Here is a 144,179-nt window from a genome sequence, read left to right as displayed (position 1 = left end):
AATATTATTCTTATTACGTTATTATGAGGATATGATTTATTCAAAGAAATTGAGAATGAGTTTTAACTGGAAGACATATAGAGCTAGAACAGTTTAACTATTAACTGCGAAACATAATAATTAGTGTATTATGTCGTATGAATGCAGTTGTACCTTTACTGTTATAGTTTACTATAAGGTTGTTCTCTGACATCACCAACAAATTAATCTGATTAAGTGTTAAGTACCGAACCGTTTGTTGTATATTTCAAGTGATTTGTGTGCACAGTGACCATCGTCCATTTTATGTGTAACATATTTGATCTAATAAATAATTCTGACTGAGAGCTTTGCTAAATTAATGCAGTAATTGAAGGTGGTACTCAAATTCTGTGAAAGAATATTTACACTTTACGTTCTTGATTTTTTAAAAATGCTAATTCACCTTTCTTATTTCAATACCACCCTTCAAACACCACCCCAGTACGAAGCCTCACCTGATTGGTCGAGGATGGAAAACCAGGAGCAGGATCGTCACTGGCAGCTGTCGAGCTGTCTACAGAGCTCTCGGCCGGGGTCACAGCCTCTCCTCTGTGCAAGAGCAGCCATTTCAATAACAAGCACTTGGAAAGGCGCAAGTGTTTAAAGGCCTCTTAAGGTCAGCTGTGCAGAATTGATCATGGCATGCAAGCACAGCGCCCGCCTGCCAAACATGCCTGAATGAGAATGGGCTGACACCGAGAAGTGGCGGGAGTTTGACTTGTTGAAAAGTCTTTTGATAGGACAGCTCACATGGTGCAGAAGTGTTTCATAGAATACAGTTCAATTCAGATGTTTTTGAAGCATTTGACAATGTTTGCGGTGCAATAGTGCCTTGTCTCAAATCTTTTGGAATGTGCTGCTGCAGGCAACAGTTGCAGAGTCAGATCAGAATTACAAAGAACAATGAAGCTGGTGATGTTAAATGTCATGACAAATATAATTATATTGTTGTCTTTGTACTTTATTCATCACAAAGACATTTTAAATGAAAAATAGGGCTCAAGTGGGTTTACCAACCACTGCGTACTGTTTTCACTTGCATGTTAACTTACCTATTTATATATTAATTTGTTTGGTTGGTTGTTTGTTTGTTTGAAATTGAATTTTGCCTAGTTAAAACTACAGATTAGACTTCTATTAATTGCCTGTGTTGTGCACACTTCTTGGACGTGGATAATTACCAGAAACACCTGCAGACAGAGTGTGCCTATGGGCGATGCTTGCAAAGAGCAAAATAGAGCAATAAATCTTCAAAAGTCAACACCCACACTTTCTTTATAACAAACTGTCAACCGGAAAGAAGGGCAAAAGTTAAACTGTCATACTGTCCACCTGCGGACCTGTTGTTTCTAGACATGAACCACTGAATAGATTTTTATCACCTACAGCACCTGCCTCATTGTCTTTCTATACAGCATTGCTAATTAAGATTCTGATCAGTACAACAAACATATATTTCTATTTTGCCAGAAGACCTTTATTGCCTGATGCATCACAGACCTAACTTCAGAACATTGCAAAATATGATTGATGGTGATGTATAAACTGAGCAGGACATACTGTGAATGCTGTGAATGAATATGAGAAAACTGGAAAATCTGGCAGCATGAGTCCACTCTTATGATGCCAATTCTGCCACAGTTCCCATCCCCTGCCATGTGGTTGGCTTTCATTACCTACTCCCATTTACAGATCTGAATTACAATTTACATTTACAAAATTTAAATGAAATTTGGCCTCTGCTTTTAGCCCATTCATGATAGTGAACACACACACACACACACACACACACACACACACACAGGTGAGTAGGGGTAATGCACCGATGCACACCTTGAGCAGTGCACAGTCACCCTCATTTGTGGGGTATGTTACTTGCTGAAGGGCACCTCAGCCATGGATTGAAGTGTAAATTGGAGGATTGAAGTGTTGTTCCTACACTCCCCTGCCCCCATTTTCCTGCCAGTCAACTGGACTGAACCAGCAACCTTCCAGTCCCAAACCCAGTTCATAATATTTAAGTAATGATTACCTAGATTAAGCCATTTTTTCTACAGTAGCTCTTATGTGGTATTAGACCAGACTGGTTCACCGGTTGTCCGTTCTGAACCACTTTTGATATGTACTAACAATTGCAACTGGGACCACTCCACAAGACTTGCTGTGTTGAAGACGGTCTGACCAAACATTACCTTCAAATATGGCCCTAGTTAAAGTCTTACAAACCCTTATGTGGGCCTATGTCTCCAGTTTACCACACATTAAATTCAAAAACTGACTGTTTACTTTCTGCCTAATATATACTAAACCTTGAGAAGTGTTGTTGTAAGGAGATGGTTTTAATTTCGTGGATAATCTGCACCTATATGGAATAACTGGAGTTAAATAGAGTTGCAGCCGAGTAATTAAATATGTAAACAAAATGGCCCCTCTTCAAACTACATGCTTTTGTGATTTTCTATATGAAATATATCAGTAGTAGAAATAACAAATTAGATTGTTTTGTTTGTTTTGTGCAGTTATATATAAAATGACTTCCGCTGAACTTTTTGCATACATTAAATTTAATTTCAGTATCTGGACATTGCTATGTTCAAATGTTTGTTAATGATCACACCCATGACTTAATGTTTCGTTTTAGACCATGAAAGGCGGTTAACAGTCTTCAGTTCCTGTGCTAATAGTTTGATGCTAAGCAATTTCAACTGCTGTTCTGTAAATAGCTACTTCAGTGTTTTTTTTTTAGCTGTTATTTATGTATTTGTACTCACGCTGTGTTTTGGAAAGGTACTTTTACTGCTTTCCCCACCACTGACGCTCTTAATCAGAACCCGCTTTCCTGTCTTTCTTGTGGAAATGATCTACTAACCAATCTTCTCTCGGGAGGGCGGAGCTTTCTGGAAAATAGGTGGGGTAAAAAAACGACAAATCAATCCTCATAGCACAATATCCACGTGTGGGGCCGCCCATAGGGCGTGGCTTACGACTCGGGCAGTTTATATAAGCCCCTCAATGCCACAACGAGGAGTTTTCCCCAAACGCTTAAAGAAGACAGTCGCGGCACATGACAGTGTTGACGCAGTGGCCGTGTTAGGAACCGCAGGTGTAGAGATGTTGTTAAAAAGCGTAAGCAAAAAAAGCGCGCTCTCTGCGGCCGGCGCGACCCTCGCCTGCGTAGCGCTGCTCGTGGTGGTCGCGCAGCGGCGGAGCAGCGCCTTTGAGGGCTCACAGGAGGAGAGGGTTGTTAGCTTGGGTTCTCTGCAGAGTCCTGGCGAAGCGGGGACCACGGAGGGGGCCCATAGTGAGAAGAGGGGTTTCTCAGCATATTTCTCCAAGCTGTCCCGCAACCGGAGAGAAGCGCAGCGGCCCGGCGGCGCGGCCACCACGGCCGTGGAGAGCAGCCCGCCGCCCGCGGAGCTCATCAGCGCGGAGGACGTCTTCATTGCCGTCAAAACCACCAAGAAGTTCCACAAGTCCAGACTGGACCTGCTGCTCGACACGTGGATCTCCAGGAACCTTCAGCAGGTGAGTGCTATCCCTTTGATCTTTTTTTTTTAAATCTGACAATTGTTTTTTGTATATATCAAAGGTTGTCATGATTATCCTAACGATGTTTATTGTTCGCTGATTAACTCCGCGAAGATCAAACGCGCGAAACTTCTGAGACGTTTAAAAGCAGACTAAACTTTTTTTTAGGACAGACATAACAGCGTTGATTTGGGCCTTTTATGTTTTCAAATTTAAACCATTAGAATGATCAGGATGAGTTTGCTTCCTAAAGGGATTTATCGTGACCCCCAGTTTCCAGTAGGACACTCCGAATTAAAAATCAAGGCCTGTCATAGGTCAATTGGGCTGTTAGAATTTGTATTTACACTGGTATTAAATCATCAGGAAAGCACGCATTCTATGATTTATTCAAAAAAAATATTTGGAAAGTTGTAACACACTGAAATGTTGCCTGCACTTTTCTGCGGAAAAAATAAATAAATCACAGAAACAATTGCTTTATTTCTATTTGAAGTCTTGTAATGGTGTATAGATGCTTTTGATGGTCTTCCCAATAGGTTTTAGATGTTCTGCAGGAAGCTATTTGGACTGTAATGGTAGCCATTACCGCAATCCCATTGTTAAGCAAAACCATCAGGTCCTTTTCAGCAGGGATGGCATGGCATTTGCTTTGATCCTCCTCTGCAACTTTTATGTCCCACTCCATAAACCCTTTATTTTAAAGTCACAAACTGGGACACAAATCTGCATCACTTAATACACACATTTAGCCAGGTCTTCTCTGCCTAAATCAGAACTACTAAAACACAGCTAGAGAGTGAGAGAACAGCTTGGGAGTCCTGCTCCCCCCCTTTCCCTTCTGTTCTGCCCCCCCCCCCCCCCTCCCAATCGTCCCCATTGTTTGGGGTTGTCCCTATGAATGCACTGGGCCAGGGGATGCATCACGGCTGCGGCCTCCAGGCTGTCCCCCTTCCAGGGCTAACAAAGCGTCTTTCTGAAGGGGAAAGAAAAGCTTTTTCCCAGCCCTTTGCCGCACACTCTCCATGGGAACCTAAGAGTTGTAGTAGCGGCTGGGTCAAGCAAACCACATGGTGGGAAAAGAGCTTCGCAGAGGCGATGCTGCAGGAGGTGGGGGGGTGGACACACAAAGGCATAGCGTCTGTATGCAAGTTTCAGCCTTCTGAGCGGCATGCTGAGTGGCACATAGTGTGAAAACAGGGCCTTGGGAAACCGGCCTCTTTTACGGCCAGCAACAAAGGCACCCACAGTACCTCGACAGGACCAAGCGCAAAAGCAGTCAAAGTGATTTTGTCCACCTCTTAGAGTAGTTGCACATAGTTTTGCAAAAGTCAGGTTAATTTGCCTCAGCCACGGTCATATTTTCTTTTCATAACTGTGTTCCTTTGAGAAAGCATTCTGCCTTCTTTGTTGTTTCAATGTTGCTGAGAGCATGGTGGAAACATTTGCACTTGTTTTTTTCCTCCATCACTTTGTTTTTCTGTCTCTCATTGAGCAGAAAGGTTAAGATCTCTAGGTAGCCAGCAGCACAGTCAGGTTAACCTTTTTTTGTTTTGTTTTGTTTTTTTTCGGATGAAGTTGAGTTAGCATATGTATTTTGGAAGTTGTTCATCCTTCCATGAAATCATCTCGTCATGCTTGTTCAGCCTCTCCAAAATAGACCTGTGTTCCCAGAATGTCTTCCGTACAGTGGGTGATGTAAGTTAAGGTCGGCGGCAAGAGAGAGTTAACAGCAGGGCTTTAATTGGAGCAGCTGCTTGAGAGCGCTGTGGTAATAAAAGCTCGACACAAACCCAGAATACAAGTGGGAGTTCCTGGAGGATGGGTGCCAGGTGGCTGGGCCTCAAAGAACAATAGATCCAGCTCTAATACCAGCCGTATGAATCCTTGCATTCCCAGTGTGTACATATGGGCGTCCGGGACTGAGGTTATTTCAATATCCATCTCCGCAACACCTGAGTATGTTAAATCCCAGTAATTGTCATCCAAACTGCTGGGGGATTAGCCCAAGTTCTCCAGTGCACCAGTTGGCCTCCAGCCACAATGGCTGGCCACAAATAGGTGTTTGGAGGGGGCCAAATATTGTTTGATGTGATGCATGGGAACTATGACATATGTCCGTGGAGGCTACCAGCTTGACTAGCATGATTAATTGTGTCATGTGGGCCTGTGATTGTTCTATGGGCTATATCTGGCTTCAGTCTCCTTTCATGCGGCATCGAACACGGTATACTCTGTGGATGAGGAACAGCTCATTGAGACTCTGTTTACATGTAAATAGTGCAGGTAGATTCAATCAGGGCTTTCTGTTGATAGTGTGCCTGGTTGAGACAAGGCCTGGCTGGGAACCAATTCTGTTCCTCACGATCAGCCTGAGTCAAGGTCAGCCAGTTCTGAGCTAAAATAGATCACCAAATTTTATTTATTTATTTTTATGGGTCAAAATCACTTAAATGGAAAAATTCAAGTTGTGATGTATAGTTTTAGCCTATTGTTTTCACAATGGGACAGATAAACAGTGTGTTAATTATTTTTGATGAATCAGTTCAATAGCTTGTACTATTTCTTTTGGGTTTAATCCACTGCTGTCAGGACTTTTTCATACCATTGCTTTTGGCTTCCGGTGTTTCTCCAAGTTTCCCCCCTGGAACAATGCAGCTTCCCGAGCAAGGGAGCTCCACAACAATACATGAAAAAAGCTGCTGTGCTGTGGTATCCGGTGTCCAGTTACAGACAAGTCCAGAATGCCATAATGCTCAACTGCCTCCATTATTTAACACATAGTTCTACCTGGACTACAGGTGCTAACTAGGGTGTGGGTGTAATTCCCCAGGTAGGGATTACTGTATTCCTCTGTCCTGTTGTATTAAATAGAGGGGAGTGGTGAGGCTAGTGGGAGTCTGTGGTTTGCACTGGCACAGACAGGAAAGCAGCATGTGCGGGTGGCTAATGGAGGGAGGAGGGCTTATTTGTTTCCTTCCCTAGGAGCTGGAGACAGCCAGCCAGGCTCCTTGCTCTCTTTCTCTTTACCTCGATGCCAGCTCTGGCAGTGGGAAGGGTTTGTTTAGTGTCCCCTGCTGAGGACCCCACCCAACCCTCTGCTATCATTGTTGTAAAAATAATTTCTAATGCAAGGGCTGATGTTTATGCCAGAGGAGAACAAGCAGGTGGTGAATCATGGATTAGTATCTGGCATGTGATTTCTTTTGATAATTGGGCAGTTCGGTTAAAGGGAAAAGCTAACAAAGAGCTGGCTATTTGAAACCTCTTTAGTTAACCACAGCAGCTGTATGCAAATGCAGGCAAACATATTTCCAATTTCCCCCAGCAAAAGCTTTACCCAGCTTGAAAACACTCCACATTCTTCAATGAGAGCAGCCTGTAGAATGCTGGTGGTGGTGCAGAGGGGGGGGGGGGTGTTGATTGAAGAGAATTAGGGGTAAATGCGCCCCCCTACACACACACTGGGGCTTTTAAACACTAATCAGATCTGAGGTTTCTTTCCTGTTCTCTGGTCTGGCTGTGGGTAGCCACTGCTGGCAGCTGCTTGTGTGATTAGGTCGGCCTTTATAGGGAACTGGGCCCACACAGCACTGGCCTATGATCCTTCCGTGGCCTTAACCGCTAGAGCCTCGCTATACAAACAGTGGCATCGGGCAGTGGCCTTCAGTGCCCCACACTGAACATCTGCTCAAAGTTTGCTCTGCAAACCAATCAAACACATCTTGGCAGCTGTGAAGGTTAAAAGGAAAAAAAAAAGAATAGAGGCTACAGAAATAAGCTTGCATGGTCTTTTAGTGACTGTGCAAAGGACAAAAGCTCATTTTGGCATGTGCTCAAGATGCTTTTGATATACTGAGCATATGAAGAGGACTCAATTAGACCACTGTGTGCAGTTGTAGGTGTGTTTTAGACAAGTAGGCTTGTTCTGACACGTGGATAAGATAAAGCATAAGGCAGCAGGTGCCGTCTCACCTGAGCTGCAGTGTAAACAGGTTAACGGCAGTGTTTGAGACTGCAGTCAGGCCCTTCTCTTTCATCAGCTGTGTGTGTGAGGAGTGTGTCAGTGAGGACTTTTTTTTGAGCCTGGCCTGCCGCCGCCTTGCACCTGCTCTGTCTTATCTGCCACAAAAGAGCGCCTAATCCAACCCCCTTCTCCTCCTACCATTCTCCATTGCACGTCAGTCAGAGTGCAAGGGCTTGACACACAAAGGCATAATAGTTTGTCTTTACCCTGTGCCTACAGTGGACTAGAGAAAAATTTAGTTTTTTTTTTTAATTTTGTGGATTAATTTTATGTAGCCATTCAAATGTGAAGTGGATTTGTTTGAAATTGTTGGGAATGAGTATTTGTGGTGGGGGGTGGCAGAATGGAACTTGTGATGTATGTGTAATGGTGGCGCTAAGTGGGTTAGTCTAACCATCCCACACCACCCCCCAACCTTTGTTCTGTGTCTGGGATGCTTTGGGGATCCAGAGCAGTTGCCATGGCAAGCTTGGAAAAGCAGCAACAAGGCCTCTTTTATTCAGGGGGGTCGAGTTTGGCTTGTTTAACTGAATGAGTTTTCCATGGTATAAAATGGCAGACAATGGCTTCCAATCAGCACTGCAAGAGATAAATAGCATGCAAAGACACATTTAGAAGGTCTGAAATGCACTGTTTCCTGTCCTGTTTATTGCGGTGTATTGCACTATTTAGGTTCTTGACATACTGTCATTGATGAGTAGACTGTAACAAAGGTTCTGACCAGTCTTTCTCTCCTGTCTCTACAGACATATATCTTCACGGATGGTGAGGATGAGGAGCTGAAGAAGAAAATGGGTGAGTGTGCAGCCTTGATATGAGCTTAGTGGAATCTTGGTATTCTTGCTTTGAAACTGGCATAGTTTGAATTCAGTGAAACCAGTCATGAACATCTTGCCATAAGCAGCCGCACCCTTCAACACATTTTGTTGTGTAGTTATGTAGAGGCACTGGACCTATATATATATATATATATATATATATATATATATATGAGAGCTTCTAGACACAGTCTGTATTATGATATTTATTTCTAAGGTGTAGTGTCGAGTTGGAGGAAATGGTGATGAGAGAAGTGATCATATGATGTGGTTCTTGACTAAACTGACCTTTGTCTTCTCCCTGCAGGAAGCCACGTCATCAACACCAACTGCTCTGCTGCCCACAGCCGCCAGGCTCTGTCATGCAAGATGGCTGTGGAGTATGACAAGTTTATTGAGTCAGGCAAAAAGTAAGTATGGGAATGTATTAACAGAAACATGATGATTGAACCAGCTTTTTTCTCTACATTAGTCTGCAACAGCCTTTAGAAAAATCCTTCTGTTCTTAGGTGGTTCTGCCATGTGGATGATGATAACTACATAAACTCCAAGGCCCTTGTCCAGCTGCTCTCACAGTACGCTCACACTCAGGACATGTACGTCGGCAAACCCAGCCTTGACCGGCCCATTGAGGCCACTGAGAGACTTGGAGACAACAAGATGGTAAATGGTTCAAGACCCTTAAACCATTAGCTAAGATATACTCCTCAGCTTAAATGGATGTTTGGAAGACCTAAGGGACCACAATACATCTATCTATTAAGAACAGGAGCAATTATCTAAACTAAACTAAAATTATATACACACACACACACACACTTAAAAGGCCTTGGGTGAACTACATTTTGAGAGTTTTTTTAATCATTGTCTGGCTGAACTAATTTAAGGCATAGAAACATCTTTTTAGAATGCAATATGATGCACAGTACTAAGTGTCTTTTCTCCATTTTTAGCGACCTGTTAATTTCTGGTTCGCCACTGGAGGTGCTGGGTTCTGTGTGAGCCGTGGTCTAGCTTTAAAGATGAGCCCTTGGGCAAGGTATGAACAAACCACCTTTCATTATTTGACATTTATATGTACAATAACGAATGCTTTAAAAAATGTGTGTTCATAAATTGACCTGCTATTTCATATCTATTCTAGTGGTGGCCACTTCATGAACACTGCAGAGAAGATTCGTCTTCCTGACGACTGCACCATTGGCTACATCATCGAGTCGGTTCTGGGGGTTCCACTAACCCGCAGCAACCTGTTCCATTCGCACCTGGAGAACCTCCAACAGGTGTCCAGATCTGAAGTACATAAACAGGTGAGACTTCCATTCTGAAATGTTACACTTTCAGTTTATTGGAAAGTGACCTATCGTCTTGTATTCAAACAACCGTCATTTGATTTACACATTGTTTGTTTCAGATTACATTGAGTTATGGAATGTTTGAGAACAAGAGGAACATCATCAACATGAAAGGGGCTTTCTCAGTCGAGGAGGACCCATCCAGGTAAGGATCAAATGGAGTGAGTTTTACCTCAGTTTTCAGAGAACTAAACAGTTTTCCTGCTGAGTTTAGTTTTAACCTGCATATAACATGTAGGTAAGGGAACTCCATTCATACTAATAACCCATGATACTAACATTCATGGGTAAGGAATTCGGATCTAGAAAATAAATACACCCACCTCTAGAGGAATACAGGGAATTGAAACAAAATCCATTAATTTCTGGACATGCACTACACATCTATGCTTGGCAAAAACCTTAATACATTTGATCCAGCCATTCAAAGACTTGAGTTGCATTTAGACTCCAGGAAGGCAGATCTCCAGGATCAGAATTGGTGACATGTGTCTGGAGTCTGTATTATAAACTTGTTTGGCAAAATGTTTGTGGACACATTTCATCCAAAATTTCTTCTGAAATCAAGGATGTTAAAAGGACTGTCCCCTTTACTGCAGTAACAGATTGCAGTGCTTCTTAAATAGCCTACATACTATCATAGTTATATATTAATCCATAATAGCCACTGAATAATACGTTTTAGGAATGCTAAGCAAAACACTGAAGGGGTTAGTTTAATATTTATCCCTTCTCTTCTCTCTTGCAGGTTCAAGTCTGTGCACTGTCTACTCTTCCCAGACACGCCGTGGTGTCCTCCTCAGGTTGCCTATTAGGGTGACCAGCTCCTTTGTATCATCGTCTCAGTCGTGCCTCGGTATCTGAAAGGCACCTGGGACCAGTGTGGTATTGGCCTGTGTTGCTGCAGAGTTTTTGCTGCAGTGAAACACGGCCTCTCGTGTCTGTTTTCTACTGGGCTGCTGTGCGGCCCGCCTTTGGACGCTTCCTTCCTGCTTGGTGCGTAAGCTTCCTGTCTGAGCCCCAGGTGCTGGGGCCCCAAGTCTCTTCAGGAAAACAAAGCTTACCAAGCTTTGCAGGCAGTCGGCCTTGCTTTACGTCCTTCATATTGCTTGTATCCATTTTGCAATTCTCATAGAATGTGCTATTATAACATGTCCAAGCCTTTTTTTTGCCAGCTTTACTTGCTTAGTTTCTGTTCATTATTTTACCCCCCTTTTCCAAATGCGATTCAGGATTCTTCCCTCAGGTTTGATTTAACAGACTTGAAAGAGGGACTTATTTATATATAAATATGTAGGTGCTTATCTTTTTTTTTTTAGTTTTGAAGACTCCGGACAAAATATCGAGGATGAAGATTATTTCCATTTCATTTTCAGTTCCAGTGTTTTAGTATCACTATTACATTGATGTGATAATATTATGATAATTTAAGATAATCTGGGCTGGCAATAGGCAGTTTTCCTTATTTACCATCAGGTTATTTGAATCTGGTGGTATATTGGGATAAAGCACTTTTCTCCCCTGCTGAACTGAAAATGATCGATGGGACTTAAGCTGTGTGATGTATCCCCAAGAGACTTTAGATTATTATATTTAATGCCATTACTTGCATTCAAACAATCTTGGCATAATGTTGAGATGTTGATAAGATATCTCAATTTGTTAGCTTTGCCCTTAGATATATTTAATGGAAAGTTGCACAGCTTGAATTTATCAAACTGCTCATTGCTCTTGTGAAGTGGTTCTCTTTCAAATGTTTACATGACCTTTGTGAGTAGAACTAGTAAACAATTGCCCCATAGACTGTAGTGTGAATTTGACTCATTTATAGTATATGGCAGCTGTTTATGTAATAGTCACAATTGCCTTTATTTCCTGCCATTTGGGCTTCACGCCACACTCATAAAGCTTGCAAGAGTTTGATCACCTCCCATGAGCAAGAGCAGTGTCCAATATACAGAGGATCTCTCTGAAAATGACCCACATTGGGTTTACTGTATCTAATTTTAAAGCAGTATTTATTTACTGTGCCATGTTAAAATGATTGTATTTGTACATTATTGTCTAGATGGTATATGCATTTTCCACCTGTGGATCAGACATGGGTCTGACTTCTCAATTTATTTTTCTTTTTGTATTGCTTTGAGATGTCCTAATGGCTGTAATTTATACTCCAGTATCTGGATCCTCCAGTTGTTCAAATGCCTGACTCTCAGGGATCAGTGTCCTGACAAAGTTACCATGGGTGCTCCTGTGGTAACTGTGCTTTTAGCTTTCAAATAAAACAGCATACTCGCTGAGAAACCATACTTGTGCCTACGTTTTGCTTTAATTTCACTTCTAAACCACCACGATCAATTCACATTCACACAATCCCAGTAATGTGTTAGTGCAGTGGGAAAGACCTGGATTAAACACTCCAGAAATAAGCCCACAGGCCAGCATTTCCTACTTGGTCAAAACTGTTTTGGTTGAAATATGAAGAAAAAAAAAGCAAGCACCAATAGGTTTCAAATGCTGGATGTGACCCAGAGCATGCAAACAGCACTAATGGGGTGCACTTAAAAGCAAACATGTACTGTTATTCCGGTTTGTGAAAGGCCATGGTGCCAGTACAGTGGTTCATTTCTCAACAACCTCAACTAAATACAATAAGGTTTTTCAGTACATGTCCATTTAATCTTTATTGCAGCTTCCCTTTCCCTGCCCCTTAAATGAGTTCTTAAAATATTTGCAGATGTTTTTCATACCAAAGTATGGAGAATGCAATTGTATAGTTGGTTGCTTTCTTTTCATGTTCCAAGTGTGAACCCCAAATACTGCACTTGAGTGGAAACACCTGTGGAATTTTTCACATCTGAAGTGAGACCAGAGCTTCTCTCCTAGTTATAGATGAACATTTAAAATACTTGAGCAGATAGTTTTAGTGGGCTACCTGGTTTTACATGGCAGGTGTCTGGTATGTGTACCTATAATTTTTTTCTTCCTAAAATGTTGACTAATCATATCTAACATTCCCAGACAAGCTCTTGAATACATGTAAGTTGATGATTTTGTCTGAAAAATGGATCTGTATGAACCCAATGGGCATTAAGAATTAAACATTACAGCATATGTGAAAAGGGTTAAATCTGTTAATTTCACCTGATTGTTTGCCTCAGTTTTCATCAGTTTGGAGCAAAGTACTCAAAGTCAGGTCTCTAGAGGTTTTTCTATTTTCCAGTCTCATAGCTGAGATGATAAAGTCATCAAACTGAAACTGAGCCAAGGACTCCTTAATCACATAATGGAGATTACACATCTTGTGAGAACTTTATTTTGACAAGAAGCATTTTCTGTCTTTCTTGACCATTGCTTCAGATGCCATTACTGGGGTCATATTTTGATATGGCTGCAATGATAGCATCTTTAATTACACGCTAACTCCAATATTTATTGTACTTCTGAACGCTAATGTTTTTCAAGACACTCCAGATCAAATAGCTTTAGGTCCTGACATAACCAGATTTTCTGAGGATATATCCATGGTTGCTTTAATGCTGCAATGGAGTTTGTGTTCCTAAACCACTCTCAGCTTTCCCATGAGTGGTGTGAGAGATTTCAGCATTCTTGTGCATTAGTCTGAGAGAAAATCAGACAGAGACTTGTCTAAAAGAAGTCGCATTAGCGGAATATTTTCAAGAAGCCAAAAACATATTTCACACGGCCTCTGTGAAAGATCTAACAGTGTCTGCATGTCATGTGTGGCTGCGAATGGAGAAGCCAGATGCTAGAATATATGTCTGCTGGGCACCAAACATCAGACACTTTTGGGTTTTTTGTCTCACCCATAACATGGAGACACACCAAAGTAGTGATTATGGGCCCTAGTTTTGGTTGTTCATTTTGCCTGGTGAGGTTAGATACTGTTCTTGTGAAGTTTTGCACTTCTGAACTAACACTCTGGTGAAACTGCAAAGAGATAAGCTCTCAAAATGTGCTACAAGTTCTAAAAACAGCAGCTGACCACCTTTGCGGTGTGTGACAGAATGCTACAACACAGAGATAACTGCTAAAACTGTGGAGATGGTTATCAGTCAAGGATAAAATAAGATACTCTCTCTTACACATATGTCAGGAGGGGTTGTCTTATGTGGGTTAAAAAGAGCCATGACAAAATGTTTTTTTGTTCCTGAAATTATCTGCTTTACCACTAAGAAAATGGTAATGCAACCCACACCCACCCACACCCACACCTCAAAAAACAACCCCATAGCATGAAGCTACACTAACCTTATCCATAATTAATATGAGTCTATCCCTAACACGTACTCTAAACTTAAACATGTCCTTGTAAACATCTGTGAAGTTGGCAACCTTGCAAAATGTCTATAAATACTATAGGTTAAACCTCTTTTTAAACCTGCTTTTGTCTTCTTCCAAATCAGTGTATTTTTGTTCTAAAGGTGCTTGGAAACAGACAGACAAACACACACAGCTGTAGTGTCCATGCTTTTAGGAAACTTCCATTCCATAGACTTCCATTGATTTCATGGAGACTTACCAAATCCTTATGAATAACTCCTAATAACTGAACCCTAACCTGTACTCCAACCTTAAAATGTGTCATAACCATTAGAATGTAATGACTTATGATTTGGGGACAAGATTTTTATAGTCCTCAAAATATGGGTGTGCTAAGAGATTTTGGTCCCCACAAGGAGATATTTATTTGGACCCACAAACACACATAAACACACACAAACAAACCCAATGTCTCGACTGCCACAATTAGGATGACACAAATGAATTCCATTACAATGCCTTGCATGTTTCAGAACTGGCAATAAACCCTCTGTGGCTAACATTGCGGGAGTTGGTTTGCCCCATCATAGCTGAGGGCTGACATTATAGATACACCCATATACCCTGTGCCAGTCTCATTCTCTTGGGGCCTAGAGCTTGGCCATGCCACCCACTTGCAGTAACAGCATGGTAGGACTGGCAGTGCTGAGAACAGCTTTTAGAGAACACAGTTCATTTCCGTTCTCATCCAAGCTTGAAATTCTGGTCTGTAATTAGGCCTTGAGGTCTGTTATGACTGCTTCTGCAGCCATGCGTGAAACAGGCGGACCACACAATGCCTGAGCTTGGCTGAAAGGGACAGAGGCAAGGACAGAGCCTCTGTCCACTCCTTTATTTTACTTTGCATAGGTCCCTAACTCACACAGTATTACTCCAGTAAAATAAGGAAAACATAGACACTGTTTGAGCAGTTTAAGAAATCTAATGAATAGGAGATTCCTAAGTGATTACCAAAATCACCAAAATTACCAAAAATTAATGGATCAATTAATTAGCTAATAAAATCAGTATGTAAGTAACATATCATATAACACCAAATGTAAGCGCTTTGTCCCCACTTACTACATTACCAGCCTCTATGCTTCTAGGAAGGCATTACATTAGAAGTGGAACATGTTAGGATTTGATTGCAATTAGCCACAAGAGCATTATTGATCTTGGGCACTGCTACTCAGGTTTTGCAGTCCTTACAATAATTATTAATTGTGCTTGAAAAATACAACGCAATTGCACTGCTCCACAGTTAATGTTGGATGGCTTTATGCGCCATTTGCTGACATTATGCATTGGGCCTTTTCACATTATGCCCATGTGCAGCTGCCTCTAAGCAGCATTTTTTACATCACTTTTCTATGGAGATTATACAAACTGTAAAAGCAGGCTGAATCACTCATTAGAATAGGTGTCTACATCTTTCGGACATTAAGTTTAGTTATGAGAATGAAGTGGTATTTAAGATAAAGGTGTTGACTACCTTTTCACCCCTTTGTAAGGAACGAGAAATTATTAAACTGTGCACAAACTTTTAAGTTAGTAGGAGGTAGTAAAAATTAGTGGTTTCATATGTTTAGAAGACATTCATTTTCTTGGAAAACTGATGTTTTCACTCTGACTCAGAAGGCCTTAGGCATCACACACGTTTGCAGTCCGGAAACTTTCAGTTCTCATTATATCTCATCACAATATATGCGTTGTTGCTGGTGGAAGGTATAACAAAACAAAGTATTTAAAATGTTTTTATGTATATGCTAATAGTAAATTACTGTGCAGCAGCAGAAAATAAATTCAAATAGAATGGACTGGGATGAGGTCACATGGACCTGAAGTTTAGGCAGGGGAAAAGTCTTTTTTTTTCTTTTAGAGAGCAATCAGAAAGTCATAATGAGATCAACTTCCTGGCATATATGCTATGTTTTATTCAGGAACTGTTGCTTTCTAAACCTCTATATTCTGCTTTTCCAGAAGCTGACAACTAAAATTTAACCAAGTTACTGTATATTACAGATGCAATCCTCTCATTTGGCTTTAATGAGTTAAATAAAGAAATGTTGGAAGGAGGTTTGAGCCAAAGTGTTTTTATGCCTCATACATAGCAGTGAAGTTTCTTTGTAATTCAGGGAATTATTGGTCTAAATGTAGACCTTGCTCAATCGTACACTTGTGTACTGTAATTTCTATTCATCTATTCATCTGTTTCTTACATCATAGGCCAAGAGTAGAGACAAAGTTTCTGGTTGTGTGGAAGTCCTTAATGAAGGAGTGTGTAGTGTGTGTTGTGCTGGGATTAGTGGATCAGACACAGCAGCGCTCCTAGAAAATGAGAATGATTCACAACCCAAACATATACCTGTATGCATAAACATATACAGGAGCACTTTGCAGTTCTACAATTATAGACTGTAGATCATATTTCTCTACATATGTAGAATTACAAAATGCTATTGAATGGTCTTTGGAGCTGACAAATTGGACAATGAGTATAGATCAAATGTAAGTGCTTCTAATCCAGTGAAAAAACTAATTCTAAGATTCCAACTGGGCAAAAATGAATAAATAAATAACAAGCATATACTTTTCTGATTTTTAATGTACATATCAGGTATTATCAACTTTACGTTTCTGACTACATACACACAGGAAGCAGGAAAATGTACTCTTATATTTTGATGAAAGCTGCATGTAGAGTCTGTGTTTATTTTATTGCTAAAAAAATTGGAAGAACACTAATGTGACCCATTTTAAATAAATGAAAAACCAGCTTGCAAAAATGCTGTGTTCTTCTTCATCTTCCTCTATGAGACTTTAAACCACTGATGAAAAATCCTATACAGACATTTACAAATGGATGCCGTAAAAGTGTATCCAAGAAACAAATGTTACTGATCAAGTTCTATGTAAGGATGAAATAAATTAAGGCATGTAGCTTCTTTTCAAAAAGGAGAATTACCAGTTTTTTAAAGGCTTAAATCATTGTCTTTTTGAATTCTGTATAAGCCCAGTGAGAATCTGCAGGGGAGTATTAAGTATTAAGTTTCTCAAAAGTAATGCTCTCCATGAGGTCAAACTATGCATGATTAGAAGTGGTGGGAAATAACCATTTTAAGTAACGTTTGACTGATCAACATAATGGAACTTGAGTTTTTGAAACTTGCTTGAACTTTCACCTGTATCCGATACTGTCTCTTGCAACTAACTTAACCTTATAAAGCCAAACGTATAAAATATGATACATGATATTTAAATGTGGCTCTTTCATCATTTAATGAAGAGAAATACCTAAACAAACTTCCATCATTTTTGGGCAAGGGTTCTGAGTTCTCTACTGAAAATTGTTGCTATCATCATGAAAACACAGAGGAAAATTTAAATGCAAATTTTCTGCTAAACTGAAGCAATTCCAGGTATGATTTGTATGATGTTACTTGCAGTAAAACTACACATTTTTGTTCTATTTCATAGATGTAGTGTATTCTACCTGTCAAATGCTCATTAATTATAATAAATATTCAGAAACTTCAATCTGTTCTTTACAGCAGCAAAACGCATTTAGACAAATTTACAAAGTATTTTTATGAAAGAAAAATGTATTTTTAGTTTTCCCAAAGCCTTCGTGTTCAAAATGTGTTGGCTCAGTTGTCGACATTCAGAGACAGATTCAATGGAAGAACATTATGATACTGACGAGTGTGGGAGTTCTGTTGAATGACCTCATATCTCAAGCCAAGGTTCAGACAGTAACAGAAACAACTGTTACTTCTCTAAATATGGAAACATGGCTGTGCAGATCAACAAAATAGAGCCTTTGTGGTTTTGGTGTTTGTATTACCATCAGTATATGAAATGTAAAAAGGTCCGAATGAAGAACATATTATTCACGGGTCAAGGATCTCTGGAGCCATGTTTCTCTTTGGCTCAGTGTTATGTTTTCCTGAAAAGTTCTGAAGAACAGAGACCATCATTTGATACTGATTGTTTAATTGAAAATAATGAAAAAAAAAAAAAAAAAACAACTAAAGAACTGTTTTAACTAACGCAGTGAACTAAATGAAAAAGAATAAAGAAAAGAAAAAGAAATATTGTTAAATGCCTAAATATGATGCATTTAGAAATTATATGATCCAAAAACTGTGAATTAACAACATTTAGATTTTAGTTAAAGGGCCAAATAATGTGTGATTTTCCATAAAATCAGTTTATTGTATTATTATTTAATGTGTCAGGCTTTAAAGTGTTAAACATTTATTAAATTCAGATGCAGCTGCATCAACTGTATGAAACAAAGAACATTCAAAATATTGATACCACATGATCAAGTCAAAAAACAACCAAGCCAAATCAGTAGAGCCTCCTCATTTTTTTTCTAGACTCGTCCATGGTATCAGCTCCACTGACTATACAGGGGCCCTTTAGGTTCAGTTACAAACGGATGTTAATCTGTTGTTCTGCATACGTAGCTAGCCCTGTATTTCAATGCTCAGGACCACCATAGGACAGGTATTTTTTCAGTGGTTGACCATACTCAGCACCACAGTGACACTAATGTGATGATGGTGTGTTCGTCTTTTTTGCACTTTTTTGTTACACATCGATCAGACACAGTAGGGTTCCCCATAACAATGTCAGTGTCACTCTAGTGCTGAGAATGATTCACCATCCAGAGAATACTTCCTCTCAGGTGGTCCTCTGGAAGTCCTGACCACCTGCAGGACAGGATGAAAAGGGGCAAAGAAAGCATGCAGAGTGACAACTGGACTACAGTCTGTAACCACACCTCTATGGTCAGTGGAGCTGATAAAATGGACAATGTGTTTACAAACATGGGTGGTGACTTTAATATAATGGCTCAAAACAGAGAATGGTTTCCTGGAATATTTTTTTTCTGCATTTGTCCTGCTTTCTAGTCTTGCATAGTATTGTGTTTGTGTAAAAAGCCAGTATTCAATTTCGTGTCTTAGGGCCTGAGTTATTAATGAAATTAAAATATGTGTAAAATACTCAGATGATACAGACATAACGATACAAATATATGAAAAAATATTAGTTACAAAAAGGAACCAAGTACAGTAATAGCATGCATAATTGAACTTCTTCATGCAACAGAAATTGTTTCATGAGACATGCAATATATTAATACATCTGGTACATGGAAGTCTGTGTGAAATGGAGTTCTAATTAAGCCATGGGTCTTTTAGAGTCTGGACTCGCCAGTAGGTCTGTGAATGTTAAGAGTAGGGGACAAATCTACTAAAGGCAAAGGATTAGTGAGAAGCAAGTGACAAGCACCGTGTCTCCACCTCCCTGCATAACCAGAGTGTCCAATTAACAGTCAGTGTGGCTGTTGTGGTTCCCAGTGCCAGAATGCTGCTCCAGAACCCACGCAGCCCCCACTGTAATCCCCTCAACATGTGCTCCAAGGCACTGAATGAGCTCTTCCTAATCCGGCTATCAGATAACCCCCTGCCTGAGTGCCTTTACTGCCCAAGCCAAAGGCCGCTGTCTCTTAGGACTGCTGCCCAGTGTGGCTTCATCTTTTCGCTCTAACCGCCTGCTGAGAGACGTCTCCTGGGTGTCCTGAGAATCAACTGTTCATATTCAACAGATCATGTGTTAATTACTAAAGCTCATTCCTCTTTGCTAGCACACACAGAACGGCCAAACACCAAATCTATGTGGCAATGACATATGCTCAACAGGCTTTTTTAAAGCTGTTTTCCTTCACAGCAATGTTGCCACAAGTCCTGGAAGCTGACACTTAATAGATGCCAAACATGTTAAATGCAACTGTCCTAACTTCACAAGCTTCTGTCACCACTATTCACAAACAAACTAGAAAATAAACTGGCCCTTAAAGTATTAAAAAAGCTGACTGCATGAGTCTTTGGCTATTATCACAATCACCCAGTTTAAGAACAGAGATATTCAATTACAATTCAATGAGGAGAAGTTGCTACAATTTCCTCCCAGTAAAGGTCCAAACCTCAAGATTTCTGCTTTGTCTCATGGTGACAACTTAACATTGTTGCTTTTGATTTATGCCCTGTTTTCAGGAACATATAAGACACACAAGTTTAAAACTGGCAATGTACAGAATGAAAATAAAGATCTAGTTTGGAGAATGTCATTCTCATCTCATTCTCTCTCTCAGTGAACTGGTCATGCAGAGTAAATCAATATTATTTTCTCAGTTGAATTAAACTATTGCTGTTTTAATGGGATTAGCTGTACCTGGTGTCTATTAAAAATGAATAAATAAAAAATAATGCTCAACAAATGTTATTTATTGTCATCAATTTTTTTTTCAAACAGGTCACCGATTTGGATAGAAGCATCACTTAGATCATGACTCGACTGAGGTCGGCCATTTGATGATACCTGTTCCAATTAAAAAATGTCTATTTTAAATTGGCTTAAAATACAAAACTACTTGAATTTAGGTAAAAGTATAGTCAGATATTCTAACAACACCACCACCACCACCATTTCTTTCCTTGTGTCTTTAGCTTAGGAAATGGGCAATAATGTTACAAATTATATTATATTTTACCCCACTGAACACTACATGTTCTTTATTTCTGAAAGCTTGCCAGGGGGGTGTCTGAGCCTAGTAACAGATATTATGATATGACTGGATATATAGCACTCAGTGAAGGGATTTGTTAAATGAACTTAAATAAACTGACTGAACCTGTTGTTTACGTCAGAACAAAATCTAACCTGTCCAAAATGTTAACTATATGCAAGACGGAAAATTGCCCTTAAAGCCTCTGTCCTGTATGCTAGGCTTTCTGTCTGCTCGTAGCAGAGGCATCTGAAGTTTTTCAGACAACAGAGAAAACTCCAAATGTTGACAAGCAAAAATTGAAATTGAAATAAGTTTCTGTCATAATTCAAACAGTGAATAAAATCTTACAGACAAGTTAAACATCAACCACATACAAACAACAGGCCCCCAACAACCAGAGAGAAATGCGATTACCCACAATCATAGACATCTCCTTTAACTTACAGTGCATGTTAATTGACAAATTCCTAGTTATTATTCTAGGAGTATGATAATTTATGACTGGGTGAGTATGTGATGCTCTTTGATGAACTGGTGCTCTGTTCAGGGTGTCTGCACAGTGATTCTGGGTGGGATCTGCATCCACTATTACAGTGATCAGGATGAAGTAGTCACAGAGAGATAAATGAATGAATGATAATTTTCTCAATTCCTTTTGGTCGTTTCATCATATAATTTGAACACTTATAAATTGGACAACTGTGGTGCTTAAATTATAGTAAAAAATGGAAAATGACCATAATGGAGAAACACAGTTTGGTCATGACATTGACCAAATTTCTCTTCAGTGGAGTTAACACCATTGTTGACCTCCACTAGTGAGATCCTTTTTGGTTTTCAGAGAAATCCATGGTATTCACAGCAGCTGTGGTGACTCACAGTAAAATATAGAAGTCTCTGAAACTGCACCAATCAGAAAGAGATAAAGAGGATGCATGGCTAATTTCAGGCTGGAGCTGTTGCTCTTCTGCACATTGGTTTCCTGTTTACTGAATTTTCTGAGCTAAATATGAGAGCTGAGTGTTAGAGCTGGGGTCATTTGGGTGATGCATTACAAACATACACAAATGCTTAACTCTGTTAAAAAAAAGCTGACAATTATCTGTGCTCTTCCATGTCTTTTAAATTAGTGAGGCATGTACAGCTGCTTAATATGATTTGTACCACAAATTACATTCTGGAATTACAGAAGTTCCACTGCTCCCACAGTCCAAAAACACATGTTGCAAGGTGGATCGGCGACTCAAAGTGTCCATATGTGTGAGTGTGTGTTGCCCTGTGAAGGACTGACAGGGTGTGTTCCTGCCTTGTAGCCAGTGATTCCGGGTAGGCTCTGGACCCACCGCAACCCTGAGCTGGATAAGCAGTTACATGAATGGATGGATATTCTACAGTTGGCACAGAACAAGTTGCCATACACAAGCACCTGATAACACATCTATCAGTAGGACTAGTCAAATATTAAAGGTCAAATATGAGAGACCAAAAAAACTATTTTTCAATTAATTTCTCCTTAAAAAAAAAATTCACATTTTATATTTTCTTTGTACAGAGCAATTCTGAAGATGCCATTTCAGTGATAATAGTTTCCTCTTTTCTGTCTGCTAAGCTGCATTTCTCAGCACAAATTTACATTTTAATACCTTCTCAATGATACAGTTGTTATGCCTCTGAAATTACAACTTTAAAGGAGAAAGAGTATAATTGTTTTTTATTCGGGTTTTGAACAGTTTTTATTGATTAACATAATCCCTCGTCCTGAAATGTTTCCACAAGTTAAAGGGCAATTAGTATAAAACAATTTCAAAAATTTCTGACTGCACTGAGGAAAACAGCCTTTAACTCAATATCCCTATTACAGACGTACTTTTTGATGTTGATAACAAAAACATCAGTGAATTCCTACACTGTCAGAAAAACTGTGACTGTGGTGGTACACTCAAGGCTATATATTCTGTACTTGTATTTAGGGAACATAATTGTACCTTATCCTATGATAACTGTGTTGACCTCATATTCCCCATTTCATGTCCAAGACACATATTATTTTCTTTGACATAGTTCTATAATGAAATCTTACAAATATTCACCTCTCCTTCTGGAGAAGAGAATGTAATGTACTTTTAGGGAACACAACCAGGCCTTAGCACACCCTGCTGTACCTTTAAATGTACATTTACACTGTTTGTACCTTTAGTGACCAATAATGTACCTCTACCTCTTTTTTCTGAAAAGGAAGGAACGGATGAGACCTGAATCTAAAAGTTCTGTTGAAAAGTGAAACTGCAGGTATGGGTGAAAGTGTCATCAGGGATTTTTTTTTTCTGACACTGCTGATGTGTGCTGGTGTGTCCTTGTGGTTGTGTGTGTGTGTGTTGCTTTGAAGGAGCATGGCATGATGCCATTTGGCTGAGATGCAAAACAGGATGCAAATAAACCCTGGATCAGTGAAGCTAAAAGACAGGTTTGCTAATGCAGAAAATCCTGGCATGTCTAATTTCTGACAGAGTAAGAAGTTCAGTGTCTTCAGTTGGGCTCAAGTGATTTATTTAATAACATGCAAATATAGGTTTATACAGTCATCAACAGACAGCAACTGACATAAATGAAATAAAATAGTGAAAAAAATTGAGAATGTCAAGCCTGGATTTAGCAGGTAAAACCCTTCAACTCCAGGCTTATTAATCAATTATAAATGTTTACTTTGAATAAACAGTATATGCTATGAAAGTGAAATAGTATTCAGCAAGTACTGATTTTACCAGAAGAGGTGATGTAATTTGAGATTCAACTGGCATATTCAGACAAGCAAAGATGTGTGTGTAATTCCCCTAAATGATCACAGTCAGTCTGGATTGTTATAAACCTGATGTCAATGTCAGTATTGCAAAACAAGTGCTGGAATCAATGACTATAACAAACAATTTTCTTCCACAATTTAGTGAACGCCAGTGCCACCCACTACCTATGCCTCTTTCAAACACACATTCCTGCCAAGCTGAGGGCTAAGGCTAGCACATGCCTCCTCTGAGTCATGTAAATTCACCCATGGCATTTTATTCAACTGCAAGTATACACAACACCACTGTAGGGCTCAGGATGTTTAAAGGAGAATGTTAACTGTCAAATCCTCTTAGCTAACTGATATCACACCCACCCAGAGAGGCTAAGGCCAGTTCCGCTCTCCTAATTGCTGACTAGCTGAGGCATCACCGGTCTAAGAGTTGACAGTTGTGCCACTCCTTTGCAGAAAGTAATTAACCACAGAATTATTACTTGTTAAACATAGAACAAAGACACAATCATTGATGTGAAACAACACGCTGTTGAAGATTGAAAATGTTTGAGAGCTAGTAACATCCCCTAATGGAGAACATTTAGTCTGCTATTTGTAAGTGAGGGAAAAGTTCCTGAAAGTCTTTGCATCTAACAACTACAAAAATTATGATGAATTATTTGTACACAATTTAAAGAACAAATATTGTTATTCATTATATATTGGGTCATTCATTTCCCATAACCACTTGTCAGTAATTACTTAAATTACAGTATAATATGTGTATGGTGTAGGTATACAGAGAAATATATCCTGTTCCATTAGGCCTTAATGTCCAAGTATGCACTTTTGGGAGTGAAGGAAAGTTTAATGGCTTTGAATGCCACCAACTCAGTATCTGACGAAGAATCATAGCCAAAAACCACAAAACACGCTCAGCGTTTCCATGCCTTTGTATAGGGGATACTGGGATTTGGTATTTTGGAACACACTGGCATTTGTGAAGTGACAATTTTGCTGTTGTTGCTAAGGGTTTGGGGAGCAGTGTTGTGAGTTAATGCTGAGTTATGCCTTGTTAACATCCTCTTGTTTCGGTGAGCGAGTGGGTAAAAAGAGGATGGAGTTGTAAATCCAAAATACAGCGGAGAACAAGGGCTACAAATGGCAAAGGGAAAGGGGATTTACCCTCAAGATTAAGCAGTGTGTTTGATGTCTTTTGAAAGGACAGAGTGCACAAGGTGAAACTATGGAAGACTAACACCATTCTGTAAAAGCAGAGGGTGAGGAGACACGTCTCTTTCAGAACAGGCTGCTGGTGGAGAGGTGCGCACAAAAGAGGCGCTGAGCTGTGAACAACATGCACACAAACACGGACACACACACAAGACACAGCTGCCCCTTTCTATGGGTCCCAGCAACATCATACTCCCTTTGCCATGAGTATCCCTGAGTCAAAAAAGCAGCACAGCGGCTGGATAGAGAAAAAAATCTGAATGTTTTCAGGTAAATAATAACGAAAGCGATGCTGAAGATTCACGCCCTGCCCCCGTCCCTATCCTCTCAGATCTGACAGACTGCCTGAGACCAGCAAAAAAGTGACATCTGCCCAGAAAGCCCCAAGAATCCCCTGAATGGCAGATTTCTTTTTCAAAGCAGATGGTGGCTTCTGATTACCAGCCTACAGTGGGTGTGTTTCCCAGGACACCTCTGATCAAAACAATAATGATCTACTCAAAGTTCATCAGCAGTCCTTCTGATTCATCACCATATGGTAAGAGTGCTGAGAAATTTCCTATAAGCCTCACATTTTGGAAACCCAGCTACTGGTATGTGTAAGCAAAAGCTTTAGAGCACTGTAGTTTCCAGATCTAGAAGTGCACCTTCCCCAGGTACATGCAAGGGTAGAATTGGAAAAAAGGAAAATTGTTGGTTTGACATGAAGAAATGCCGATCGACTGAGACATCATCTTCTGTAAGAATTTGAAAGAACACCGGATTAAATATTGATTGGATTATAGTTTTAATAATACTAGATATTTTATATTATATAACAAACAAGATCATTTTTTCTTTTTATTTGACTAGTGGGATGATGCCACTAGAAATAACATTGGGTATAAAACACTGTCCACAGAAACAGCAGCTTCATTTTCAAGATGTGACCTAGGCAAATCTTTTAGTTGCAAGCATCTTATGAAGCCCATATTAATTCATGTTAAGCAGGTTGACTGTTTTCAACAAGAGGGTTGAGTTTTCACAAGTTTTCAAGTGGTGCCTCAGATTAATGATGCTAATGTTTTCCAAAGCTGTTAAATCTGCACAGTGTAACTTTTGGGGAGCCCTTGTAATTGCAGTGTGGCAGCACAGTTTATAAGGTTGGTTGTGTTTGTTACCCCTGCCAAAAGGGATCCAAGGTGGAAGAGTATTTTAAAAAGATCTTCATAAAAACATGAAAAATAAAAACATGTCTTCTGAAGATGGAGGGGCATTATATGCTATTGTTGTAAGACCTTTTTCATATTAATAATAAAATATTGTATTCTCTTTTTGACCTGCATGTGTACTCAACCTGCCCACAATTAGAATTTTTGAATATTTCAGGCCTTACAAAAAAAAAAAAAAACACTGCTAACTGTGTGACATCAGTGTTGAAATAGCTGCTATGCAGCCTGAGGCTGGCCCCAGGCCCGGTTTGAATTTGAACAGCGTAAAATGAGTGTTCTGACTGTGTCTTCCTCTGCTTTCACTCGCCCTGCTTTGTATTCACACAACACAGCAACAGGACCTGAAAAGTGTGAAATTTCATTAGGGCCCTTAACTTACTGTATGAACTCCCTCTGACCTCTTCCTTTCCACCAACGGAAAGAAGTCCCTTAGTAAACACAACATGGATGCGACTTCAGAACTGGGTTAATGTCCTGGATGTTCACTTCAGATGATCATGATCTTTGACTCCACGCCCTAAGTTCGCGATCAAAGAGAAGATGAAATACAGTAATCTAAATGATTGCCCACATAGCAGCAGTGGAGATAAGCTTCAGAAAATGTATTTTAACAGAGTTGGACAAAGTTTGAAAGCTCTCGTAATTCACAACTTTAGCATCAGATGCTATGGCACGTAATGCATAATTCATTAGTTAGAATTCAGATCAGTCTTTTAATGTATTTTAGTCATTGTGCCATAGTTCCAAATGTCGATGAAGAGCTCCATAGTGAAAGACCTTTTCATACATAGATAATTATGACAAACTGAATGCAGAACCTTTAGAATTCACATCGACAGTAGAACAAAAAGACCTTTCTGAGTGTGGGATGAGCTAAAGCATAAGACTGAACAATTCTTCAGTGCAGTATGACAAGTGGAAATAAATGGCCAGTGTGAAGGCCCATTTTGTACTCCTCCTCAATTTGTGCTTGTGGGCGATCTTTGTTTTCCCTGTAGTCTGCTGCTTTCCCTGCTCTTTTCCTCATCACACACATGCACACACACACACACACACACACACAAAACACAACAGCAGCTGCTTGGCGGTCTACAGGAAACATAGTATGGTGGGCCTCTGTCCTGTTTGTGACACTGACCCCCTGACTGCAGTCACCCCACTGAGGTCAGTGACACAACATATCCTTTCTTTCTCTCACTCTGCCTCCTGCTTTTTGGTCAGAGTACAATAACAGAGCACAAAATGTCTGCTAGCCCAGAATTTCATGTTTTGGTTTAGATTTGAAGAGAAGATAAGGTAAACTTCATCAATCCCCAGTGTGTACTGTAAAGTTTCCAACAGTAGCAGTGTGAGTACAGTATAAATAAGTACAGTATAAAATTAAGTACCATATAAATATCGTCACTGTCCTTTGAAATATATGTAAAGCTCTAAAATAGTAACTCTATAGGAGAAGGGAAAAAATATTAATTTTTAAAGTAAGTCAATATTATAAGATTTTATTGCAAGTAACTTAGAAGCAGGGCGTCACGGAGGCGCAGCAGGTAGTATCACTGTCACACAGCTCCAGGGATCTAGAGTTGTGGATTGGAGGCCCGCTCCGGGTGACTGTCTATGAGTATGTTCTCCCACATGGGTTTCCTCTGGGAGCTCCAGTTTACTCCCACAGTCCAAAAGCACACGTTGGTAGGTGGATTGGCGACTCAAAAAGTGTCCATAGGTGTGAGTGTGCATTGCCCTGCAAAGGACTGGCGCCCCCTCCAGGGTGTATTCCTGCCTTGCGCCCAGTGATTCCAGGTAGGCGACTCTGAATTGGATAAGCGGTTACAGACAACAAATGAATGAACTTAGGAGCATTTCTACTGGTCCATTCATCATGAAATTTTCACAGTGTGTGAAGGACAGTTGCTCTGTTTAGATAATGTAGTTAATGAAGTCATCTTTTTCATTGGACAGCAAGAATATTCATATAAAATATCAGTGGCATATTTATATATATACTTTCAGTGTGAGAAATGGTACATGCTTTTTCTGAGGCATGATGCTAGCCTCCGCTGCCTTTCAAACTGCCACCCACACAACGTAAGGTGGCAATGCAGGACAGTTCAACACACTTGGAGAAGAACCCTAACACACAGTTGTTTGTTGGCTAACACATGTCTGTTTGTTGGCTTACATCACACTTAGTGATGGGGGGAAACAGAGGGCCTTCCTACGCACCCAGATGGCTGAAGCATCACAGAAGATGGATCTTGTGAATGACAGGGCCAACACTTAGACAGTTCTGCCACTCGGGAGCCCCCTTTCTGAAACAGTCTAGATATGATGCTAAAATCAGATGTTAAAATGCAGTACATATGCTGTCACTAATGAAAATGATGGGATTAAACAAATACACAGGACTGGACTTTAATTCATTAATAACATAAACATAACATAGAACATAAAGTGAACGTGGTTTTCATAGGTCCTGAGTATTTTTCATCAACAACAAATTGTTTTCAGAATTATCGTAAGATTCTCAACGTGTCTGTCTGAGCTTTAAGCAAACCAAGACTCAGAACGCTCCCTAAATTTTGCCAGGCTCTTTTCCATGTTGTTATCATCGGTTCAAATTAGTTAATGTCTAGCAACTACTGACACCTAGCGGTTAGAAGAGGTTCATGACGAATTAGTATTAATTACACTTCTCATCTTGTTTGAAAAGACACTTAGATTTATGATTGTAATTATACACAGGATAAGGTGTAAAAAATACTGAGCTGGGATTAGATTAGATTCAGCTTTAAAGCTTAGCTCAGATATTCACCAAAACATTCTCTCTAAAGAATAAAGTTTAACAAAAAGCCTGAATTACATTTAAAGGAATATAAAAACACTCTGAATAAGTCAAACTCATGCAGAATATACAGAATTGCACTAGTTGAGTGACACTGTTACAAAATTTAAGCAATAATAAACAGGAAGTATAACATGATAACATGAGATATTGCACTGGTGTACTGCGGTTGCAGAATCAGGTCTTTTGCAGAATCAGGTCTGGTTGAGAATCAGGTCTTCAGAGCTACTGTTTTAACCAGCACAGATAGATAGTCACAGATAAACTGATATAGTCAGGACAGAGTCATGGTTTGTCCTCTGTTTACACCAGCTTCAGATCATAGTGAACATGCCTCGAGTCATGCTAAAAACAGCCCCATAAAAACAGCATACTGAGCATTACCCTGTTTTTATTTTCTAGCAAAATTCCTTTTTTATGATCAGAAAGCAGATAACAGGTCCACTGTGTCCTATCTCTTTATTCTCAGTGGAGCTTTAGCTTGACATGCACAGAAATGTCATCACGGTTTGTGCTCTGCTCTGAAGTAATAATTGAAGAGCTTCAGTCAGCATGTCATTATTTTTCAATATTGGCACACTGCCAATCACATTGAGAGGTTGGAAATAATTGTGGTATAATTATATTTGTATAAGTCTACTTATATTTGCCAGATCTACTAAGCAGAGGACCAAAAACCTGGCCTGCCCTCTGAAAAGGGCCACTACTAAATCTACTTTTAATCTGATAACCCTAAACGTGCTAAATCCGCCACCCCCATGCCAAATTTTAAATATTAACAGCCCATATCCTACTAATTTAATCGTAAGCCCAGCCAAACATGCAGACATAGCTAACCTGATAAACACCAGCATAGGTATGTTTATGAAAAATATTTTATTGCAGACTTTATTGCAGGTAAAATGTTAGAAAGTCTACAGCAATAAGCCCAGTATTATTTTAAATGAGACGTGTACCTGAAGGCTTTCAGTGAGCTGGATTTTCTCCAGTTAAATGTTAACTGAAAAACTTAAAAAGTTAAATGAAAGTTTTCTTGCTGTTCATTATATTTCTCAAAAATAAAATAATCCTACAAGAAGATATTTTCCTGACAGGACAGTCTGACAGCCCAGACCAGTGCTACTCATCCAACTCAACTTTACATAAGTTGCTTATGTAGCTGCCAAGATTTCATTAAATTAAAGCTGAAATTGTTTACCTTTTAGTTCAGGTTCTTGGTCACATTGAGTACGACTTGTCATATTACATTAGCTACAAGACTGATGATTTATTCTATGAAGCTTTGAGACTTTGTGAGGTCAGGTATGTTGGACAATTAGATCACTCCAACTCATTTTAAAGCAACTGGATTGAGCTCTTTATTGCCCCACATGCCAGTGACCAGAACTTTATACACATCTAGACATGCCTTGAAAACAAAGTCTGTAAAGAAAATTAAGATAGATGAGGTTCGAACTATTAAGAATCTGCAGCACTCGGTTCCTTAGCTCCATGGAGGTATGCAGAGTTCTGAGGTTTGAAAGTCCCTTCAGAAGAATTGGAAGCTGACTCCCACAATCCCAAACACTCCAACTTGGAAAATATACACCAATCAATTTCATTAACCATAATATTATGACTACCTCCTGGTTTCTACATTCAGTGTCCATTTTCTTAGCTCCAATGATTATACAAGAGCACTTTCTAGTTCTACAATTACAGACTGGAGTCCAGCTATTGGACTGTATACATTGTTTGCCCCCTTTCATCTTGTTCTTCAATGGTCCGGACCACCACAGAGCAGGTATGATTTAAATGTTGGTGGATCATTCTCAGCCTTGCAGTGATACTGACATGGTGTTACTGTATGTGTGGCTGGTATAAGTGTATACAGTGGGTAAAATGTTGCTGGAGGTGTGACTGCTGGACTGAGAATAGTCCACCAAACCAAAATATCCAGTCAACAGCGTCCTGTTTCCACCGATGAAGGACTAGAGAAAGACCAACACAAAATGTGCAGCAACAGATGAGCTACTATCTTTGACTTTACATCTATAAGGAGGCCCAACGAGGTAGGAGTGTCTAACAGAGTGTGGTATAAAGTGTAATGAGCAAAAGATTGACTATAGTCTGAAATTATAAAACTACAAAGTTTTCCTCTGGTCAGTGGAACTCATTGGACAGTGAATGTAGAAACAAGAAAGTGTTCATAATGTTATGGTTGATCTGTGTATACATGTGATAATGAAACAATGTATTTATACATTAAAAAATATATATTTAAACCAATTTTTAAAAATTAAACTGGGTTTATAATGTTGCCTATTTTAAAATTTTTAATTATTCATTTATTTTTACGATTCTGTGTAGAATGTAATATCAACATTCATGATTTCATACTGGATTTTTATTCCATATTTGACTGATATGGTATAGAACTTATTAAAATAACCAGGGAATTATATCAATAAGCATACACTCTTAATGCACGTGTCAGGTTTATTAAGGCGACTTTAATGCTGTTCTATTGCCATCTAGCGCCTCTGCTAAGTAATTGCTTATAGAGCCAGCCATTTTGTCTCGCAGAGACAGGGTGAGGAAATTAAAACATCGAATGCCGACCATTTGCAAACCCTTGGATTGCTTAAACTGGACGTCCCGATGAAAAACTTAAGCATAAGGCTGATATTTTCCCTTCATGTGGCAAACCTTCCCCAAAACAAACCACAGTGAATCAGAATGAACTAGTATCTAATTTCAAAAATCATAACCCACATCCAAAGCTTGATATGACAAATTTAACCACAAAGAGTTCATTTCAACCAAGACATCAACCAAATGATTACTGGCTGCTGAAACATAGAGTGTCTACTGACTACACAAAGTCAACACATATGTTCAGCTAAACCTAGTTTCAGTTAATAGCAGAGTGATGTAAAACACCAGAAATATGCTGAAGAAATCCTTCTGAAGAGTGATTATCCCAAAATAAAATGACACAGGTCATCAGTTAATGTATTTTAATCAGAAAACACTGAGATCAAGCTCAATAAAACCACAGGTTTAACATGTACAATATTTTAGTAAATGCAAAAAAGTAAATGAAAAAATGTAAAAGAATAATTCTACAGTGAAGTTTTATCAAAACAATTGAATGAAACAAACTCATTTATTCACATGAGAGAAAAGTTCTTTTGTGCTTACTAATCATTCTAAAAATTTGCCACAAAGACTAGAAAAAAATATATAAAATGAGATGAAGTGTGTTTGCACTATGGTATTGCAAATTCATTGTCCTTGACACAAGCAATTGTTTCTCATTTTGCATCATATTATATATGGTATATACATTGATCTAGCAAGACAACATTAACAGAGTATGCTGATGTAGAAGAAAGAAAAAAAAGGATTTGCCTTACTAACAAGTGATCATTCACATGAAGAAAAAAAAAAAAATCATCTTAAAATATCGGGCTCATGTTCACAGGTGAGTAGTTTGGTCGCTCCGGCGAGACAGAGCTGTGTGAATGTACAAAAAAAGGCCCATTTAAAAGATGCGAAACATTTAAAATATTTACGACGAAAGTTAAGAGTTGTGGTTTGGTTGTTGGCACAGTCGAGGAACCTCACCTCATTATTGATCGCGATAAAAGCATCAATCAAGAAACCCAATGCAAGCATCAGTAGCACATGAGAACACTTCACACTCCACATTGAAAGGTCACCATGCCTCAGAGAAGTAAATGAAAAGAAGCTCACACAGTCCAGAAAGCAAGAGAGGGTCAAGGTACGAGCTAATGACACACATTATCCAGGCTTTTTTCCCCTTACGTCTTTAGGCATTCCCTTTTGCTCGTTTCCATATTAGCATGTTCTCCACATAGGACCTTGTCTTGAACATTTGCGTATGTTTAGTCCCAAGTTTGTCCTTACACATCATGCATACTCCTGTTCCAGGAAAGTGGCTGTACAGGGAACAGATTGGCTTTTTTTTTTCCTTTTTACATTTTTTGGCCTTTCATTAAATGGGAGGGTTTTCTTGAAGTGGTTTTTGGCTGCCTGTGTTGTTGTAGAAGACCGTAAAAAGACAGTGGCTCAGAAGGAGGACAGAGAAAAACACAGTCTCCAGCAGTGTCTGCTGACCAACTCAGCCACTGCAAGAGACCATCTGTGTCCAAACCTAAATGTGAGAAATCCAGAGCAGAGGACAATCCTGCAGCATTGTGTCTGTATGAGAGGGAGAAACAGAAATAGGTCTTCTAAGGAGACAGTGCACACTTCCATATGGCACTTTCTCCTTGGACCAGATGTCTTGCTTGAGTGCTGCATCCTTAGAGTCGCATGTACAAAACACGTCTACTTTAGGAGTTCTGACCCAGAATCATTCGCCAGTTCAAAGTTCATGTACAGTACAGAGTTCTCAAGTACGTTTCATTTATATATATATAGATATTTTTTTTCACAACAGTGGTGACATGTTTCAATGACGAACCCTACCGAGGAGGGAGAACCGCTGCAAGCATGCAAGACAAATGTAACAGATAACCAGCATACCTGTTGTTTCCATAGGCAGAGAGTCATGTAAGAGCAATTAAAATAACATTAAGTGGTCCCCAGACACTCCAAATTTGCAGAGCACTATGATACTGCAATAAACTACTAAGGTCATCAGCAGCCAAAATCGCAGGCTTGCTTTCCAGTGAGTATGATGATATGTCAAAATGGATTCAGCTGAATGAGATGGAGAGTCCAAACAACACTCGAATGCCAGTTTGAGGTCGCGTAATCCAACACAGATGAGTTTGAATTAACCTCCTTGTCAAATTCATTCTCATTTTCATCTGCAGACATTGCAGTGTTGCTAGGAGTATTCCAATGTGGGTAAACCAGACAGTTCAAGTCTCATTTGGACCGCACTTGGGACCTCCGAGTGGTTATTTATATGCAGTCCATATGGTGGAAAGACAAACTCACACAGGGGCTTTCCAAAGCTGGCCACAACAGCTTTTTATATTAACACTAGTCCACCTAAAACAGAGCTTGCAAGAAAAGATAAAACTAGAGCTAAACCCCAAGCCTGTTCTTCACTCCCAAACTGACTATTGCTACTTTTTCCCCCTTTCCATACACATATTGGCAGTATTCTTTTTGAATTTTGTTAGGACAACTAGCACCACTGCATCAGTGAAGTTAAAATACACTGTGTTCACACCAGTCCAGGTAAGTCATATTAGTTTAGTTAATATTGCAAAATGATGACATGAACTCTTCTGACTTGATACCAAAGAGCACATAAGACACCTACAGTTGAGTTTGTATCACTTTAGCTGTTCAAATGTCACTGTTTAATGTCGGTGACTAGAAAACCTATATATTAGAAGAGGTCACATTATTGGAGAATTCATGCAGGAATGTGATTTGAGGCCCGACGCCTCCTTCTGGCTGTGTACTTGTGGGGTTCCGGGGTCCTCTGGCAAAAGCACCACAATAAAGCAAGGGCAGCACAGACTAACAAACACACTCACAAAAGCGTACAAAAACACACACACACACATACAAACACACACTCGTTAGAAGTAACCCACTGCTCTGCCTGCTGGGCTCTGTTTGGAACTGTGGTCAGCCATCTGTAAACAGCAGAAGGGGCCCTCTGCTCTGGTGGGTGTGTTGTCCGTGATGCGTGGATGTTCTTGTGCTGATTGGGCTTGGTGAGTGCACATCAAAGGGCCAGCACACCTTCTGGTCAGAAGCGGCTGGATGGGTGGTTTTAAGCTTGGTCCTGGATTCTGGAGTCTGTTTGGGCCGTGGGAACCGGGGCTCATCTGTGAGTGTGTGAATGTGTGTGAGTGTGTGGTATGAAGGGAGAGGGCCCAGTTTTTCTCTAGTGTGCTGCAGAGGTGCTGTTGTTGGGGTCAGGTCGGGCGTTGGCAAGGTACTTGGCCCTCATGCTGGACGTATACTGCAGAGACACAAATAATGAACAGAAAATATGGCTTAAGCAAATATAAACTATAGACACAGACAAACCGACTTACTTACTTTCTGACATGGCTTTACTAATATATTTCTATATTTATATTTATATTTCTATATATATAACCTTTTAAATGTTTGGCTGCTTCTTTCTAAATAAAGTAATAAAATGACTAATGGATTTTCCATGTACTTCTCATTTGTTACAGATGTGTTTGTGTTCTTGTGAATAATAAAGAATTAATGGCAAAAATAAATAAATAAATAAAATAAATTTTACTACTCAATAAGGTGTCTTTTTGAGAGAAATACTCATTTTTGAGAGTGTTTTTTTTAAGCACTGCTCCAAATACAGCAACAAGTATGGACAATCTGGTGGGCCCTGAGGACAGGTTGTACTGCTTTATATAAAAACAATGAGGATTTAGCCTCTAAAAATAGTTTCAAAACACGACAGTAGGTTCTATGAATATGAAAGAATCCACTACAATCCTCAGGAAGTGGACAGCTGCAGGGCAGTATTAAAAGTGGAAACTGAAGAACAGACAAGACAGACATGTCATTCAGTGACACATTGAGCAGAGTTTTAAAAATCACTAAGCTTTAACATCAGAACACACAGAATCATTTCAACAGCCTTCTAAAGGGAACATTATTTCTGCCGCAGTGCTGCACTGAAATTGGGTCATGGATCAAACATGCCTGCAGTAGAGTACTACAGAAGCTTACTTTTATCATACAGTGCATGAACAAAGCTAATGTCAGTCAACCCAAAATAGCCTACAATGCATAACATAAAACAGATAAGAGATGACTTACAATATGAGATATTCATAACACATTTAGGTAACTGTATGCCCACAGCATATTCTCAGCAGTATGCATAAACCAAAAATCAGATGAATTACACATGGGCAAATGGGGCAATTCTCAGTAAGTGTCAAATTATGACACACAACAGAGGCAAAAGGCAAACGGTTTAAAAAACAATAATGATGCTGTAGACTGGGTGCTAGTTTAGAGCTGCATAAACTATCATTTACAAATTCAAAACAAACATTTTTACATTAACTGCAACTGCATTACTCAATCCATTAAAATAATCTTTACCCAAGAGATGGGGAGGGCCTACCACACTTGAAATCATTTTCTGAAATTGTGTGAAAATAGCAGTGAATGTCTGAAGTACCCGAGGTGTTTAATATATCATTAGCACTGCCTTTTCCTTGGCAATTTATAAGTGCAATGTTATGTTTAAAAACATGCTTATTTCCAGCTACAATAACCGGTGGGTCTTTCTTTGTATCTTGTAATACAAATCAACAGGCTCACAGTCCATAAACATGACTGATATAGCATATGTAAAATTAATTACCTCAAATAGCACATAAGTAACAAAAGGAATAAGACAGAATCAGATATCCTGGTAAAGCACAAATGCAGCAAACATGACAAAATAAATAAAAACACTGATGCAGTATGAATATTCTCCAGACAAACAGAGGGCCTTTAAAAAGTCAGGCTGCTTCGACTAATCATCATTCTTTAACTCTCAGTCACTCCATGCAGGTCATAGAGAACTTCTGTATGAGTTAAGAAGAAAAAAGACAACTTATGTTTGGGGCAGTGTTCCTTTGGAACAACAGAATCACCATTATTTACACAATGAGGCCAAGCTGGAGGAACTGCTGCTGTGACTTTGTGACTGTAGACCTTGTAGACCATCCAGAGTTAACTGAGTCTGGAGTATTATTTACAAATAAAATGCAGCATTAATTCTGGCCAAAACATTTAGATCACTAAAGTCAGCACTAGAGAAGAGTTTTAAAAACCTTTAGATGGATCATGATTCAAAGAGAAAAAAAAGATAATTAAATAACTGAACTTTAACGGGCATATAAATACAAAATGAACACGTAAAAGAAGGCCCCCTTGTGCTAACTTTATGCTGCAACCTGGACAGTCTACTTAGCCCAGCTGCTGTTCTATCTTTAAGGATGAAACCCATTTCTATGTTTTACCCCTACACCTTGTTTTTGTCATCTTTTGAACGGTTAGTTACAGATTGCAGTGGCTAAAATCTTCTACGAAATGGGCCGACTTACGACGTTGATTCGTTCCTACGTCGCGTCGTAAACCGATTTTCTGTGCAAGTCTGAACATACGTACATATTGTACGTAAATAACACACTGTAAGCACTTATCCTATCCTAATACCCATCCTCCTCGGTCCTGAGCCTTGTAACCATGTATTCTTCTGCTGCGCACACCAAACACGAAGTTCGCTTTACAACGTTTACGACGCAAAACCACTTAAGTCGAAACAAGGCTTTATACAGTAAATGGGAGATGTGTCGTAACCACGAAACATCGTAACTCGGGACTGACGTAACCCGAGGACCTCCTGTACAGCTAGTTATGTTTCATGCTTGTTATGAAAAAAGGGTCATAATGCATTAAACTACATTACAAACAAACAAAGATAATACTAAACAAACTAAATTATTATAGTTTTTAAAGGAGAAAAAAAAATGACATTTTTGACCCTTTGCAAAATGGAGAAATAGGATTTACGATAAATCTGAATATTGCTATCAGTAGTTGAGAAACAATAAGGCTAACATCAGTTATATTTAATTTTATAATGTAGCAAAAGTTGCTGTTGCCTGGGTCACAATATACATTGGACAAAATGTGGGTCACTTGGACAAAAGTTAGAAAAACCTTGCACCAGAGGACTCCTTGGATAGAACAATGCTATTGATATCAGAAATCTGCAAATTGATTTAAACCACAGGAATGTTGTGTTCGTCTTGAAACACGACACGACGGTGCGATACAACAGCAAGAGGCTCCAATAGCAAAGGTGCTGGAACAAGCAGCCAATGTTCTCCTCACTGGATACCGATGATTCAACTTTTCAACTGGGATATTGTGTTTACACTAATTCCTTGTACCTTTTTTTTTTTCTCAGGTGATTTTCATTTTCATATGATCAAAATTACACAACTGTATTAATGAACACAAGTCACTGTGAAGAAGTTTAAAGGTTTAAAGCTAATTGCAGTGCTTTTTAAAATGGAAAAATCTCTTTTTAAAGTCATCCATGATAAAAAAACAAAAAAAAACAAAACAAATTTAAATCATCATGATATTGGTGCAAACAGTAAATAAAAATAAACAGATCCATTAAATGCAATCAACTTCTAGATCACATATTCACAGGCACATACAATCAAAACTAAACCCAAGTAATCTTTTCACAACCTACTACGTGCTAATCTGTAGGTACATCCTGAGTTCTACCACAGGACACTGTACACAGATGTCATCCACATGTGAAACCAAAGGTAACTATCTGCCTCTCTACTGAGAACAGGAGAGAAGTGGGGACCAGAGGGGGCTACAGTGCTGCCCACATGTAATAAAAGGAACACCATGACACACCACAGGAGGGGTACAGCTTACTTCTGTCAGGAATAGGAGGTCAAGGAAATAGTGATTCAACACAGTGTGTTTTCAGTTTCCTAAAGGGACAGAGACCAGTGCAGTTGAATGCAAAGACTTGGACACCCCTGGTAATATGACATTTTACTGATGCAAAAAAATGGACACATTCTCTACATAACTTAAATATGACATTTTTACGCAAACTCTCCATTTCTATTCGTTTTCTGTGTTTTCATATTTAAAAATAAATATAAACACAGACCGCGTAAATGTTTTATTTTTCTTTTCCAAAGTGTCAAAGCTGCATTATGAAATTTGGAGAGTCTTTGTGTGGAAATATGTGGAAGTATATTTTGTTATGTTTATGCTTTGGACCCCTTCCTTGGGTGGAGGAATCTGATGGTTGTGAATGTGCTAATCACAGTAGAAGAGGGGAAAAAACTGTCTAAAACAGAAGACACATGTCTTCCACGGATATATCTATTATCATCATATCTTCAACAGACCCTTGAGACTCTCTCAAATCCTCATGTTTTCAGCTCATTGAGTGGAACCCTGTTTTGTGGCTGTCTGTGTGCCATTAATGACACGGTCCAAAAGAAAAAACCTCCTGCCAATTCAGACCCAACTACTTTCATGTCTGAATGAATATTTCAGTTTTTACAGTGTGCCTCAGCACACAGACACCATATTCTTATTCTTCCTGACTTCATGAGTAATTATTCTTCTTTCAATTATGATCAAAATATCTTAGTAATACAGCTTCATATTCAGCAAATAAATAGTAACTGTAGAATTGTTCACTTACTAAATCAACAATAATAAACAATTCAATAAATAATTCAACAAAACATCTCATTTGACCAGAGGTGTTCAAACATGCATACAACTGTATGTGGAATTGGAGAAGGAGGGGGGCCATTTTCAGTACCTGTTGAAATGGCAGCGGCGATTACCAAACCGAGCGGGGGCTTTCCGAGGCCTTTAACTGCCAGCTGCGCTGTTGGGTAGCATCCGTGGCAGTCTGATACGACTGCGCAGCGGAGGGGGGGAGAGCAGAAAAAAAAAAAAAACAACGACAAGAGAGTGTAGAGCAGATACACACGAGTGCCCATCTCCATTCACAGACACAGCCAAATGAGCTGGAGGAGGTGGGGCGGCATGCACACCACGAAAGAGGATGTGGGGTGGGGGGCACACAGCATGATTATAGTGGTAACGAGGGTCCACTTACAACGGCAAGACCACATTCTGTAATGCCAAGCCCATAACTCCCTTCCTATTCTAGCTATCATTAAAATCTCATGAACACTGACCTGGAGCTGGCATTTAGATATACTGTCAGTCCGGGCCTGAAAGGTCTAACTGACCCCCTTTTTTTTTTTTGCATGATCCCACCAAAATCTAAGTCTAGCAGACAGCCTGTCCAGAATGGTCATTCGGCAGACGTTCAGAGTTCCTAACCCACGCTGAATGTAGTACCACATGCCCTTTCCTGCTTTCCTTCTGTGCGAAGTGAATGAACTACAGTGTGGGAAGCAGAAAAAAACAAAACAAAACTGAATATTATACGCCTACAGCTGAGTGTGGTTAGATTTAGGTGAGCCTACCCACGAAAAGGCTGTCAAAATGACTCTGTGGACTGTGTTTGTGTGAGTGTGGTCATTCACTGAGGAGTGTTAAGTAAGTCAGACACTTACAGAGGGAGGAGGTGACTCTCTCCCAATGAGAGGAGTATTCTCACAGCGGGGATTCTGGAAGTTTGCATTCTGCGTCCTGTGTGACGAAGGAGAGGCACACACACACACATACATACACATGCATGAGCACACACGTAACACACCCTCTAAAATAAAGCATAGTAGAAAGTAGATACCCGAGTAAAACTCTGTTCTGGATTTTGCTTTTTCTAAAACTCAGTTCTGCTTCAAAGGAAAACTCTAAAATAAAGAGGCCCTGAGAGCAACTGTTCATTTGGTCAGAGCCGAATCAAATGAACTTGGAAATTCATGCCCTGCTCTAGCTTTGTGGCTATTAACAACATAACAAGGATCTGCAGTCTAGTAATGGGCCGTAATATGTAACTCTTATGTACGTTTTGAGGACATTTCTGAACAAGACAAGTGTTGGTTTAAAGAATGTTTGTGAACATTCTGGTATTTCCAAAATTTTATCTAATTTATATAATTTTAATGGAAGCCATGCTGAAACTAATCAGACTCTTATGGAGGTATCAGAATTAGATCAGAAATCTTAGATACAACTTGGCCCAAAACTAAAAAGGCTGCAGATCCCAGTCAGATCTCTGGTTCCCCCTGCTGGTGTCTCCTAGCGTCCCTCCTGAGTACAGGGTCTTAGCTTAAAGAGAGCAGCTGCAGCAGGGACAGTAGCACCCAGTTCATAGAGATGTCCAGGCCTCATCGGGGGGCCTGAAACTAAGTCATGGGGCAGATGGTGTGGACTATAAAGAAGACCTGGCTTTATCTGCAGAGCTGTTCTCATTCTTTTCTTTTTTTTTTTTGTGTAACGGATACACGTTGGGACGGGAAGCACCTATGATCCCATCTCTGATCTAAAACTGCAGTGAGTGTTCAGACGGTATGGTGCAGCGGAGAGGCTGGAGGTCCCTTCATACACTAAGACAGACTGCTGAGAGCTAATGATTAGAATAGAAGCCTAGCAGTCACTGATTTGACAGACTACAATGACTAAAATGCCTAACCATATACATGTCATCCGATCTGCTATGACAGCAAATAGTGTATGCGCACTTCACTCACATGTACTCGGTAACGGGAGCATTGCTGACGGTGTGTGCTGCTGCAGGGATGCTAGTCTCACTGCCATAGCTGCTGCCACAGCTGTACAAGCTGGGCATGTGCACCCGGTACAGGTTATCATGGTTCTGCCTTCCTCCGGCAGCCCCAGAGTCTTCCTCACCGTCCTCATCAGGCCTGCACACACACAAACACACACAATTAGGGCTGTAACTAACCATTATGACTATAATGGATTAATCTATCTACTGCTATTGGATTCACTGACAACTCCAAGATCCTCTTCCTTTGCCACAGCCCTCTTTTAAAATTGCGTCACTTGCTACAGATGGAATACCATTAATAGAGATGGTATACCAATGGGCAGATGACAGCAGAAAATAAAGTACCCATATTTGCTGGGACAAATATGGATGAATCCCGTACGATGATGTAACATATCTAGCCTGAAATAACACACACAAACACACACATTCACACATTCTGCCATGCCATAATATCAGCTATTTTTTTTTCTTTTTGTGTGGTGGGAGTGTTTGAGGACTTAACGCTGAGTGTGTACTCAAATAAGCTACCTGCGCAACAGCTGGTAGATATCTCTTTGAATGACTGATATCTGCTGATGTAAAGTGCACCATTGCTAACAGCAGCAGTGAAGTTTGCACACAAATTGTGCAATCGCCACAGAAAAGCACTGCTAGTATTGTCTGGAGCAGCTGCCCATGAGCCCAAGTTCAACATAGACATACCACTGGCAAGACGGGAATAAAACCCACAAGCTGTGGAGCTGTACACCAGTATGTCTACAAACAACAACATTTCATTTGAAATTTTAGATAAGACAAAAATATATTTAAATGTAGGGAATATATCAGAATATTACACGCTTCCCACACCAATGAAATCCTAGTTTTAGTATTTTTATTATAATTTTAGCAATAACATCCCAGAGGGTTTAAATATGAAAGTGAATAATTCATATGACGCAAAAACATATTATATACAAATATATTTATAAATAATTCATTGTTTAAATATTTAAAATATCAACATTTTGAAATGACTAAATACACGACACATTACAAATGTGTAATATATGCAATATAATTGTAATGAAGCCAAAATATGACATATACAGTCCATATACAGCAACTGTGGTGCCATCCATCCATCCATCCATCCATTATCTGTAGCCACTTATCCAATTTAGGGTCGCGGGGGGTCCAGAGCCTACCTGGAATCATCGGGCGCAAGGCGGGAATACACCCTGGAGGGGACGCCAGTCCTTCACAGGGCAACACAGACACACACACATTCACTCACACACTCACACCTACGGACACTTTCGAGTCGTCAATCCACCTGCAACGTGTGTTTTTGGACTGTGGGAGGAAACCCACACGGACACGGGGAGAACACACCAACTCCTCACAGACAGTCAACCGGAGCTGGAATCGAACCCACAACTTCCAGGCCCCTGGAGCTGTGTGACTGCAACACTACCTGCTGCGCCACCGCCCTAACTGTGGTGCCAATTTAAATTCATTTAATTATTTATGAAGCAAGGAAGAACAGTATTCTCCAACACTTTCTGTAGTGTTCTGCTTTATTACAAACATTACACAAGGCCAGTAAAATGAAAAAGCTTTATTTTCTCCACAATAAAATCTACTGGAACTATCTTCATAATAGTCAATGACACTGATGATCACATAACACATCCCTGCAGTTATAAGTGAACAGAATCCAGGTTACACCCTTAAATAAACATCAGTATATAGCAATTTGTCCAGCAGATGGAGCCCTTGCCTGTGACACTACCCGGAAAAGGCTGCAGCACATCAGGAACACACATGTGCCTCTATCTGCAGTCCTCCACAGTACCCACGATGCCACAGGCAACAAAAGAAGCTGCACTGGCTCCATCCTCTCCCCTCTTCATTTCCTCTTCAGAGGATGGACATTTTGCAGACAAACCCAAACACAAATCAACCATTCAAAGCCATGCTTTCCTTTTTAATTAGGTATTAGACTGACACATGGGAACAATCCAGACCTACTGTGTGGTATTGGCTTTGCTGTCTGTTACTGGTCCGAAAGAAACGCAAGCACACGATGAAAACCCCATGGATAAAGTAACCACAGATAAATAGAACGCAATATCATGGCTTTAAGGATTTGACTGCAGATGGATAGAAAAAAAAATTGCTCTGGAATAGACATCAGAGAATGGATGATGTCATCTTTTTGACTCGCTCTGCCCCTGCTGGATAATGAGGGAACAGAAATGTTCTTGGTAATATGTTCCAGCACCTGACAAGGGCACTTCGGTCAGGAAGCAAGATGCTCTTCATCCCCCAGACCTCAGTCCATCAGTCCATTAAAAAACACTCCTCTATATTCCGCTCAAAAACACTATTCTCTGTTCACCACGGCTGAAACAAACAAAGACCTACTGTACAAACACACATGCACACACTCTCTCTCTCTCTCTCTCTCTCACTCACTCAATACTCCAGCAGTGCATGTACCCTTCACCCTCACATCCACAGCCCACTCTCTGGAAGCAAGTGTCCTCCATACACTTGCACTGACCTTCAACCATTTTTAAAAATCCTTTTTCTGTGTTTATTAATTTGACTAGTGTTCATAATAAAACACCACAGACACTTTAACAACAAAATAAATAAACAAATAAATAAAAACTAAAAATACACATTACATGTAATTGATATAAATGTTATAACAGTTTACAATTTTGAACTATATCATTTTAAAAACGAACCTTTTCATATTATCCTAATTTTCTGAGATGCACCTGTATGTACAGCAACTATCCCAAGCTCAAGGTCGCTTGCAACTCAGTAACAGAACAGAGAAAATCCCCAAAATGCCACTCATCAGAATAGAAGTACATATATGAAAACCTAAAACAAAGCAGCAAATCCTAATGTAATGCAGAGGCGCAAGCACAGCAGTATTGCATGTTTTGGCAAGAAAATATCAGAATGAGATGGAGATGACAGAAAGGATAGCAAAGATGCTACAAAAATATGCAGGAGTTGATCTAAGAGTTTAGCTGACAGAGAAACAGACTTTGAAAATGGGAAACTGAAAACCGTAAGTGGGTCCTAGCACATTACTTCTTTATTCACTTCTGATGTTTATTCCTATTTGGTGCCATCAGAGCAGAAATAAAATTACCTTTTTGCAATGAGTTCATAGTCTTATGTAACCTGTCAGTTCTTTATGTATGTAAGCTATTAGAGGTTAACAATACTATTTAGAGCCCTAATACTCAAATCTAATAAATAAATAAACTAGTAAGTATGGGATGACATCAAATTATTAGTGATTATAAATAACAGCTATGAAACTGATAGAACAAATCTTTTTTCCCCATTGTCATTTACACACAGCATTGCTGTGGCGTGTTGGAACAACTGTCAACCGCACAAGGTTGAAAGGTCCTTACAGCTTTGTCAGCCACTCTGACCTAGATATCATTGCTGTCCAATTAAAAACATGTCAGCTCCTGTCCCTCACAAAGTGTAAATTTCATGATGAATGGACCAATAGAAATGCTTCAAAAGAACTTGGAATAATATATTTCGCATTGACTTCCATTAAAATATAAGAAGGTTCTCCTGTAAAATGACCATGTTTTTCACTGGACTGCAATGATATACAGAACATGTAATGGCAAAATACGGCGATATAAACAATAAATAAATCAATATCTGGGTCTCTAATGCATATATGGATTTTTATATGTTGATTGCTGTGACATTCCTCATAGTCATTATCAATCTCCAAACTCCTAATGTTGATAACCCACTTATGTTAACCTACTTCTACCCGCATTAGAATCTCAGTGCAAGCTGGATGATTGACAGTCATGAACAAGGATGGTGCTTAGTGTAGCGTCTTGGGACAGAGAAAAACAGATGAGAGCTACTGAGGAGAAGGGGTAATTACACACAGCAACCAGGCTGAGGCCTCTTTCACCTCACTCTTTATCAGACACCTGCTTAATCCCAGTTGCCTCTGAACAAGGTTTAGCCCAGGAGAAGGTCCAGTCTTGGGGGAAATGATAGGGCTTTGTAAGATTATGGCTGGGCTGCAGACCGAGGCACTTGCCCTGTGACCGCGGATGAAAATAGCAGAGGAAAATAAGAAAAAGATACGTCCAAATGTGTGGCCACAACCACAGTGTCCAGAACAAACAAACACACACACATTCATACACGAGCATGATATGAATAAAATTCAGCAGGATTACCAGTGTGTCACTGCGCTTTATAGTTGTCTCAGATGTGTCACTTTTCCACATTCTTGGCTCTTGCAACTGAAGACCATATCTTCCTTGCAATTAATGGGTTAGCCCAATGTGTTTGGACAACAAGCGAGACAAACCACAGGATGAAGTATGAAGTATTTCTCTCCTTTCTCTCACTCACATGCATGTGCACACAGCACTCACCTCCTGCCTTGCCATGTGTGAGGAACGCTGCAGACGATAGAGCTGAACATGAGAGCAGTGACGAAAGAGAAAAGCACTAGGTAGATCAGTCCCTCCAGACCATCATAGCATAGTCCAGTCATTGCCTGGACATAGTCCTGAGAGAGAGAGAGAGAGAGAGAAAAAAATGTGACCTACATGTTAAAGGCATAGATATAGATTCCATCGTAGCATTTACACCAAGGTTTATCATCCCTGCACAGTCCTTTGCAGAGACATACATATCTCTACACAGACCATACTATGTAGAGAAAAAAAACAACAACAAAAAAAAGACATTACATCACTGCACAAATATACGTCAGCATAATACAATCTTCTACACAGAAAACCAGCCAAAGAGTGGAGAGAAATAGAGAAAATGATCGTCAGACATCAACCCACGCTCTCACACACCAACACTCAAAGCCAAAAATCATGTCGTCGTGACCAAACGGAAGAATGCGACATTTAAAACTTCAATCTGCGAAATACATGAGCTCACGCAGCAGAGAATTGAAGAGATTTTCAGCACAAACACACACATAAGGTGCATTTACTATTTTGGAACATACAGATTGTTCCTTAATGCCACAATAATACTGAATACTCTGCCCACACAAACAGTGCTGTAGAGAGAAATGAACTGAAATCCTATCTATCTCCGCAGCAAACAGTAGCAGGCAATGGGCACATATGCTGCAGGAGCCAGAGAGACAAACCAACCCCCCCCACCCACACTCGCAATCCCCCAAACTGTACGCAGTGCTGCAGATCCTGCATAGGCAACAACATGGCAGCCACTCCCTCCTTGAAATCACCATTATTATTCACAACCTAGCGTCTCTGCTTGTGATTACTGAGCAACCCAAAGCTCAGTGCAATATCCAGGTCAGGCAGCAGGCTCTTTAAAAAGGGGTGCCCTTTCCAAACGTTACACAACAAAACACAATACTTATGATAAAAATGTCCTTCAGTGATATTTCCCTAAGTACAATCTCCAGTACTCAGAGGATTTTGAGATAGTAACCTTTGCGTATGATTGGATGTCCACCACCAAAACTATATTAATAATATATAATCAAATCCTAAAGTCAATGTCTGCTTTTTCCTCATGTGTTTGTTTCAGTGCTATGGAGCCTCTTCTGAGAGGCCACCCACAGAGTTGCTCTCCCTCTAAGAGCCCCACTCTACACTAAAAGTGCACTCATCAACTCTAATAACATCACAGAACATACAACTCCCTTGCACAGGGAGAGACCTGCTCCATAACCAAGTACAAATCATTTTTAGTAGTATACAAGTCAGAGAGCACTTTTATTTATTTCATGTCAAAATGGCCATTAAGTAGAGGCCATACATTTTAAGCTTTTGGCTTTGAAACAATAGATGCACATGGAGTGGAGAAAAGTAAAAATGTAATAAAATTTGATTGATTGAAAAAAAAAAAAAAAAAAAAGAAAAAAAGAAAGAAGTCCCACAGGACTTTCCAAACCTGGATTTCAAAAGATTCTACGACTGCTAACAACTGTGCAAGACATAGGGAGTATTCCACAGAAAAAAGCTACATAAAAAAGGCCCAAAACTGTGGAAATACGTTAAAATGTCCCTCAGCTGTTTTCTTATTGGACAGGCTTGACTTTAGACTTAAATAAACAATTTAAACTGAGAAAACCTTGTTTGTGGAAAATCAGCCTTATAGACCACCAAAACTGCAAACATCAGGCACCAGCAAACACAGCCTTGAGGCAGCTTTGGCCTAATGTTTAGGGAACGGCTTGGTACAGCAAGGTTGCTGGTATTGAGTTTAAGATTTCATCCCTGAGAAATAATTCAACTACATTCTAATTTCAGCTATAGGTGGTTGTCCATTCTTCCACTGTGCGAAGACATCCTAATGCAAGGGGACTGTACAGACGTTTAGCTGTCCAAAAGAAAACACAGAGGAAAGGGAAGAAACATTTCATATCAAACTATGTACATGTTACTTTTCTCAGACATTGTTTAATGTGTTTGGGATTACTTGGAATGTAAGAAGCCAAAAATGGAGCGGGAAAAAAAAAAGTCTAAGAATGGACTTTGGAGGTATGGGAAAACATTCCTACAGATTTCCTTACCAGATGGTCTGTTTCTTCTAGTGCGGTGTCACACTTAAGGGACTATGCTGATGTTTTTACATGGTTTTATGAATGAGCAGAGAATATAAATGTCATGATCATGTGTTACTAAGACACACACTTACCATGTGTAGACTGCGGCAGTCCACTAGGGCAGTCAGCTGATGCAGCCCGATTTCAGTGGTGTTCAAAACCCCCTGTATCTGCTCCAAATTGCTCTGAAAATTATACATACACAAAGTGTTTAAAAATAAAAATTATTAAAACTATCCTCCTCAAACATGCACATATTGCAAATTGACCCATTTTAATTCTGTTAAAGTGTCACACAAATCCTGTATAACATGCTAACACTTTCTCAACTTTTATACAAAACCCCTCTGATTCTCATATATATATAAATAGACTTTCAAGATGGTACAGGTATTCATCACAGCCAGAGGAAAAAAATGCACAGAAACACAGTTTACACAAAAGCAAACCACATCCCTGTGCGCAATGGAATGCTTTTGTCTGCAAGTTCACTGTCGTGTGAGGGCCAAACTGTGAGAATTTGCAGCTGGAAATAGCTTGTAGCCAGCTCCATGCGTGAAGTGTTTCCACAACCTCAGCACTTTGCCCCACAATGACCCTATGCCACAGAGCACCAGCACTTCCTTTTCACATGTCCAGCTTGTCACCTGTCATTTTGTCTCTGGGTGAAGGCCAAGGGGCATCAGTGTTGGGTAATACTACAGAGACAGTACAGACAGGGACACTGGTGAATTCTGGCAGCAGAGTTCAGTTATTCCATCCTATGTATGTGGGTACAAGTTTTTGAGGCTAAATATATGCAATCTGACAAAATTATTGCAGAGCACACCACATGTCTCCACTTGGATTTGAGGGGACAGTCTGCGTCATCAGGATGCGTTTTTTTAAACAGGTTTAAAAAAACACCTCCACACTTGTGAAAAATGTATTTCTTCTTCTTAACACTGGGGCAAGGCTTAGTAAAAATAATTCATCTGAGTAATGTTGCTGATGTAAACCTGACATGACTATCTCTGTAAATACATCGTCTGAGCTGGGTATATTTTGTACGTTTTGTTATCTATTGTTTATTTTTGCCAATCAATACATTTGATTTTTACTACTATATTTCATTCATTCATTCATTCATTGTCTGTAACCACTTGTCCAGTTCAGGGTCTCGGTGGGCGCAAGGTGGGAACACACCCTGGAGGGGGTGCTAATGCTTTGCAGGGCGACACATTCAAACATTTATTTCATTTCATTTTCTTGAAGCTAATTATTATTATTTTCTGATGCACTGGTGTTTGTACAGCATGTTGCTGAAAGTAGAGAAAAATTGACAGTTTCTGTCATTGTTGCTAACAGACTAACTGGCTAAATTCAAATATGTAATGGCCTCGTGAATGTGAAATTGTTATCTGATTGTGTGAACCTGGTATCCCTGTCTCACTGCTGACAAGTCGCCATGCTGTGTTTTTCCTCACTATGTCGTGATATATTTTTAAAGCGGTTTTATAGCGCTCTGGGTACTGGGAAAGTGAGAATGAGTTTCTCATCCATATCTATGGTATCTGTCAACCTGCGGCGCTGCTTTTGTTACATCATACACTTCAGTCCATCTCATTGGCTGCACTTCGGAAGGCTCAATGTAAAATATGTGCAGAGGTTTTAATAAATATAGCAGTGATACGCACCTTTGTTTGAGGGTATTCTCGCACTGTGGAACGCAGAAGCTCTGACACATCATCCTGCATCTCTACCAGAGCCTTGTGGCTTCCAGACAGCTTCTGCAAGTCCCATATACAGCACAAAATCAATAAAACTGACTAAAAAATGTTATAATTTCGAGTTTCTTATAGGGACTGATTTATCAGACATTAAATAAATACAGGAAAACAATGTGACAATACGTAGTGCTCTATTATATATTAAACATAATAATGGTCAAAAAAGCTTTCAGGTATGACAACACTTTATTGATCCCAAAGGAACTGCAAAACCACAAATTTCAAGTAGTAATCTGGCAACTGCGCCAACGTAACTAACTGTACCCATGAAATTGCAAAATTACTGTACAAATTCACAAGAAATCCAGTGTATTGTAGATGTTTTTGATAGGTAATTGGCACAAAGGTTCCAGCCAGACCTGCCACTTCCAAGGAAATTAACGCTCGTCAGCAGACATTCAACCATTTGTTGGCTTTGGTATTTGGAATATATTTCTGCAGGTTTTTTTTCCCTCCACAAAAACCCTATTCCTTTGAAAACTGGTATTCTATGTCTCTTTTCCTCTGCTGACAGGACTGTTTCTCCCCTCTCACTTGCTGGCTGACGTGTTAGCACACTTGCTATGTCCTTCTTCAGCAGTGAACATGTCTGCATTATGCATGAGGACCCTTCCCTTGGCAAGAACTCAAGCAGCTGCCCACACCACTGCTGGATCAGGCAGCTGAGAGAAAGAGGAAGAGAAATGTGAAAGAAGAAAGGAACTTGGTGTGCGCGAGTCCAAGCCAACTGTACCAGCCAACTGCTGCTGACGACATCTGCGAGGGCCTCGAATAAAAGCATTAATATTTGAAAGACATCTTTAAATGGTCATGGTGGTAAGTTTGGGCTTTCTTAGCAACTGTTCTATTTTTAAAATCACCACAAAGTCCTGGAAAATTACAGATTATGGAGCGGTGGAGGAAAGAAAAAAAAAAGAAAAGTGACAGCACAGTCTGCTTCTGGTAAAGTCAAGTCTAAATCCGCAGCGCTGCTCAAACGTTGCTGCAGTAATTTGCTTGCCTCCAGATCGATAAGCCTTGTGTAAGAGTTGCGTTTTTTGGATTTGACAAAGAGGAACGGTTATAAAACTTGCTCTAGAGGAATCTATGGTGTGAGCTCTCCTCCTCAGGAAGCTTTTTTTTTTTGATAAATCTTGTGTCCTCAGGAAGTTGCTGGAGGCGTAATTTCAAAGGGGCATATTCACAGTCCTGGAGCTATTCAGGTAACGGTTGAAATCACTGGCCCACAGAGATCAATAAACGATCTCCATATGGCTATAAACTTGTGTTTAAACACAATGATATATGAGTTGGGATGAATGGAACTGCTACTGTCCATCACAATTAAGCGGCAGTGAAAAGCTTATACTGCATGTACTATTCACATAAATGTGTGTTAGAAGTTCAGCTTCATTACATTTGACCGTTCTACTACGGACAGTACATAAAAGCGATGCGAGGGAAGAAAATCCTTATGGAATCATCCATAGAAATGTAAAGTAGAAAATAGTGAGCAACTTGAAGCCTGGACCGACCACCATTGTGCCTGCATTGCAGGGCATCAACAGGAAGAGAAAGATATGCTTAGATTGAATGAGGGCAGGTCTGAATGAAGGAGGCCTGAGGCTATGGAGTTTGTACAAAGGCTAACAGGGGCACAATTTTAATCACATACAGAAAGATAAATAAGTCAGAGATGAAGAGAAGGAAGAGAATGGAATGGAATCTCTGAGTTACCTGCTGGAAGGGGTTTGCCTGGCCAACACTGCACTGGAGGTAATAGTGTAGGATGTCTGTGGAAACAGTAAGGTGAATAATTTATTACCTATGAAAAGTACATATTAAAATAAGGACACAACTCAAATTAATCAATACCCTGTTTTTATTTTTTAATAATATCAATATTGAACCCTTGCAATCTGATATTTCTTTGGCTTAAAAATCCATATTTAAAGACACACATATCTACACATAAATACATATTATACACATTAATACATATACAACAAGAAATTAATTTATAAAATAAAACATTTTAAATTTTCCCTTCATACAAATAGCAGATTAAAAGTGTACAAAAGTTATCCATGGTCTACCCTGTGTCCGAAAAGGCTCCCTATTCACTATTCCCTATCTTATAAACTATTATAGGGAACTCAGAAGGGTAGTGAATGATTTCAGACACTACCTCATGTGGGTTTTTACCAAACAACACAGTGGATTAAGTGTAATCTGAGATCTGCTAGTGTACATGGGTTGTACACTACTATTTGCAGTGCACTGTGGGATTGTTTGAGTGCAAAGAATATTGTTCACTATGTTTTCACACACTACTACAAAATGGCGGAATCCCAAAATAGTGCACTATATAGTGAAAAGGGCAAAGTTTCAGACACAGGCCTGAACAGGCAGGACAAAGAAGATCTTATAGCAAACCCACATCTTCTGCTGTTTTAGAACAACTGGATGGGCTAGCTTTTGTTGAAACGGGCACAGAACATTTTACGGGCAAATGACTTGACCTACTGGCTAATATCACAGACTCATTGACCTTGGATTTCAGGGTGCACGCACATGAACTGCAGCCTGAGGCAGATGCGTCAAGAGAAGAGCTCTCTAGCCTTCTGAACACGAGGCTGAGTTGGTGTGTCTGAGGTCAGTTTCCTCAGACACAAACACACTTCCTGTCCCTGCTTTTACCTCTCACTGCAAAGAAGAAGACAGGCCTTGTGGTGGCTAATTAACCTGTTAATGAGGAACCAGAGACCAGGCTGCCTGAACTAAAAGGGGTGAGGAGCTGGGCAAAAAAAGAGCCAACTTGAGAGCAGGTTCACAGAGCTGGAACGCCTAGTATGTGAATGTGTGAAGAAGACAGGTTATAAAAAGCTTCCCACGCTCTATTTCTGCACAGGAAGTGCTACATGTTCTCACAACCCCCCATAAACACCTAAAATCGAGATTTTCGCACTGCATGTAGATTTGCGTAGACACTAAGTCAAGCAGAGAGAAATCCATGAGTGAGTCAGACGAGTAGGCTTGGATTCTGGAGGAGTGATGAAAAAACCTCTCTCTCTCTCTCTCTCTCTGCCAAATACGCACATGGCAGTGGGCACCAGGCAGAGCAGCAGCCAGCAGCCTTCCTCCGCCAGACTTGGTAGTGGATGAGCTAATTCATGTCTCTCTCAGGCCTCCGCACACCCCCATAAACTTCACAACGAGAAGGAAAATGAACCAATCTCTCAATTACATCCGCACATGCCCAAACACAAGAAACTCAACAGGGGAGGCATTTTTATGGCTTGTAACAGTGACTAGACCCAGTAGCCTCATCCATCATCTTTAAAAGAACTTCAGTAATTGGATGTAATATTGGGTGATTGGGGCGTCAGGGTGAAATAGACCGCAAACAATGGGGGCAGAATAAAATGTGACCCAAGAAGGAGGGGAGAGCACGCTTTATATCTCCACCAGCATGCTGTTGACTGAAAGGAACGGATGGCTATTTGTAAAATCTCTAAGAGAAACGGGTCTGATATACGATCTTGTTCACGCTTTGTCGGGCTCTTTGTAAAAATGTTCGCTTGAAGAGGAAAATAGATCATAAAACACTTGCATGTCATAAAAGCTTCAGGAGATGAATGAAACACAGAGAGGTCTGTTCAAAGCATGTTCACAATGGGGTCATTTTCATCTTGGACAGATTGGGTTGTTGGTGAGGGTGGGCAAATAAAACAGAAAAAAAACGGAACTGAAGGATAATAGCTGTGATGACCTCTCGGAGGCTGGAGAGAGGCAACTGGCCCCAGGGTAAGGGTGGGCAGTTCCTATGGGTCAGGAGTGCACTGAGAATCTCACAGCTGAGGCAGGCGTCTTGCATAGTTCAGACCAAAATGGCACTAACCCCTACATTCAGTGTGCTATCTTGAGCCATCTATGATATTAGGTCTGTCGCAAAACCTAGTGAGCTGCCTAGGTAGGCGCTGACTGCATAGACAACTGTTTAAGTAGACAGGGTTCTAACGGTCATCTGTCCTCATGAGGCAGATTGAGATGCTCTAGTTAGAGAGCAACAGCGTTACAGCTTGTTACCTCAACATTTCAGTGTGGTGGATTCTAATCTTCCCATTTTTTAATCGCGGCTAAGGAAGGGTTTGGTGCTACTTTAAAATCCGGCCAAATTAAGATATCTTAGTAGACAGCATAATAAGGTATCTAAAAATTGGGAATGTGTCGGGAGCGTACACACTGTGACATAAACTGCTCTCTAGTTAGACAGCTCACTAAGACAGACCCATTATCTCCACTTCCCAACTTTTTCGGTATATGTCAAAGAATGGCTCAAATGTGTAAAAGGACAGTCTGCAACACATGAAAATACTGAATTTCTATATTAATCCCTAACTGTACATTAATGTCTCTTTCAAATTTGGCAAGAAATTGGCTGCTCATGGCCTTTAGCTGGCCATCTACAGGCACAACAATTATGTTTAGTAATGCTGACATGAAGTGACAGCAATCAATTTGAAAATGCTTTGTGGCAGATGATAAAAAGGATAAACCGAAGAAGTAGGGCTGTAAAGCTTGTGTTGGGCAATATGCTGAGGGGCTGAAGGACTTCTGTTTTAGTGCTGGAATGCTTTAGGCAAAAGGACTCATGAAAGCAGCTGTAATCGCTTTGTACAGCATTTCCATTTAATGCCATTAGCCACTGTGGGGGGCAGGGTGTTTACTACAGGCTATGTGCACATCAATTACAATCAAATTACAAAGAAATGACTGAAAGCTGACAAATGAAGAATATGTTTTCTGGCTGTTGGCAAATAATTTGAAAGTGGAAAGTGAGAGAGAGGGAGAGAGAAACATTTGCATGGCTGATAGTGACAGTGCCTGGATTTCCCATTACCCAGCATTCTTTCCTGTTGCATTAGAACTCTTATCCCTATCCTGCATTCTGTCACTGCTGTCCTATTTCTTCCTGCTCATCAGCTCTGTAGACCAGCTAATCACACCAGAGGCAATGCTAGACAGGCCAGTAGCCTGGTCCTGCAAGTGCTGCACAAGGGCCACAGATGCTGGAATCATCTGCTGAATCACCTCCTTTTCATAGTATCACCATAATGTTCATAGTTGATAAATCATGTTCCCATGGAGAGAGTGTTAGTGTATTATTAAACGCTTAAACATAAACATGTCTAAGGTTTCTGAGATAAATTTATTATAATATCTTATGAATATATGGAGGCTGTGACCCATGATCACCTCTGACAGGTTCACATCAGCTTTTCTGTAAAACTTCACACTAAATATCCAGTTCATTAAATGAGTCTGTGACCTCTATTAAACAGAGCACCATTTATCAATCAGACATTTATACAGAAATGTAAATATTTCAGCATACATATCTGGTTAGTGATGTGCTGTTTCTTTATCAAATAATGTTACTTCTGTTTGAGAAAATATAAAGGACTTGCGTTTAGAAGCGTTAAAGTAACAATGTTAATATGAACTGACTTTTATGTTTATACCACCACAGTTAAATAGCATTTTTTAAACATGACTCAAACCAGGTCTTAATAATAATAAATATTCTAGTTACACTACAAGGGTTAATGTTTTTCCATTTTCCGAGTCTTTTTATTGGTTTCTGCGAGGAACGTCACAGGCTCGCAGTGGAACATGGGTAATTCCCTTCGCGAAAACGTCGTCTGCTGTGGACAGGGCACTTGTGAGCACATTTGTTGATGAATATAAAATAATTGGAACACCCTAAAGCCTTCCATGTGCAAACAAGGAGACAAGGATAAATAATTAAAGATTAGAGAGGCAGACAGAGAGTGAGAGCTCCACAATGTTAAGATTGGAATGCTTTGCCGTTTGCTCCATCATTCCATCTGCTCAGCCCACCCAGAGCGTAGAACACACGCAAACACCAATAAAATACCAACAAAAACGGTCATTGCTATTCTTCCACAGGAGATCCTTCTTCTGTTCTCTTAGCTGCCTCAGCCCTGTAATTTACTCTCTCTAGTGCACAGTGTAGTTCAGGTCACTCAGATACCTGTATGCAGCAGTGATCAACAGATGCTAAAGCAAGCTAGAAGACTCAGGCAAATGATTAATCACCTCCAAGAGCCAACAGGATATGAGTGCTTATGTGAGGGAACGTTCAGTGAGTTTAAAGGGAAAAAAGAAAGAAAGAAAGAAAATACCCACACACCACCATGTATGAAGTCATCCGACATGAAAGGGCAAGACCCCGTTCAGAAATGATTCAGAGAGCAAAGCTGACAGCCAGTGACTCAACAGCCGAGGAGAAACACTCCACTGCGCTGATTACAAACCTCTACTGCTTCTGAGAGAATGCGCTGCTGGAATGGAAAAACAGTAACATCTCACCTTTGTGGATGACTCCATACTGCTCAGCTACTTTGGCAACGTACATGTCCGGTGCCACACAAAAGTCACTGGAAGTCTACAAAGAACATCAAATGAAATTCAAACAGCACATTTGAACCTACTGAAGTAAACATTATAGATTGGAATGTCTATGTACAACAACTTTATATTTAAAAATTCTGAAAATATATTTTACAACATCCATTTGTAAGCTTTAACTTTAAATCAGTTCATGACACTGTTATAATCTTTCAAGAGAGTACTGCAATGCATCTTAAATCAGTTGTTTTTCCAACACCAAGTAGAACTAATAACAATGTTGATCTGAAGTGTGTATTGTACTTTGGTTAAATAAATGACTAACCCTTGAATCATTTCAGGGCTGTGATAATGGAGGTTAGAGTGACACAGAATTCAATAGTAGAAAGCTGAATAGTAGAACCAACTTCAAACAAGGATTTACAGGGAGCATTTCTATTTCTAAACATTTAATATTAGCCATTCATAACAAAATGTATTGTTTTCAGACATAAAACCTAAATGACCATATCTTAATTTGCACGGCAATTTTACTCTCAATTTGCTATAAACATCAATAGTGCTTTATATTGTGCGACAAGTGCTGCAATCCTCCAAACAAAACTGTCATTAAAACATGATTGAGTTGTTTTTTTTTTAAATCTCTAACTGTTTTGAGCTCCTTCTTGGTGTTTGCTAAGACATAAAAATGACTTAAACAGTTAGAAAAAGTACAGTGGTGAGGCTGAAATACACATCTTTCCCTGCCTCTGTAGAGGGTGTTGCCATGGAGACACTCACCGAGGAGACAGCAAGCTCCAAACCCAGCGATCCCCAGCTGATTACCAGCGCCAGCACACCCAGTAAACAGACCCTGCATAAGTAAAGACAGAGAAACAGAAGTAAACAATTAAGACCTTTTGGTTACTATTATCACAAAGTATAATCTTACACTGATATGGATCACGACTTAACAGCACACATTCGTTACATCAAGTACACAATGTGCCTTCCTGTGACAACTTCAATGTCTATAATTAAATTTCCTCAGCCTTGTGCAAAAGCCATGAACTTAAGGACACTTGGTGTATAATAAAAGACACATTTAAAGGGAAACCACATTAAACAACAACACACTACATAGTTACTGCACTCAACTAAAGAAGAAAAATTTGGGTACCACATATCCTGGCATTTTGGGCAAGAGTAAACATGCATAAATTACGCTTTTTGCCAAACAATTCCTTTGCAATATATTCATTATTCATTTTCAAAGACACAAAACATGGAATGGATTGAATTACTGTTAAAAAAAAGTTGCATTAAAAAAATAGATAATCTGAATTAATTGGCCACATGCTTTCAAACATTCAAACCCATGATAGCATTTGAAGAAAAGTATTCCACATAATTCAAACATAAAGAGGTCAGAATCAGTAATCTGACATTTATCTTCTGCCTAAAATACCCTCCCACCCTCTTAAAATACCCTTTTCACTATTTAATGTGACTCTAAAATGGTAAGATGTCCAAACATATCACAAGCAAACAGTGGTGGTACACCCTGTACTTGATGTATAGGTCAGGTACAAAGGACTTGAAAATGAACCTGGAAATAACAGTCAGGGCATTGCGGAGTCCTCAACAGTAGGTTAAGAATATTATGGTTCTTTATTGCGGACTGATCCCTGTAGAAAAGGTCTCTCAGTAAATTCTTGTATCATATGACAGTTAGTTTAATTATCTCACCATTGCTTAGCCTATTACACTCATAGTAATGTCCAGTTCGCTCTGCATAGTCATTTTATTTGTTTATGTATTTAAAATGTATATGTAGCATGTCTTTTTAGATCTATTCTTCCAAAAATTTGTCATTTGAAATTCCTCCCATTAATTAAGACTCCCAATCACATGATGCTCTTAAGCTGTCAGTACAGAAGCTACGACATGACTTCAAACTGCGTATCGTACGAGACCAAAGGACAGCTCAACATGCTTGGAGGGGACAACTAAAAACAACCAGCAGGGAGAACTGCAGAACTGCAGTATGCACTTTTAATGAGGAAAATCAGTGGGACTCAAGGCACACAGAGTTCCAATCCAATTCAGGCAGTGTTGCTGGTGTCACTTGTCCTTGGAGTAAGGATCAGATAACAGGCTTTTTTTTGCAGTCACTGCAGTTGCCATCACATAAGGAGAAATCACTAAGAGATTACAATTTCCTTGCCTGTTCTAAAAAGAGCTGATGATAATGGGCACCTTATAGGGCTTAAATTCGCTTAATCTAACTGCTTTAATGGAGACAAACCGATCATGTTTGCTTGCGAAAAGCTCGCAAAATGATTGCAAAAGGAAACATAAGAATAGCCAATCATTTTTAGGTCCAAATCCCCGAACTGCTACTACTGAAGAGGCAGTTGGCTGGGGTGACTGAGTGGCTGCAGAAACTAGAGCGATGCTTCTTCAAATGCAGTAATCTCCAACCCAGGACTTAAGTTAAAATGGAAGTGGTTGGTTAACTTTGTATTTGTCACTGACCATGACCAGTTTTATTTTTATTTCACTTTTCTTAATCCTTCGAATTAAACAGCGTGGTTTTATTACTGCGCCTTTAAGATTAAATCTCAGTTCTGACTCTATTACACACTGTGCTTGCTTCATTAATAAACCAGTCAATGAGATTCGCCACTTGAAACACTGTTTGCAGTGTAAATTCTCCGTACTTTACATGTGATAAAAAGTTTAAAACTTGTCCATATTTGACCACAATTACAATTAACATGGTGACCTGTCTACACCAAATCATAAGAATATCTTGAAGCCTAATTAATAGTGTGATGTACTAGTCAGTCTAGTTAGCAATAATATAACTAGCATATAGCTTTTCCAGCCATGTTAAACCTGCTTTATTCAACTGTTAAAAGTTATAAGTAGCCTGACAGTAACAAGAATCTCTGCTAAGGCACAGAAGGCTAACCATCGACCACATTTATTAGTCTATGTTAGAAGTATCAGAAATGGAAGTGTAGCCAGCTGGTAGCATAACTCAGCAAAAAAGCCCTGATTCTCCAATGACCGACTGAGTGCCACACGACGCTCACCCACTCATGCACGAAAAAGAACTGACTCACCCAATGAGAGTTCCTTTAGAGTTGCGGATGAGGCCAAAAAGCACCAGCAGGCAGATGAGCACGTCAAACAAGAGCAGACCCAGATAACCCAGCCACCTGAAAATGACACAGAGACATGGTACTAAGGCAAACTAACAAACAAAAAACATGCAGAGTTTGAAAAATGTCAGAGCTGACCACTTTTCTTTCCTTAAAGTGGAAAACAAAAATATTAACTTGTTGGTTTCATTTTTTTAACAGTAATTAATTATCAGTTAAAATTATTAATTGTGATAGTCCCAATTAATATGGTTTGTGTAAGTGTCACTGATTCTTACTAATTATCAGAGTAGTTAACTTGTTGCTTTTCGCTTCTGTAGAACACTCTGATTTAACTGATCATTTACTGTCCAAGGATTTCCCACTCCCCTGAACTCTAAGCCTTCAACAGAAGACAGATTCATTGTTGGCATGGCTCCAGGGGGAACCATTCGAGCGTGCTACTGTACTGAGCACTGAGTATGTAATGATATAACAGAGGAGAGGGCGAATGATTCAAAGGTGGAAGTAAAGCCAAAAATCTGCAAAAATATGTTTGGAATCTGACGTTTTATTCTTCAGTGTTGCACTGGCACTATGAGATACGTAATGTCAGAAGAACACCAAAAAATATAAATAAATATTTGAACACAATCTTTATTTATTCCTATCAGTTAGAAGCAGCACTTAACTCCACAATCAGATTTGTCCTATGTTGTCAATGTCTTTATGGATTAAATCAACAATATTAGGAACACTGTTCAATCTTTCATCCGAGGCAGTTAATCATTTGTGGTAGAACAAAACCTCTGCATTAATGATATTTTTTCCATGAATTCCCTCCTTTCTTTAACTGAAGATTTAGTGTTTACATATTGTTTGCAATGTTTTTTTGTAATGGAATCTTACACAACACCAGTTAGCATCATGCAAAGAGTGTAAATAAGCCACCACCCATCTGCAAACCACACAGTTGTTTATGAAAATCAGAGACACTGCATGGTTTGATAATATGGTCTTCCTTGTTAATGCATATAATATTAGCTAAAAGTTTAGCCAATTTTTTTTTTTAAGATAACTGTATATCCGTAATGCCTTTTTAGATAAATAACCTGGATGTTGTTTGACTCATGCATGAGATGGTTTAGATATACAATCAGCACAATGTTAACAGGTGGGGTAAAACATTTCCATTACTCATATATTGCAGTAGCCTTGAAGCACAAGAGATAAACTGCATGAGCTGATGGGCTACATCTGGTATAAGAACTATTACTTTTATACAGTTTAGGCTGGGATACCACAAATGACTGGACATATCAAAAGCAACTGCTTCCATTCTCTTCTGTTTATCTTGGATGGGATGCAGGGCAAAAATATAAAATGCTGATGACATCAAAAATCTCGAGACATGGTTTTGATTTTCGGATTGATCCACCTTCCCCCCTGGCAAAACAAATAAAGGTCTGGAAAGGACATTTTTGCAAGTACTGAGGCAAAAAGAAGAACACAAATCCCTAAGCAGAGTTTCTCTCAGTGAGAAATGTAAATGGTGACAAGAGGCTGACAGATGCAGAGAGTGAGTAGAATGCTAATTTACACTCTCTAAGAGAGCACTGTTCATGCTGATGTGACAGCCAGAATTCCTTTCAGCCGTTTTTTTTTGTCTTCGCTCATTTGCATAGTTGTTTCTCAATGCAAACTTTCAGAAAAATGTATTCACGAACACCAATATATACACATCCAATTAGATACACAGTACACAAACAACCTACATACAAACCCCCACTACATTTGAACAGTGTAAAGTAAAGAATACTAAAGAAAAACCAGTCTGGGGATAATATGTCTTCTATTTCTGTGTCTGACCTGTACCAGTCGTAGATCTCAATTTTGATAGCCAGGTCCTCCAGGGAGATGCTGGGATTGTTCCAAAAGGGAATCTCCACCATCTGTTTGATCAGCTCGTCCAGCTGCCCCTGCAGCTTCTGCACAATTAATAGGTAGTCTCTGTGCGTTGAGTACTGGCTCTCCAAATTCTGCAAATTCTCATCTACTGTCTGGTTCAGAGAGGAGGCACTGTCTGATACCTACATACATAAACACATGCACATACATCTGCATTAAGGTTTGGTAGCTGGGGTTTACACACCTAAGTGTATGATCAAGAAACTTACATCTGACTTATTTATCTTATCACTTAAGAAGTAAATGTCTGTCAGGCTACTTGGGAAGCAGCTAACTGCCTTACCGAAAGTGCTACAAAACTAAGCAACCACATATGAACAGCAGTGATTATTTTTCCTTAAACATACCGTTCCACTTTAAAAGACACTGAGCGTAATTAGGGCTGGTTATTTATAGTAAGAATTTTCTTTGTATTAAATAAATACAAAAAATAAATAAATAAATAAAAAATAAACAGTAAAACATTTAATCATTTTGTCTGAGAATTCAGATTATATCACAACATGCTTCTCTGAACACATCATGACTGTACCACATGATTCATTATTAGCTGTTTATACTTTTTATGATTTGGTTAAATATTGAATAAAAATCACTGCACAATTTTTCATTGAATTTATTTAAAATGTACCACACCAAATGCAATCTGTCTCTTCCAAATTTTTAGAAAAGCTAAACAGTGTATTATGACAATTTTTTAAAATATCGTGACAATATTTTGGGCGTATGCCCACCACTATTCCACCTACCCTTTTGTCCATTAAACATAAAAGTAAGATGAGGAAGTGTGTGCAGTACATATGTTGTAACCAAAGAAGGGAATAAGTTAGAAGGGTCATGTGGTCTCTGTGTTTGTTTCAAGGTCTTACCAGTCTCTGAACTCCAGCAACGGTGCGGTTGGCATGGCGCAGTGAATAAGTGAGCCGGTTCACTCCATCACAGGTTTCTCCGTTCCCGTAGAAACCAACAGCAATGCCAGCACTGTGAAGGGACAAAGAGAGCGCAGGCATGAGGAGGAGGAGGAGGAGGAAGAAGAAGAACAGAATAAAAGCCATAGTGAAATTCTTAAGAAAACTACTGCACAGAGAACCTGGCAACCCTGTGGAAGAAGTCAGCAATGCCTTAAACCCTAAGCACAACAGCAGAGAAAGAAGAGAGAAGCCTACATTCTGGAAACTGAGTCATGATCAAAACAGAGCTGCCTATGAGAAGGGTGCAATCAGAAGGCTGGTGCTAAAGTGACAGTTTTGGCCGACCATGGGGGAAAACGCCATGAATTCAGGCTCAAAAACCAGACCAGGCGGGTTACGGTTGTGAACCTAGCCCAAGAACCCCCTACTTTAACAAATCAGGGCAATTTGACTGATACACATCTAAAGCAACTTGTGACATGTAGGGGAAGGTGATTTTCAAAACAATACTAGAAAAAAATCACATGCATGCCATTTGTTTTCATATGGTCGTAAGCACAGCCAATTAAGTGCTATTAAGCAGCTTCCGAATAACTTTTGACCATCAATTTTAGTTTTGGGCAGTATAGCTTACGCTGTACATCAAACATGCCGTGTATGCGCATACAGAGCATCTGAAGCAGAGACTCCGCTCCATACAATCTCAAAGTATTAAGTGACCCAATGATTTTTCTTGTAGTATGGATGGTCACATGGTCCAGGTGGTCACAAACAGGTTCTCCATGAGGGAGAAACACATTGCAGCCACTCAAGGCCATATGAGGATCAATAGCACCCCATGATGAAACCCAACACTTATATTCACACAGATGGGCTGTTAAAACAGATGCCGCTGTGCACAAGAGACAGAAACAAATCGATCAGCATAACGGCTTCCACTGACCTACTCCAAAGTTAGACCACAAGGGAAGCACACTTCTCCACAGACAACATCTAACACAGAGGACTGTCTGACACAAATCACACTTCCTGTAGTCCTGCTATCAATGTGTGAAAATACATTAGATAACAGCAGCTACTTCACCAACCAACACAACTTAAGTGCAGATAGTAAGAGAGACTAAATATCAAAATCTCTTACAGCCTCCAGGTCTACACTAATTTGCACTAATCACATTAAGGTTCAGTACAGTGCATGTGTCAAGAAGTCTTTGAAATAAGCAAAACAGCAAAAAAAAAAAAAATAAGAAGAAGAAAAGAGCTTGTTGCCTCACCACCAGGTGGCACTGGAGCACATCCTCCATGCAAGTTTTACTATCCCTCCCTTTCTAGAGTGTCACCCAACTTCATTGTAAAACCTCAATAGGCGTCACGATCAGCGGCCCCTCACTGGCGGGGGCTCTGCAGAGCTCTAACTGCCCAAACAAAGAGTCATTGAGTGGGAGTCCAACACTACATCTCTCAGCTGGAGAACCAACTCTCAAAGACAATTTCATGTGCCAGAGAGTTTGGTGGCCGGTCTGATCAGCTTTTCAAGCAACTACCTGCTGGTAGTTTTATGCAGCTATATTAATTGTATTGTCATTGAATTTTCTAGGAATTCATTCCAAAAAGTTGGGAAACACTGTAGTATGCAAGCGTTTGTGTTGAGCTGTAGGAGCTATGTACATGTACTGTCTATGTAAACGTTCTAAGATGAGATTTCTGCCAAAAGTTGACTATCATTTTTGGATTATTGTTTGTCGGTGCTGGGACTTGCTGAGACATGCCTCCAGGAGTCTGGTGTGAGACATCACCATCTCCCTGGGGACATGTGGTCACATGACTCATATTAGGATGGCCTAGCTGGGGTTCCCAGCATTCCTACAAGGCAGTGAATTTCATGGACAATATGCAGAGTTCAACAAAGTATTTCACATACCCTACATGCAGTCAGTGATATTTCGCATATTATCAGACTCTAATATCTGATGCAAGTTAAAGAATCTGAGCAGCAGATTAACATATCACAAACAGTTGAGATAGTCTGGCGAAGTAATCTCTGATTGACCAAGAAACTGTAAGTCAAAAGAACACCTTCCATGGGATTCGGAGTCCAAGTTAAGATCAGTTAAATGAGGGGCCCATTGGAATTAATAAGTAATTGTAATTCTTAAAATCACCAAAATGTTCTTGGTCTTCTTTGGTGATAGATCATCTAGTATTTTTCTTTAAATAAAATTGACAATAAAAACACTGATTCATTCATTATCTGTAACCGCTTATCCAGTTCAGGGTCGTGGTGGGACCACACCCTGGAGGGGGCACAATCCATCTACCAATGTGTGTTTTTGGACCGTGGGAGGAAATCAGTGACCGGCATCAGCGTTATATGTTATGAACAAAACTTTTTTTTTTCCATTTCTGCATTTATTAGCCTTGCCCTCCATATTTCCTGTAGAATACAATCACATAATAAAAAACACATGTAAACAAAGTCATTGATATGAAGCACCAAAGCATCTCCAGACCTTCCAATGACAAGGGCATGTATTTTGGCCTTTCCTGCTTTTGAAATGCCAGAAACACCTCTGTGACAATAGCTATATGGCTAATGGTGGTCCAGCTAAACTAGGCTTGCCTAGTTTCTCTTTGTTCTTATATTCCATACTATAGCTGCTTGCCAAAGTCCAGGCCTCTTGCAGTAATATCCCTGATGTCTACATACTTTTAAATGGACTCTTTATCTCGTCTACCTTTCCATACTGTAGGGCCATTTATGTGATTCTGTTTTTCATACCACCACCACCTGAAGTTCATATTTGGGTACTCATAAGATTATTGTACATATACAAAAGTGTGCAAAATATCGCACTTCCCCACATTATATATAAATATATAAGAATTCTTGATTTCAATTGTCCAGCATGGGTCCTTATTACAGGTACCATGCTTGTTTTGACATGTTCTGAGAAAGCTAGCTATCTTTGGTCCGGCCTCCTTTTCACCGGTCAATGAGTGATCAAGACGTATTTGTTTCACCACATGGTCTGACTTGTTTTTGAGGGGTATACACCATTGCATGTGGCCATTTCATCTGCAGTTATGTAACTATGAAATAGTAGGTATGAACCAGCCTTTAGCAGCCATGATGTCACTTCAATGAAACAATATAATGAGGCTGCCTGTCATAGTCAAGAGTGCTAGAAACATAAAACAAAAAATCCTGTTTTTAAATTATGTTTTTATTTTCTCTCTCTCCATACTGTACATTCACAGTAAATTGTTGGCATCTGAAGGAAATGAAAAACGCACATCCATACAACAGCATATGCTCAAAACCTTATCTCCAGCGTAGTCTCCATCCCTAGTCTGTATTCTAAGAGAATAATTATAGAGATATAGCCTTTGGACTGTAGTGCATGACGCTGAATTTGCTGGCCTAAAGCTCCAGCTCATTTGTCAGAGAACGTGTCAAAAATGGAAAAACATAGCCAACCCGGGTGAAAACAATTTTATTAAATGATGCTCTTTCTGAATCCTCATGAGACAATTTGTCTTCATTTTAGGACAGCTACAACAAATCAGAGCACACAATACATAACTATTGACCATCAACATGGCATATAAATAGGTTTGTCTGTCCTTACTGTTCTATAAAAAGTAAATGTAGGGTTCTTTGTGTTTTCTTTGCTCAAACACAGCCATTTCAACTCGGGAAGGGCATGTTAATGAGCTAAACAGTTGGATTATGTGTGTTACAGCAGGCTAAAAACCAAAATCAGCACTGCAAGGGTACTTCAGGACACAGATTTACACTGCTGTGTGTGGCATGTTGGCTAAGGGGAGGCAGGCTGAATGGCTACAGTGCACTAGGCTGTGTACAGCCCGACTGGGTTTCGATCTGTCCCATCCATATGAGCTTGCACTAATCAAAGCATTGCCCAGCAGACCCTCACTAAGCTGATCCACTGCTGTCTGTCTAGACAGAGGGCAAAACATTTCCAGCCTGTTCCCCAATTACATTTTTAAGTAATGGTGAAGTGATACCAATGACAGCAGTAAGACAAGTCTTAAGTGTATGTCTCGGTCCTGCTAGTAACGACAGTCACCATTTCTACAAGATCAGATGTTCTTAACCTTGGTCCTGGAATACCCCTACATAAATTTCCTCCTCTATACCTAACAACTCAGTTGAGTAAAAAGCAATTTGAGGGTTGGATCACTAGCTAAATACCAATCATAGACTTTATATCTATACATGCTATTTCTATTAAGCCAAGACAATTCCTGAATCAATTCAACCAGAATGCTTTGAGTTGACAGGGATTAAGTGGGTCCAAACGTCACGGAGTGATGGGCTTGGCTTGTATGAGTGTGTGTGTGTGTGTGTGCCTGCAGAGTGAGCAGACACTTGCACTTCCTGGAGGGCTGCTAATCTTCTTCCCTCGCTCAGCAAGAGGTTAGGGGTTGAATTGCTGCCCTGCTTGCTCTTTGTCATAACAAAGGCCCTCCTCTCTCAGCTAGGACACCAATTCGGCAGCCAGTTTTGGCTTATAGACAGGAAACAGGAAACACAGGCAGTGATCTGAACATCCATTTGTTTACCTCCTCTCAATTGCGGGCCACTCATATTTGTTTCTATAGCTTTCTTGAGTTTTTCTTTCCCCTTAAGTTCACTTACAATATTTGAATGCTTTTATGTTGTAATTCATTTTTATGATTCTGTATCTGACAGGACAAGCCCATGTTTTCTAATGGGTAGGAGAAAGAAAAAGCATCACTCAAGTGTAAAAAATTGTTTTTAGTAAGATGATAGAAGAAGAAAATACAGAAGCTTTAGGTTGGAGCTCTTTACTGCATTAGTCCATGTTAAGTTGCTTTACAAAGCTGGGGCGCTGTACAAAATATAATTAAATAATGTGCAAATTATTTAAATCCTATATAAATTATTAAATAAATAAAATAAAAAGACAGTATTTTAAATGATGAAACTGAGAAATTAAAATATTATTAAAAAAAATATATATATATATAAAATTTTGAATTAGGAAATGAAATTTTGGGGGGATGCAAAACTCGATATTGTTGAAATTGCTATGAAAACAAAATCGTTAAAACAAGTGTGCTGTCGAAAACCATGCATTGCCCTGTGCTTGACAGTTAATTAAAAATATAAGCGAATCACATAAGGACGTGAAATTTAAAATCTTGGTTAAACCTTTTGTACATTCTAGCAAACACAGGCATGATATATTTGGAAACTGACATGTTCATATAAAGAATCAAACACCACCCTATATTTGGGCATGACTGATTTCTCATTACAGTTCCTTTATGCTCCTTTGAAGACAGCAGAAATCATACACTGAGCTATGGTCAACTAGCTGATTTATGTTATCTTTTGATATGGATTCAATGTAAAATCGAGAGCTGATTTGCATAAATGTGGTTAAGGGTTCTCAAGCCTAACTTTGGATTTCCATAATCTTCAGTTACCAAAGCGTTCAATTACCCTGAAGAGGTCTTTGTTAAATCCAACCACAATTTACACCTCCACAAGGCAAGTATGTATGTATGTATGTGTATATATATATATATATATAGAGAGAGAGAGAGAGAGAGAGAGAGAGCGCTCTAACATTGCATGATCAAGGAAAAATTGCAATAAAAACACTAATTCACTAAACAGAACAAAGCACAAAATTGAATGAAACCGCAACGTGGTATTGTTTGACCAAAACCCCTTGAATAAAAAATGCAGTACAGAGACTGCAAAATGCAGGATGACCCATTTTCATTTGAAACTCCATCCATAGGTTATTTCTAGGCACCATTCCGTCAGCTCTGTTTAGCTCTTTCTTTGTAGAGTATAATGCACTGTCTAAAGTAACTCCCATTGGTCTAAATAATGTATAAGCTAAGAAAACCTTTCAAAAAGCCAAAACCATATTTTTGGAGTGAATATGAAACCCGGGTGTGCACTAAAAATTTATTCAGTCTTGGCAATCTTCAGACAAGGAACTGTATCTCAATTTCAGCTCCTAGTGGATAAGTGGATTTAATAAAAATAAGGGGGGAATAAAGGAAGAAAAAAAAAATACCATCCTATAATTAGCACTTTAAATTTATACAGCACAATCCTTATTTGCCAAATCATCGCCATTCTTAGTCATTTTTTGGTGTGTGCTCCAATATTTTATCAACACCTTCATGGGTGGAAGCCAACATCACCCACTTTTTGGGCATAAAATGAACTAGACTGGATACAGAAGCCCTTAGCTTATTCCCAATGTAGTGCTCCCTATATGGAATAGAGCTTTCAGATTAAGTCTTAAAAATACAAGTTCCACCCTTGCAAACCATAATGGAATCCATGCCGTGCACAGATGGCTTCACCATATAATGTATTATTTAATATCTCAGTTTTCTCCTCCCAGCTGAATCAATGACTGAGAAAGAGAGACTTAAGGGGCACAACTCTGGGCATCCAGGCATACTCCAGTGTGAAGAACATTTATAGTATTTTGGTTGTTGCTGCTGAATATGAGCCAAATGTTCAACATACTCTTCAACGTCCACTGAGATTTCATGGAAAGCTTAACAGCAATATCTGGCCTTGGCAACAAATCTCCAAAGACGACAAAGGCTGCAGATGCTATAGCATTCATATGAAAAACAGGCTTCACATGCAGGAAATCTTCTGCTTCCCCCATTGTTATGCTGTGTGTGGCACTATCAACTGTAATTTTACGTTATAAATACTACCTTAAAATGTAGAAATACGTTTTACCTTAAAAAGACCATTTCAAAATTATTATGATGCTTCACTGACCTGTAATAGGAAGAAGAGAGCTGCTATCATTGATATGCATATATCTGTGTGTGTGTTAGTTATTGTCCTTAATGCCTTTGGAATGAAATCACTGTAATCCAAGCTGAGCAGACAGACCATTGTGAGTCCGATCTCTGCTCATTCACAAGTGAAGAGTAATAAACAGAGGTTTCCGTTTTGGCTTCTGGGTGGCAACTTGCCATTTTCTGCCTGATAAAAAATGCAGAGGCTGTGAGAAAGAGTTAGGGCAGTACAAACGTTGTATATGTGTGTGCGCGCATGTGTGCGCCTCTTAGCCCTTCCCCTGATAGAGTAATCTTGATTCAGAGCTTTGAAGTGCAGCCAAGAATCTCTGAATATGTGCATGTGTGTTAGTGATATTAAATACACACAGCTCCAAACACAGACAGGAAACAGCAGACGTTGATTAAAATGTTCACTGCTAGGGATGGGCTCACTGGGCCATATGCCAAAACTAAGAATGACCAGATTATACTGTATGAGCGAACTGCTCAGTCAATGACTTCTGCAAGGTGACCAACCCAAATAATATTAATGCAACAGAAACAAAGCATGTGCAAGAAAAGGCTAGAGGTGGGCAGTATAACAATATTAATACAAGCAAATTGCAGATATCAATGACTGAAGAACACTGTAATATGCGTCTTTGAATTAGATGGGCATTTTCTTTTTTTAAAATATGATAGAACAGTATGATGTGTATCAGGCATTAGAGCCGTTCAACATTGGGAAAACATACAATTGTACAAACTGGATTCCAAAAAAGCTGGGAGACTAAAATTGTGAATAAAATCTGAATGCAATGATGTGGAGGTGCCAACATCTAATATTTTATTCAGAATAGAACAAAAATCATAGATCAAATGTTTAAACTGAGAGAATGTATCATTTTAAGGGAAAAACATCTTGTTTCATAATTTCATGGCGTCAACAAATCCCAAAAAAGTTGGGACAAGGCCATTTTTACCACTGTGTGGCATCCCCCCTCCTTACAACACTCAACAGACGTCTGGGGACAGAGGAGACCAGTTTCTCAAGTTTAGAAATAGGAATGCTCTCCCATTCATGTCTAATTCAGGGCCTCTAACTGTTCAATCGTCTTGGGCCTTCTTTGTCGCACCTTCCTCTTTATGATGCGCCAAATGTTCTCTATAGGTGAAAGATCTGGACTGCAGGCTGGTCATTTCAGTACCCGGATCCTTCTCCTACGTAGCCATGATGTTGTGATTGCTGCAGAATGTGGTCAGACATTATCTTGTTGAAAAATGCAGGGTCTTCCCTGAAAGAGATGACATCTAGATGGGAGCATATGTTGTTCTAGAACCTGAACATAGTTCTCTGCATTAATGGTGCCTTTCCAGACATGCAAGCTGCCCATGCCACAAGCACTCATGCAACCCCATACCATCAGTGATGCAGGCTTCTGAACAGAGCGTTGATAACAACTTGGGTTATCCATGTCCTCTCTGGTCCGGATGACATGGCATCCCAGTGTTCCATAAAGAACTTCAAATCGTGACTCATCTGACCACAGAACAGTCTTCCATTTTGCCACACTCCATTTTAAAAGAACCCTGGCCCAGTGCAAATGTCTGATCTTGTAGAGCTTGCTTAGAAATGGCTTCCTCTTTGCACTGTAGAGTTTCAGCTGGCAACGGCGGACGGCACGATGGATTGTGTTCACTGACAATGCTTTCTGGAAGTATTCCTGAGCCCATTCTGTTATTTCCTTGACAGTGGCATTCCTGTTTGAGGTGCAGTGACGTTTAAGGGCCCGGAGATCACGAGCATCCAGTAGAGTTTTATGGCCTTGACCCTTACGCACAGCAATTGTTCCAGATTCTCTGAATCTTTTGATGATGTTATGCACGGTTGATGATGATAACTTAAAAGTCTTTGCTATTTTACGCTGGGTAACACCATTCTGGTATTGCTGCACTATCTTTCTGCGCAACAATGGTGGAATTGGTGATCCTCTTACCATCTTGGCTTCAGAGAGACACTGACACTCTGAGAAGCTCTTTTTATACCCAATCATGTTGTCAATTGACCTAATTAGTGTTAATTGGTCTTCCAGCTTTTCGTTATATGCTCAAATTCCTTTTTCCAGCCACTTATTGCTACTTGTCCTAACTTTTTTGGGATTTGTTGACACTGAAATTTTGAATCAACATATTTTTCCTTTAAAATGTTACATTTACTCAGATTAAACTTTTGATCTGTCATCTATGTTCTATTAAGAATAAAATATTGACATTTGCCATCTCCACATCATTGCATTCAGTTTCTGTAAATTAAATTCCAGACCCTGATACCACTAAGAACAACAGCACATAAGAAGTTCAGGTTTTAATTGAGATTGTGTGTAAAACCTAAGGCAAGATGGAATAAAATCAATAGAGTGGCAAATAAGTAATACTCAAACTCTTGCAATTAGAATATTGCATTCTTTTACACTTATGAAGCAGTCACTGCTGTGCACTGCAAAAATGTCTTTATCGTGTCAGTGCCATATGATATTTTAGGGGTAGGGGAAAAATAAATAAATAATCTCATAATAGTTACATATGTCATTTAGGATGCATATAGGATAACCTTCCTTTCCTTTAGATTTCTCAATAGTCTCCAAATACATTCCAACAGAATTTAACAAGAAAAGGGATGCTGCCTCTGCATGTCTCTCTCACAGAAGCATGGGCAATCAGAGAGCAAGGGTGGGAAAGAGAGAGTGAGAGATAGAGAGTTGGAGACTACCTCTTGCTAACTCTTCAGGATATTATCTTGATGACAGTAAAAGCAGTCTCTGCTGCCATTACTCACTTGGGTACTTTGAGAGGCCAAAGTGCCATAATTCAGAGTCAAGAGGCACTATTATTGCCACAAAATTCATAACCCAGCCACAGGACTACATCCTGGAGGGCATAAATACTGTTACAACAGGAGCTAACCAAGGCTGCAGTCATACCATATAGGCACACATTAAAAATAAGCAGAAAAACCAAGGTGACGTTCACTACTGTAATCATAAAACTCTTTTTATAAGTGTCCGAAGATGTTTCCTCATCATTTGCTAGCTCTATAGTTTGTTTGCACAATGGAAACCTGTCTAATGTGTTTACAAATGCTAGGCATGCTATACCTTTTTAAACTTCAGCATGCTTGGAGAATGCTGCGAACTGCAAATTAGATATCTAGTTAGATAATTAGTTAGATATCAGACCCTTTGCCATCATTGAGAGTGATGGGAGTGAGAGAGTGACATCCTACTCACACAGAGAGAAAGGAAACCATTTGTGTGTTATGAATGGCTTTTTATATAATTAATCGTTTTACTGGCTACTGCAGTTAGGCTCTTAAGTCCACAGTGATATGATACTCTTGATATGTCGCTTTGGTAACAATTGAAGCAAATTAAATCAAGAACTGCAACAATCAATAGCAAAGAAAAACATTTTTTAAAATAGCTTTCTCAGCAAGGAAGTTTTTTTCAATGCAAGACAGCATGAAATCTGCTCCGATAACCTTTGTCTTAATGCATCAGACCTTTGAAAGGGCTCTGATTATGAGAGCCTTTTAAATGACACTTGAAAGGGACATGGCATGACACAAAGAGTCTCTTGTCTAATATATCCCCAGGGCTCTGGGGAAGCTTTGTCTGAGGAAACCTGAGCTCTAGTGCTGCAGACTGATTTAGTGGCTGGAGAGCACTGCGTAATTCATAGTGACCATAAAGTCCTCACCTGTCGTAGGGTCTGACAGCTGAGCTAATGAGCCATACAGAGAGAGAAAGACACAGCAGACCCAACCTATCCTGTCTCATAAACACACACTCATTCTAAACCCTGTTCTCTCTCCCTCCCTCCTTTATCTGCACAGGACTGTTTATACACGAGTCTATCAAGCTCATGCTGTTAGTTTATTAATCCATCGCACAGGAGTAGCTAGACTAACTCACGTTAATGTAGAACCAACTTGAGGTACAAAGGAGATAATGTGTTTAACCCAAATAAAAGTACATGAAAAAAGACATTATAATTAATAAATCTGTTATAAATTATTTCTGATACCTAATCATATTGGCTCACAAATTTCAAGTAAAATCATTTCAAGTTTAAGCATTTCTAAACTTTTTTAAATTCTTTCAGAACAAATAACTCTTTCTAATCGTAAGGACAATATATGCATTCACTATGTCATCCAATTATTGTCTGTAACCACTTATACAGCTCAGGGTCGCGGTGGGTCCGGAGCCTATGTGGAATCACTGGGTGCAAGGTGGGGGCGCCAGTCTTTCAGGGCTCAAACCCACAACCGAGGCACCCTGGGCCAAGGGCATAGATTTGCTCTTGACATTGGTGGTGACCTATTAATCTACCTCCACCCCATTGCCAGAGACTTGCACAGTAATACTCGCTTATGGCTGGGATTTGGCGCTGCTAACAACCAAACGTAGCTAGAAAGTCTCACGTGACACCAGGGAAAGGCAGGGCCAATCACACTGGTCATATGGGATACGGGGAGGTAGGACTTGAGTAGAGAACGTGATTTAAGCCTTTCTACAGCTCTAGGTTAATGAGATGTTGACAGATCCGTGTGTGTTTTGGAGGGAATCAAATTATTGGTGGGGACAATTCAATAATCGCTGTATATTAGTGGGGACACATCACCTCCATACATGCTAATTCTACACCCTTGACCTGTGTGACTGCAACACTACCTGTTGTGCAATTAATGTTTTGTAATCAACACATTTTATTTGTATATAGCAACATCTTGGGACAGTGAAAATATAATGTCATTTTATTCACCATCTTAGAACATGAAGACACTCAATCAGTCACTGCTGGCTCTGATGTCAGCATGGAAACACTGGGTCCATGCATCTAGAAATTTTTAACAAACATGACAAAGATTATTTTGTCCTCTGTGGTACTAGAAACTCCAATAACAACTAAAGCTCATTTAAGAATCATCTGAGTCATTTCAGGTCCTAAACAATAGGGGTGAAATTCCGTTTCCTTCTTTTGCTTTCCCAAAAAAGCAAAAGTAAGTCTACTGTCAAGTTTTCTTTTTCTGCACTGTGTTTGTTTGATCTTTGTAGGACAAATGACATTGACTGCACGGCACACTTATATTTTGCATGTTTGTACTCTTTATTCACATTTCCAGTGTGTAACACCTCTGGCGTTATGTCTAAATATCCTTGTTGATCACAATAGGTTCAAAACCTTTTTTGTAAATGTGAACTGAATAGCTGTGTGCACTACTGACAAAAGCCTTTCATTTTTAGACCTTTAAAAGCATCTGGAAGCAATATGAAGTGGCTATTTTAATATCAAATTATTGCAGTGAGGGGTCAACAGTTTGTAGACTAATTTTCCCTTCATTTTTTTCTCCAAGACATATGAATGATTCAAGCTTGTGACTTCCATTAAAATTATTCAATATGACCCACCATGTGAACGAGCTTGACACCAATGGTATAATGGCAGGAGGCAAGTGTCCTGTGTAGCGAGGAACGGTGTTACCATGGTAACGGGTTTTATGTGCAGCAGGATGTCTGGCTGGACAATGGCAGAGGCCCTATTTTCCCACCGATTTGCAGTTGTCACTCCTTTCTGCTCGGACCATCAGCACAATAATGGAGCACATTACAAATTCAGCTTACCATGTTTGCAAATCAATCCCCAGATTGAATTTCTGCATACTATTGGTGAAACTCTGGTAGGAAAGCACCAAGTTCTGGCTTTCGTTATTGTGAGTGTAGAATATTGCACCCTATGCTATTCTACTTAGAGCCTGCAGTGGGTTTTCTAAGCCCAAAAAAGGGGAAAAAAATACTTTTATATCCCAGCAGAGGCTTATATGATCAACAGCACTTATGTAGATCTCATTAAGTTTCAAAACCAAAAACGGTTCAGTGCAGTTGTCTACTGAGCAATTATTCTGCTGTATAGTCATAATCACAAGCACCCAGCAACAGTAGAATATGTTTTCAGTTTAGGATATATCACAGCCTGGGGCAGTAAAAATGGCACTACATGTAATGTTGCTGTCACACCGCTCCAGAGGTGTGGGTTGAGGTTTTAAACTTCACCTTGTGTCGCTGACTGAGAGGAGTTTGTTGTGTTGACCCCTTGTCTGCTTGGGTTTCCTCTCACTGTCCAAAAGATACATAACTGTGCAATGAAGAACATGCATCTCCAATTTTATAAATGTTTAGTTTACCACATTTAAACATAGTAGCTGTCCATTGTGTGAAAATTTGCTTCAAAATGACTTGGAATAAAATCTTTTACACTGACTTTTTTTTAATCAAAGTTTGGAGATACATAATATCTATTGTAGAGTGATGACATGCTGGTAGGCAGCATAAGTGAATGCGTGAGTGTCGGGCGCCCTGTGATGGACTGGCAACTGTCCATGATGTGCTTCTGCCTTGCTGTTCAGTGATTCAGAGTAGGGTCTAGCCCCATCATGACCTTTAAATGGGGATGAAGTGCTTAAAGAAAAATGAAAGAAATAATGGACATCTCAGCCTGTATCCCACTGAAATACCAAAAAAACTAATCTCTTATTACAGAAAATTAAGCAGTCAATAGCTAATGAGAAATATCCATTTGTGTGATTAAGACATTCAGTGTTAAGACCATAAACTTTAAAAATCACAGTAAATTTCTGGTCGTGTCTGATATTTTTAAGGTCCAAAATATAGCAGTGTGCCCACAGATACAAAGCACCACAGCTTGGCTAATTTGGAAAATTCAAGATTTCAGCTTCAGCATCTCATGTACTGTGACATGCAGCAGTTGCATAAGATCACTTTTACTGCAGTCTATAGCAGGCTTAAAGCAGCTTCAATGTTCCAAGTTGTCAGAGGAGCAGGAGTTAACCTGGAGCAGTGATGGCCAGCACCGCCCAACTGCTTGCTGCTAAATGCACCACGCAGGGATTAGCACTAAAAATACTTCCCCATTTCCACGCCACCGTTGAGCCCTGACGGCTGCTAACTCCTGATGCAACAAATTAGCATTCAGAAATTAAACGCTGCAGTCCTTCCCACAATGCATCAGTATGTCCTTTTATGCACCAATAGGCCACGCAGTCATTTGGGGGAAAAAATTGAGTGGATAAGAGGGACAAAAGAAATAAAAGCATAGTAAAATTGTCATTCTTTAGGTTGTGGCAATAAACAGTGCATCAAACAAAGAGCAGCCAGAGAGAGAGAGAACTATAATTTTTTGATGTTGTAAAAGAATTGACTATTTAAAAAATGCATACATATAGCTCTCAGTTCTATCTGTTGTAAATAGATTCAGGTGTAAATTTTTAAGGAGTATCACATGAATTATATTATTATTTAGCAATAATTGGCTGATATTTTAATGCTAGTGCATCAGTTGATGTTTATAGCACTAAGCTATAACCCAATAATTTGCAAGTTTTGTGGAAGTACATCTGGCTTTGAACTAACTTTAAGTGGCCATAAAGATGAATAATGAAAACACTTTATTTTCACTTTAATGTGGCATACAAGTAGTGTAACAAGGGCTTATCATAAAAAATTACAAGCTCTCAAATTTTTAGCTTTCCCACGTTGTTTACTCTCTCTCTCTGCCACAATTTATAAGCCAGAAGTGCAAAGATTAAAAGACTAAAATAAAAGTTGCTGCAATGTTAACAGTAATAATAAGGTTTTATGTGCTCTGGTCACAGTTCATTAATCCACAGCACTTATTTTATTAGAATGTGCTCAGGCATTCAAAGAATGACAACTATAATGGACACTTTGAGCCAAATGTAACTGACACTTCTCTCTAAAATTTCACTGAGACACCAAAATATTGTACCATTCAAGAAAATCTAGATCTTGTTCCTCGAGTTAAACGTTGAATATAAAAAACTCACAAAACTGAAAAGGGGTGCTGTGGGAGGACTCACCTGCACACAAGGGTGGCAATGATGACGCACCAAGCAGTGCAGCAGCAGTCTGCATTGGGCTGCTCTTCACTCTTTTTGCGACGGCAGCAGAGCCAGAAGGAGTAAAACAGGAGAAAGAGGAGGTCCAGAGCCAAACAAGCCAGAGCCACACCACCCAGCAACAGAATCGACTGTAGAACAACAAGCGAGAAGTGATCAGTGTGTGGGGTAAACAAAGACAATTCAAATTCAAATAATGACCCTTTTTATGAATAATACTAGAGCTGAGGCACAGGAGGGGTGCTAGAGTTATTTACTGGATGATGCCAACTGTTTCCAATAATTAATAATATGACTGCAATTGATGGAACAATAAAAATATTACTGTAAAATTTATGCAAATAATATAATAAAACTCCACCATTCATTAGCACAATTCCATGACGCACACTGTAACAGGTTACTATTGCAATATCTTCTTAACGTTTGTCTATGTATTTATTTATTTTACACACCTGTTTAAGATATTGTTTAGAATTAGAATTAGAATCACTTTATTGGCCACTGTGCTTGCAGTAGGCAGCCCTAGCCACAGCACCCAGAGAACAGTTGGGAACTCAAGGGCACTTCAGTCATGGGGCTCTGGGAAGCAAACCAGCAACCTTCTTGTTACAAGCCCAGTTCCCCAACCACTGGGTCACGGCTGCCTAAAATTCACTTGTAAAATAACTGTCAATTCTACCCCAAGACGGGACTTCTTATAATCACTATGTAATGAATCAAGTAATAATGACTACTTGAAGATGGAAATGTCCATTGCCCCACTATACAAACTCATTTGTTGTCAGCACTCGTTTTCTCTGCAACATCCTTCTTTATGACATTTTAATCACAAGAAAATCTACACTGACACCTACAAGTCCTTTTGAAGCATACAGGGACATTGTGGGCCACTGCTTTCATAATATAAACAGGTTTTATCTGGAGATGGAATGCTGTAGTTAATAAAAAAATCAAAAATAAAAAAAAATCATAGCTATCATTAATAGCTAGGTGGGTAAGAATCACATATTTGGACAGGCAACGGCCATCAGACTGTGATAAAAAACAATTAATCATAGGAACTGGCAGATTTTCAAAACAGTCCCTAAATTAATACAAACCCCTTGGAAAAACATGTTTCAGTTTCCATTTTAAATTGTAAAAATATACATGGATCTCATTTTCTAGTTACCATATGTATCAATTAGGACTTCTAACTATGATGTAATACAATGAACTTGACCCCTCTTTTCTTAATCCAACAGTTTGTTAACTGTTAAACTGGTAATGGTTCGCAACATTTCTGTAGAATTAAACTTATTTTAAAACACTGACAGAGGTACTTCATTCCATGTCAGACTTTTTATAAGTCCATTGATATGAACCGTTGCCAACAGTGGGGAAAACTCCTAGTCAACAGAAAATCGCACGCAATACCAACTTAACATTTGGAAAACTGTTTTGTTGTTTGTTGAAGAACCTAACACAAACATCACTGCATGAGATGGGAAGCAGCTATGGATGAACCTGGCTCAATGTCAGGTCGGTTATTCCTGGTGCACCCAATGAACTCCAGTCTCCATATGAGCATTTCTCTCTTAGTCTCTCAAACCATACTGTCCTTTTCCCTTTCAACCCTTGCCAAGCCATCCATCAAGCATCAGGCTCACTGTGTGGGATCGCAGACGGCTGGGAAGGCCATTGTGTCCGCTCCGAAGAGCTGCAAAAGAGAGCCTTGTGACTACACTGGGAGGAAGGCTGAAAGAACAGGTTTAGATTACTCCAGCTGAGAGGAAAATGAAGGTCTGTTGTCTTCTGCTCAGTTGCACTCCAAATTGAAAGTGAGATGATTAAGCAGAGATAAAGTATTCTGCTGAGGAGGTAATAACATCAGCCCATACTATGCTATAAATCACCAATAAGCTCAATCAAATAAGAAAAGCTAGCAAACACATAACACAAACAAGCCCTTCCTTGAAGCTTCTTAACGTTTGGAACAAGTTTTCACAGGGGCATGCATCAAAATGATTGCTGTTACGGCAAATGCCTGGGAAAAATTTGACTATCTAGGTTTGAATAAACTGCAATCATCAGATTAGTCAATGGAGTGTGGACACTGGCTTGTGGTTAAGCAGAAAGTTTTATTTTTGCTCTCCAACTTTTCCTGTTATGGGAAAAGCTATGGAAAGAATGCACCCATTATCTGATTTCTCCCCAAATGCAGCTGCTTTACATTTCTGTGCCATTTCTGGAGGAAAACGCTAAACATAGGGCTACACTTTTGTTTTGCACAGGAAAGGGAAGAATGAACAAAGTACACTATTCAGACAAATAAAAGAGAAATTAATCATTTATGAATTCCTGTCATGTTCATTTCAATCCAAATCAACTATTTTGTTGTCACAATAAATAAGTGATAAGATTTATACCATTTTATTTAACACATAGAAAACTGAGACAAACTTCTCCAACATTTATCCTATTAAGTGGTTTGAAGTCTATAAACCCACAAAACTTTTTAGCATAATTTTCTAAGCTAAGTTTCCTGTTTTGCAATCAACTGACCATGCAAACCGTGTAAAGGTCAGTACCTCTGGCAAAACATCTTGTCTCTTGTCCTTCACCATGGGACATTCACCTGAGGTTCAGGTTACTGCTGTGGCCATGCCTGATCATGCTCAGGTACCTGCTGCTTTAGTCTTTAGTCTTCCTGATGCCTACAGGCTCTCCTGCATGTATCCAATTCTTTAAAATCCTTTATACCACCAATAAATCCCCTGCTGCTGTGAACTTGTGACTCTTTTACTCAAACTCCTTCCCTTAACCAACTTGTGTTCTTACTGATAGACTCTAAATCAATCACCATGGACGCAAACCCATTTATGGCACTTTTCCATTGCATGGTACCACCTCCACTAGGGTTTTGGTCCCTTATCCCTGATTCGTTTTCCACAACCATGGCTCCCCACCATCTCTAACAGGAACCACAGGCTTTGGAAACCACAACAACAGAGTTAACACTAAGTGTTGTTTACACATTGTGTATTCACGTGTGGTTTTTGAGTCCTGGAGTAACAGTACGCCAATATTACCCACCTACGAAGCAGGAAAACAGCAATCCTAATTTTGGCCATGCTTTTCAATGTTTGGATTTGTCTCCGTGGTTTAAAAACTCCAGATACCTGTGCCATGAGCAAAGAGAGAGAAAACCTAGCACACCAGAGTGGGCAGGTTAATTTTTCTACTCATTTACAGACACTGGGGCTTCGTTTTATCAAAAAAATTAATACCTGAATCTCATAATTAAAAACTGAATACCTACCCAATGAAAAAATATCAGAACGGCTGAATACTTGGGACTAGCCCTATTATAAAATTAAACAAATAAATGCAATACACTATCAGATAAATTGAGAAATGTTAATGGTCTGTTGACAGTCAGATAACTAATACTAAAACACAAAGGGGTAGTTTCCCCAGACATGGATAAAGCCTAATCCTAGACAATGTCCTCCTTTCAATAAAAATCACAATTCAAAATGCTGTGGAGTCCAGGACTAGGCTTAATCCCTGTCTGGCAACCCACCCCATAGAATTTTGTAAAGCATGCTGAAAGATTTATTCCATTAAAATTCTCCTCTGGTCTTTGGTTAAACCCCTAAAAGCTTATCTCTTTGCAGCTCAGATGTAACTCTACACCTGATAGATAAGTGTAAGTGGATGTTTGTGACATATGAACCCCTGGCTGAATTTTTGTTTTGGAGAAGACAATACTTTCAAAAGCAAAAATGCTCAGCCAAAACGCTGACTTGTTTATTTCACATGTGATATGTCTTCTAGCATAAAACACCACAACAAGTGCATGTTTGCAAGGTAAATGTATGGACGTGGGTTTTTAATCTGCATGAGCAAAATTAAAAATGAACTTGAATTTGGTCAACATTCTCATAAACTGATGCTACTGCATCTGGTGTTCAGTAGCCCATAAGACTTATTACTGTGAAGCCAATAGGAAAGTTAGACTGTGAGAGACTTAAGGCCCTTAGGGTGTAAGGGTTAAATCCACAATGAGACTTTAGATCTTGTGCCAAGTAGATGGGGATGGGTTCCTCTTTGGTTATTCTCGGTTCCTCTCGAGGCTACTTCCTTATCAAATTTCAGGGAAATTTCTGTGTTTCATATGGCTGACTCAATAAGGCCACAGGCCAGAACACAAATGTGGCATTGCGACATTTATTGTGCAAGACTTATAAAAATAAACCTAGACTGAACTCAGCTACATTTTCTGACATCAAAGGGCAAAGCTAGGTGAGACAAGAGGAAGAAAGATGAGTGGCTCATTTAAGCTGTTTAACTAAAGCTTAAATACAAAATAAGAGAATTAATACATGCAATGTTTTCTGCTTATCCTGATCTGAAGGGCAGTTGAGTATAAGAAAAGCACCACATCTACATTTGACAGCCTTGAGCCAGAAGCAAATGAGGACAGAGTGAGGATGAAGGGTGTGAGATGAAGGAGGCTGTGGGGCTACAGCTTAGTTTGAAGCCAATCTGGGAGAAGAGCCAGCAGGCACTTAGGATATGATTAATCGGTGCTTAAATACCCTCATTTCCAAAGAATCCTGCCTGAACTGCATAGCTAACATCTACTGATTTTGCGTTTGTAAAACATGACAAACAACGCTTTTTCAGAACATTACATTCAGCTCAGCTGGCTTCACAGCGACGATGCTGATACAATTATGTAGTCTCCTATGGAATTTGCTAAATAGGCAGCATAGCAGTGACTAACTTCAAAGGAAATTTTAATGTGTCTAAAAATTTTACTAGGTAGCAAAAAAAAAAGAGACTTTAAAAAAAACATCAAAATGTAAGGTCTTGCCCACACATTTTTTAAATTGTAGATGGGTTTCAGGAGGGTTGGGCGGTATAACGATAATACCGTATACAGTGATATTTAAAAATGTGGACAGTATCTCAGAATGAGGGCGGTATTTGTGATGTGTGTGTGGTGTGTCAAATTTCTGTTGCGCCTTTAAAAGTCGGCTAAAATGTTCATGTGCATTTAAGAGGGCCACAGGGAGGAGCGCTGTGGGAGCTCAATGACGGCAGATGCCACGGTCTGAAAACAGGTGGAAAATAAACCACAAGCCCAGTAACACACCGCAGAGTTGTAAGTTTAGCACAGAGTTTGGGTTAAATCAGAAAGGAAGAAAGCCGTAAACAGACAAAATCTTTGCCTCGACTTTGTGCTCACAGGTATATGGCTTTATCCTCTAAATATGTGTGTTCTGAGCCTCAGTTCGCTGAAAAATCTCTGGTGTGCTAAACCACAAGTGCCTGTTAGCATCTTATTTTGTCTTATTTCACATATTTTCTAACTATTCTGTTCCTTCACCACGAGTTGCTGAAATTTGCCCTCTCAGAAACGGGTTTTTAATCGTCAACATGTGTCGGGGTGCACTGTGGGGCTGTGTTTATCTAAATTCACTCGACTTCGTGCTCACAGACATAAGGCTCACTGCAGCCGACAGAGCACCCACGCCCCACGGTAATACCATATAGTGCGATATTTTGAGACGGTATGATGGTATGAAAAACATGGATACCGCACATCCCTAGGTTTCAGTCTTTTATCTGCATGTAAACTGCGTTTGAAATCACTACAAATGGATCTTTTGGAAACTAGAATGACGATATTCAGAAAATGTTTTCTGTGTAAGGACTGGTGCCCCCTCCAGGGTGTATTCCCGCCTTGCGCCCAATGATTCCAGGTAGGCTCTGGACCCACCGCGACCCTGAATTGGATAAGCACTTACAGATAACGAATGAATGAATGAATGAATGTTTTATGCTTGTAAGGTCAAGTGTGTGCATAGTCATCTCCTTTGTTTGACATCAGCATGAGCTATTTTTCATTTATTAATATGGGACGATTTTGTGCAATGGCAGATGCAGCCAATATAGTACTGGTTTTAACAGCACTGGTTAAGGACTTGTCAGGCATTTACACAAAAAAAATAAATAAATAAAAATAAAGTCACTCTTACACTATAACGAAAAGATGTTTTACAGTGTGCTACGGATGTCATATTTACATCCAGCACTCTCACAACACAGACCCACAACCAAAGCTGCCAGTTTTGAACAAACAATGACCATGGGTTGGTTGGTGGAACTGGGGACAACTGTGAAGAAGAACTAGTTTTTGCCAGAGAACGCTGATTGTACTTTTCTTCCATGAAAGAACACTTTAAACACACTTTTACTACTCATCAGTGTGTGAAGCAGCTCACTCAAGAGAAGAAAAAGTGTGTTTTAACATTTTCGTGTGGCTGGAGATTTAAAAAAACACAATTGTAGACAGGAATTTTCTTTTAAAAGGAGTTTTTCTAAAACACTGGTTTATTTACTAGTGATTTCAAAGCAACCAATCAGACTAAAGTGGGCGGGGCTTGTGTTATGCCCATCATAATACATCACCCAGCACAGCACAGATATTGTCTAATATGTCATGGGGTCAGAACAGGCTGATTCCAGAGAACATCTGAACAGAAAAAAAAATCTGCTATATACCCTTATAGCCTGCTTGCCTGTGAATGCCAAACAAAAGCAAAAGGCCTGCAAGTCTGCGAGTAATGCATTTGGCACACTTGACTTCTGCTGTGTGGCAGCTAGCTCATACTTAAGCGAACAGCAGAGCAGTCATTTGATCTATATAGGTCACAGCATTCACGTTTTTTTCCCCTTTAATTCCTGTGAGAACTCAAGCGAAAGAGACCACCACAATTAGCGAGATCTCAATCCTGCCACGTTTCCCTTCTGCTGTTAGCAGTTTTGTGACAGGAAGAGATCCAGACCCCGCTCCTTTAAACAAGCTATAATCTCCTGTAGATTATCTAAATGGGCCTTCTCCTCCCACGTGCTGAATGGGGTCCACCGCAGAGTAGTTTATCATGAATCTCATCCTCATTAAGAAAAGAAAAAAAATCTGCTTATACAGCTGAATCAATCTCAGTATTTTTTTAATCAATCTCATTTTACTTCTCAAACTGCAGATGCTTCAGTCATTGCAGTGACATCACCAGCCACAAAATTGTAGGGCTGGATTTTACAGGCTCTAAACACTCCATAAACACTTATTTATGAATGCTGTCCTCTTTTTAAATATGTAATGCAAAATAAAGTTTCTCATCAAATAGAAAATATTTTAACAAAATCTTAACCACATACTAACTACAATCAAATGTTGAAAAGATGTACTACATTAAGCACAACACATTTCTTTAAAACAAAAAAAAATATTTTGTTAAGAATTTTGTCCAGGTTCCAAATTAGCCCTTTAGAGGAATCTGTCCCTCAGCTGTGGACATTTAATTCTTTCTGAAATTGCTTGGCAGTGAAATGCAAACACTTGACTCAGACAAATGGTCTTTAGAAAAGGAAAAAAAAAATAATAATAATAATTAAAAAAAAAATTAATAATAATAACTGACCTGATTATTTGCACCCACTTGCACAATGCAGTAAGGTAGTTTAATATGAAAAACACATTGTATGTGTGATTTAATACACCACTGAGTAAAAACTGTTTGAAATCACAGTGTTGGTAATGCAAACATCTGTGGTGAATAGAGAAGGAGAGGAAGAGATGTATTAACTGTCTTTGGATTCCATAGGTGTAGCTTAGGATTTAGCCATTGTTTTCACAACATTCAAGTACATTATTCTACTTCCAATTCTATTTCTACTCTCGAGGTTTGGAGCTCTTTGATATCTGATATTCTTTTTTGATAGATTAGATATCTTTGTATACTAATCTTATGCTGTGATCACCCTTCAAACTGGTCTGAAACAACTTTTCATTATGGGAGAAACCCAATGCTGTCTGTACTGAAATTGAATGGAGTAGTGTGGCTTGCTGTCAACTACTGTTCCTTGGGGATCTGTACAGTTTCCACTTTGACGGAAAAAAAGATAATGATACTCATTTAGTTTGTGATTATAGCAGCCAGGGGCTTAGAAACTGAAGAAGTTTGTGGAAAAAGCAGTAAAAGTGGGGGAGACTTTTTGCAGTTCTTTTTCAGCACTTCTGCCTTTGAAGTACATGGACGCATACCTGACCACACACACACACACACACACACACACACACACACACACACACACACACACACACACACACACACACACACACACACACACACACACACACACACACACACACACACACACACAAGACCAATGATACCCAACTTCAAAACGTTTAGGAAATGGCCAGCCAGAGTGTTTGGTCTTCTCAGAGCCCATTGAACCCAGAAGCATTACAGGTGCAACAACTAAACAAATGGTAGCTGCTAGTGAAAGTTAGTGCATCTTCAGCATGTGCTGCTAATGGCACCTTTGCAAATTCTCCAACGCCAGGAGTGGCATGTGATGATTTTATTTGCAGCGTACTGCTGAGAGAAACAGCTTGTGTTTCCTGCCTGGCCTCATGACAAGACGGCCTCGTCAGTCTGTATCGCACCAGGCAAACAAACTGACAAAACAGATTAGCAACATCCCAGCTCTCGCTTCCTGCTCTTCAAATGGCATTCCCATGAATGACACAGTGGAACGCCTGAAATAATCACACAGAATAACTGCCCAGTTTTGGACCCTCCTCTTTCCTGCTTGTCCTTATCCATACAAACGTGGCCTGGCCTCAGCATCATACTGCTGACTGAGCCTGCAACTGTAAGTCTAGCCATTAGCCACAAATTCTTTGTGAGCAGTGCTGTCCAAATCTAATTGCCCTGGCCTTGGCAAAAATAGCAAAACCAACATCCATCAGTACCACTAATTAATCAAATACTATTCTGAGTGCAAAAAAACAAAATACAGAGCTTCTTTTATAATAGGTTGCCATGCTACATCACATTACAATTAATGCACACTTACAATACAACAAGACCTCATCAATTAAATGAAATGCCCTTGCAGTATTTTAACATATCTGATTATCCCAGTAGAAACAATTCTTCTCTAAAATGCATTAATGTACCACCTCCTGTCAAGTGGAAGGTTCCTTCTAAACCCTTTCTCTGATCATGTGCTTAACTCCTGAGCATCTGATGCCCACTCCCCACCCCCCAAGACAGTCATTTCACCTCTACCGTGAAATGCAACATGACATTTCATTCGCCCCCCCCAAAACAATGCATATATCCTGAAAAGAATGCTCAGATCCAATATGTATTGCTGCCCCATATCAATACTGATGTAACAATAACAGAAAATATTTGTTGGGAGGTAAAAACACTTAATTTATCATGCACTATATTATGGCAAATGGCAAAAATGCATTGTTAATGTGTGTAAACATCACTGACTTCACTTCAAGTCACCAAATTATTTAAACCTCCTGACAGTGCTATAGCTGCTTCTTTGGCTCTTTGTGACTCATTTCTACATTTGCTTTCACTCTAAAGTTGTGAAGAGCAACAGTGATATTGTGTCCTCCGCTGCTAATGACTCTTCACTTTCCACCTCAACCTTCCATTCTCCAGGTGTTAACACATCCTCCTTTTCTCTTTCTGATTTTCATAACGTTGACTCCTTTTTCCATTGCTAATATTTGAATGAAAACAAAAGCTACAACTTGTTCACTAGATCCGTTCCCTTCTTTTTGAACTAAAGCCTGTAACTCTGTCTTGATCCCTCATCTCAAAACTCTAATTAATCAATCACTGCGTACAGGTCTGGTTCCATCTATCTATAAAATAGCTGCAGTCACTCCTCTACTTAAAAAACCTAGCTTGTATCCTCTGGCTCTAGTTAACTTCCAGACCATCTCTAACCTTCCTTTTCTGGCCAAAGTCCTTGAATGTACCGTTGCTAGTCAACTTCAAATCTTCCCTGAAACTAACAATCTCGTCATACCATTCCAGTCTGGATTCCAGTCCTTATTCATGCCTTCATCTCCACCAGTTTAGACTACTGCAACTCTCTTCTGTTTGGCATCAGCTCTTCCTCTGTCCACAGACTTCAGCTTGTTCAGAACTCTGCTGCCCACCTTCTCATTCACACTCGCTCTCGCTGACACATCACGCCTGTTCTCCTACATCTTCACTGGCTTCCCATAAAGTACCATATTCAATTCAAAATACTTCTTCTCACTTACAAAGCTATAAATAACTTTGCTCCTTCATAACTGTCTGTTCTTCTCCATCGCTACAAACCCATGCACACACTCAGGTCTTCCTCAGCTGGGCTGCTGACTGTCTCCCTTTCCAGCCTCTACAGCTACGGTGATCACGCTTTCTCTAGATCTGCTCCATGACTCTGGAACTCTCTTCACCCTTCAGTCCAACATTCTCCAACTCTCTCTATATTCAAATCAAACTCAAAAAATATCTTTTCTCCTGTGCTTATAATACTCCTCAATCTTTTCATGCTTATTCTGTTTTTTAATGTTTTGTATTCTGAATTTGCTCTGTTTTGTATGTCGTTGAATGTGTTCTTGAAAAGCGCTATATAAATATAATGTATTATTATTAGTTTCTAAACAAGATCAAATTCAATCCTTATTTTGCCTAACACCACAGAACTTACACCACCCTCTTGCCTGTTACCTCCAAATGACAAGTAAAAAATAATGGCATATTATGAATAGTTAATATTAGTTGATAAACAGTCAAAAATCTGAGTGCTTCTTTGTACTTCAGAAAACACATTTATTAAATCAATATATAAATAAATAAATACATTTTTTTTTTAAAAATGTACAGACCTTCAAATATTGTTCCATATAAAATTTAGGACAAAACGTTCAGACACAAACACAGTGAGTAACACTGACGGGGAAAGATTAACCCCTAACATAATAAGCTGACATCTTTAAGTCATATCCCAGGATGAAGTGCAATGATGCCCCCTCCCCCACCCTCAGCTGTGCTGTTTGCTACTCCCCAGCTTAGCTTCAATCCAAATGCCATGAAAGAAGGCCAATCAAGAACACTACTCAGTCATGCAGGGTCACTCGTACAAGCCATTCATCCCAGAGTCTTTCTGACCTTTTTTCTACTGAAAGACTTTTGTTGGTGCATAAAGTGGCTTTGTCTGGTGTAGGACTGTCCAGTGGATCTTGCTATTTTTATATATAGTGATGTCTGCATATTACATTCTGTTTAGTAATAACTTTAGAGCATTACAGCTAAGAAAGAACAAGGCTACTCTACAATTAACGACAAGTCACAGGGAGGTATAATAAGGGTGTTCTAAATATAACAACTAAACCACAGTGTGTCTAAATGATTTTTTTGTCCAGATTTAAAGAGTGCATTCATGCTAACATGCACCAAAGTGGTGTAAGTATGTACCTGAACCATGGTTCAATAAAACATTTCAGATGGATTTTTGCAAGCCAATGCTAATATAATTCCAAAATCACTCATACATCAAGCTGTGCTTTTTAGATCTGTTCCTAAATATGATGTCACACAATGATTACTTCAATATCACTGTTTAAACAGGTTTGCTGTAGACTAAAACTTTTTACCAGATCCAGAACATCAGAGGCTAATCTAGATGCAAAATGCTATGTAAAACAAGAAATAAATGCTACATGAACCAATTAGATCACATAAATGAGTGAGAACCTGGAAGTACGGTTTCTAAATTGTCCTATCCAAATGAAGACAAACTAAATAAAAATGTGTTCAAATAAATGTAACTGCAGTGAGGGGAGACAGACCCAAAAACACTGAAACACTAATATATCCAAATGCACCTCTCTCAGACACTAAGTGTGTTAGTGTTTATCCAGCTGTTAGAAGTCCATTTGTTCATTTTTTTGGACAGCTGATGGGGCTTTCTTAGGCCTTCTAGTAAACAGCCAGTGAGCAGGCTGTGGTTTCAATTTAACAAAGCTAGGACACATTTTTTTTTACATCTATGCTTATGTGGCACTTACGACACCAGTAATTAACTGGCAGAGAAATGTTATGTATCTCTCTTCACCTATTGAAATAAAGAAACATTAAATCTAGGCATTATACTATCTATAGTAATGTCTATGCTGTAATGGCCTAATGAACCATCAGTACAAGGAACTGGGTCAGCTGGAAAGAGTCTAGCTGCAGTCCCCTCTTTTTGTTTCACATCAGCATTTCAACAAATAATAGCTCTCTGAGTACTCTGAATACGTTAGTAACCTTGACTTTATGGAACAATGATGTGGTAGTAGGGGTCCATGACCTTTCATAAACTACACAGTGTTTGGCTAGTTTGGTTAGTGTGTGGCTAACAACAAATTGCAGTTGAGTTATAAAATAGTTTCTACAACCAGAAATTAAAAGAAAGCTTTAAAAAGTAATCAACGCGATTTTTAAGAGGGCTAATTCACAGAAGTTCAATCCACTGCTAGGTAAGTTAAAGCCTATGACAGGGGGCTAAACTTGGAGATTAATGGAGCCAGACCCTACAGTCTCAATGATTACCAAGAGATCAAACACTAACAAAACAGAAGTAATAAAAGGGAAGTGGCAGGACCAGTAGGTGGACAACATTTAGAGTACTGAAAGAAGGCAATAAAAATAACACTAAAGCACAAACAAGTTGGTAAACAGAAACAATGAGTCCTAGAACAAAGCAGATGGATGTGAGTAAAGTGAAGGCATAGAAGTCGAGAAGACAAGAGATACCATGTCTGGTCCATGTTTCTCTTCTTTTCAAGAGGACACATTGTGGTCAGCTTTTAAAGTGAATGTACTAAACCAGTAACACAAAGCAGTAAGTCAGGTTTAGTCATGCTTGTTTTTAGGTGGCATACTGCTACTAATGCTGCACTTGCATTACGATTAAATTTTCTGTGAAGTATTTGTGCCAACATATCTCCCAAAGCTTCTCTGTTTTGAATCTCTTCCATTGTACAACCCAACTCAATCAGAGAACGGAAAGACAAATGACAAAAATCCAGCCACTGCATCTTTTCAAACTGCTGGTTTCACTGTCCAACTCTGTTTATGAGAGCTGGCAGAGGCTCAACACTGACCACTGTAGATGGACAGGACGGAGAAACCATCATTCCCACCCAAACACCATCAAGCTCAAGCGCTCTGCTGGGACTCCTGACCACATGGATGACAGCAAAATCCTCAGGATTGATACTGAGCGCCTAGTGATCCTCTGCCTTTTTAGCCAGTAACACCACTTGGTTGTCCTGAGTCATGTGACTGTCTCAAACTGGAAACTGTTTGCAAACAGGTGCACATAAAACTAGGCCATAAGGTGAGAAACCACATTTTTATTGCACCATAATTTATTTAGTGCGTGTAAAAACAGTACACTACATTACATCTTTTCTGGTTATTACTTATATATCTAGTACACAGTTCAATCACCAGTTACCTTGAAACATCTTGTTATCAAGGTTTGAAATCAGAAAATAAATAAAATGCTCTGAGATGAACACAGTGACATGTGTTTACTCACTGGTCTAAGTCAAATATGGCCAAGTGCAATGTGAATGTGAAAATCAATGTGTCCATATCCTTTTTTAACCTGCATTCTGTGAATCACAAGCGTGATATGTGGACGCATCATAACCATGGTGAGAGGAATGTCCTCAGCCTGTTCCTAGCATGCTTATCAGATTCAGAGTATTTTCAAAATGAAAGTAATCCACAGCTTTCCATCTGGCTCATAAGTTTAAACAAGAAAAAAATGCAGAGTCCCTTCATCACATTCTACTGTGTCACATTTCTGCCAAATATATTACTTTGCTTAACCAAGTACGACCAGCTTAAACCTGGTTTAAGATGAGCTGGTAATTAAAGGCACTGTCAACAGGCATGCACTGCTAGTTTGTCTGCCCACCATCTGTTACATTGAGGATGAAAAAACACAGCCAATTGTGTTAAAGGCCACTCCTTTATACAGACTTCCGAATGTCCATTTCTGCCAGGACGAACGCTGGATAAGCTTTTCTGTGCTGACATTGCTATAGGTTTTTTTTCTTTGTACCAAAAAGCTGGGCTTAGTCTTTTGATGGTCAGACAAACTAGACTGAATAGGTAATGCAAAAGCTTCGCAGGCCATTAGGAGTGCAGCAATTTTAACACAACAACAAAAAAACACTGCATTGAAGAACAAAACAGTGCTGCCATGACAGCCCTTTAACCTTCAGGTATTCAATACATAATCAAAACTTGTCCCTTAAGTCCCTTAACTATGAGTGTATTCTATCTATTTTTAGAAAAATAATGTATTCACAGAGGTGGCTTCAAATGCAGGTACAAAAAGTACAAAGAAACCTCTTTCCAAACACCTGACACATCTGAGGTTGGTCTGGGATGTTTTTGGAGATACCAGGCAAATAAAATGAAGCAGTTGAGAGGGTATATTCCAGTTGATAAAGCATATATATTTGCATGTTCAATGAATAAGAGTCTGCAAACGATTCAGAACTCTACCAAAGGGTTCTGTTTTTAAGACTATGTGGATCCCTCTGGAATTTAAACTAAGATTCGCTCAATTTCATTGCCTCCACTTACTGAGCCTACATCCAAACACACATCATAAACAGTGCTAAATCTGATGAGCCCAGTTACACATGTGGTTAAGACAAATTCACAAGAGTCTGATGACAGAAAGGACTATGGCTATTTATGGAGATGTTTGGATACACTGTAGGCAGGTTATGATCAGGTTTACATCTGGGTGCTGTAGGCAGGTTATATCAGGGTACTGTTTCACAAAACAGGAATTATAAGTTGAGGAGAGTCCTCAGTTATTTTCCTACATTAGACGCGATGCATAAGCTATCTGGATAGTCTGCTTTGTAGAATACACCCCAACACAGCACACATGAAGCTGTTAACTGAGAACACAATCCTGTTTCCAGAAATGAATAATATAATAATGAAAACAAAAACACACCAATGTGATTCAATGGAGGACTGGGGCGTTGAATGTGGCTCTTACCTGCTGATAGGAGGAATCCTCAGGGCGAAAATCACTGCTGGTTTGCTCGAACTGCAAATTGAAGTGAGGAAGGCGGTGTAGCAGGTTAACCCACCACGGAGGAGAATAATTCACAACGGCGGCCATTCTGTCTGTCTTTTAGTACCAGAGGAAAATAGACGCCGTTAAGTTCTTAAACGAAGAGGTTGCAGGATCGAGCTGTTGTAAAACTACAAACACTTGGCTCACGCCAGGCGGTCTTCAGAGTCATTTGTAGTAAAGTGTAGACACTCGAATTGTCATTTCTCTTCAGCTACATTGAACTCTACGCGGTATCTGAAGTAAACGTAATGTATCACAGCTTTTTCACGTTGTCAGCCTGAGTGCGGTGTAGTCAGAGTCCAGTGTTGGTATCAGTGTACTGACGCTAGAGCTTGTCTTTGTTGTTGGGTGAAACTGGTTAAAACACACGGAAACTAGCAGTGGGCTGAAGACTGGAGACTGAAATAATTTGTTCCTCTACGACTAGCTTCTAGTTTCGAGCTAGCTGGCTGTGTAGTTTGCTAGGAGCCCGACCCCTTTCTTTTTGTTGTGATGTTAGCCAGATAGCTAGATTAGGTCTAACGTATACTCATCGATGGAAACAACATGACCTCAAAATGTCGAGCAGCTACGCGTTACACGGAGAAATCTGCACAAACCCGAATGTGCAGCCGTGTTTATTTAGGTCTCCCGATGATGGATGGTGATGTTAGCTAGTCACTGAGACGGAGTCGTTTGATCTTCATGTTTGGCCGAGCTACACGACCCAGCCGCCGCGGTGATTCCGTATGTTTCCGTTCATCCTCAGATCCGCTCCCTCTCTTCCTCTCACTGTAGACGTCCGGCGGGTACAAACCGCCGCACGCACCCGTCTGTGCTCCTTTTACTTGATATCAACTGCTTTCTCCGTTTTCTGTCGATGAACTCAGACTGTAATCCTTTATACAGTGTGAATGGCACCGACTGATGCCCACACTGCAGACTAGGATCCATAAAGAATCGACTCTTCAATTCCCCGACTCGAGGAGGTAGAGTCGACTCCAAAACTTTGGACTCGATCCCTCAAGGTGACGCGTGGTCGCGTGTAGGATGTCTATTATTTCTGCCTATGTATATGCCTTCATTTCAATAATCACCAATCAGTAGCCCAATTAATTTTATTTCGACAAGGAGGTAAACTAAGGAAAATATCTGCTTAACATTTACAAACAGCTGTTGTCTAATAACACTGAACAAAAATTTGAGCTGATGCAGGGGAATCAAGTAAGATGCCACCCCCGTTAGTCAGATGAGGTATTTAGGTAGTTTTAGTTCTCTGAACGACACATGTTTATAAATTAATACGTTAATTTTTACCACGTCTTGCTTTCTTGTGCGACACATTTATTTGAATCGACTCCTCTGATTTCCTTCATTTGGAATCAAAATCTGTATCGACTCCAACATTTCTGGAATCGAACCAGCACCTTGTCGAAGTCAGACTGAGAAGCTACTGCTCGCTCTTCATAAGAGTACAGCGACATCCAGTGTTAGAATTTACAAGTAACACTATACCCCATAAATAACTCAGATTTAGGATGAGGTCATGCATACAAGGTCGGTAAAGTTAGGTTTATATTGGATATTCAGTGGATATTTGGGTTTCGCCCCTCATCTTGCTCACAAAATACGTCCTAAAATCTCTGAAACTTCATCTTTTTAATCGTGGAGGATCCGAGAACTAACTAACAGTCATTATATTTTGCCAAAATACCACGTCTTTTCATTGCGCGGAGTACATTTACTGAAAATAACCGGAATGGCTGCAGCGGGCGCGTAAGACGCTAAGGGACCGTCGGCAAAGTGCTGAACCCATTTAATAACGTAAACTATGCACATATATGAGGAGCGAGCTAGTGATACTTACAGTCTCAAAACATAACGTACAACGAACGGGAGGTAAAACCAACAGCTCCTGTATTTTTTATTTATTTATAAATATAGATATTTTGTTATATGCAATACAGGCATAGTAAATATATACACGAAGTGCATTTATAGCAAATAATATGCTACTGTGAAGCATCCATATTTCTTGCGAATTTTAAACAATTGTGGTTCACAGAAATATACTTTACCAATATACTGCAAAATTTATTTTATAAAATGTGCCTCAGTGCTATTTTAATTATTATTTTTTTCATACCATTAATTGATGGTCTCAAACATTAATATGACATACAGATCTAAAATTAGTTGTAGTCTACAGAGACACGTCTGGCCAAAATACTACATCCTTTGTTTGTTTGTTTTTTAAATAATGTCTTAGTTAAAATTTCACTGGAAAAAAGCAGCAGATTGGCTGATGTGCAAATTTAATAAGATGCCGTTCGCTATCACATGACTAGGGTTCTCAATCATGGTGAAGAAAAAAAATCTACCACAAAAGAGAAAACGAGTTCCACTGACTAAGTATCAGCAGAGAACCCAGACTCGCCTTTTCAATGATTTTCTTTTCAGGAAACTGAATAGGGATGTTGTGTTCATCGCAAATTTTTCAAAAATAACAAATTATTTCCACCAGGCCAGGGGACCCCCAGTGGCTACAAGAGTGGATGGTAGATGTTTGGGTGTGTAGTATATGCATTTAGTATAGGCATGTACTGACTAGAAAATGGTCATGTGATAAAACATCTCATGTCATACAGCCCAGTGTGGGCAGGGTTTAGATGAGACTAGCATTGGGCTAAGGTAGGCTGTACTAAGAAATCACAACAGTGTTTTATAGAAATAAAAGTGTTCATTGTTATGGCAATTATTTAAGCATCACCAGGAAGGAAGATCGATTCTTAGGCCCAAGGAGAAATCAGAGGAATAAAGACACAGAGTCAAGAATTCTCTCAAATCTCTGATTTAGACACTCCTAAACTGGCATCTTATGCTATGCATATATCTGTTATCTCTGTTTTCTCTTGTCAGCAAAATGTTTACAGGTCAAGTTTCCTATTCAGGATCTTCTTCAACATATTTATTGGGCTACTGGGACCTTACTTCTCTAATCTAAACCCAGAAGTGCGATGTTCAGCACTTTCGCTCCTCCAACTGTTTCTCCTGGGTCATACCCTGAGGACACAATGTAATATGTCTTTTAAGGTCACAAGCACAATATGTTCTACATCTCTATTAACCTTATTAGTAATATTTAATCAACTACTAGTACAATCATTACAGAATATATTGGGTTATCATTATCATCAATACTCATTGATGTGTTAAGGTGCATTTCCCATCACATTCATGACATTCAAAGTTACTCTCTGCACTCTCTTTCTTTACCACACCATAAACAAATAAAACACAACGAATGACATGGTGTCAGAAGTTTTGATAAGCAGTTAAGCTAAGGGGAGAGGACGTGACAGATGCGAGCTCAGCGTGGTTTGCTCTGTGCTAGTTCTGTGAAGGGGCAAGTGGTGTCAGTTTCTTAACTAGTTGATATGGAGCAGTTTAGACCTCCAACACCAGTAGCATTTACGGGAAATGTCAGTGAAAATTGGCATAAATGGGAACAAAGTATGTGTTATACACGACTGCAGCAGAACTCAAAAAGAAGGACAGCGAAGTTCAAGTTGCCATTTTATTGCATGCGGTGGGTGAAGATGCCCTACAGGAGTACAACACGCTTGAAATTAAACAAGCGGATCCAGATGAAATGCTGGCTGCTTTCAGGAGTTACTGCAGACCACAAAAAAACATAGTCTTTGAGACTATGATGCAGGAGAACATGCACATTGATAAGTTTGTGACTGAACTGAAACAAAAGAGTAAGGACTGTGAGTTTGGCACTGTTGAAAGTGAAATGATTTGTGACAAATTGTTTTCAGCATAACTGATAAACACATAAAATAAAAGCTGCTTAGAGAACCCAAGTAAACAAAGCCATTGATATTTGTAGAGCAGCAGAGATTGCAAGAGAGCAACTACATTAATGGGTGCTCCAAAAAAAGATAATGAAGTGCAGGCACTAACAGAAACATCAAAAACATGGCGGCAAAACAAGATGACGTTTTCTACAGGTACATTTTCCCAACAAAAAAAGGAAAATACAGATCTGAAGTCGTGTCGTAGGTTTGGGAAACGCATATTTTGCTCATTCCAATGAGGGTTCTCGTTGATGGTGAAGAAAAAAACCTCATATTTAAGAGCATTCTACCATGACAGAGAAAACTATTCCAAATGACTAGTCCCACAGCAGATAACTCAGGCACTAATTTTCAGCCATTTCACAAAAGCTGAGCTCATCTATCAGACTCTAATCTTACTCCAGTGGACTGGCGTGGTGTTCTATATTTGTAGGAAAAACTAATTTTCCTTCTAGTATTTCTCCTAGGGAACAGTACACTGGCCACAAACAGGAGAAACACCTCTTTCTTGTTCAGCTTTGAGATACCTTCTGGTCCATACAGGACCAGTAACACACGCCGGCCTGGAGCAGGCAAAGAACAAGGCAACTTAGAGACAGTTTGGCTGACATGCAACTTTAATTAGATACACTTTCCTTTCAAATGACTAGGGTTCTCGTTTGTGGTGAGGAAAAAAAAAAAGAAAAGTTCTACCACAATAGAGAGAACTAGTTCCACTGACTAAATATCAGCAGAGAACTCAGACTCATCTTTTCAATGATTTTCCAAAAGATGAGAAACTGAATCTGGATATTGTGCTCAGTCCATATTTTTCAATCATAACAAATTATTTCCACCAGGTTGGGGAACCCCCGTGGCCAAAAGAGTGGATGGTAGGTGTTTGTGTGTGTCTGAATGGATCATGTGATCCTGCTGAGGTATTTTTTTACTCACCATGAATGAGGAGACTAGAGGCCTGAGCTAAGCTTCAATTTAAGAAGTTGCTTCTGGATATTGTGTTTATTCCAAAATTTTCAGTCATAACAAATTATTTCCACCAGGTCGGGGAACCCCCAGTGGCCACCAGAGGTCGCCTCGGCTCCGCTTCACTTTCAGCTTGCTAGGGGCCCCCAAGGCTTCGGGGAACCCCCAGTGGACACCAGACGTCGCCTCGGCTCCGCGCCAGGATGGAAGAGCTCGGCTTCGCTTCGCTCCGCTTGCATTGGTTCACTCATGGGGCCTTGGGTTTCAGGGAAGCAACTAGGGTTGTCGTTGATGGTGATATTTAAGAAAACTCTACCATGACAGAGAAAAGTAGTCCCACAACAGATAACGCAGACACCTTTTTTTTTTTTTTTTTTTTTTTAATTCAACCACTTCCCAAAAGACAAGCTCATCAGTCAGACTCTAATTTTTCTCCAGTGTACTGGTGTGGTGTTCCATATTTGTAGGAAAATCAAATTCTGTGTATTCTTTCCCCTAGGAAACTGTACATTGGCCCCAAACAGGAGAAACCTCTCATTCGCTCTCAGCCTACACCTTCTGGTCCAAACAGGACCAGCAATGACCTCTGGCCTGGCGTGAGCAGAGAACAAGGCAAGGAAGAGACAGGTTGGCTGACATGCAAATTTAATAAGATATAGTGTACTATTAAATGACTAGAAATATAACAAATTATAAATAAATATGATTTATTATAAATTATTTAAATATTATATTATTATATTGTTATTTGAATATTCATTTAAATAATGATATTAATATTTTTTATTAATTAAAATAATAAATAAAATATGTGTAAACATTTTATATTAGATATGTCCAAAACAGTTTTTTTTAGTAGACAAATCATTTTCTTTTCTGCATATCCAACAAATAAATATAATATGAAATTTAAAACCACTAGAGCTATAGCCAAGCCAGCATGTTTTAAGACAAATAAACACAAACCAAACAAATAACAACAGGGTCCCTGTACCACATGCTAGGACCCTAATTACTTCATGTAAACTTTCTGTAATATATACATATACACTGGCTGGCCACCTCCCTACACTCACTGTTTTCATCCTCCCTGAAGACAAACACAGCACATTTATACACTTCACAAGCTCAGTTTCAGAATTATTCTTCTGAGAAACCTTTGATGGGGCAGTCATCCAAGCATTGGGTACATCATTAGGAGATGGTCAGTTCAATTCCCGAAGATTTCAGTCAAACAAAATCAAGAGTCCAAGACAGCAGAGTTGGCCTCTCTCTGGGAATAAATTATAAATAAATAAAATAAAAACAACAATACAGTCACATGGAATTTGACGGTGCCCTCATTGCAGCCATTTCCCTGGAGCAGACTTTACTTGAACAAATCATATCACCTCTTTGTTACATTGTGATACTTCATAATCCTTGATAGGCTCCAATTAAATTATTTGCACCCACAATAAAGCTATTAGTCTTGTTGCTGACTGGAACCTGCCACTGAAAATGGAAGCAAAACATTGACTGGCTGCTCTCATTGAAAACTAGCCATTCACGTAACTCTCCAATGTAAGCTCTTTTCCAGTTCACATTGTAAATCGCTGTTTAAATTTAGGTTCATTATTAAGGTACTAACAACATAATTGTAATTTACAAATGATTTGAGCAAACCAGTTCAAATGCCTCTCAAACAAGATAAATATAGCACACAAACACGTCAAAATAAACACTACTGCTTCTATTTACAATTTTACTTTTAATGTGATTTACTTTGTACTGAGTAAGTATCCACCTGATTAAGAACTTCCAGTATATTCTGTGTCTTCTGTCTGACAAGTCCTCCCTTGTTTCTCTTTTATCTGTCAGCTTGCTGTGATGCTTGTCCAAGGAAGCAAAGAAGTGTGGTTGAGGTAGAACAGCTGTAATTCTCAGAAATTCATTATTGACCTTTTTAAAAAAAATAGAAACACAAGGCAAATGTAATTATATTTTATTTTACACCTGTGTAGAGAGCCAGAAGTGGTGCTTATTAAATACTCAAAAACCTGTAATAATTTTTAAGCAAATATTTGTGTTAGTGTCAAACCTACAACTTATTTACATGTTGTACTGACGTCGTCTGACGGTATGTTAGTGACCACGTAAATCATCAGTATTAAATATACATGGAAAAGTTGTAGACTACTTGTACTACGATGTTTATAAATGTAAGTTATATAAATAAATAAATAAATATTTATTTATAAATAAATTCATTGTGTTCTACAGCAGTTTTAACTACTTTAAAACTTGATATTTTAGTGAACAATATCAGTTGGGTTGTGGCAGAGAACAGTTAAATATAGCACAGTGAATGCCCAGGAAGAGGATTTGGACCATCTCAATAATAATAAATATAATAATAAAGTTACTTTTATTTATACATATCTAAAGAGATACTTAGTACCACACACCAAATTCATCTGTACTTCATTTACAAACATATTTTGATCCTACAATAATACATTTTACATATGCGCACACAAGCACACACAATGTCTTGTATCATATTCATAACCATTTCATGTAATACATTTCTGAGACTGTGCAGAACTTGAAAAATCACTGGAATTTTCATTGAAGGTGATGTGCAGTTTTTCTTCAGCTTACTGCTACAGATACAGCAGCATAACTTTCTGAAGCAAAAAGAGGAGGATATATAAATAAATGTGAATGTGTTCAACAGTTAATTTTCCTATTTTCTCAGGAATAAAAAAAATAATTCAATTGAGTTTCTGGATAAAATAATCAGCCCACGTAGACAAATCAGTGTGTCCATTAGGGGACACCGCATTGTGTTATATTAAAAGATATTAAATACTTGTAAATATCTGTATGCCCGGTTATGGATAAAACATTGTGTTTTTTAAATATAGAAAACAATGACACACAAATATTGAAAACGTGACACAGTTGTCTTATTTAAAGCAATATTATGTCGCGTTTTACCTAAAAATAACAGCTTCGAAATTTTGATGATACACTGATAGGTAATAAGGAGAAGTGCTTATTGAAAAATGTCAAGTGTAAAGAGGAGTGATTAAGTGGGAGAGGGAGCTTTCAACACCAGAACATTGAACACATATCTGAATCAGCTGTGTTTCCCAACAGATTCCTAATTCTAAGTATGTATACTGACTCAACACAATTATTAATGTGTTCATATACATATATATATATATATATATATATATATATATATATATATATATATATATATATATATATATATATATATATGAATATTGCAAATGCTCAAAACCGTGATGAAAAGGGTTTTGCTTTTTTTTAGGGTTCATACCTACTGGGCATGCATTAACACATTTACTTTCCTATCAATACATTTAAAACAATTACTATACAACAGATATGACAAAGTAGACCCAACAAATACATTTTAAATCAAGCATTTTTATATCAAGTCTGTTTTTTTTTCAGTATAAACGGTTGTAAAATGTATTCTAATCTAAGCAAAACCCACTCAGATCTCCCCATCTCACTCATTTCAATACTGCCCCTGATGATGGGAGCCTATCTGCAGTTTATTTGCAAAAGTGTAGTAAATAGAAACACAATTAATATATTTTTTTGCCAATATTTCTTCTGTCCTCACAGAGCAGCTGTACGGTAAAATACTGTCCAGTCTAACTACCTTTAATTTAATCATGTCATCACTTGTTTCAGTCCTGGTTTCACAAAGTGGTGGCACATGTTTTTTAGTAAGTGGGGGTGGGTAATAGCTACCCTGTGGGAAGGAGGAAAAGAATTTAACCAAAGCTTTAGCTGAAGGTATCAGTATAAATAAGATTTAAATGTAAATATTAACTGTTTATGTATGTATCAGGATTTCTGTCTAGATAATGGAAAAAATGTTAACCCTTTTACATTTGTGGTTTGTTCCACAAACTTTTAGCTGGCTCAGGAAAACCCAGGTGTGTGTGTGACACTGCCTGGTCTTCGTCTGTGGTCAAGTAATTGCCAGAGATTGGTTGGAGCACCAATAGATTCACTGCAGCAAGGACTGTTTTAAATAATACAGAGATTGTAAATGTTTTCCTTAAGCTTAGTGTATGGACAGTTACTCTGAGCTATATGTAGTGGCTGTGTGCGTGTGCACGTATGTATGTCTTTTTTCCAGGTTCTCCAACTCATTCCATGCCATGGTTTACACTTAGTTTGCTCCATGCTCTATTCTGTGTTCTGCTCACAGCTTTGTGTATGTCAGGTCAGTTTGTTTCTATGTCACATCCCCAGGTAACACAATAAACATCTGTTAACACCACCAGCCAGTTGTGGGGCATCCATATATTTTGTGACATGTCTTTGAGATTGTGCTTGTCTGATTTTTGTTTTGTTTAGTATGTTAGCTTTGTTTGTGGGTTATTTAACTGGGGTTTTTGTTATTTTTGGGACTGGCCTGCATGAAGTTCACTAATGTTCATTCATTCATTCATTATCTGTAATCGCTTATCCTGTTCAGGATCGTGGTGGGTCCAGAATCTACCTGGAATCATTGGGCTCAAGGCGGGAATATACCCTGGAGGGGGCGCCAGTCCTTCACAGGGCGTTCACTGATGCTTTGTTCTATAAATATCACTCATTCTATAATATACTCCATCTTTACGCTTGTATTCTTTTGCTCATTTTCCATATTTCATTTATTTTAACAGCTTACAATTTCAATTGTTCACAAACTTAATATTTTCTCATAGCTCAGCCTCAATTGGGTCGTGACAACACTAAGTAAAAGAGCACCTGGGTTTGTATGTGCAATTTGTCTAAACCCAAATCCATATCTTCCTGTACACAGCTCCACCTTACACCACCATAAATTATTTACTCCTGTAAAAGTACATACTACAAAATATACTTCCAAATATTAATGATCAGAGTCTCTGTTTAATAAATAGGATTAGTACAGGTGCTGAAGAAAACAAAACATATAGTTGAAAACATAAAAAAACCAGCTTTGTCCTGACGGAGCGGACGCAATAGCCAGCAAAGTGCTGGGAACTGACAGTGTGGCTGAGGAACTGCACTGCAATTTATAGCCCTTTTACTGCGATTGGTGCCAAATGTTGTCTAAAAGAGCTCATTATAAAGAACTTTGTCACTAAAGTCAATGTTTTACATTGAATATTGCTTATAACGTGAATGTTCAGTGATATTTCTCATAGTCAACACTGAGAAAGGTCCTTACAGAATCAGATTTGTGCCAAAAGGAATTGCACAAAAAAATTTATCTCAAATGTAAAACTTATAATTTGCAAACAAAATATCCAGCTCTGACCTTAGTGTTCCATGGAATTAGTGCGTGAGCTCTGAGTTCTGTGCGCCAGTTGTAATTTATCAGTGATTTTGTCGATTGTATTGCACAGTACTGTACGCCGTTGTTGTGCTGTGCTTCCTGAAGTGGCTGCTGTTCCAGGTGACTCATTGCAGTGTGGAGAGCTACTGCGATAGCATCCTCTGTGGATCTATTTGTGCGATATGTGAACTTGGGAGTCGAAGTCAAATGGACAATCTACAGAACCTACCTCAAGCCACGTGCCTCTTGTTTGGGTTGGCATATTCTTTGCACTTAGATTACCATAAAGCCATGAAAAACACGTTCAACTTCATTCAAAGAGTGATACTTAGCTTGGGAGAGAACAAACTTACAAACATCCACCTAAACTGCCAATTTCTTAAAATTGAATGTGAATTAAAGTGAATGTTAATGTTTGAAAGTATAATTCTGAGTAGACTATACTAAACCAGAAGTCCATATAAAGAATATTATTAAGTAGTATAAAAAGTTTTTTTTTAAGTTAATGAAACTGAAGTGTAAGGAAATTATACTAAATAAGCATTTGTTAGTACAACAGTCCCTATTCCTATTTATTTAGTTTTTTAATGCAATCGGTTTGCAAGCTTTTTTTCAAGTAAGGTAACTAAATAGAATTTACAGTGCTGATGGAGGCTCAGAGGACCTGGAAATAACCGAATATTCCATTTTTGAGAGAACAACCTCCAACCTATTTACAACAGCCTGACTCACTTCACACAAGCCACAGTTTGCCCACAGCCACAACACCACAGAGTGGTACTTTTCTGCATACTTGACGACTAGCTTTCAAATCCATATCTACATACCACTGTCAGTACTATAAAAGTAGATGTGAAAGTGAGCGCATGATAGCGAGAAACTGTCATAAGTTATTTATCAGAGTGACAATGCAATCTATATTTACTCAAAAGGGTAATTCCACTGATATTGTAAAATATCTGCACATTGAAAAAAAAAGAAAGTGATAATGTCATTCATAGATATAGTGAAATGTTCAGGAGTCACACCTGAAATGCTTAAAGCTCTAAAAGCTTGCAGAAAAAAGCTATTACTTGACGTTTTAAGGAACATGTGACCTAATGCCTAATTACAATAGTATGCACTTAAATATATTACTATTGTTATGGTTAATGTTGTTATTATTGCAAATAAATCCATAACTTTGTAGTGAATAGGTACATGAAAGCCATTGTAAAGGTACCATTTCCTGTTAGCTTTGTTTTCTGTGTCTCAAGACCTAATGGTTTCAAACTATAAATATAGTAAACCTCATATTCACATCCTACTTACTGCACAAAGTCACCCATACAAACATGTAAAAAAAAATATATATATATTGCTATATGATTACAAAGACGATAATATGATCCATCCTGGGGTATGTTTACTCTAATATATTTTTCTGTTAATTATTTTATGCTGGAACAAAACAGCATTTTTACTGAAGGGGAGAGTTACCTAATTACTCTCTCACATACAGCAGGTAGTGGTAGGTGGTACAGCAGGTAGTGTTGCAGTCACACAGGTCCAAGGTATCATCCCTGGAGGTTGTGGGTTTAAGTCCCGCTCCTGGTGACTGTCTGTGAGGAGTTTGGTATGTTCTCCCCGTGTCCGCGTGGGTTTCATCCCACGGTCCAAAAACACACATTGGTAGGTGGACTGGCGACTCGTGTGTGTGTGTGTGTGTGTTGCCGCTTCTAGTTCTATTCACCACCATTATATACAAGTCAGTTGCCCAGATTTTCTGTTCTACACCACTTCACATCAAACCACTCAACTTCTTCATTTCAACTTCCTCCTTATTCTCTATGGATTGCATGCACTATATCGTTCACGCAATGATGACATAAAAGGACCAAATTTTGTATTACATGGTAAAGAAATGGTTTGAGCATTAGACACATAAGTTTTTTTAGGGCGACCTCTGAGTGTAAAAGCAATGCGCCATGCAGTATGGTGCAGTTTGAGATCCAACTTTTGTCTCAACTAATCAGAATTCTTGAATATTCGGTAATTCCCATTTAACTTTTGCACTGCGACGTAGGACTCCGCCTTCATAATGTTTTACACCCGTTTTCAGGAGAACACTAGGTCAGCCAATCGTAGTGCGGAAAATGGGATCATTTTACTACCAGCCAATCGTCAGGCGATGTGTTAAGTAGTAGCCAATCGTGGTGGAGGAGGTGGGCGTTGCGGAATAGCGGTGGGGGAAAATAACCGCCGTCGGCTCCAACTCCAGGCAGCAGGGTAAGAAAGTGCGTTTTCCCTTTTCCCCAGGAAATCACATGGAGGTGTCGGTGCACTCACATGACAACCTGGACTATGGAAGGAGAGATAAATGAAGGTAATTCGAGAAGAAAGAAATAATTGATTTTGAATGAAATATGTTGCGCTGTGCGATTTTGGCTGGCTTCAGGCTCGTTGTGTGGTCGGTACACTTTCAGACTCAGTGCTCCTTTTCTTCACGTTGTTCGACATGGATTCGAATTCTTGTCGTTGAGCGGCGAGAGGAAGACAACACTTGTCGTTGGGTAGTAAACAGCCATTTGAGAAAATGAAGGGAGAGTGGGCTATGTGTGTGGTCACCTGTTAAAACAGAGCTGATGGTCCGTAATAAGGCTTGGAAAAATAGTGACGAATAAACAACTGCATTTATGAAGGTTTTCTTACATAATTTATAGAGACAGGTTCATCTGCGATATAACGTTAGAAAAGATGGATAACGTAGTGTGTCCTGGTCTTCCAAGAGATGAAAAGCTCTGAAGATTTTTTATTTTTTTTTGCTTTTTGTTGTCATTCTGTGGGGGGTCTCCGGGGCTATACGTGTTGCCAGGGTTTCCACAGTGCAGATGTATGAAGTGAGTGAAGATGTTAAGGAACAAGATCGTGTTCCCACAAAAAGAGCGCCACGAAAGCCAGGACCTGTTGCGTAATCATCAGGATGGACATTCAGGTCCAGGGCTGAGACCAAGGCACGGGTAAATGACGTATTTACAGGAGTTTTCAACCTTACATTTGGACTCACTACTTTTTCCTTGCAGACAAAACATGTTAAAATGACAGACACAGCATTTTTCTTTGGTACAAGCTGCTTGGTTGCTGTTAGTTTTTAGGCTCTCCATGTTGCTGCCAGGTGGCAGATTGAATTAGACAGAATCACGTGAATACATGTGTAGTTAGATTTCTGTTGTAATGTATCATACATTTTTTGGCAGATATTTACCCAAACAGCTTACAATTTTAGTCATTTACAGAAGTGGGCAAGTGCAGCTTTAAGGGTCTTTCCCAAGAAGTGGTTAATCTACCAGAGCTGGGAATCAAAGCCTAGTATTCTATGCAGAGGGCAGCAGTGTGCTATAACTGAGAAAGTGCTGTAACACAGATCACTTTGTAACATCTGAGCTTTATGTCCAAACTTCAGATGAAACGTATTCTAATGAATGAATTCAGCAACAATTGCTGACACAGGCAGTGAATTGCACAAACAGCTTGTGCAATCTTCATAGAAAAGCATTGACCAATAGTATGTAATGCTCAAGAGTAGCATAGTATGGTCACCTTGCTCAATGCCAAGCATCATCGTCTTCCATCCCCCCACATCAACGTACTCATTGACACGATTACAGGAAATTGGATGACAAATCTTTAGACATATTAATGAATAGTAGACAATCTATTTTTATTTCTTTGAGAAAGGTGGTTAATTCTAATTTCATTGATAAATTTTATATATATTTTTATTGTATGTTATTTCATTCATTATCTATAACCGCTTACCCAGTTCAGGGTCGCGGTGGGTCCAGAGCCTACCTGGAATCATTGGGCGCAAAGCGAGAATAAAACCTGGAGGGGGCGCCAGTCCTTCACAGGGCAACTCACACATTCACTCACACCTACGGACACTTTTGAGTCGCCAATCCACCTACCAACGTGTGTTTTTGGACTGTGGGAGGAAACCGGAGCACCCGGAGGAAACCCACGCAGACACGGGGGGAACACACCAACTCCTCACAGACAGTCACCCGGAACAGGAATCAAACCCACAACCTCCAGGTCCCTGGAGCTGTGTGACTGCGACACTACCTGCTGCTATATTATTGCAATAGGTTCCTCATTTTCCTTCTGTCTCCCAACTTCAGGATCAGTCCCTCTGTATTATCGTGAAGTGCACCAAGCTGTAAGCAGTAGAACAGATGAAAGAGTGCCAACTGACGTGTTCCACAGGCTCCTCAACAAAACTGATCTCTCAATCAACCAACAGAACCAGGTTGGTCAAAATACAGCAGGTATCTGATCAATGGTCAGTTATCTGTACTACTTTGGCTCTCTAAAGGTGTATTAACAGAGATAATATAATAATAATAAAATAAAAAAATAAATAAAAACTTTATGCTTCTTTCATTCAATGTACTATATGTACTATAGAGTGTTTCAGAATAACATGAATATGCTTATCTTTATTCTTGATAACAGAGACACTTCTGTCTTTATTGCAGATAACAGAACATGTAGATAATGGTAATGGTTTCCTAACTAAGGTATACTTCTATAAAGCCTTGGCTCTGATTGCACTTGCTCAACAAGGGAAGCAACCAAGCCCCAAACTCTTGGAAAACTGCATACTGGGTAAGTGACAGTACATTTGACCTCTGTAGTGGTAATTCATGTTCCGTTTTATGGAGAATAGTCCCATGCACCAAAGAATTACTCCATATGAGTCATGTGATCCTGTAGCTTCTTGCTAGTTAATTAAGGGAGAGTAGTTTTGTGCTATTCAGCATAGCATGTGGGCATTTGTCTACACAGTTCTTACACATATTCATAAAAAAAAAAAAAATCCACCAGTGCGACCAAACATTCGTGGGGGGGAGTCTCCCTGAGGTTCAACAACACATTAGGCCCATATCGTGGTCTAAACCAACCAGGGATAGTGGACGCCCCCCCAAATTAACAGTAGTCCAGATATTCCTGTACACGTGTGTATGTTTGAAAATGCGTGTGCTGCAGTCAGACAGAACCGAGGTGAGAAGCCTAGGCCCAGATCCAGACCACCCTATACGCTCAGTACACACATTGCGTAGGACCCGGCAAATTAATGAAGGTCCCGATGTCTCAAGTTAAGGAGAGTTTCATCAGAAAATGAAGAGAAACTATACTTTAGGATATGAAAAGAGGAAAAAAAGACTCCACGAGACAGGAACAGCAGTCTCAAGGTTGGATTGTTAATAAATAATAGTCTACGAATACAGCAGCGGGAATATATTTAGAGGTGGCGTGCACTGCTCAGCTACTCTCCACGACCTTAAAGGCCTTGCAGTGTTAATTACAGCACTGACACAGAACCAAACTTTGAAGCAGAAGAGTGAACATTTAACACATACCAATTTTTATACTGTCTAGTTTAAACTTTCCCAAACACACCAGTACAGTTTAAAGTTGCTTAGTGTTTCACCCCACCTTAAAAATTATGTAGATATTTCCAAGTGCTACGTTAAGTTATTTGACCTTTCAGGTCCACATTAAATGCTTTCACGATGTTCACATATTCACACTAACGCCAGCATATTTGATGTTTTCATTACACTTTAAACAGTGAAACAGTTACAGGTGCCTGTACAAAACTGCATAATTTAAGGCGACGCAAAGCTGCAAGCTGCAGTATCAACAGCTATGTTTGTTTCTTTTTTTTCAATTCCACCTTAAGGACTGGAGCTGTTAAAGAATCATAGAATTGCTGACTTGGATGCTGGAGGGCTGATCACAAAGTTAACGATGTTAAAACTGTTTATTTATATATTGTTCTTTGGAAAAACGTTGTTTGTTTACACCTCATTTTTTTTGGCATGTAACTGGCTGTTTATTCTTAAGCCAAAAAGGAGAGAGAGTACTAGTGGATAGTCAGGTGCAACTGTCAAAAAATGGTTACATTTTGGCTCAGAGTTTGGGTAGGAGGGCCCCTTGTAAAAGAACTTGTAAAACTGATGTGTTAAATGAAAATTTGGGTGCAACTAACATTTGTGCTGGCCCACAAAAAAAAATTAGGCGCACCAGTGCAAAAAGTTAGTCTAGATCCCTGAGCCCCCAACTGATTCTGAAAAAATAAAAACCTCTTTGGGTCAGTACTTTGTCTCTTCGCCTGACCATGCTTCCATTCCACTCTGTGAACTCCTCAGCATCAGAGTGATTATATTTCAAGTGTTTTGATTTGCTGTAAAATTGATTCCGCACACTGCTTTCTGATATTTATAATGGCTGTACAGATCTGTGTGCTTGTGGTGAGACAAGATTTTCAGAACTGCTTCCTCTTGTTTTTAAAAGCAGGCATTGTATTCTTACCGGTGGCTTTTTTTCTTTTTCTTTCCAGCAAACCTCAAGTTAACATTCTCTTTAAAAATATGCATTATTTTAGTGCCTCTGCTGTTATTTCAGGTGCTGCCCATGTGACAGGTCAGCTGTATATAAGCCAAACTCATATGTTGTGTTTCTTCCTTGAGATTTCCAGTCTGTCACATGCTGTTTTACTCCACCCCTGTTTTCATGTGGTATGTGTATGGAGGATAAGGCTCTGTATAACTAAACAGCCTATTTTTAATTTTTTTATTTATTTATTTTTTCTATATTTGCTATGTTACGATGGAGGTGTATACCTCTTAGGTTGTCTGGTGAAATCAGGTCAAACTAGACACTTGTAAAAGATTAAAGAGACCTTGTTTTTTAATGTTACCTCCTGCCCTTATCAGGACATTTGCAGAGTCAACTTCCAGAGCATTCACCATTATGTAATGCTGTCACATTGTTGGCATGGATCCTAAGCCAAAAAAATAATTAAATAATCAAAAGTGTTCATCAGCTTTTTAGCAGGCTTTCTGATGGTCTACAGTAAACAGATATGACCTTATGAGTACCTGCTGTGTTGTGTAGTTATTATATATTATAGTGAAAAGTGCCTTGTCAGCACCTCTCTGTCGGTTACAAAGACAATAGTGTGGGTGTGTGGTGTTTTCACAGAGTTCCCTAAGCCCCAGCTTGGAGAGCCTAAGGATCTGCAGAACTTGAGGATGCAGCCAGTTCAGGAGAATCCTCTGCTCCTGTCTCTCACCCTAACCAGCCTGCTGGACAAGGATTCTGTAAAAGTAGAGCTGATCCCAGAGAAGAAAGGCCTGTTTCTCAAACATGTGGAGTATCAAGTGACTAGTCAGGTGAGGGATGGTAAAGCCAAATCACATGTGGTAAGAGATTCAAGATGGATGGTATATCATAATGGGTGAAACCAGTGCCTTCCACATAACAGGAACTTCAAACTATACCAAGAAGAGTTGGATTCTTAACAATCACTTGCCTCTCTAATATTAATAAGAAAATGTACATAACTGTACCTAACAATGTCTGCCAAGTGCCTTACATATAAATAAGAGCTGTTATATTTGTCAATACATTTATTAATATATATTAGTAATTTCTTATTGTTATTCTGATGATTAAAGTAATCAGAGGCCAACCTATACAACTGAACATAATTGAACAATAACAACATGTGCAAAAAATCCAGATACTTTTTGAAAAAACCACCCTTCCTTTAGATAGATGTCAAAACAGCTGTTGAGTGCAAATTTAGGAGGAAATAAAATATAACAAAGGCAGAATACTTAGCCAACATTCCAGACTGAAGTTTGTACAGGTGGAGGAGTACTTGAAATTTGAAACAAAATTTAATAGAGCATTTAAAGGCTCTTTTGACTAGAAATGGTGGTCTTTGGCTTCTGTTGAGTTCTGGAATTTGTGGAGGAGGTCATAGTATTTAGATGTTTCATGCTGAGTCTTTTTCTGGTAGGCATGTGTTTAAAATAAATGAAAAAAAAAAAGTCACAAGACAGGGCATGTTAAATATTTGGGGTAACATACTGATTCTGATCAGGTAATCAAGGATGTTGTCAGAGCAAAGATGAAAGTTAATATAAATACTTATTTACTAAAACCAAAAGCTAAACATGTGGTTGGACAAGTGTGGCTGGTTTATCTACAACTAAGAATGAAGCACATACAGACCTTTCAAAGTAAATCAGTGCACAATAGCTGGGATTTCATAACTGAATGAAATTTCATACAGTTTGGTTTTACACAGCTGTGGGGGAAGCAGTAAACAACAGAGTTGTACCAAAACATGACTTAAAGTATGGTCACTACGTAGTGCTACCTCTCTCCCCCACACACAGGGCGCCTGGGGAATTTTGGGTAAATTCCTCTGAACTCTCTTCCTAGTTAGAAACGGATTATAGATTTTGTGTGGAATGTTCTTATTTAAGCTTGCAACCACTAGCATTGTGTGCGCTTGTATGAAAAACTGTATACTTAAACCTTTAAAAACTCAGGATAGCACCTCCTAAGGTATGTCAATTAGTAACTTCATAACTATTGTCTGGTTAGAGTAGTGCATAATTAAGTTTGGTTCCACACATAACAGCTTAAAACACATGGTTTCTGCTCTGGCTAACAAAAACCTCAATCTCACCCATATCATATGACGGCACCAAAGCTAAACTAGACTGCACTATGCACACACAAGAGGCATATAAATATGTAAACTCTGGAAGAATGAAAGGTTGAGGGACATAGATATCATTCAGTTCTACAGCAAGATCAGGTGCTACCACCTGACGAATTGACTTGAAATTGTAAAGGGAGTGTACTGATTTTTGGTCTGCACATTATAAAGGTATTCACATATTTGCCAGCATTCAGCAAGTAGCACCTCCACCTCAGCACTCTGCAGGACACCTGGAGTGTTTCTTTTTTTTCTTCATCACTTTTTGTCTCTAAGCTCTCTGGCTGTAGCCCGAATCACATCTTTTTCAATCTAATTTTCCTCCCCAGTTTGCTAGTACTCAGTGTTCAGTGACAACGCAACTGATCTGGGAAGGGGAGAGCTAGCACATACTACTTCTATGACATTTGAAATCAAATCAAATCAAATCAAATTTATTTATATAGCGCTTTTCACAACTGATGTTGTCACAAAGCAGCTTCACAGAATTCCAGTAAGACAAGATTTGACATGAAATGTAAAGACAAATGTAAAACCCTCAAGTGAGCAAGCCAGGGGCGACAGTGGCAAGGAAAAACTCCCCCAGCTGAGGAAGAAACCTTGGGAGGAACCAAGGCTCACAAGGGGTGACCCATCCTCCTCTGGTCAATCTACTGGTGATGATAGTTAGTGGTCCATGAGAACTTCAGTGTAGGGACAGCTTCAAGGCACTTGGTGGTTGCTGGAGCGTGGGCAGCTGGTCTGAAGCGTGGAGGAGGATCTCGACAGTCATCCATCAGTGTCCAGACAGACAGGTGGGCAGTCGTTTACTCGGAAAGATGTAAAGGGATGGAATTAGTTTTGAACTGTTTTGTGTTTGTAAAGTAGAAAATATGAAAATTTCCAGAGTGTGGCTAATGACTCCGGCAGATCTGACTATGACAGCATTAACTAAAAGGAGAGAACCAGAAGGACACACAGACACGGGAGCATCCTGAAACACTGGCATCCCTCCGCTCCACCGTCAACAAACCTGAGTGATCGCGAGAAGCGGCGGGACGACAGCACCAGCGTCTCAGTATACTATAATTCCCTGTGTCCATGGACCCCCCGGATCTGCCGCCTTTATCTATGGGGGAGCATTAGCTACCAAATGATAAACTAAACAAATGAGTTTTTAGCCTACATTTGAAGATTGCGACTGTGTCTGAGTCCCGAACATTTTTTGGAAGATCATTCCAGAGTTGGGGGGCTTTATAAGAAAAGGCTCTTCCCCCAGCTGAGGCCTTCTGAATTCTGGGAACATTTAAAAATCCAGTATTCTGTGATCTGAGTGAACGTGGAGGCTCATAATAGGAAATTGTATCTTGAAGATATTCAGGAGCAAGCCCATGTAGAGCTTTATATGTTAATAACAAAATTTTGTAGTCAATGCGGAATTTAACAGGCAGCCAATGAAGTGATGATAAAACTGGGCTGATATGTTCAAATTTTCTAGTTTTAGTGAGGACCCTAGCTGCAGCATTTTGAACTAGTTGAAGTTTTCTTAAATTGCTGCTGGTGCATCCTGACAGTAGTGCGTTACAGTAGTCAAGCCTTGAAGTAATAAAGGCATGTACTAATGTTTCTGCGTCCTGGAGGGATAAGGCATTTCTAATCTTAGCAATATTGCGAAGATGTAAAAAAGCTGTCCTAGTGATACTACCTATGTGTTGATCAAATGATAAATCCGGGTCAATTATGACACCAAGATTTTTTGCTGCTGAACCAGGTTTAACTGGAAAGTTAGCTAGATCTAAAATTAAATCTGATAATTTATTTCTTGTCACTTTTGGACCCAAAAGCAGGACCTCTGTTTTGTTGCTGTTTAGAAGGAGGAAGTTACGCAACATCCAGCCTTTCACGTCTTTTACACAGTCCTCTATTTTCTTTAATCTGTGTTTGTCATCGGGCTTGGCTGAAATATACAATTGTGTGTCGTCTGCGTAACAGTGAAAGTTAATGTCATGGTTTCTTATAACTGTGCCTAGCGGTAACATGTATAATGTAAATAATAATGGTCCTAAAATAGAGCCTTGTGGAATTCCAAATCTTACTTTAGAATAATTTGAATTTAGATTGTTTACTTTTACGAATTGATAACGTTCCGTTAAGTAAGATTTGAACCATAATAGGGCTGTCCCTGTGATTCCAACCATGTTTTCTAACCTTTCTATGAGAATATTGTGGTCTATTGTATCGAAGGCTGCGCTTAGGTCAAGAAGCACCAACAGGGATACGTGGCCTTGATCAGAGGCAAGAAGAAGATCATTTGTTATCTTGACTAGAGCTGTCTCTGTACTATGATGTTGCCTGAATCCAGATTGGAATTTTTCATATATATGATTCTTATGTAGATATGAACTAAGTTGTTGGGCCACAGCTCTTTCTAAGATCTTAGACAGAAATGGCAAATTAGAAATAGGCCTGTAATTAGACAGTGTACTAGCATCAAGATTTGGTTTCTTGATCATAGGTTTAATAACTGCTAGTTTAAAAGCTTTGGGTACATGGCCCAGACTAAGCGATGAGTTTACTATAGTTAAAAGAGGATCAATAATAGCTGGTAGTACTTCTTTGAGCAACTTTGTGGGAATTGCGTCAAGTGTGCAAGTTGTACAGTTTGCGGAGGTGATAATCTTCTCTAGTTCTAATTGTGGGAGTGGGTAAAAGGTTTCAAGTCTTTCTTTTACAGTTATATTATGTTTTATTTCATTCACATCAGGTGGCAGCCAGGATGGACTTGATCCTGTGGCTAGAGTTTGTTGTCTAATATTCTCAATTTTATTATTAAAAAAGTCCATAAAATCTTTACTGGTGAGAGTTGCTGGAATTAGTTGTTCAGAACCTGCTTGATTTTTTGTAATTCTAGAAAACACACTAAACAGTGCTCTCGGATTATTTTTATTATTGGAGATCAGCGAGGCCAGATATGCTGAGCGAGCTTTAGTGAGGGCATTTCTATACTCTATAAGGCTGTCCTTCCAGGCAGAATGAAACACTTCAAGCTTGGTTGATCGCCATTTCCGCTCTAGTTTTCGTAATGAAACCATACCGCACCTCTTTTTGAACTGCTCAGTACTGAGTTGTTATATAACAGGGGCCCAGATTTGCTAGCATTTGTGTTAGCCTCTAACATACCCAGGATTGAACTCATGATCTCAGAGTTATCTCCACTGCTGAGAATTTGCTTTTGGATTTTGTAATTTTTTTTAGGAAATATACATCTGGGAAATATCAAGCTGAAAATCATGTATTCTATGCTGGGGAAATTTAGATTGTTTGATGAAACAATCTCACGAGATGCACAATTACAAATTGCACAGAGTACTACTACTCTGTGTATTGGTAATAGCATATTGTAAAGTTTAAAATTTCACAGTTTACAGAGCACAGTAACTTTATGTCTCTATATCATACTCAGCCACTTACTAGATAATTTGAGATGATACTTGGACACGACAACACATTCTTTACGTTCTATCACCTGCATAATATTTATGCAACTTACTTTTTCATACAGTTGTTGTTGTTATATGTAGATATTTTTCATTCTATTTTAGTACTGTTTAGTCAAATATAGTGTTCCTTTTGGTAATATTTATTTTAATACACCTTTTTGGTTTTATTTTGCACTTACCATATTTACCATCTTTCCATCTCGGATTAACAAAGTAATCTATGTATTTATGCAAAGAAACAAAGGGCAACAGAAAGTAGCGAGCTCACTCTGATGTGTACTGATGTGTATTATATATGAAAAATTAGCATTTGTGGGGAGCCACATGGGTACACTGTGTGTAGATTTGTGCCATTACTGCTGTTTGCATTAACAGCATAAATGCATTACAGCTGCTCTGACATTAAAATTTTATTTGTGTCTATTAACAGCGCTTCAAAATTTCTGTTTATCGGCGGTACAGTGACTTTGATGTCTTCCATGAGCTTCTGCTGCAGAGATTTGCCTACAGGATGGTGCCTGCCTTACCACCCAAAAGAGTACTGAAAGGAGGTAGGATGTTGTGTGTACTGGATGCTACAAATATACAAGATGTCAACTGCCTATAATTAAAGCTGCAGATTACAGTGTTTTTAAGCCATTCGACTGGACTGTGGTTTGACACTCAGCTCCTTCAGACTGCTCACACACACAGTCTGACGGTGCTTATTTATAGCATGAAGACAGTATTTCTGCACTGCTTCTGCTATGTTTGGATTTTTTTTATTGAGGGTGAAGTTAAATCTGGTTTCTGCTCCTCTCATCTTCAGTTTTGGCCTCAGTGTCAGAACGAGAGTTCATTGAGGGACGACGTCGTGGTTTGGGCAGGTTCCTGAACCTTGTGGCCAGGCATCCGGTCTTCTCTGAGGATGAGCTTGTGAAGACATTTCTCACTTTCAATGGCTCGGTTTGTCTATTTTTTTCTTCTTGCCCTAGCTGCTCAGAAAACTTCAGTTTAGTAATTATCTCTTATAGTGTCTGCACAGACATGCACTTTGATCCAGATTTAATTGGACAGTGACACACACAAACACACAAGCTTTTCATTGCAGAAAATCTGTTCTCATACTTGGTAAAATCCAGGTCTACATTCAGTAATGTGTGTGTGTGTTTAAAAAAAATGTGCATCTTTGCAGAGTTACTTAACTAGTAATTATTTATGCATGGAGCTGTGTTTATACAGCCATGTTATAAATAATTAGGTCATTAGTCACCACATTACAGGTGTAGCATTGAAATGAATGTTCTGTGCTTACTATTTCCTGGAAGGCTTGCTATCTGGATGACTGCACATATGAACTGAAAAATAATTTAATTTGTAAATGGGTAGCATTTGATGAAAAATACTGTGATATAGTACAGGTCTATTTATCAGATTTCTTGAAATCAGACTAAGGCTTTAACTTGACATAAGAAAGCTGTGTAACCTTATAACATGATCACTTAAATGAATGAGTAATTGCCAAAATCACATGATATTAATATAGGTTTGAGTGTCAACATACTTACTAAATCAAATTTACATCTAAACTGGATGAACCACCAAACATAATTTTAATTCCACCAAATTATAAGCTTGAACCGAATGGTTAGAGATAAGAATAACAAAATTACCATATTTGGTGAAGTTGATGACCTACACAGATTCTGGGTATTTTCCCTGGTGACATTTTGCCAGATTTGTAATCCAACTATTTTCAGTTCCTGAAATGGCTTTTGGTTTTTGGCATTTTGCCTTAGGTCTTCTGTAAATATAATGCATTCTCAGTGGGGTTCAAGTCACATGCTAACTGGCTAAGTCAATTAACGTTCCACGTTGGCCTTGGAAAAACTTTATTGTAGCTTTAGCAGCATGTATCAGGTCATTGTCCTACTGCAAATAAGTAAACACAGAAGGTTTTATTTGTTCCACTGTGGTCTTTTGTGGTCTCCCAGGTTATTTGCTGTTGCTAATGTTACCAGTTTTTCCTTGTTCCTAACAGTGTATGTAATGTTTGTCAGACGTTTGGAAATCCTCTAACTACCAGACATGAACAAGCCTACTCTACTAAGCAGGAATGTGTTAAAGTGCCTAGGATGTTAGTGGGATGTTCTACAGCCAGCAGTTCTCTGGCCAGAATCTGATCACTGACTGATTCAAACTGTGTTGCTGCAGATGAGCTATCTTCTCTAAATTATCATTTATAAGATGGACTTAAACTTGTGTAATAGAGTGGAAAGTAAGAAGGCTTTTCAATAATACTGCAGAATATAACTCGCCTTTTAAAAGTTACTACATATCACTACTGTGTCTGGGTTAGTGTGTCAGTGCCCAGAATAACCCATCATTAATGCGCTTGTTTGTAAGGGGGGCTCATCTAATTATTCAGAGATGGATTGAAATCTGTACAATATAAAATTCCCCAGTTTGAAAATGGACAATGATTGTGAAAGCAAAGTAGGTCTACATATTAAAGTGGACAGTAAATGCAAATTTGTTAAAGATTGCTGAAATCCTCATTATATAATCTCCTGGCCTTAAACTTTCATGTCTATACATGAACTAAACGTACCTGAATGATATTAAATAAAGTGACAAGGCCTAGTGTTTTAGTTACATCTGTGATTCATTAATATTGTGTTTTTCATCAGTGTTTACCCTTCTTATATTCACCTCATGCATAGTCACGCATGTCGAATGACTTTAAAGTCTTAGGCTGGTCTGCCTTACTAGCATTGACACATTTTGTCATCATGTTAAGAGAAAAACAGCAGTAGATGTAAATGTGCTAATGCCACATCTAGAGCCAAGTATTTGTCTTGCCCTAACTCTGTCAGTGCACTAATGATGTAATGATGTAGCCTGCTAAAAACAGCTCAGCAGCCAACTCTTAAATTACATACGATCTGCTAAAATGGGAAGACTATATAAAAAGGATTGTCATTCTAATATATTCCAAACAACCCAAAATGAACACTGCAGCATGTACATCTAAATTCTTATAACTTGTTTTGTTTGTAATTCAGTCTGTGTATAGGTCCCAGTTCAGTTTTTAGTATTTTGCTCTTCAGACTTTATTCATAATGACTGAGAAGAGCATGGCTGTTTAACAGATGCTCTGAAGGAAGACAAAGGAAGCAGACGTGAAGATATGCAGTCTGAATATCAATTGAAAAATACTTGTGTAAAACTTTGAAAACACCTCATCATTTTATTGGTTTTGTGGATTTTCTAAGTCAAACTTTTAGCATTTCTTGCAGAGGTAACAACTTAAATTTCACATTTTCAAATTTTGTGTGGAATGTAACATAATTTGACAACGGATAACCAAACTTTTATATAAGTCTGCATGTCTTGATCAAGGCTATCAGGGAGAACTAGCATTCCTTTTCCACAAGTTAACAGAGTGTATCGGGGTCTCTGACATGCTTTGGTCAAATAAAACACAAGCATTATGCACCACATCACCACTTTCATCCTATCTATTCTGCCTAGTTCAGCAGAGCTCTTTCTTTTCCATTCTCACTCAGTGCTTGTTGCCTTTTAACTCTGTGTAATCTTGTCTTTGTACTCTCACATACATCACTGTGATTGGAGAAACTCAGACGAAGGGCACGACAATTCTAAAGTCTCCTTAGCCCACAAAAACTGCCTGGTTTGATCTCCAAATTAATCTTCACATGCACTGAAAATTTGTTTTTTATAACTTAATGTAAAACAATAATTTATTATTGTTATCTTATTTTCCATGAGTATTATGAAGATAACCATTTCATTTATTTATTCATTCATGTTTCTTTGTCCCAGGATGTCCAAAGTAAGCTACGAGATGCTTTCAAGAAAATGGGGGATGAGTTTATGACATGCAGATATGCAACACAAGCCAAGGTTTGAATCTGTTTCTCTCTCTAAGCCTCGGTTCTTTAAACCAATGTGTGCTACCCAAGTAGTAATCAGTGTGGTTTTTTTTTAACCATTACTCATTAATGTGTTGTATAGGATTACCTCCCCACGGACACCCAGTCCCGCTTTTCTGCCAGCAGAGAGCTAATCAGAAACATTCACAACAGCTTCCAGAAGCTACGAGACAGAGCTGAGAAAATGGCAGAACGCTCCAAAGAGAATGCCACAGATCTGCTTATGTTTGGGAAAGAGCTGAGGTACTCGCACAAGAATCATTTGCATTCTTCATAGAACATCTTAAGTATAATAGTTGCTTATTATTGTATTATATGAAATGTAGTGATACTCTGTATCATTTAAGTACACTGTGTCCGAAATGTTAGTGAATTCTACTACTTTATAGTGACACAGATTTCAGCTTTGTACAATCTTCTTAGAATAATTTAGTTTGGGACAGTGGTGCAGCTACACAGGAGCCTAGTGTCACCATCACCAATACCAAGCTTAGGCTGAGGGTTATAAAGGCCAAAGTTTTCAAACTTCCTAATAACCTTGAATTTCAGAAGAATTTCTAGAGGTGACAGTGGGGGTGGAGGGAGATTCCATAGAATAACAAAGTTTCAGTATGCCATGATAAAAGTTTCAATTTGGAATATATGAGTGTATTGTGCATTATTGACTACTTCCTTTTTTGTTCACTTGACTGTAGATGTCTGTAACACATAACTATAAGAGATAGTATCATACACCGCAATGGTTCAGAAGGAAGAACACAGATATTGAGGAAGTGTTACTTTCTGTGCCTTTTTTAGCTTTAGAGTTTCCACTGCCTCATTGTTTACTTCTCAGATCATCCTTGCGATTTCATGTGTATTGTCTTTGCCAGTGCTAAAGCATTCTGTTGCAATTTTCTTTTTTTTTTTTAAGGATTATTTTGGCAAAAAATATTTTTTTGCAAATCTCCCCTTTTACCCCAGATTTTTCAGCCCAGATGTTTTGGTCTCTAAAATACCCTTGTTTAGTTCATCACAGTAGTTATGTGGGTCATGAATGGGTGGCTAATGGGTCATGAAAGCATTTATACTGGAAATGTGCATGCTTAAATCTTTGCCTAGTTACATCAGACCAAGCAAATTCTGTTTTCTTACTGTTATCTATAATTATTGACAAATATTTACTGCTAATGTTTTTAGATATGCAGTAAATCATTGCTGTCTGAATATTTGACATTTTAAATCATTTGAAAATATGACAAATTGACTAATAGAACGGGTTTAGAATGGATTTAGAAGTGAACTCGTCTTATAAAGTTGCTTTTTTGAGAAACAAGCATCGTTTTGTTCAGACAGCATCGATACCTTCAGCCTTTGTAGGTTCAGTGAAAACTTCAGACACCAAACATGTCTTGGCTGATCAAGTAGATTTGGGCTAAAGAGAATACAATGTAGACTTGGAGATTTTTTATTAGCTTACTTGTATACTTCCCTACACTCCATTTATGCCAGTCTTGATTTGTGTTCTCTTAACATCATGCTCCAGTGCCCTGGGCTCTGATAGCTCTCCTGTGCCTGTCCTGGACTCTTCTAAGAGCATGTGGGGGGATCTGAGACACTCATTCCACGGCCTGTCTGCAGAATTCTCTCTGCTCGCAGATAAAGCTGCTGAACAGGTACAGACTCATATATTCAAGTCACTCAAGAGCAGAGAAGTGCTTCTGTCTCTTGTTCTGTCTTATTCAGAGATTTGGGTGACCAAGGTCAAGTGTTTTATTGATATGAAAATAGGTGTGCCCTCTTCTACAACACATCTGCACATTTTAATTTAAAGTTGTTGGTTATTTGCTAAATTTAACATAAAACCATATACTGTATGTGTTAGTGTGTGCTATGTACCACAGTTTGCTAAGAATGCCCTAAGGATATGTTTTTCCACTGAGAACCATCAACAGAACATGCAGTTTGACAAGGGATGTTCGAACATTTACATGAGTAAGTCTATGTTGTTTCTTTGAGCAGGGAATGAGAGAGGAGGATGATGTAGTGGAAAAGCTGAATCTCTTCTTGGATTTACTGCAGTCATACAGAGTGAGTGGGTATTAAATGATGGCACTGATGTGCACTGTATTTTTACAAGCACACACTGAACCTCAACCTTGTGTATTGGACATTGAGCTTTATTTATTTACTGAAAAACTTATGTAGAATTTGCTAGATATTTCCAGGTCAGGTTTTAATCTGATGCATTGAAAAAAAATTTCAAAATCTGTGTGGTTCACCCAGTAACATTTTTATGGAAAACTGTTTATTTGAAAAAACATATGCCGTTCAGTAGGTCATAATAATGATTAACACACCACTTAGCCAATAACAATGTTCTCTCAATCTTGTGCTCCATCAAGAGAACTAAAATGAAATATACGAGAAAGACCTACATTAATTAATTTATTTTACTACTGACAAAGTTTGTTTAAGCTCAGGTTACTGTATTTGTTCCCAAGTTAGTGTCCATCCTGATTTTACAGACAGCTGACAGTTTCCAAACATAATACAACTGATCTAGTCCTCTAGATTGCTATAGCCTGTTAATCTGAGTAATGGCAGTTGGGTCAAAGACATCTTTATACTGTTTGGTCTGCATTTTTAATGACTGTAAACCTCATTGTGCACCTTGTGTCAGTATGTACATATGTAAGAATGTGATTTCCTGACAGGACCTGTGTGAGAGGCATGAGAAAGGAGTTCTCCATGAGCACCAGAAAGCCCTGCAGAAGTACAGTGTGATGAAGAGGCAGATGATGAGTGCAGCAGTGCAGCCCAAAGAGCAAGTGTCTGTAGAACAACTGGAATCCCGCATCATTCAGGTCAGTCTTCTTGTATACACAAAAACAACAAAGACTTTTCCCAGGTTTTCTTTTAATACTTATCAAGTTCATTGTAAATTTAAGAAAATGTTGTTCAGCCATTTAATGATATACAAACCCCTCACCTTTACTAGAACAGATCTTTCCTTATGTTATGATGTTAAATGACGGCCTGACGTAGAGCCCCTGCTGTTGGTTATTTCCTCTTTTCTAACAACTGACTGAAATGTACTGGTTAGGCTGTCATTCATACTTGCAGACAGTGACATCTAAAACCCCATTTACACCTATCCATTTTTATCCATTCAGCCTCTTTCTCTGCTGTGCTAAAAATGGTTGCTGCCTTGAAATTATTAGTAGTGCCTGTTCATATTGTTATTAAGCATTTTGTCTTGTCCCTGACCATGACTGTCTTCCACGACACTTTTACTCACAGACGTTAACGTAATCAGATTATCTGTTTTAAAAGCATCTAGGGTGCATTTTATTGTGGCATTATCCAGATATAATCATAATAATGCTTAAGACTAAAGGTTTGATTTGGTTTTAACAAGGTTAGGACACGTAAAAGATGTGTGTTATTCACAGGAAACTGATCCCATCCATCGGAAACAGTGATGTGATTTTGAGTATGTAATCTCAATTCTTAGGCTTTCAGTTCAACTCTTAAAGTCCTATCCAATTTATCTACCAGCAAACATCTGCTAATGTATTATGAGGCCTTTTCTACTGCTTAAGTGACACAGGGCTCATGCTGAGGGCTTCCGGAGTAACTGAGATGACGAAAGAGAGTGAGTGAAAGAGGCAATTTCTTAGATATAGCTGTTAATGTGTTAATGCTAACACATTCAGTCGATATGAAGCTTTAACCTTTTAATGTAAAATGGAGAACATGGTTTTAGGAGCTTTTCCCACTCAGTCATGACTCACCATGGCATAGGGGGTGGGGGTGGGGGTGGGCGGGGTCTGACTTGCTGAACTTTCTGTGACCTTTATCTGCTTCTTTGACCCCTTGCAGCAAGAGAATGCCATTCAGACCATGGAGCTACGCAACTACTTCTCACTCTTCTGCCTGCACCAAGAGACCCAGCTCATTTTCACTTACCTCCCTATCACCTCTCACATCCTGGGGGCATTTGTCAGTTCCCAAGTGCAGGGCCACAGAGAGGTGAGGCCTGCTGCATATTGTTACTGTCATATGAAGCTTCATAATCCATTTTTCTGTGATGATTTTATTTTCTACACTCTTTGAACTTGAACTGCATGCATTCATTTACACGTTTAATGAAACACTTTTCCCTGGCTGGAGAAAGGATGTATTGTCTAATAATTTTCCCAGTGAGTTTAATATACACTCATTTGACAATAAAACATCATATGCCTTCTCCAGACAACTCAGTACTAGCTCTATTGATATTTATAGACTTGTAAACTTGCTTTAGGTAACAATTTATGTGAAAGCTATGTGTGAATACACTTTGCATACTAATGCCAGGTAAATGTCTGCTTATGTTGAGTCACTGATTATGAATCACTTGTACAAATGTTGACACAGTTTATATTTTAGGAGAGTTAATTTAATCAATGTTTTGGATCCAGTTGCATCAGTCTAGATTGATTCACCTGGGGAAACTCACCTTTTTATTTTTATTTTTATTGCATTTATTCATTTTTATCAGTAGGGTTTGGCCAGTAAAATATTATCGTTGAATCAGAATATCATTAAACAAGAATTTATAATGGAATTTCATTCAAAGCAAGTCTTCCCCTTCTTTATAGAAGTGTTGACGAGTTTTCCCAAGAATAACATTGCAGTGGTTTTGATTCTAGTTTGTGGATCACTGGAAGCTGGACTTTATTCAAAGCTGAAAGCATTGCCAGTGATTGATACACAATCTAGCCATGGTGAATGAGAGATTTGAATTTGTGATTTCAGCATATGCCTGTCCCTCTATTAGATTTACCGAGATACCTAGTTTTAATCCTTGGCAGTTGTTTCATCTAATACCTGCAAATAACTCTCTGTTGGAAGATGCTTATATAGAGCATCATAGCATTAGTGTTTATATAGTACTAGTAAAAATCAAAGGTCTGGCTGGCTGCAGGGCTGAGAGTATTTTAACTCCACAGTAATTTTTGGATCTCCACTTTAGGATTAAACTGCCACTCCAGCCAAGGCATTCATCTGCTAACATGATCATTTTTCCATATGGTCTAGCTTTTAATGCCAGTTAAATTTGTGAATTATGTACGTGGCCTCCTGACCTTGTCTCTTGCTTCCTAGATGGGCCAGGTTTGGAACAACCTTCACTCCAAGCTGAACTGTCTTTTTACTGGCAGTAATGGACTTCAGTCTCCTACCATCTCTCCAAAATAGACAGTGTGCATTGAGGTGGGTGAAATGGCAAACCGAACCCTGACTGAACTGCCAAAAGCTCCTCTAGCAATTTCCTTCTTTTATGTAACTTCCAAAAAAACACTACTATGCATTTCATACAGAGGAAGAACCTAAGGTCTCTGTTATTGTGCTCATTTCCACAAGGATTTGTTGCCTTTGTGTTGAGGGCCTTTGAAGTTTTCTTTTGTTTTTCTTGTTTCAACTATAATCAATGAAATGGATATTAAATGGCAAGAGACACAGACCAGTGCTTATTACATATGCTAAAAATGCCATTACAATGCTAAGGGTGCTTCACTAACATATGATTTGCTAATGCTGAAATTAGAACTGCACATTATATTGTACAACCTCATAATGAAGATTCTGTATAACACATTTGTTGTATTACACAGGCAGTATTCTGAAAATACTGTATGATGAGATTCATGCTTACAGCCAGAGGAGGGCAGTGTTGCTGCAAAGATTGTGCATTCTATGTGTGCACATATTAAAGACTTTGTTTATTCTAAATATTACTCAGTGAAATCTACACTAGCCAGAGATTTGGAAAAACTAGAAATCGTGGCACACTGAAAATATTACTACCACATGCCTTCCTTTATTAGAATTGTTCAGCTTTCTGATGCACATCTTATAGTGGAACCCATTGAAAGGACTATATATACATAAAAAAAGAAAGGATAAAAAATGTAGGAAGTGCTAATTAATTTTATACCAGATAATTACCAACCAGTTTTCTAACTCATGTCAGACTGTGAAGTATTTGTAGTGGCTAAGCCTGAGCCCAAAGCTATAGTAAAATTTCTATTCAGTCTGTATATTCATGAGCATGATGGTAGTGGAATTTAAAGGAATTGAGACACCAAAGAACTGTTCATCTCTTGTTAAATCATGGAAGCGTCTTAATTCGTTAAAGTGGATACACCTCAGGTTGAAACATGAAGGACAATTATTTGTGTCGAATGTTGTAAATTTTGTAATTCATGAACATAGTTTACTAAAGGAAATAGATTCTATAGTTATGTACCTGTAATATATAATCACAGAATGTGTGCCACACTACATTACACCACACCCACAATCCAGTCATTGCTGTACCACACCTGTAACTCAATTGCATCATAATTCCTACATAAACAAGTACTAGCAACAGATCATACGTTTTTCTGTATTAATTTATCATCAATTTGCTTTTTAAACACATTCATTTTACATAAAGTATATTTTGAAGGCATTATTACTTTTGTAAACAGGTTGTACTGACTATGATGTTTTCATTCACTTGATGGCGGATCAGCACCACAGATTTACGTTGCCCTCTACTGACATCAGGGGCAAATAACATGTTTTATATTTCTTGTTGAATGATGTGGGCCCTTGTGCTTAACACTTGTTTTAATATGTACTTTTTGCTAAAGAACAATAAAGCAATAAATTGCAACCTGTTTGCTGGGTTTGCAATGACTGTGTTTGCAGAGCAATGGCTGTCTCCTAATGAAATATTTCCATATTATTATTATTAAAAAAAATGAACATTTTGTCATTCAGATACCAGTGAGCTGAAGTATCTTTTAAGGGTTCACAGCATTGTCTTTTTTACATTATCACTGTTGTGATAAACTTGAAGCGAATGAGAAGCAGAATTGTTGGAATATAAGACAGTAGAGTCATGTACATTTGTTTCTGAATGAACAATGTATAAAAAAGGAGTCACTCGTCTTTTACATATAAGGAAAGAAACAGAGGGAAAGTTTCCTTATAAGGAGAAAAACAGAATCTAGAATGCAAAATTGAGAGAAGTAATTAAAATGACTCTGATATAAACCCACAAGAAAATATGTTCAAGTGAATTTTAGTTCATAGAGCACCTTTTAATGTTCACTGAAGGAAAGCAGTGCTAGATTGGAAAAAAAAGTGAAATTATAGTTTACAAAACATAATCATAAAATTCAAACAGTAACCGGGATGTTAAGATATAAAAAAAAGAAACTCAGCTTAATACCTAGATACACTACTTTTGTTTATAATCAACTAAAATGAACATGTATTTTATGAATATCTACTGGTCTCCTGTTTGTGTAAACAAATATGAATGGAAGGTACTCACAATCTGCTCCTAAAACAAATGAATGGAGTAGTAGTTTCTCACTTTTCATTTACCACAACTCTGTCTGTGCATGTCACATGGGTCATCTGAGGACAGGACAACTAAGCCCATTCCTTCAGCACACTCCCACAGCACAGTGTGAATGGGGCCATCACTTCTGCAGAGATGACAGTCACTAGAGGTGTGACAAACTGATCAAAGTTCCAGCACCTCATCCAGCTTGTGTTCCAATATCACATCGTGACCCTGGAATTTGAAGTAGCCCAAGAACTTCCTCCTCTGTAACATCAATGGGAACCACAGGACATCATCAGCCCACATTTCACTGAAGGGGATTTTGTCAATGTCAAACCACTGAGGCTTCATTTCTAAAATGGAAAACATAAGCAGTATGTCAGAACTATTATCTCGGTTCTATGAGAACAGTAGAGGCAGTATTGTATGCCGGGTTCTGGAACATTACCTTCTGATTCAGTGGGCTCTCCTTTATAGCTGTCCGCTCTGAATATGTGGACATCCATCAGCTCTGTTTCTCCAACAAATTCAAACGTGATATTGCCAATCTTGTGTAGAATATCCACAGTAAGACCACTTTCCTCCAATAGTTCACTGATAATTGATGGGACATTTGAATAAATACATTGCAGTTGAAATGTTTATAACGTTGTGTGGTAAATAACTGCTGTTATTTTATTAAGTAAAAACATACTGTGGACTTTAATGTGGATATTTAATCTAGGAGAAATATTTTACATACAGTATTTACATACAGACCTTGATAAAATTACCTGTCTTACAATTTGATCACCATTTTTAAATACAAATCTGCCTAACTTATGTTTAATAACTACCTATAAATCTACCTTTTAATGGTGCTTTTCCACTGTGTGATACCTGGAACTAAGAGCTTTAGAAACCACAACAGTGCTGGTAAAATGAATGTGTAAACATGGTTATTTGCTCATCATGTATCTTGTTTTTTTGACACTGAACACAGTTCTGGCCTCAATTTTTTTTTTTTTTTTTTTGTTTCTTGTTGCTCCATCCAGCTCTCATGGGATTCTTTCTACTACCACCAATCCAAGTAGCAATTGAACCTCTTTTCAACCAAAAAAATATGTATATATTCAACCAAAATATGCTTTATATTCCAAACATTTATTTTGAAAATGCTCCACAGAGTTTAATGTGTTTTGGCAGCGAGTCTGAGAAGGTACGTCTTCTTCCAGCCTTCGTTAAGGCACCTGTTCAAATATAAAGCTGCTCTAATCATGAGCTTCACTGGCCTCCGAATCACCGGTTCATAAAGTTAGTTATCATCAGCTCTGGGCTTGAGGTCAGTAACGAGAGCACAACAGATAACATTAATTTATTCATTCATTATCTATAACCGCTTATTCAGTTCAGGGTCGTGGTGTTCAGGGTCCAGAGCCTACCTGGAATCATTGGGCGCAAGGTGGGAATACACCCTGGAGGGGGCGCCAGTCCTTCACAGGGCAACACACACACATTCACTCACACCTATGGACACTTTTGAGTTGCCAATCTACCTACCAACGTGTGTTTTTGGACGGCGGACACAGGGAGAACACACCTACTCCTCACAGTCACCCAGAGCGGGAATCGAACCCACAACCTCCAGGCCCCTGGAGCTGTGCCACCAACAAGAGATGACAATGATGGATAATTACAGTTATGAAAGTGGCTTGTGTATAACTAGGGTAACAGAGGAGGATCTGAGAGTTAGTTAACATTAATATTAGCTTTGTTCAGGTTGTGAGAAAGCTTAACCTTAGTCTCTGGCTGTGTCCCAAACTGCTGCACTGAATAGTATGAAAAAGTATATAAACCACCCTTAGCAGTGTTTCTGTAGTGTAGTATGTAAAGTTCCATAGTGTGTTGTTGTTTGGGACTCAATAACGTTAATGTTAATCAAATGCTGTTCCACATCATTATAAATGCAGTATTTTACTGCCATCCACATAGGGATCAGCTTATAACGTTCTAATATTTTTGGTATGGGGTGGACTTTGACTCAGCAAATACCCCTAAAATACCACAATCACTCCTACGCCCTTGCACCTGCCTTTGCTCATTTTGCACAGATTGAAAAGTGAGAAACTGAAGCACAGTTTAATTAATAGGCCATTTTCTCTATAACACTGACGTTAATGGTATATCTGGTGTTATAATGTTAAACTACTGATTTAGAGCTAGAAGTTGATGTTACGTAAATAAATTAGAAAATTGTAAACTTGCATGTGTGTTTTATTACAATTTTACAGGTGTGGCGCGGAGATTCCCCTTCGTCTGAGGTGGGGAATTATAGAAAATGTTTGAGAACCACTGCTTCAGTGCGAGTGGGCAGGACATTTTTCCCACGGTTGTATGATGTACGTCGAATTCTCATTGAACAGTACTGTTTTCCGTGATAGAGCCTAGGCCCTTTAAGCTGAGATAAACGGTCTTATGTTTGCGCGCCTCTGTAACCCACCGTCTCGCCGCCTGTTCGATGGTCTCTCCGGACTGGACCTTCCCTCCAAAGCCGTTCCATTTCCCCTCTCCGAAACCACGCTTCTTCAGCCCGAGTAGAACCCGTCCGGGCTGCACCACCAGAACCAGAGTCAGCAGCTTCCTGGTGAACATCTTAGAAACACACACTCACATTTGTTTCTGCGAACTGTGGGAACATTAGATCTATGTCGTGGAGTTTTCCCCTAAACTAATTCCTGCTGCTGGCCTAGCGCTAGCATTAACACGAGTCTTCATATTAAAAACATCACAAGTTTGTCTTCATGAATTGTGGAGCTATTACATAGATATCCATTGTTTCTGTTGAAGGTGTATTCAGGTTATAACGTCCCCCCACAGGAAAGTTAGTGCCCACTATGTGTCTGACCAGCGTGAATATGTACATACTGTTACCTTCAGTAAAATGGAGTTAATTCATAAATACTGCATCATTTTTAATGCGATTATGTTTTTTATAATCTGCTAAAATTAAGTACGGTGCGTTTTTCCCACTTTTTATGTGACATGTTCTCCTGCCGCTAACTACCCAATTACACAAGCCTCAGCGACAATAATTTTTACCGAAATATGGAGATAACAGTTCAACTGGCTTACGTGTGTAAAGAACCAGTGCAGGCCGCACTGTGACCAGTATACCGACTTAAACCGTTAAATGTAAAAGTGAAATAGGTTTGATAAGGTGAATCAGCTACAGATGCATTCCCGCGTGTGCTCCGAGAAGCACGTGACTTGAGCCGCTTAGAGCTCCACACTACGTGGACAGTCGCTGACTGAGTGTTCAAAAGAGTCGACTCTTTAAACGGATCTTCATTCAGATCCTCTTCAGAAATTTCTGCTTATGGGTCCTGAGATTGTAATTATGACAATATATGCGTTCAGATGGCTTTTGGTCGGGGAATGGACGCAATGATAAAAGTTCTTTTAAACCTGTTATGTGTGGAATTGAGAATTATTGAAAGGCGCCACCACCTTCTGCTGTATTTGACCATGGTGTTGTGAAAAGTCTGGGTTCCTTGGACACAGCATACATTTCAGAAAGTAAATCACATCTCCCAGTGCTTTTCACGTGTTTATTTAATTTGTTTAAAATGGAACAACTCAAGAAAGCTTAGAAAAAAAAGTCAAATCTGATCTCACTCCTCACAGAACTTCAGAAATGGATTGAACAGTGTTAAGAATATCCTCAATTTAATATACACACTAACTGGAACCACTAACTGAAATCATTTACTCTCCGTAACAATGAATGAGTCTCTTCCATCTCTCTCCTGAAATTCTGGAACACTCTTTTCCCGATCTCTCAGATTTAAAGGGTTCCTTCTTCCAACTGCTGCTTTGAGATCTCTCCACATGAATTGTATGTGATATAGTCATTGTCCTGCTCAAGACCTCTGACAGAGACCCAGCCTTCTGCCCTAAGAAAATAGTGAGAAAATATGTCTTCGGGTACATAGGGTCTTAAGTTAGTGATATCCTCCTACATAAGTAGGACTAGTAGCAGTGCTACATTGCAAATGTGGTTTTACTGACACTAAGAGATGGAGTGTGTGAGATCTAAGTGGGCTTCCATCAGATAGATGGACTAATATATTAGGGCCTTTTAAGTCTTGCACAGTAGATATTAACATGACACTTTCGACAAGGACTGAGTCTGAAAGACCAGCCTGGTGTTTCTGACATGTTAAAACGTGATTGTCAAAATGTCCTGCCCTACGATAATTGTGTAAAGACACATGTTGAGGAAAGAGGGAGGAGCTCCAGGGAGAGGTCATCCTCTGAGTTCTGTGAGGATGTTCCACCGGAGGATGTTTTATCATAAGAGGGGTGTGTGTCATTCCAGGATGTTGTGGCTGATGATGTGCTCCAGAAGGACGTTATGTCTGGGGCTGTTTCGGCTGAGGAGGGAGTTTGGTTCAATGAGGATCTGTCTGAGGAGATTATGTTTAATGATGATATTTCACTTGGTGATTTGTTTAATGACAATTTTGTTCTTAGTGAATTTTGATCGACGAAGGCAATTCATCCACTGGACAGAGCCAGGAGATGGAAGATTAACCAAAGTAGTCACAGAGTGACCACAGGGACAGCAATGACCGAGAAGTAAACTATAGCATTAAACAGGGTTTCTGTGACAGAATCTTGAGACGCCTGGTTCCTATCACCTCCATTGTAAACAGTTATGAACCTATTTCTCTGGAACAAAGCAGTGAATATCAAACCACTCAGGAGAACATTGTTTTTTCAGTTATGCCTGAAATTTGATGGAGTTCCCCTTTAAGCCTTTCCTCTCCCTGCAGAGGAGCTGGAGCAGTGCTATGAGTGCTATTCAGCACAGTGTTTGCTGGTTTCCACAGAGAAGATTATCTGCCTGTAAATAACACACTTGAATTCAGTTTTGCATGTTGTGAGAGACAAAACAAAGGCTACATCAATAGTATTTTGTAATAGTATTTATATAGTAATGGTCAGTCATTGGTTAAATTCAATCTCTCTTGATTTTGCAGGTGACTCTTGAACACATCCCTGCGAACCATGTGACTCGCACTACTGTGGTGAGTTTACACAAATACACACTGTTCTTTTAATTCCTAGTTCAACTCAGCAGCTCATTAGTGACTCTGAAGGACCTGGGCCAGGGCATACCTTAACAAATGAAAAATAAACATCCCAGGTCAGAAAAAGACTTAAAGTGGCAGTCCCACCAAAATGAAAAATGCCTTCATCTGTTGTAAACATGTTTGCTGATGTTTTATAGTGTCACGATAACACAGACGGTGAGATTTTCAAGTTTGCAGAGTAGGAGAACTTCCTTTTGATGACATATCTTGAAGGTGGGAGGAGCTCTTGTAAAACAGGAAGTGTTGTGAGGTGGATTTTGGAGGGTGGGCTGTATGGGCTGAAGACAGGTGGGTAACTTGACAAAGAAAGGAAAAGGTGGAGCTCCAAGATGGAGGTCTGTTTGTTTGTAGTGGAGTGTGGAGGAGGACTGTGTGTAATAATATCTTCTGTTATAGACAGTGGATAAAGTGGATATGGAGTATCCACTGGAAGTCATGCTGATGTCGAAGGCAGGTCCAGACGAGGACGCTGGTGCAGAAGCACCCTACTTCTCTGTGGCAATGCTGGACTGGTTCAAACTCCAGGACGAGCTTGTGCTGGTGATGGAGCGCCTAGTGCCCTCCATGGCCCTGACTGTCTTCATGAGCGTCAGAGGAGGATGGTTAGAGCAGGAGGAGGCCAAGGTGAGAGGCAGTGGATCTTGGACTTTGGTTGTGGCATCCTTCTACAAGAAGACTGCTACAGAAGTTTTAGTGGTATGGGTTAGCAGCAGACACTGCCAGAACTTCAATTGCTTTTAAAACTTATCAAGTAACATTTGATGTTCTCCAAAGTATCTGTTCACATAAAATCACTGTTTATAACTTGCACATTTTGAGTATTCCCAAAAGATTGTGAACACTAGCTCAGCCAGGTCTGTTACTCCTGAAAATCCATTTCCACTTCTCCACACCCCAGTCTTCTGTTGGAGGGGTGGCTTAATACCCCTGTAGATGACATTTGGTATCACTCATAGTAACCTTAATCTGTTGTGTCATAATTTGTTTTATACACAATATGTTCACCATAATGTAGTTGTGTTCCACAGTTATAAGGGATGTCTATATAGTTATAAGGGATGTTTGCATTTTATGAATTCTTTAAAGAGCCACTACTAGTTTCTCCAAAGAACTTTCACTCTTGTACTGTAAAGGAACGATGCAGTACACTCCCCCTGAGTGCTTTGTGCAGCATAATTTAAGAATTTTCATAATTTAACTTTTTAGCTGTCCATCACACTGTGTGAAATAATAGATAAGATAATCCTTTATTAGTCCCCACAGTGGGGAAATCCACAGTGTTACAGCAGCAAAGGGAGAGTAAAGTAATAAAAAAAGAGGTAAGAAATGATATCTTAGTAAATACTATAAACAAAAATAATGGAATATATAATATAATACAAAAGAGAAATATCAAAGGCTCTGAAGAATATTTACAACTAATAAACATGACTATTGTACATGGAAATATTGCATGAGATATTGCACATTTGTTTATAGAATGAAATATTGCACATTATATTGTAGAATGTCACAGTATTGTATTAAGTATTGTATATATCATCCAAATAAATGTACGTTCTGTATTTCAGTGTAAGTAAAGTGTCAGTGTAGATAGATGTGAGTGGTGATTTACTGGGAGCAGTGCTGCTTGTAAAGTCTAACAGCGGCAGGAAGGAAGGACCTGCGATAACATTCCTTAACACACTTGGGGTGAAGCAGCCAGTCACTGAAGGAACTGCTGAGTGCTGTCAGAGTCTCATGCGTAGGGTGAGAGTCATTCTCCAGCATGGGTGTTAACTTGGTTAACATCCTCCTTTCTCCCACCAGCTGCACTGTGTATAGGGGGCTTCCCAGGAGAGTTCAGGCCTTCCGAATGAGTTTGTCCACTCTCTTCCTGGCTGTGGCAGAGATAATGCTGCCTCAGCAGACCACTCCATAAAAGATGGCTGATGCCACTACTGCATTAAAAAAAGGTCCAGTGGCCCCTGCTCTCCGAATGACCTCAACCTCCTGAGCAGGAAAAGTCTGCTCTGTCCGTTTCTGTAAAGTGCAGTAGTGTTATCTGTCCAGTCCAGTTTATTGTTCAGGTGAACACCTAGGTAAGTATAAGAGGTTACCCTCTCAATGTCTATTTTTTGTATGTTCAATGGTGAAGGGGAGTGAGTATGTCTGTGGAAATCCACCACCAGTTCCTTTGTCTTCCCTGCGTTGATCTGGAGGTGATTCTGCAGACACCCCTCCACAAAGTCCTGAATCAGTTCTGTGTACTCTTTGTCTTCCTCATTTGTGATGAGGCCAATGATTGCTGAGTCGTCAGAGAACTTCTGTAGGTGGCAGTTTGGTGATTTATACATGAAGTCTGCAGTGTACAGGGTGAAGAGAAACAGTGCCAAGACTGTTCCTTGTGTCGCCCTGGATCAAAGAACATGATCCTCACAGTGTTCCCGGGCTTCTCCAGGTGAGCCAGAGCTTCTTGTAGTAGGTGCATGATGGTGTCCTCCACCCTGATGCCAGGCTGGTAGGCAAACTGAAGTGGATCCATAGATGAACTAACCACTGGCCTGTAGTCGCTGAGGTCCTTAGTGTGCTACTTTTTAGGCACTGGGACCACACAAGATGTTTTCCACAATTGTGGTACTCTCCCCAGCTTCTAGCTCATGTTGAACATGTGCTCAACAACCCCACACAGCTGATCTGTTCAGGATTTGAGGAACCTGACACTGATGCCATCTGATCCTGCAGCCTTCCTCATCTTGATCTTGCTGAGCTCATGTCTCACCTGGGCCGTTGTGACAGTCAGACTGGATTGGCTGTGTGTTGGAGTATGTAGATTGGGAGTGAGAGTGGTTAGGAGGAGAGCCAGTGTGAGATGGCTGTGAGCTAGTAGTTGTGGAGAGTGTGAGAGAAGGGTAGGGCAGCCTGCTGGTAGTGCCAGACAGGGGGGTTCCAGAAGGAATTCACCTACTTCTGGTCCCCTACCACCTGGGAATCAGGCATCTTGTAGCCTGAAATAGTTTACAGGCTTTTCTTGATTTTTTTGTATGACGAATGGACCCAAAATTACTTGAAATACAATATTTTATATTGATTTCCATTGAAAGTTAAGAAGGTTTTTTCCCTCTCCTGTAAAGTTACTATTTTGGGAGATACATGTTTTTAATTGGACAGCAACAATATGTTTTACTTAATGAATTCCAGAATTGTAAGTGTATGAAATATCGAAGTGCACAAAATACAGTTCTCCTGCATATTTTAATCTAACAATGCAAGATCCCCCTGTTCTATGTCTGATCAAAATGACACAGGTATAAATAAATATATCCAGTAAGAAATTAGATAATGGGTTGTTTCTGGTTTATTATTATTTATTTTTTAATTTACACTGAAAATCATATAATGGATCATTTACCATTTTTCCATTTCAAAACAAAAACTGAATTTCCAAAAGTTACATGAACAGAGACATTTTATTTTCTTGTGAAGTTTTTTTTTTGTTTGTTTTCAAGACAAAAATAAACTGAGTGAGGCATTTCCCATTAAAAAACTGAAATGGAATGCCCAAAACTTACACTGACCCACAAGTATTGACACAGACCGCACATGGACCACTGAGTTTCTCACAAGTATAGACTGGATTTGAAGGCAGAATTTCTCATTTAAAGGAACGCTGGATAAGATTTAGTATATTTGCTCCTGGGCTTCCTTGCAGTTGCTGAGTGTAATTTACTTTTACAGCACTGTAATGAAATCAAGAGGGAGGGTGGAGGTGTTTTTCTAACACTCTCTAAGAGTTACATAGTACAGTTTCTACTGTGCTAAGCTAGGTGTAGCAAGAACATCTCCATTAACCATATTAAAGGTCAGTGAAGCATCATTTACTTGAAGCATGCATTTACAAATCAATAAATTATTCACAATTTAGATTTGAAACTAAACGTTTAATAGATTTTTTTCACAGGACACTGCTTACATTGACATAACAATCATCATGAACAAAAACACAGTTAGACTAACACTCACTAAATAACTAATGAAGTAAGATGGGGCCCTCTTTTTTCAGCGCCAGCATCTAATAAATAACAGCTCTTCAATGAAGATCGACTTCAACTATACGAATCGACTCAAGTGATTCAAAGAATTGTCTTGTTCCAAGTACGACTCACCACAAGCGGATATATATATAGATCTGCGCAGAGGTTGTGTTTGGTGTTACATTCAAATAATCTCGACCGGGAAATGTTGCATTTGTATACAGAAATGAAATTATTAACATAATTTTCAGCCTCCTTGGAAGAGACAGCAGCATTATAGCTAACATAATAGACATGGTTTCTTTTTAGTGTGTAGTTTTTATTGCGTGATATTAGGGCTGTATGGAGCCTTAGGGATTCCCTTAGCTTGGACTCCGGATACATTTTAAAGGCTGCACCATAGTTTGACACGCATGTGTTTGATATTTGAATTTGTTCCCTAAACCATGTGGAAATGTGTGTTTTTCCCGAAGTCGTGTTTCCACTCCTCAGTCACGGTGCTGAAGAAGGCACCGCTGAAGCTGAAGGGAAAGAGCGGCTCTGAGCAGCGGTGGGTGGTCAGACAGCTCTCTGACCCCTTTGTGAAAGCCGCTCATTCCCAGAACTACCGCTGCCGGAGCGCCTTCAAACTGCTGGAGATAGATGAGCGATACGGAGTACTAAAGCCCGGCCTCAGTGTTATCGACTGTGGAGCTGCTCCCGGAGCATGGAGCCAAGTCGCGGTGCAGAGGGTTAATTCAGCAGCCGAGAGTAAGTCCCTTAAGTGGGAGGTTTTTAAACCAGAGCTCTTTACTGAAACCGTAACCGTTGCCACAAGGTTAGGGCTGAAAATGAACCGTTTTTATATTGCTGTCCTTTTTTCTAAGGGTGCAATTTTCAGATAGTAATAGCTGCAGATGCTAAGCAAACAAAAATACGTTAACTCTGTTTATTAAAAAGCTTGTGAAGGTATATTAGTTTGACCAATCAGAAGCAGCGACGTGACGTCACCGACAATATCTAGAGATATTTTCCTAAATTCTTCAGGTTACTACTGTTGTAGTAGTTTTATTTTAAGTTTTGTTCGTATTCCAGGTGACGTCCACAACACACAAATCATAATTCATTTGTACATGAATTTCCAGCCTGTTGTGCATTAGAATAAAATGGACTTTTTTGTTTCTGCACCTTAAGACATATGCACTCTGATTACAGCGGCTGCTGTAGTTGTTTTTATTTAAAAAGACAGCACATGCTACAACAGTACTTGTAACTTTGTCATGAGAGGGCAAAGCTTAACTTCCATTGACCCTGAGAAATGAACAATTACATAATATTTTCATAGTATTATGGACTCTTAAAAATAAGGAAAGGGAATGCACACTTGAGAGTTAATAATACATAGGTTTAAATTTCAGCTATATGGGCCCTTTTACATTATTTTGAATCGGTAAATCTTGATGTCACTCAGTGTGGCATGGAGTTCTGGTGATAAGAAGAATCAAACTGATATGAGGCCTGGTACAATTGTTAGCCTAAATATTGAAATGTGAGCAGTGGTACACCACATTAAACTAGGCATTAGTTTTACATGAAGATTGATTATTCTAGCTCGCTAGTGGGTATTAAAAGATACCAGGACTAACAGAGCATATCAATGGAGAAGTCCAGAAAAGTACACAAACTGTGCTTAATATTACCACTTACACATTTTCAGTGGTGGTGCTTACAGACAAAACCGAGCCATAAGCACACATGTTCACCAGTTCCATTCTCCGAATGCATGCCAAACATCCAGAGCTATTTGGATCTGCAGACTGCCTGTAAATGGTAGCTTTTAAAGAGCAGATGCCACCTACTCTAAACCAACATCAAAACACCTACATAATGGACATTGAACTGTTATTTGTAATCCATTTAGAACAGACTGACTCGCCTGTCCTCCATGGGCAACGCATTATCTGTTGCTGTTAAAGAAAGTGACAAGACAACATAATTATATGTCACAAGTCAGTAAAATGTAAGTAGTTTACTACAGTGAGAAATTGCGCACAGTCAAATTAATACATTTTAAAGACACTGGGGAGATACTGACAGTTTCCTAATTTTGACATGAGTCCAAGTAGCAGATAGACAATAGCATCTCATAAAATATTCAAAGAGTAAAAAGGATGACATTCAAGTATCCTGACAGATGCTAACAGTCACTTTACAACAGGTCAGATACAGTGCCAATTTAATGTACTAGCAAAAAGCATCCTGTTTTTCACAGCTGAGCTCATTTTAGCTGGTTTATAGCCGTAGTTTGTGTCATGTTATATGCAGGGACGACGTTTGTGATGTGTTGTTTATGCATCTTGTATCTTGAGTGCTTGTGTACAAGCTTAAAAGCTTGTACCTTGAAGAAGTAAAAAGCTGAACAAGCCTTAAATGTCTAACATCATCTGAAATTCAGCTGTCCATCTGATGCAGTATGTAGACATTGTTAGAGCTTCAAAATATATAACTCACTCCCCAGCCTGTATTGTCCACATATGGGGGAAAAAAGTTGTCAAAATTTTGTTTAGAAATAATCTTTTAGCAATATCACAAAAACAATTTAGTATATGTACATTTTCAGGTTACATCAGTTCAGCCTGTTCTTGCTGATGCTGAGGAAGGTGTTTCAGCTTGGACTGCTTTCTGAATGAGACACAACATTGGGCAGCCTGTCAGATCATAGGCCATTCACATACACCTAAAGGAACACTGACAAACAGCTGGTGTAATGCTAAGGCATAAAGAATGGAGAATTGTGATGTAAAAATGAATCATTACTTGACAAGTCCACACCAAGGTAATACACGGACCTCAGGGAAAGACTCACTGTATCATCAGAATGAATCTGATCTAATTCTGTAACATATTGGGGTTGAATCTCTGTCTGGGAAACTACCCCATTGTATAATGTGATGTTGTGAGCTGTCTAGTTCTCCTTTGGATTAGTAGTGTTTAGGTATTGAGAGCATGATAGCCTAGTTTAAAAGCAGATCATTTTAAAGTTAATGGATATTAAAGAAGGGGCAACCGTGACCTAATGGATGGAAGAGCAGGCTTGGGACTTGGCGTGTTTGTTTGTTTGTTCACTGCGTTAATGCAGAAGACACATTTCACTGTATGTAATTTTGGAAAGTGCTCAAGGTTTTATTATTGAGTATTTAAATATTGTAATATTGTGCTACCCTGGACTCCACTTAATGAAAATATGCCAGAAATATTAATTTTCATTACTTTATACAGCTCCACCAAATATGCTGCAGTGGATTGTGCTTAAGCACAGGAGATTTGAAGCCTGTGAAATCCACAGAGCTGCTGGAGCAAATATTAACTTCTGTGCACATAGCTGATGTATTTATTCTGATCCTGACTGTTATTATTAGAGACTGGGCACTTACACTGATATCATTTTGATGAATTCATGCAAAACACAGTGCACTAGTGAAGAAGTAATCTTACAGGAACAGAATTTATTTTATCAACTGATGCTAAGTATAGGATTTATTTTAGATTTTTGAAACAATCTCTTTGAATACATACTGTTTATGAATAGTATACATTTAAAACACTTTATTAGCTTAGCTATTCTTCTGATCTATACTGCATTTGTAATTGGTTCTTTGATTTATATTTATATATATATATATATATATATATATATATATATATATATATATATATACACACACACACACACACACACACACAATATTAGAACTGTCCCGAAATTCCTGTCAGAAAACCACTGTGTATTATGCTTCCCAATGCACATTGAACATTGTCTCTAAGGTAAAATACATTGAAATACAGGTCACTACAGCTCTGTTTTACTGTTGCAGGGCCAGATTTACCCAGAGGAGTTGTCATTGGAATAGATTTGCTGCACATCTCCCCTCTGCAAGGTGCGCACTTCCTGTCCAGTCAGGACATCACAGATCCAGCTACTCACTCAGAGCTGCAGAGGCTCCTTCCTGGAGCTCAAGCTGATGTCATCCTCAGTGACATGGCTCCCAACGCCAGTGGGCTGAAGGAGCTTGACCACGAGAGACTAGTGAACATGTGCCTTTCACTCGTGGAGCTTGCTGACAAAGTACTGCGGCCAGGAGGCTCTCTGGTGTGTAAATACTGGGACGGAGCGCTTGCTCATAAACTCCGGGACGGTCTTGCTGGTTCTTTTCGGGACGTGAGGACTGTGAAACCCAAAGCGAGTAGGAAAGAGTCAGCTGAGCTTTATTTCCTGGCCAGGATATTCAGGAAGACCTAATGTCAGTCATTTGTCTGAATTCAGTGTTAACTGGATTCGTCCGAAGAGTTTTCAAGGACACCATGCAGTACCAGTGAAAACTTTATTCATAGAGATTTTGTGGAATTACAGTAGTAGTAGAGGTATCAAAACTATAGAATGGTTAGGGAAAACATGGAATTATTACTGTTAATAAACAGTAATGTTCCAACATAACAACTTGTCCGGTATGTTAAAAATCATTTTCAAATTAATGGATGGATTTAAGGGGCTTTGTTGTTCACTTTTAACCAATGTGGACTGCTGTAGAGTTTACTTTTTAATATTTGGCTAAAATATGTAATCACAGTTTCTGAATAGGATAAAACTTGTTTTAGTTTAGATGTCTTCAAAATTTGGTCAATACGATATAATTGAGATATCTATATGAACAATATAAAAGCCACAAAATAATGGCAAGAAAAAACAAGACACATGACATCACCATCAAATTTCAACCTCTTGGCTTTGTCCATATTAATGTTAAAGTTATTTTTAAAAATATTTAACTGATGGCAGTGCCCTGTAATGAACATCAGTCGGTGACAGATGATGTAATTAACGTATTTTGAAATATTGAAAATAATTTAAAAGTCATATCATTGTAAATAGTTTATATTATGATTATATATTGATATTGAATTATAGTCCAATATATTCAGATGGGCAATAGCAAATTTGGTGACTTTAAAACACTGATTGCTGTTGGAGAAAGTACTAACTTCCTTACACATAGCTGTAGTTATTCTGACCCTGACCTTTATTCTCAGACCCTGGAAAGCAACACTGAGAAGTTGTGCAGCTTATTTCTCAGGTCATTTTGATGAATTAGTGAGCAGTAGGGTGCACTGAACTGAAGCGGTCAACAGTTCTTTTACAGACTGATTCATCACTTTGACAAAGTAATGCTATGAATGAATTTAGTATTCATTCTACTGAAGCATTCTTGAGGAATGCACAAGGACTGTTTTTGAATAATGCATAATTTAAGCATTTTATGAATGTGTGCAAGGCTGGTTTGAAACTGTATGTGGTTCCTTTCTTTTTGATAAGATTTTCTTTTTGTATATCCCAAGAGGCCTTGGTTAAAAACACTAGCCACTCTGAGTGGAAGCCTATGATGTGGAGTTTGTTTGCGCAGCATCTGGCTCCGTTCCTTGGGGAAAGGGACTGAAGAGTGGGGCTCCTTCTCCTTCAGAGTAAAGATTAGTGCTACCAACCTCCTCCGTTTGGGAACATTTAAAAGACTTCCAAGTGGAGATGATTAAATTGTGCTAAAATTGAAATTATGCTTAGAAATTAGCATACTCCTGAAAACACAAGTTATGCTTGTCTGCTAATAAACTGCTTTTGGCGTGAATAACTTACACTAACAGAGCTCACTGAGAGTGGATAAATTCTGCCTGCCAGTGGATGGAGCTCTTGAGTTGTCTGAGTGTTAAAAGCGAATGCATAGGGTTTGAGTGGTGTTCTGTCTATGAGGTCATTTTGAAATACATAAATACAGCACCCTGGAAGCATTCATTGTGAACACATACTGACAGTTTATGAACAATGCACATTTAAATCATTTTATCACCCATAGACTAGGCTTGAATTGCATACAGATCCTTCTTTTTTTGATGGAGCTCTTGAGCTATCAGGAGGGAAAGGCGTGGGATCTGAATGGGAAACAGATTTTCTCCCTCCTCTATATTGCCTCCACAGTAGAACGTACAAGCATTACTATCTATGTATCAGTCTCACTGCCTAGAACCAGGGCATTGAAGCCTTGTTTGCTCCCCTAAAGTCTCTCACATCAAGTAGAATCACAAGTAAATGCTCATCAGCAGCAGCCAACTACCAATGTTGAATATTTGATACTGCATTAGTTTTGTGTCTCTAATAGGAATGCTAAATTGTTTGCAGGTTGAAACACAGATAATCTGTTTTGCCAGTCGTGTAGAAATGTGCAATCATTCTCTCATTATGAGCTTATGAGCAGGAAAGTGGATGGATAAGTGAGCCACAGACAGCATGACTAATGAGAATACTTTGTCCCTAAAGCAGCACATTTCCAGAAATATTATATGCCATGTCTGTCTCAACCTGGTCTCAAGCAGGTTAAATTGCCCTGGTGTCCATGAGATGATAGAGGAATTGTATAGAGACTACTACATTAAAGTTACAGTCCTGCCAAAACAAAGAAAGAATGTAAACCCAATTACTCACAACCTAGAGTAATGCCATCTTTGTATCCAAGTGAGACATTTTGTTTAAAAACATGGAAAACCTCTTTCTGATGATGTATTTAGAAGTGGGAGGAGCTTTTGAAAACTGCCACTTCACTTTTCTTCACTTCTGACTCTAAATGGATGTTTGATGGATTTGTGCAATGTGTCCTGAGTGTTGTAATGAAAGAGCATACATTGATCACCAAAAACACCTAAAGGATATCAAACTGAAGTCTTTCCACCGAAGCTAAGCGATGCAGTTCACCCCTGCACAGTATTAAATTACATTTTGTTGTTTTTATTTAACTTAAAATGAATAAATAAATACGACCTTTTTAATGAGGGGGGGGGGGGTCAAATAGCAAATAGCAAAGTCATTAAAATAAAATTTTATCTTGTACCATAATATTTTTTACTTTGACAAATATTTATGTAACATTAAATCTAGTGTATCAAAAGAGTACTAATTGTTTTGTTGGTTTAGATGTGCCTTCTGGATACTGGCGTATACGTTCAAATAAAAATATCTTGTGTAATATAGAGATGAATAGGATTTGAAAGCTTTAGAAGACAAATCTGCTTGAAGTCAAGCTCGCTGTAAGCTTAAGCTCACAGAATCTTAAACAGGAGAATCAAACAAGCTGGAAGAGACTGGAAACAGTGCTGGCTTGTTGGCCTTTTTTATTCACACGAATGTACAGTATGAACATCGAGCTTCTGCTGGGACTGCTGTGGTCAGTAGTATATTTCTCTTATACATTTTATTCACAAAGATCAGCCTGTAATAGGGAATACATGGTGCTTGACTTCAAAGAAACATCACAGAATCGGGTCTTCGTCCAGTGCACTGTAAGGGAAACCTAGTTCTTACATCCAGTTAACTCTAAAAGATTATGGTCAAATGTAAGTAATGTAGTTGGATGATCATGATTAGTCAAAGTGAATTAGAGAGAAAATAATAAAAATTGTGGTGGCATGGTGGTGCAGCAGGTAGCGTCGCAGTCACACAGCTCCAGGGACCTGTAGGTTGTGGGTTCGATTCCCGCTCCGGGTGACTGTCTGTGAGGAGTTGGTGTGTTCTCCCTGTGTTCGTGTGGGTTTCCTCCGCGTGCTCCGGTTTCCTCCCACAGTCCAAAAACACACATTGGTAGCTGGATTGGCGACTCAGAAGTGTGTGTGAGTGACTGTGTGTGCTGCCCTGTGAAGGACTGGCGCCCCCTCCAGGGTGTTTTCCCGCCTTGCACCCAATGATTCCAGGTAAGCTCTGGACCCACTGTGACACTGAACTGGATAAGCAGTTACAGATAATGAATGAATAATAAAAATTGGCATTCTGAATGATTAGTTGTCAGTGTACATGATGATGATGCCTATTTTAAATGTCCCTGCTGGGTGCAGAAGGAAATTGAGTATAATTTGTGAATCCATTTATGTGCTTTTAAAAGATATTGTAGTTAAACATTTTCCAGAATTCTGAAACCTTTGAAAAGCCCCACATAGTCAGAGGTGACCCACCAAAATACATTTTATACTGTGTCTACTCTAAGTGACTTTCACCTCGTTCATTAATTCGTCTTCCATAACCATTTCATCTTGATCTGTGGGTGAGGTGCTTACTTGGACACAAGTTAGGAACACATCCTTGGACAGAATACCAACCCATAACAGGGCATCACACACTCAAACCTTCACATCTTTACATAGCCAATTTAAATACCAATACAAAATTTTGACTGGGGGGGGGACTCAAGCAACCAGAATATACCCTCTCAGACATGGGGAGAACACACCACGGTCCACACAGACAAGGTGTGGAGTAAACCCAGGACATTGAGACTCTGCAGCTGTGTGGCAGTGAAACTACTTGTAGTGCCACCGTGCTGCCCTTCAGTCTTTCATATATGACTTATCTGAAAATGCTTTTTAAGCTATTAGGATAAGAGGTGTTTAAGTGGCACTCACTCCTCAATCACAAACTCTCAGACACCCAGCTGAGAGAATGTGTTTACAGAGTGATGCTCTCTGTATTTTAGAGATGAATGAGGAGGACAGTGATGTGAAGGTAAGTATATGAATTGTACAAAATTTGTTTAGCATTAGAATAGCCAAGAAAAAAGCATAGCCTTGGACAAACATGATGAACACAGCTTTCCAAATCTGAGCAGGTCTAACTCATTCATTCATTCATTGTAACTGCTTATCCAGTTCAGAGCTGCGGTGTGTTCAGAGCCTACCAGAAATCACTGGGTGCAAGGCAGGAACACACCCTCCAAACACCTCAGTGTTATTAACAAAAATGTTTCTTTATGGAACCAAAAGTGGTTCTTCTATGGCACCGCTCATAGATATCTTTGTAGCACCTTTATTTTTAAGAGTGTAGGCATGCTCTGGCTCAAATGGTTCACCACCACATTTCCTATGTACTGCTGGATTAACATTTATAGCATTTGGCAGACACTATTATTCAAAACAGCTTACATTTCTAACTATTATACAGAAGTAAGCTGTTGCAGCATTTGGAGTCTTGCCCAAGGACTTATACTGGTGTGGCATATCTGGGTGAAGAATTAATCCCTAGTCTGCTGCTTGGAAGGCAGAATTGTAATCAACTGCACTCCACTCAGAATGTCTTCACACAAATTGTTCAATATTTTATTCATTTTAATTTAACTGTTTTAAATTGAATATGGTATTTATTAAAATTGGGTGAGGAGTTTGGTGTGTTCTCCCCGTGTCCGCGTGGGTTTCCTCTGGGTGCTCCAGTTTCCTCCCACAGTCCAAAAACACACTTTGGGAGGTGGATTGACGACTCAAAAGTGTCCATGGGTGTCAGTGAATGTCTGTGTGTGTCACCCTCTGAAGGACTGGCGCCCCCTCAGGATGTGTTCCTGCCTTGCGCCCAGTGATTCCTGGTATGCTCCAGACCTACCGCGACCCTGAATTGGATAAGCGGTTTCAGACAATGAATGAATGAATGAATTTATTACAATTTGACCACTAGTTATACATGCCTATGCTTGTGGGAATGAAATTTGAATTCAGTCCACATAAACATTTTTCACATTCACAGAAAATGTGTGTGGCTTGTTCAGTTAAAAGTGCACTAGTCAATTTCATTTTCTAACTAGTCCAAATAAACTGTAAAACAGGAAGAACATGATTAAAAATAGGTATTTAAGCAACGGAATGAGCACAAGACTATAGACTGTGCTAACTATAGACTGGAGTGCCTGTTTGTGTTTACACTGACCTCCTCAATATTCATTACTCCACCCCAATTGCTTATACTCTGAGAATATGGCAGATTCCAGTAAGCACACAGACCCAACATATTCTTATATTCTGGGTAAAATACCATACTATTCTGCCCCAAAATGACAAGATAAAAAACGTAATAAAACACTGGAGGCATAAGATGGAGAGAATAATCACAAGTGAGTGGGGATGAAAGTG

The 144,179-nt window shown here is 39.1% G+C and overlaps 5 protein-coding genes across 8 annotated transcripts; 3 read left to right on the top strand and 2 right to left on the bottom strand.

The window, feature by feature from the left end:
* The first annotated feature begins 3,063 nt into the window (after nt 1–3,063).
* Nucleotides 3,064–12,061, top strand: lfng (LFNG O-fucosylpeptide 3-beta-N-acetylglucosaminyltransferase). The gene is made up of 8 exons (XM_066675742.1): nt 3,064–3,546; nt 8,323–8,371; nt 8,702–8,804; nt 8,904–9,057; nt 9,348–9,433; nt 9,539–9,704; nt 9,809–9,894; nt 10,498–12,061. Exons 1-8 carry the CDS (start codon nt 3,133–3,135, stop codon nt 10,562–10,564), a joined length of 1,125 nt encoding a protein of 374 aa, XP_066531839.1. The 5' UTR covers nt 3,064–3,132; the 3' UTR covers nt 10,565–12,061.
* Nucleotides 12,062–31,694: 19,633 nt separating this feature from the next.
* ttyh3a (tweety family member 3a) lies at nt 31,695–92,542 on the bottom strand. Of its 3 annotated transcripts, none has more exons than XM_066674311.1 (14): nt 91,496–92,539; nt 76,511–76,680; nt 61,693–61,804; nt 60,725–60,945; nt 58,838–58,933; nt 56,508–56,580; nt 55,689–55,764; nt 51,030–51,085; nt 49,221–49,313; nt 47,637–47,729; nt 45,377–45,513; nt 40,897–41,070; nt 39,817–39,892; nt 31,695–34,652 (listed from the first exon to the last, which is right to left on the bottom strand). In XM_066674311.1, the coding sequence occupies exons 1-14, from the start codon at nt 91,619–91,621 to the stop codon at nt 34,575–34,577; spliced, it is 1,581 nt and encodes a 526-aa protein (XP_066530408.1). In that variant the 5' UTR covers nt 91,622–92,539; the 3' UTR covers nt 31,695–34,574. The 3 variants fall into 3 exon arrangements, with proteins under 3 accessions (XP_066530408.1, XP_066530409.1, XP_066530410.1); XM_066674313.1 differs by lacking the exon at nt 31,695–34,652 and adding an exon at nt 39,069–39,149 and having other exon boundaries at nt 91,496–92,542; XM_066674312.1 differs by lacking the exons at nt 39,817–39,892; nt 40,897–41,070 and having other exon boundaries at nt 91,496–92,541.
* Nucleotides 92,543–103,949: 11,407 nt separating this feature from the next.
* snx8a (sorting nexin 8a) lies at nt 103,950–124,427 on the top strand. The gene is made up of 13 exons (XM_066675051.1): nt 103,950–104,087; nt 105,883–106,010; nt 106,240–106,369; nt 108,752–108,942; nt 114,195–114,315; nt 114,573–114,709; nt 117,590–117,670; nt 117,782–117,942; nt 119,225–119,354; nt 119,701–119,769; nt 120,396–120,545; nt 121,564–121,713; nt 122,830–124,427. Exons 1-13 carry the CDS (start codon nt 104,051–104,053, stop codon nt 122,920–122,922), a joined length of 1,578 nt encoding a protein of 525 aa, XP_066531148.1. The 5' UTR covers nt 103,950–104,050; the 3' UTR covers nt 122,923–124,427.
* Nucleotides 124,428–124,487: 60 nt separating this feature from the next.
* On the bottom strand, nt 124,488–128,332 carry nudt1 (nudix (nucleoside diphosphate linked moiety X)-type motif 1). Of its 2 annotated transcripts, none has more exons than XM_066675054.1 (4): nt 128,147–128,272; nt 127,548–127,699; nt 125,517–125,662; nt 124,488–125,421 (listed from the first exon to the last, which is right to left on the bottom strand). In XM_066675054.1, exons 2-4 carry the CDS (start codon nt 127,697–127,699, stop codon nt 125,249–125,251), a joined length of 471 nt encoding a protein of 156 aa, XP_066531151.1. In that variant the 5' UTR covers nt 128,147–128,272; the 3' UTR covers nt 124,488–125,248. The 2 variants fall into 2 exon arrangements, with proteins under 2 accessions (XP_066531151.1, XP_066531150.1); XM_066675053.1 differs by having other exon boundaries at nt 124,504–125,421; nt 128,180–128,332.
* A 6,069-nt stretch (nt 128,333–134,401) lies between these two features.
* On the top strand, nt 134,402–140,987 carry mrm2 (mitochondrial rRNA methyltransferase 2). The gene is made up of 2 exons (XM_066675149.1): nt 134,402–134,966; nt 138,071–140,987. The coding sequence occupies exons 1-2, from the start codon at nt 134,663–134,665 to the stop codon at nt 138,493–138,495; spliced, it is 729 nt and encodes a 242-aa protein (XP_066531246.1). The 5' UTR covers nt 134,402–134,662; the 3' UTR covers nt 138,496–140,987.
* The last annotated feature ends 3,192 nt before the right edge of the window (nt 140,988–144,179 follow it).

The sequence above is a fragment of the Hoplias malabaricus genome, chromosome 6 (assembly GCF_029633855.1).
Source record: "Hoplias malabaricus isolate fHopMal1 chromosome 6, fHopMal1.hap1, whole genome shotgun sequence".
Taxonomy (NCBI): domain Eukaryota; kingdom Metazoa; phylum Chordata; class Actinopteri; order Characiformes; family Erythrinidae; genus Hoplias; species Hoplias malabaricus.
Note: the sequence above shows the minus strand (reverse complement) of the source record. Positions and strands in the feature narration are given on the sequence as shown.

Bases quoted from the DNA above. Each gene is read 5' to 3' on its own strand.
- mrm2 (XM_066675149.1), top strand. From the start codon at position 134,663: ATGTGGAAATGTGTGTTTTTCCCGAAGTCGTGTTTCCACTCCTCAGTC. The intron at 134,967-138,070 runs GTAAGTCCCTTA...TTACTGTTGCAG, and splicing joins GGTTAATTCAGCAGCCGAGA to GGCCAGATTTACCCAGAGGA.
- lfng (XM_066675742.1), top strand. From the start codon at position 3,133: ATGTTGTTAAAAAGCGTAAGCAAAAAAAGCGCGCTCTCTGCGGCCGGC. The intron at 8,805-8,903 runs GTAAGTATGGGA...TTCTGTTCTTAG, and splicing joins TTTATTGAGTCAGGCAAAAA to GTGGTTCTGCCATGTGGATG. The intron at 9,434-9,538 runs GTATGAACAAAC...TATCTATTCTAG, and splicing joins AAGATGAGCCCTTGGGCAAG to TGGTGGCCACTTCATGAACA.
- ttyh3a (XM_066674313.1), bottom strand. From the start codon at position 91,621: ATGGCCGCCGTTGTGAATTATTCTCCTCCGTGGTGGGTTAACCTGCTA. The intron at 60,946-61,692 runs GTAAGACCTTGA...TTATGTATGTAG, and splicing joins TTGCTGGAGTTCAGAGACTG to GTATCAGACAGTGCCTCCTC. The intron at 39,150-39,816 runs GTAAGTGTCTGA...TCCGCTGCGCAG, and splicing joins GAGAGTCACCTCCTCCCTCT to TCGTATCAGACTGCCACGGA.
- snx8a (XM_066675051.1), top strand. From the start codon at position 104,051: ATGACAACCTGGACTATGGAAGGAGAGATAAATGAAG. The intron at 108,943-114,194 runs GTGAGGGATGGT...GTCTATTAACAG, and splicing joins AGTATCAAGTGACTAGTCAG to CGCTTCAAAATTTCTGTTTA. The intron at 114,710-117,589 runs GTTTGTCTATTT...TCTTTGTCCCAG, and splicing joins TTCTCACTTTCAATGGCTCG to GATGTCCAAAGTAAGCTACG.
- nudt1 (XM_066675053.1), bottom strand. From the start codon at position 127,699: ATGTTCACCAGGAAGCTGCTGACTCTGGTTCTGGTGGTGCAGCCCGGA. The intron at 125,663-127,547 runs GTGGGTTACAGA...ATCAATTATCAG, and splicing joins ATCGAACAGGCGGCGAGACG to TGAACTATTGGAGGAAAGTG. The intron at 125,422-125,516 runs GTAATGTTCCAG...TTTCCATTTTAG, and splicing joins AGAGCCCACTGAATCAGAAG to AAATGAAGCCTCAGTGGTTT.